Source organism: Salvia splendens, chromosome 18 (genome assembly GCF_004379255.2).
Source record: "Salvia splendens isolate huo1 chromosome 18, SspV2, whole genome shotgun sequence".
Classification (NCBI taxonomy): Eukaryota; Viridiplantae; Streptophyta; class Magnoliopsida; order Lamiales; family Lamiaceae; genus Salvia; species Salvia splendens.
The window spans coordinates 6,544,823-6,666,718 of record NC_056049.1 but is presented as its reverse complement, the minus strand read 5'-3'; the positions used below and the strand labels follow the sequence as shown (position 1 = coordinate 6,666,718).

At 36.7% G+C, this 121,896-nt stretch overlaps 7 protein-coding genes, 2 long non-coding RNA genes and 2 pseudogenes across 15 annotated transcripts in view; 4 read left to right on the top strand and 7 right to left on the bottom strand.

Moving 5' to 3' along the window:
* The first annotated feature begins 8,905 nt into the window (after positions 1-8,905).
* On the top strand, positions 8,906-9,837 carry LOC121777028. The gene is made up of 3 exons (XR_006045351.1): positions 8,906-9,220; positions 9,300-9,356; positions 9,711-9,837. It is a non-coding gene; the product is annotated as an uncharacterized LOC121777028 (long non-coding RNA).
* Positions 9,838-19,851: 10,014 nt separating this feature from the next.
* LOC121777793 lies at positions 19,852-22,691 on the bottom strand. 2 transcript variants are annotated; one of them, XR_006045559.1, is made up of 3 exons: positions 22,536-22,682; positions 20,645-21,425; positions 19,852-20,053 (listed from the first exon to the last, which is right to left on the bottom strand). It is a non-coding gene; the product is annotated as an uncharacterized LOC121777793 (long non-coding RNA). The 2 variants fall into 2 exon arrangements; XR_006045558.1 differs by having other exon boundaries at positions 19,852-21,425; positions 22,536-22,691.
* A 9,091-nt stretch (positions 22,692-31,782) lies between these two features.
* LOC121776354 lies at positions 31,783-37,557 on the bottom strand (annotated as a pseudogene).
* Positions 37,558-42,828: 5,271 nt separating this feature from the next.
* LOC121776648 (protein DETOXIFICATION 12-like) lies at positions 42,829-45,393 on the bottom strand. Its single transcript, XM_042173836.1, has 7 exons — positions 45,142-45,393; positions 44,198-44,742; positions 44,019-44,105; positions 43,889-43,945; positions 43,565-43,803; positions 43,274-43,479; positions 42,829-43,174 (listed from the first exon to the last, which is right to left on the bottom strand). The coding sequence occupies exons 1-7, from the start codon at positions 45,391-45,393 to the stop codon at positions 43,076-43,078; spliced, it is 1,485 nt and encodes a 494-aa protein (XP_042029770.1). The 3' UTR covers positions 42,829-43,075.
* Positions 45,394-53,229: 7,836 nt separating this feature from the next.
* LOC121776647 (transcription repressor OFP7-like) lies at positions 53,230-53,688 on the bottom strand. The gene has a single exon (XM_042173835.1). It carries the CDS (start codon positions 53,686-53,688, stop codon positions 53,230-53,232), a length of 459 nt encoding a protein of 152 aa, XP_042029769.1.
* A 961-nt stretch (positions 53,689-54,649) lies between these two features.
* LOC121775779 (ribosome quality control complex subunit 2-like) lies at positions 54,650-57,487 on the top strand. The gene is made up of 7 exons (XM_042172823.1): positions 54,650-54,885; positions 55,241-55,504; positions 55,759-55,809; positions 56,371-56,612; positions 56,850-56,972; positions 57,049-57,111; positions 57,207-57,487. Exons 2-7 carry the CDS (start codon positions 55,252-55,254, stop codon positions 57,273-57,275), a joined length of 801 nt encoding a protein of 266 aa, XP_042028757.1. The 5' UTR covers positions 54,650-54,885; positions 55,241-55,251; the 3' UTR covers positions 57,276-57,487.
* Positions 57,488-57,728: 241 nt separating this feature from the next.
* Positions 57,729-60,016, bottom strand: LOC121775780 (probable histone chaperone ASF1A). The gene is made up of 3 exons (XM_042172824.1): positions 59,679-60,016; positions 58,461-58,576; positions 57,729-58,366 (listed from the first exon to the last, which is right to left on the bottom strand). The coding sequence occupies exons 1-3, from the start codon at positions 59,785-59,787 to the stop codon at positions 58,004-58,006; spliced, it is 588 nt and encodes a 195-aa protein (XP_042028758.1). The 5' UTR covers positions 59,788-60,016; the 3' UTR covers positions 57,729-58,003.
* Positions 60,017-60,665: 649 nt separating this feature from the next.
* LOC121776646 lies at positions 60,666-70,034 on the bottom strand (annotated as a pseudogene).
* A 7,631-nt stretch (positions 70,035-77,665) lies between these two features.
* LOC121776645 lies at positions 77,666-78,190 on the top strand. Its single transcript, XM_042173834.1, has 2 exons — positions 77,666-77,731; positions 77,840-78,190. Exons 1-2 carry the CDS (start codon positions 77,666-77,668, stop codon positions 78,188-78,190), a joined length of 417 nt encoding a protein of 138 aa, XP_042029768.1.
* A 12,384-nt stretch (positions 78,191-90,574) lies between these two features.
* LOC121775814 (EEF1A lysine methyltransferase 2-like) lies at positions 90,575-95,507 on the top strand. Its single transcript, XM_042172881.1, has 7 exons — positions 90,575-90,906; positions 91,168-91,293; positions 92,006-92,206; positions 93,315-93,411; positions 94,347-94,450; positions 94,724-94,775; positions 94,961-95,507. The coding sequence occupies exons 1-7, from the start codon at positions 90,689-90,691 to the stop codon at positions 95,180-95,182; spliced, it is 1,020 nt and encodes a 339-aa protein (XP_042028815.1). The 5' UTR covers positions 90,575-90,688; the 3' UTR covers positions 95,183-95,507.
* A 25,872-nt stretch (positions 95,508-121,379) lies between these two features.
* The window catches only part of LOC121775786, a 2,943-nt gene continuing 2,426 nt past the window's right edge, over positions 121,380-121,896 (bottom strand). For all 6 annotated transcript variants that reach the window (XM_042172837.1, XM_042172834.1, XM_042172833.1 and 3 more), the window contains one exon: positions 121,380-121,585. In XM_042172837.1, the coding sequence (XP_042028771.1) occupies positions 121,547-121,585 (39 nt within the window). In that variant the 3' untranslated portion in view covers positions 121,380-121,546. The remainder of the gene's footprint in view (positions 121,586-121,896) is intronic.

Here is a 121,896-nt window from a genome sequence, read left to right as displayed (position 1 = left end):
TGATACTCTGAGTTGATAAAATGATACTTTTGACTGACTGATAAAATGATAAAATGATAAGTTTATTGCATAGAATGATAGTTTTGCCGGATAGAATGATACTCTGAGTTGATAAAATGATACTTTTGACTGACTGATAAAATGATAAAATGAGCGAAATTCAGAAATTAAATGAGCGAAATTTGGATACGTAAATTTATCATGAGCGAAATGACATATTTACCCCCGCGCTTTTTTTTATGAAGTAAATCAAAGTTTGAATCTAGACCACGTGATTTTAAAAATGTGTGGTCCAGATTTAGTTATAGGGTTATTACGGAAATTGGGGTTATCATTATAATGCACCCATATATATATATATATATATATATATGGGAGCATTATTCTCCTATTCATCCCTATGTTCCTTTCTTCTTCTTATTATTAGTCATTAGATCCATTCTATCAACGTCTCAGATTAAATTTTCAATTATGTCGCCGCGTTGCATTATAGGTCTTGTATTAATGCATTACGAGGGTAATTTAGTCAGATCACAATTTAGATGAACCGCTAATAATTGGCAATTCCGATTTTGGTGGGATTTGAAACATACCGTCTTTTCATTCACCCTCATTCAATACTCTATTAAGTCTCTCCACTCTCTCCATTTTCTCCACTAGCATAAACCCTAGCTCCATCCGCCCTGCTGTGCATTCGTAAGTAATTGCAAAAATTGACGAACGAAGACCAGCTTTCTCCACCCATCGACAACAGCGAACCAAAGCAGGCTACACGGGTTCACATATAATCAACCATTCAACTAGGTATTTTTTAAACGAGATTTCTGGAAATCGTTGACCTGATTTTGTAGTTACTAAAAATCAAAAATTGGAACTTCAATTATGCCGTGGTTTTTGTAAATCAGAAATACGGAGTTGTTTGGTCATGGTTTTCTCCGTGGACGACGGGTAATCATTGTTTTGAGATTAAAATCATGGATTCGTGTATGTTATAGGTTTTTTTTTCTGACCGCTCGAAAATGTCTAAGCGAGGACGTCCGCGCTCACAACCATCGCAATATGCAGGTATATTTATGTCTCTAAACTTGCAATACGGTATCATAGATTTTGTTTCTATGCATATCTGTTTATTGGGAATCGGCCCTTGTATAAATAATAGTTTTTATGATATTGAATGCATTATTTGTTTGAAAATGTATGTAATGTACCATGATCTTTAGTTGTTGTGATGCAAATTTGGTTTGTTAAATATTTGTATGTGCATTATTTTGCATATGTAATGCATTAGTTTAACATTTGTGGACATAACCTGATGTATATGATGCTGTTCATGGGTATGGCGTGTATTGTTTACATAAATCAGTGAAGCTTATATATGCATTAATCTGTAAACAGCTAGCAGTATTATGCATTATTTGGCTATTTGAATGCATTATATATCCTGTTTTATGCATCATGTGACTGTTGTTGTACATGGGTCAAAGAGTGAATGGAATATTTGTATGTCCATTACTTGACCGGATCTGTACATTATTTAGTTATTTTAGTGCATTATTTATCATGGTTTATGCTTTATGTGACTGTTGTTGGACATGGGGCAATGGGTGATTGCAATATTCATGGTGCGTTTGTTGATTTATTCTGAACATGATTTGATTATTAAAATGCATTATATATCCGTATTTAGGCATTATTTTGATGCTTCTGTACACGAGTATATAAGTGAATGCAGTATAACTGTCCACTTTATTTTATTCAGTTTGTACATTATGTAACTAATTGTATGCTATTATTGTGTATGTTGCACAGCATCAAAGCAGCTAAGATTGGACATCGACGAGGCGTTCAATGATAAACTACCAGTAGGAATTGCCCAGAAATTCCGGGAGCGAGTATCAGAGTCCGGGACTTGTACAGCTCAGGAAGAGACGGAGGATAGGAAACCAACGGGTAGGAACGTCGACCATCTGTATTGTCAACGAACCCCTTCCGAGTTTCTGAATTGTATAAAGAGTTTAACTTAACGGCAGAAGGAAGCCGTCCCGAAACTTGTACATGAGTCTAACAGTAAATGCAATATTTGTATATTATTTAGCTATTTCTATGCATTACTTATCATGTTTTATGCATCATTAGATTGCTGGTGTACATGAGTCTAAGAATGCATGCAACATTTGTATGTTCATTACTTGAGTGATTCCGTACATTATGTGGCTATTTGAATGCAGTATTTATCTTGTTTTATGCATCACGTGGTTGCTATTGTACGTACTAGACCCTAGCCCCTAGCCTTGTTAAACCCTTAGGGTAAACAAGAAACGTGCGCCAAACATCGAAAGACGGCACAACTTAAATTAAACGGGTCAGGATAAATATTTATTCCATATTACAAATAATGCATTACAGAAACTAAACTACACATTATACTATACTAAAATGTACATTATGTATGTCTGTTGTAAAAAATACCTACGCGCTATGCATGTGCAACCCGAGATGAATTATTGTAGCTCGTGTATTTGGACAACGGTTTTTAGACTTAAAACATACTACACCGTAGCCCCTGAGCTTGTTAAACCCTTAGGGGAAACAGGAAACGTGCGCCAAACATCGAAACACAGCACACCTTAAATGAATCGGGGCAGGATAAATGTTTATTACATATCACAAATAATGCATTATAGAAACTAAAACTACGCATTACACTACATAATATGTACATTATGTATATCTGTTTTAAAAATTGCCTACGCATTATGCATGTGCAACCCCAGACGAATTACTGCAGCTCGTGTATTTGAACATCCTTTTTTATACTTAGAACATACTACACCCTAGCCCCCTAGGCTTGTTAAACCCTTAGGGAAATAAGAAACGTGCGTAAAACATCAAAACACGGCACAACCTAAATTAAACGGGTAAGAATAAATGTTCATTGCATACCACAAATAATGCATTACAGGAACTAAACTACTCATTATACTACACAATATGTACATTATGTATATCTGTTTTAAAAAATGCCTACGCGCTATGCATGTGCAACCCCAGATGAATTACTGCAGCTCGTGCATTTGGACAACGTTTTTTAGACTTAGAACATACTACACCCTAGCCCTTAGGCTTGTTAAACCCTTAGGGAAAACAAGAATCGTTCACCCAACATCGAAACACGATACACCTTAAATTAAACGGGTCAGGAAAAATGTTCATTACATATCACAAACAATGCATTACAGAAGCTAAAACTACGCATTATATTGTGTCGTATTTCTGTAATGCATTATTTTTTATATGTAATGAACATTTATCCTGCCCCGTTTAATTTAAGTTGTGTCGTGTTTCGATGTTTGGCGTACGCTTCTTGTTTTCCCTAAGGGTTTAACAAGCACAGGGGCTAGGGTGTAGTATGTTCTAAGTCTAAAAAACGTTGACCAAATACACGAGCTGCAGTAATTCATCTCGAGTTGCACATGCGTAGCGCTTAGATATTTGGACAACATTTTTTAGACTTAGAACATACTACACCCTAGCCCTTAGGCTTGTTAAACCCTTAAGGAAAACAAGAATCATTCACCAAACATCGAAACACGACACACCTTAAATTAAACGGGTCAGGATAAATGTTCATTACATATTACAATAAATGCATTAAAGAAACTAAAACTACGCATTATACTACACAATACGTACATTATGTATATTTGTTTGAAAAATACATACGCGCTATGCATGTGCAACCCCAGACGAATTACTGCAGCTCGTGTATTTGGTCAATATTTTTTAGACTTAGAACATACTACACCCTATCCCCTGGGCTTGTTAAACCCTTAGGGAAAACAAGAAGCGTGCGCCAAACATCGAAACACGACACAACTTAAAGTAAACGGGGCAGGATAAATGTTCATTACATATCACAAATAATGCATTACAAAAACTAAGACTACGCATTATACTACCAGGAATTGAACGTGAATTCCATTCAAAATAACCCCTGATATTGGAAGAGAAAATCATATTGTATTTCACATTTTTTTGCATTATATGTGCAATTATATGCATTAACTATTTACACTTGGTGCATTATTCGCTGCTTGCTACAATTCATTATTACCGTTTAAGTACTAAACACTATCCCACACACTTATTAAACCCTAACACATAAACTGATTAAACCCGTAGAAGACACAAGAATGGTGTGCCAAAATTGAAAAAAAGGTGTACATCTTCAACATATGCATTGCAGTTCACATATTGATCATTATATATCCACTAATATCCATTACTCATTACTATTGGGTGCATTATTCGTATGTTGTAATCATCTACAGTAGCCAAGACTATAACTACACCCTTACAAATTGATTCATACTCACGGTCCTCCATACGGGGTACGTTTAACATTCTACGTTACAACTCTACCGCCCAGAATTGCAACCCTACGCCATTAACAGAATCGTATTGAACAACTACTAAGCATTGGTCGCAATGTTTAAACCAAATCGATACATACACAAGAATGGTTTTATAAGAGTTATCGGATTAGCTCAACAACGACCGAATAATCGGACATAACGTAATTATTAGTAACAGAATCGACACATACACAAACGAAGGCGTATCTGAATTACATTCTTCCATAATTACAAAAGACCAATCTCTACGACACCTTCAACATACAAAATTAACGACGACGACAACGCGTGAATGGATATCCGATACTTGAAAACAGTGATTAGCGAACACTTCAATTGCAGCGACGGAAGAGTGGATGAACTCACGTCTGGACTGTATTGCATAGAAGAATAACTGTGCAGATCTTCATGAACGTGAATTAAGGAATCACCATAACTAACTAAAATAATGAGTTCCAATTTAGCCCTTTTCACAATTTTTAATCATTAAATTAAATGGTTACACGGCTAAATATAGTCCATAGGATTGTAAAAATAAACGGTTAAGATTAAGAAGGAAAAAGGAGGAAATATGGAAAAGGAAATGAATACATCTATATATATATATATATATGGATGTGTTAAAGTCCTTTTCATGCATTACATTTAAGTTGCTTCTCGATCTGGAGCGTCCGATCTGGAGGATTCACGATCCGGATTAAAATCCTAGTTAAACATTCCGTACTTCATTATTTAGTTGTTTTCGTTCATTATGAGGGTGAATTAGTAATTTGATGTTATAACAAAAACGCAATCGTTGTGCGTGAGATTTTAGCGGGATTCACCCACTACTTTCCATCTACTCAACTCCTCATTCATTAGCAGACGACTCAAATTCCGCTTCTCTCTCCCGCTCCTTTATCCCGAAGCATCTTCACAATTTCCAACCGCTAGCAAAACCCTAGCCGCCACCACGCAAGGGCTCGCCGTTCGTTCTGAAATTCAACGAGTGTTCCGTTGCTGTTCTGAACAAGTTATCACCGCGGTTGCTTCTGGAGGTAGGGTTTTTCGATAGTTATTGGACTGATTTAATCTATGAGTTGGTACAAGTGTGTCTCCGTGTACGTACAACGAGAAAACGCCACCCATACCACGATTCCACCGATTACCCCCATCGACGCGTATTTGTTAACACAATCTTATGATTTTTTTTAGTTTGGCTAGCTGCGCATTTGTTAAAATGACAAAGAGAGGACGACAAACAAATTCCCAACAATCCCAGCCGGAGGGTGAGCTTCTGAGTTTAATTGCATTTTGATTACATGGACTGTTGCTCTTATTCTGTGAGTCAAAAATTTGTATTTTATTCACCCATGGTTTAATTGAGTTTGTGAATTATTTACATTACACATTAATGAACATAATCATTTACTTAATGAGCATAAAACTTCTGTCTCCGCTATTTCAACAATGACCAACGGCAATTCATGCATATATGAAAATAATTCATTAACATATGAACGTAATGCAGAGATTATATGAGGTAATGAATAAACAAATATTCCATTTGACTGTTGAATACATTATATTCACTGGTACAACCTTCAACCAACTGTCGTTGGTCATTGGTTAAGTAGTGAATGCAATAGTTTTATGCTCATTAATTCAATGAGTCTGCTCATTAATTGCCTATTTTTATGCATTATATATCATGTATCATGCATCTAGTGTCTGCGGTTGTACATGAGTTACAGAGTGCATGGAATCTTTTTATGTTCATAACTAGCCTGAATCTGTACATTATGTTGTTATTTCTATGCATTATTTATCCTGTTTTATGCATCATTTGACTGCTGTTGTACATGAGTCTAAGAGTGAATGAGATATTTTTATATGTTCATTACTTGAGTGATTCTGTTCATTATTTGGCTATTTGAATGCATTATTTATCCTGTTTTATGTATCATGTGACTGCTGTTGTATATGGGTCAAAGAGTGAATGAAATATTTGTATGTTCATTACTTGACCGGATCTGTATATTATTTAGTTATTTTAGTGCATTATTTATCATGATTTATGCTTTATGTGAGTGTTGTTGGACATGAGACAATGGGTGATTGTGATATTCATGGTGCATTTGTTGATTTATTCTGAACATGATTTGATTATTAAAATGCATTATGTATCAGTTTTTAGGCATTATTTTGATGCTTTTGTACAATAGTGTATAAGTGAATGCAGTATAATTGTCCACATTATTTTATTCAGTTTGTACATTATGTAACTAATTGTATGTTATTATTTTGTATGTTGTACAACATCAAAGCAGCTAAGATTGGACATCCCGAGGCGGTCGATGATATACTGCCAGTAGGAATTGCCCAGAAATTCTGGGAGCGAGTATCAGAGGCCGGGACTAGTACAGCTCCGGAAGAGACGGAGGATAGGAAACCAAGGGGTAGGAACGTCGACCATCTGTAATTTCGACGAACCCCTACTGAGTTTCTGAATTGTATAAAGAGTTTAACTCCACGGCAGAAGGAAGCCGTCACGGAACTTGTACATGAGTCTAACATTGAATGCAACATTTGTACATTATTTAGCTATTTCTATGCATTATTTATCATGTTTTATGCATCATTAGATTGCTATTGTACATGAGTCTAAGAATGAATGCAATATTTGTATGTTCATTACTTGACTGATTCTGTACATTATTTGGCTATTTGAATGCATTATTTATCTTGTTTTATGCATCACGTGGTTGCTGTTGTACGTACTAGACCCTAGCCCCTAGGCTTGTTAAACCCTTAGGGAAAACAAGGAATGTGCACCAGACATCGAAACACGGCACACCTTAAATGAAACGGGGCTGGATAAATGTTCATTACATATCACAAATAATGCATTACAGAAACTAAAACCACGCATTACACTACATAATATGTACATTATGTATATCTGTTTTAAAAAATGCCTACGCGCTATGCATGTGCAACCCCGAGGAATTACTGCAGCCCGTGTATTTGGACAACGTTTTTAGACTTAGAACATACTACACCCTAGCCCCTAGGCTTGTTAAACCCTTAGGGAAAACAAGAAACGTGGGAAAAACATCGAATTACGGCACAACCTAAACTAGTGGCTAGGATAAATGTTCATTACATACCACAAACAATGTTCATTATAGAACCTAAACTAAACAGGTAAGGATAAATGTTCATTACATACCACAAACAATGCGTTACAGAAACTAAACTACGCATTATACTACACAATATGTACATTATGTATATCTGTTTTAAAATATACCCACGCGTTATGCATGTGCAACCCCAGACGAATTACTTCATCTCGTGTATTTGGACAACATTTTTTAGACTTGGAACATACTACACCCTAGCCCATAAGCTTGTCAAACCCTTAGGGCAAACAAGAAACGTTCGCCAAACAACGACACACGGCACAACTTAAATTATAATATTGTCAAGGAGTTGATCGAATATTTGTTTGTTCATTACTTGGTATAAGCTGTTCATTATTAGGCGATGTGATTACATTAATTGCCTATGTGCATGCATTATGTTCATTTCTGTTTTTAATTGTCAACAGCCAAATGGAATATTTGTTTATTCATTACCTCATATAATCTCTGCATTACGTTCATATGTTAATGAATTATTTTTATATATGCATGAATTGCCGTTGGTCATTGTTGAAATAGCGGAGACAGAAGTTTTATGCTCATTAAGTAAATGATTATGTTCATTAATGTGTATATTTGTATTCATTATATGTCATGTATCATGCATCATGTCAAATTTTTTTTATATTGTCAAGGAGTTGATCGAATATTTGTTTGTTCATTACTCGGTATAAGCTCTTCATTATTAGTTGATGTGCTTACATTATTTGCCTATGTGCCTGCATTATGTTCATTTCTGGGGTTTTGATCCATGCAAAAGCATTCTTAATACAAAAATGCAGAACCAAACATACAAAAGTCATTTTTAGGTCATTGTAAGCTTATTTTTACGTCATTATAGTAAGGATGACATGAAATGATCTTAACATGACCTCAAATCCAAATTTTATAATATGACCTAAAACTGCTTTACAATGACCCTCCGTGTTTTTGTTTAATTATTGACCATTGGATTGTCAAATCTCATGGTCAGGATTTGGTCTGGATTTTGTATTGAGATCAGGTTTTGTATTGATCATTTTCATATATATATATATATATATATATATAGGGTCTTAATCTATCAAAAGAAGCCCTTAAGTATAGAAATACAGACCAATTATGGACCGTAAGATATGGAAATGAATGGCCACGATGTGGATTTGTCAACAATTTCTGTGGGTCATAATAGGATTGATCTATGTCATGAAAGGGCAATTTAGGTATAGAAAATATAAACAACCGCCCTTCCGTTAATTAAGACCAGATTAATTGGGATCATTACTCCACACGTTTTCTAAGTTGATTCTTCGGTTCCCTCGCCATTCAATGCATCTCTCTCACCAAAATCTCAACCCCATCCCAACAAACCCTAGAATCTACACGACAAAACACCCAAATCTCAACCCCATCACCAAAATCTCTACCCAATCGCCCAAACCATACAAATCTGTAAACATTAGTCGTCTCCTCCACTATCTCAACCTCGTCTGCACCAAAAATCGAGTTTTCCATAAAAACTGATTCCTCTACCACAAAACCTTGGCAGAATTCAAAACTTGACGAAGAAGGATAACAAAAAAGCTACTACAACCATGGTCAACACTAGAGCCTCTGGATCCGCACCTCGTGACGGAAAAGGTTAGTACGATGTTGTAACCCATGACTTAAAGTTGACAAAATCAGGCCGATTTGTAATTTAAATCTGTTGTTCACGTAGTGTATGAGAGAACATCCGCGAAGACAAAGCTACAAAAGATCCCAAAGGCTCCGAGAGGTAATACAATTGAATCATGCAAAAACAATTATTAAAAAAATAGATATGCTTTTGGGTCATACTAAACAATTATATATGTCATATCAGAATATGAGTGTATTAGGTCATATATGTAACAGTTTTGTGTCATGTTTACAAACTGTTATTGTTTCTATAGGTTGCATTCAATTTGGAATCACCTAAAATAAATGTATGGTCATTGATTAGCATTGGAATAGTTTTATGGGTTATGTAGTAGCAATATATGAATTAGGCCATGTTTGTATCACTTCTATGTCATAAGTGAAATATATGAATTAGGTCATGTTTGTATCACTTTTATGTCATAAGTGACTGCAATGTTTATTTTCTCAGATGGAAGTCAACATGGGTGAGAGAAGGCCATTGGAATTGTGGACTATCGACTAGATATAAGGGTGCGCTTAAGTATTTAAGAGCTAAAAAGTATTGTGTTGAAGTTGGCCGAAAATAATCACAGCTCCCTTTTCCAATAAAACATCGACATCCAAACATTATGCAACGGACAACAAGAAAATGATGATCGACGTTGAAAAGATGATAGCAAGCTACAGAGCTTCTGTAGTGGCCATGTCATAAATTTTGGATTTAAAGTATGTTTTATTGATATAATTATGTGTGTGTTTAACATATGGGTTTTCAAATATTTTATTTCATCAATGGGTGATACTTTAAAATGGCTTTGGATTTTATTGTTTCTGCAAATTAGACTTTAATATGAATTATTTTTCTGACTCTATGACCAAGGTAAAAATATAATGGTCGTTTGATCTCTTCTGAAAAGTAAAAACAAAGTATAAGATGACTCTATGTCATACTTCGTACATGTTAGAGTCATTTTGAGCAAAAAAGATAAAAATAAAATCATTAATTTGTTGTGGGAATTTTGTACAATAACCAAGCTAACTTGTGAGAAAAATTGATTATGTAAATTAGCAGTTCATGTCATAATATATGCATGTACGAGTCATAATAAGCATAATTAGGCAAAAAAACTAATAGTATATGAGAATTCATACATTGGGTCATAATAAATGAATATTTGGGTCATAGCATCATATGCTTAATTTGTGTCATAATAAATGAATATTAGGGTCATAGCATCGTATACTACACCACAATAACTACATCAAGAGAGAATTTTTGCATATCTTCAAATGATAAGACTTAGCAGAACTACAGTAAATGGAATAGGGTATGAAAATTCGACGAAAGATTAAAGGAGAAGAAATTATGGGCTGATAACCTACGCTAAAGAGCAGTTAGTGGAGAGAAGTTAGTGGAGAGATGAAGGAGCACAATCATAGGAAATACTATAACTAACGACAATATGCAATTTACTTAATTAACCTTTTTAGATTATAAGTAATTAAAATAATAATATCTTCCTAATAAATCTAGCCGTTAATTAATGTAATCTAAAGATTAGATTGTCTAATCCAATGGACAAAAACCCGTCTGCAATTCTTGGTTTAAGACCATTTTTGTTTTGATCAAATACCTATATATATATAGTGTATGCATAGATAAGAAATAGTATAAAATTAAGTGCATAAGTTAGATTCTTCCGGGCATGGGCTGGTCCTGGGCTCGGGCCGGGCATTGAGTGGGCCTCGACCTGGGCTGGGCCTGAGTTTGTAAAAAGGCCCAATTGGATCCCAATTAATCTATTGAGCTCAGCCCAAGCCCGCACCGTTTCATTGGTGGCCCGGCCCATTTGACATCTCTAGCCACATAGTTGGCCAATCTGTGAATATGTGGCAAACCTAGCTAACGGGTTCCGAGTGCGGTCTAAACAGGTAAACTTCTTGAAGATTGCTCATTTGACTCATGTGCAGTTCACATGTGAAGTGCTTGTGTGGCACTATTCAACTGCCTGATGGACTATAAAAGGAAGATTTAGTCACAAGAAGAAGTTTTATCTTAGTTTGGAACATAAAATCTTTCAATATCCGTTCTTGATTTCTTCTACATTAGTGACTGAATCCGATCACCAACTTCATCTTTTTGACCTTCATCTTTCATTTCCGATATTCAATATCTTTCTAAACCCTTCAATTTTTCATTTGATATTCTTCATTCAATTAATTCTTTAAGAGAATTAATTCTTTAATTAGAGCATGCAAAATTTAATAGACTTTGTTGTAAATTAATTTATTTTATCCATCATTATCCTTGTACCTCAGTAAAGGCTTATACCTACACTAAAAGCATTTTCCGATTTTACACTTGATATTTGATATGTTAATTTTGGAATTGACATTAATCTCCAAAATTAGTAATGACACAAATCTTTACACTATTTTTTTACGATGGAAATGCAATCGATTTTTTGATATATCTATAGAAATTATTACTCCCACCTTTCCAATGTAGTTGAGTTGTATTTCTTTTAAGTTTGTCCCAAGGTAGTTGAGTCATTTTCTTTTTTGGTAAAAACTTTATTCACTCTCTTACTTTACAGTCTGGTGATCTATCTCTCTTACTCATTCTCTTTCTTACTTTACTTTTTCTACTTTAACTTTTAACAAATCAATTTCTTAAATCATGTGCCCAAAAAAAATGTCTCAACTACCTTGGGACGGATGGAGTGCTATGTAATAACGTGGAAATGCAATCGATATTTGATATATCTATCTAAATATATTACTATGTAATACTCATATAATAATGTATGCTCCCTCCGTTCGACAAGATTATGAACTCTTTTATTTTTTTCCGTACTACAAAAATATGTATTTTCTAATTTAGAAACCATTTTCTCTCTATTGACGTGAGACACATTCTTATCTAATAATACTTCAATTATTTTTTTTCTTTTTATCTCTCTCTTAATTTACCAATTTTACATTAAAACCCGTGTCCAACCAAAAATGCATACTCTTGTGAGATGGAGGGAGTACTATTTAATATGTCTGGTTATGAAAGAATTCAGTACAATTTTGCAATTACTTGCGTTAAAATTTTTATAAAATAACAACAGCTTAGATCATAAAAGAAAGCGTTCCTAAACTAATGATAAATTAACAACAGTTTAGATCACCAACAATAAAGACGTTTTTATGAACTATTCGTGGTATATTTAGACATATAAATTAGTGTCCTTAGTTGCATTAAAAATGTTCTTAACGATTTTTTTGTTGTAGTGATATACTCCATCCGTTCCATAAAAATATGGGCAATGTGTATGACACAAGAATTAAGACAAAATTGGTAAAGTAAGAGAGATGAGGAGAATGATAATTAAAGTAGTGTTAGTGGATAGTGAGACCTATATTATTACATTGATATAACTTTCTAAAAATGGAATTCACATATTTTTGTGGGACGGGCGATAATGAGAACTGCACATATTTTTATGGGACGGGAGGAGTATAATTAAACTTCATTACTTTTCAAAATTTTCATATGCTTCATTCCATTTAATATTAGACACTTTATTATTTGACATGTCTTACTTTAATATAGTTATCATAACAAAATTATATACATTTAAATCGCTTTCTCTAAGTATTTATTTGAATTTCATTTCTCTTCAAATTGCCTTCTCTTTTATTTAGATTGTGGCTTTCCTAAAGGGGCATGTACAAGAATTGTGGAGCCTCTTCTGGCAAGTAGCGTAGGTTTGTTCCTCCCTTGCTTTTTTTGCCCATTCTACTAAAGCATCTTTATCTCATACATATCATATAGATTCTGTATTGCCCATAATGTTATCTAGAATCTCTTTTCAAGGGAGATATGATTGATGTGATGATTCTTGTAATTGGCCTCAAATTAGACATACCACAAACCCTGAAGAATCCAAAGCTAAATGAAATCATTAAATTCTAACTACTTGATTATCCAGAACCATGCTTTCTATTTTTGATTAATTGTATGATTGCACCTGCAACATATATGTATGTCTATAGGGATGGATGGTGATAGGAAATAGAAATAGAAAATAGAAATAGAAATAGAAATAGAAATACTAGTATTAAATTGGCAAGTTGGCAAAGTGATGATGCTAAGAAATAGATGGTTCAAGAGTCACAAGATAGAAGGTATGGGGTGAAGACAGGTGGAGGATATGATGAGAGATGGTGATTGTGAATTTGAAGGGGAAAGAGACAAGGCATTTGTGATGGGGGAAGACTCTTCAAGTTTCCAGGTCCACTTGCATTTTGCTTTGCCCTCCCTTTCCCTACATCCATTCTTATTTCTTTTCAAAGTTATAGATATTTAATGAATGAATCCAATCCAATCCCTTAGGTTTACAGCCATTACAGCCGTAGTTATAATTTAGTTATATATTAATAATTCAGTTATTATTATTTGGAAAATGTGTTACTATAATTATGATAATTATAGAATATAATTTGATAGAATTTTAATTTTAGCAACCAAATTTACTACAATTATTTTTTGTGTTTTTTATGAAGTGATTTTGCATTTTAAAAATTGTTTGAAGTTGAAACACTGAATAGTTTAAATAATTGGAAAGGTATGACTGGAGAGATGACTATTTTGCCGCAAAGAAAAGGGATATACTACCTCCGTCCCGCATTAACTGTCACATTTACTTTTCTGCACTCGTTTTGTAAAAATGATAATAAATAGTTAAAGTTAAGAAATAATAAAATAAGAGAAAGAATAAGGTACTATTTCTCGACTTTAACTATTTATTATCATTTTTACAAAACGGGTGCAGAAAAATAAATGTGATAGTTAATGCGGGACGGGTGTAGTAATAATATAGCGGAGAAGAGATATAGCTAGAGGGATCTACATTGTGGATGCCCATATAGCTCTGCCAAAATCGGTCATGGCCCTTCCCAAATCTACAAAAGTTGAATTCATGCTGTGTGTTTTAAATAAATAATGCTACTATTATATAATATTTTTATTTTATCTACTTAAATTAAAGTAAACTGACATATAGTATATTTTCTTTGATGCAACAATTAAACATTATAGTAGTGTTGTACTTATATTTTAAATAAATAATAATTCAAATGTCAAGGTCTATTAATTACGATATTTTAGTGTATGTTGAAGTCGGGTTTTGAAGCTCCGTACTTATTTATTGCATTTCCAAATCGAAAATCTTGAATATGTCACTAGGTCGTGCCATCTAATGTTTGATTCACCAAACAGTTTGGCAATTGTGGGTCACCTGGTCCGTGTAGCTTGACCGTGTTTTCGTTCCTTGCCATTTGGGTCCTCTGTAATTCTACCCATGGACGATTTTGACTCCAGTTTTTAGGACAAAACTGTTTTGCAGCAACACAATTGATAAGCAACATGCTGCTGCAATCACTGTCCATTTCTCTATTTCCATCTTTTGTTTTATCTTTTCCAAGTTTGAGTGTAAATAATCATGTGTCGTTAGTTAATTAGGTTTTTATTCGAGTTAGGGTCTGATAATCATGTATCTGTAGATAATCATGTTTTCCAGTGTTGATGATATTAATTTAATTATAATTTAGAGACAGCTTGGTTTTTGTAGACCTCTTTGGATAAGGGGGACAAAATATCTTTGCCCTAGCCAGTAGTAGTTCTTTAATTTTTTATGGGGCAACACCCATTTTTCTATCTTAAAATAATTTCATTGTAGACAAATTGCGGCCATATATATACACACTTAAATTGTTTGTTTCAATAATTCTCCATTTGGTAGGGTATAGAAGCATGATTCAATTTGTAAATTACATTAAAAAATGTAGCTACCATATCATGTGATTCATTCAACTCGATTAGCCCAAACCTAAAACCCCACAGCCGATGCATTCAAATAGTATTAATGCTGCTATCAAACATGATATCCTACACGTGTACGGCACCAATGTCCAGAGAGAGATGGAGCATATTGATGAGCAATATCTAAAATTGGAGTTATGCATAATTAATGAGAGAGTGGTGGGAATATGTGAATTGTGGTCAATCAAATCCTTACAGCTGCAAAGAAAATTGATTCTTCACAACTAAGGTTCTTATTCTCAAGTCTACCACTCACAAATTGAAATTCAAACTTAGCATACATTCAAATTTGTTACAATATTCGTCAATTCCACTAACCTCAATCCCCCCTTTTCGGCTCTTCATCAGCATATTCGTCTTGTAATCATGTTTAACGAATATAGTAATGCTAATAAAAGGAAAGACTAGATCTGATTGACTCATACACTCACTATAAAAGAGGGACTGGAGAAGCCCTTAGATCATAGTAGCCTACTCTCACTTAATTAAAAGTACTCATCTTTCCTTCTCTTTAATTATCTCTCTCCCCATGAGATTGTTTAATTTGTGCAGGTAGGCAGAAGATGCAGGTTTTTCAATGGTATTGTATGTGTAAAAGAGGTGAAGAAAGTAGGGTATTGGTGATGTGTTGACAGAAGATAGAGAGCACAGATGATGAAAATACAAAAACAGTTTGTATATCAATCTTTGTGCTCTCTATTCTTCTGTCATCACCTTCTTCTCCTTCACCTTCTTCTCATTTCCCATTACAAATCCCACACACACACACACACACACATCTTAGTAATTGAAGTAAGGGGTTGGGGGTTTAGTTGTTGTTGACAGAAGATAGAGAGCTCAGATGATGAAGTTGCAAAAATTATATTGCATCTCACTCCTTTGTGCTCTCTATACTTCTGTCATCACCCTGACAAACCAAATCCTCTATCAATTAATTACTACTTGCCTTTAATTGCTTAGAGAGATAAAAAAGTTGTCTTGATGACTTTTGGATTTTGGTGTGTTAATATATGTAGTTTGTGTGTATTTGTTTAAATTAAATTGATAGAACTTGGCTCCTCCCCCTTAATTTAACATTCGTGGAAGAAACATAGATCTTCAATTCCAATACCTTATTTTTGTTTATTTTGCTACCTACTTTGAATCTGCTGCAGATGATGAGATGATGATTTCAACCTTGCTAAATCTCAATGATGTGTGAATTGTCCCTTTTCTCTTGACTGATTTAGGTCAATGATAGTTTTATTCCAAGACTTTTCCTTTTCCTGTCTTTGGTTTGGCTTCTTTTAAAGTGGATTTAGGCAGTAAATTAGCAGAGATTCTATAAATGCAACTAGTTTTCGGAAAATTGTTCACTTTCTTATTGCTTCTGTCTTGGTATATCAACATTGAAATCTATGAATTTCATGACTATTTGAAAGGTCAAAGATTTGGTATCTCATGGATTATTTTTGCTTGATGTTTGGGTAAAATGTGATTCACAAAATATTCCCCCCTTACAAATTTTTAACTCATTTCTTGGTGGGATAAGTACACCATCTATTTATTATATATCTTACAAAATTATGATAGTTTCATGTGTTGCCAGTTTTATCTTTTCAAGTGATATTTTCTGATGCATATGATTATGGTTAGAATTTTTATTATTTTATGCTATATTATAAATAAGTGCTTGGTTATTTCAAAGTTCCCATAAGATAGGTTTTACATTTTATATATGGTAATTGAGCATTTTTATAAAAATTTAAACTCTGTTATTCTTCATGAATCAACGAATATTAGTAGTATTACTTTTTTTTGTTTTATTTATATATTTTGGGATTCTCATAACTCATTTGTTTATGCTTTTTTGCTTCCTTGTTGATTTTTCTGTTTGCATTTACAAAAATGGACACCTTGCATTTACAAAAGTGGACACCTTGCAATTTTATGGAGTATATAGTCTACGATCTTATTTTTAAAATGTAGTAATTGTGTTTTCTAATTAGTTGGTTTTATGTATATATAATTATCCTTATCCATATAGTGCTTCTTCTTAGTTCTGTTAAATTGCACTCTTAGTTCTAGTGCTTGATCTTCTTCGTTCTGCGATGTGAGATTAATGTAATATCTCTCTGGATGTTTTGATACAAATATAGAAACTCTCTATAATGACATATGGAAGATAATTGAAATTGTTCTTCTTGAAAAAACACTTTAACACAATACTAGAAAATAGTAGTAGTGAAGCAATGTTAGAAAAATTCAAAAATAGTAGTATGAATAAGGAGTTCGAAATGACTTACACTGGCTTGATGGCGCATTTTCAAGGAATTGAGGTAGTGCAAAACGAAGTTGGGATATTTATTTCCCAAAGTTGGGATATTGATACTCTCTATCATTTTATTCAGAAATATATGAGCAAAAATGACATGTGGTGTTTTTATGCTGCGAGTCACAATATTAAGTTGCAGATATTTTTTCAAATGCACAAGAAGTTGCGGAAAGAGACATGGTGAAATTGTTAGCTAGCTAGAGAATGTTACCAATATTTTCTTAGTTATGATGACATCAAATATTACCACAAATTCCATAGCTTACTGATGCATTGTGATTGTAACCTCTTTTCTATTTATAAAGAAACTAATATTCATCAACAAAAATATTTATTTAATGTTTAGAAATATAAAGGATGAAATATAGAAGACAAGTGAAATCAAACTTTTGAAAATAAAAATTTACGAAATACAAAATGTGAAGTACAAAACGTGCATCGGCACTATGGCGCTTTTGTTACCTTCTTACTATTGATAAGCTTCAGCTATTTTCTCACTCTATTCTAAGTTTTTGATATGTCTAAAATGAACACCAACAAAGATAATTTATAGATAAATAAAGTTTGATTAAGAGAAGACAATTTCTCCACGTGTCTTTGTCTTGATCAATCTTGAAACATGTTGCCACCGTTTTCTTAGACTTCAAACATTGTCCATAAATAAATTCCACCTCATGAAAATATAGTGTTTGTAGCCTCTTTTGATCTATCCATAGCATAACTAACTTTTAAGATAATGTAGCTGCTTCACCTCTAATAAAAACTTTTCTTAATCTTGAAGAATGAGTTCAATAAAATCAACAATAACTAGCAATAAAGATATTCATTAGATAAGAAACGAACTGATTTCATCAATAAAACTGGAGTTCTCCTACAAAGTAATACTCCCTTGAACCTCTCTATTTAATTTATTCAAAAAATATGAGAAAATTATATTTTTATATATTAAGTTTAATTATAAGTAAAATGAATTAATAACTTATTAGACTTATTAAAAATAATAAAAACGAAATTAGATAATTAATAGAGCAAATAGAGTAAAATAGGATAATTATTAGAGACATGAAGCAGTATGCTGCATCCAGTGCACATTTATTTATATATATTTACCAAAAAATAGTACAGTATAAATTTTATTAGAATAAAATTTACATCAACGCGGGACTTTATTATGCAATCAGCTGTAATTGGCTGTAAAGATGATGAACAAACACGTATCAAAAGGAAACACTATTGTGGGTGATTTGGCTCAATGGCAGGCAGAGTGGTCATGTCTCAAACACCTCATATTTGAGTTTATCGTAGTAACGCCTATAAATTTATAATTCATCGGCAAATAAAAATTCAAATAGTATTGTCTCCATCTCAATCCTACACTACACACTTCATTTAATTAACCTTGGCATAATTAAATCTACTCGAAAATAAGTATGGCCTATAGGAGAAACTCACCACCTCCTCCACCGCCATTAATCTCACCCCACAATCACTTTGTGCCGCCGCCTCCAACTCCGCTCCCTTTATGGCCTGGCCCACCACCTCCACCACCTCCACCACCGTTTTATCACGCTTCACCGCCGCCGCCACCGCCCCCGCCCCCACCCACTCCAATAATCAGTCTATGGGGTGTACCGCCGCCGTACAGCATCATTCCTACTCCACCGCAGCATCAACCGAATCTTCCCGGAGCGCCACCAGTTTATTATGATCATGCACAACCACCGCCGCCTTACTACTGATTGATGATGCACCAACTCGAATTTTCTTGTGTCTTTCACTACTTGGATTTGTTGAAAGTTTGATTTGGAATTCAATCTTTGATTACAATATGCACGCCAGAGGAAGATATATACATGAAAGATTTATCCTAGACATAAAATCAAGAATTATACTAATTCTCTAATTTATGTGATCTTGGTCAATCTTTCCTTCTTCACTTGATTTTTTTCTAACACTCCCCCTCAAGTTAAATAATGGATTCACCCATTCTTAACTTTCCCAATACCTCAGGGAAGCTTCTAGCATGGATTGCCTTCGTGAGAATATCTGTCAATTGGTCTTAAGATCTCATAAAATGAAGTTTTACTGTCTTGTTTTCTATGTTGTCTTTGATGAAATGTTGATCCACCTCGATATGCTTTGTACGGTCATGTTGAACTGGATTTTCAGATATACTGATTGCCGCCTTATTATCACATAACAACTTACACGACTTCTGTGAGTTTAGGTTCAGTTTTGTCATCAACTTTTTCAACCAGAGAATCTCAGTCAATCCACTCTTGATTCCTCGGAATTTTGCTTCAGCACTTGACAATGCTACTACCTTCTGTTTCTTGCTTCGCCATGTGACAAGATTTCTGTGACACCCCTTACCTGGTAGGTAAACCCACCGAATAAGTGATGTCACGTTTCAGTATCGAAAACTTGTGCTGAAATTTTCCTTTTTCTTTTTAGCTTAAAAGCACAATTAAAATCTATTACATTTAAAAACTTAACATTTATCCAACGGAAGTTTAAAGATTAAACTATTACACAACATGCCACGACTACTAAACCAAGTTGACCACCAGTGACTTGCAAAAGATGCAAAGCTGCGCAACACCACTGTCATAACATCAACTCTAACCTGCAGGGGGAAAAGAGGGGGAGTGAGCTCGAAAGCCCAGTAGCAATATCCAAACTACAAATCCAACCCTCTCAGCTAAGACAATAGTAACTATAATAACTACATTATTTCCTTTTTAATCTTTTACTTATTTTCATTTTAATTTCACCGATTTTCAAAATTACTTACAATCTCATAATCTTCACAACAAAGCATACTTGTTCAGATAACCACACATATTCATCATATATTATTATTTCGTATCATATTTTTCTCCCTTTACCATTTATTTTCATATACTATTTGTTTTTCCATGTTAATTACCCCGAGCGGGGACCATTCAACATAATATACCATTTCCTCCGCGTGAGGACCGATCAACAATCATATCATATATCATATTTTACAAATCACATATCACAGATCCTTATTCACAAGTCATCAGATATTATTTTATATATCACAGATCACAGATTCTTATTCAGAAGTCATCAGATATTATTTTATATATCACAGATCACAGATTCTTATTCACAAATCCTCAGATATTATTTTATTTTATCTTATCATATAGCCCCAATATCTGCTTGGTTTCAGGCAGGGTACACGGACCAGATCAGAAACAGAATCAGAAGCAGACGCAGATTTTGTCCTCGAGAGGACTCCGCAAGGCCACCCATAGCGTGCATATCAGAAAATCAGACCACCCATGAGGGTGCAGACAGATAATCAGACCACCCATTAGGGTGCAGATCAGACAGATCAGATAGGGGCCCATCAGATAACAGACGATCCTCGCTTCGGTTATCCAGAAGATGAGTGATCACAGATAATGCAGCGCTGCTGTCCTATGGCATGCCAATTGTACCCAAGACATATGACCAAGCAAACGAGACGTGTTATTTCATATTCTTCTTTCAAATCTCTTTTTCACATTTATTCCATTTCCAAATATCACTTCAGATAATCATTCTTATAGAATTCACAGACATTCTTTTTCATATACATTCAGATATCTTTTCATAATCTATTCAGACATATTTCACATTATTCAGATCTTCATAATTTATTACATTTCACTGGATATCGTATCCATTGTCTTTTATTCATATTCGTACCATTATTTCTGCAGATCATTCATATTAAAATTAATAAGTATCATAACAATCCACATATTAAATTATAAGCATATTTAAGCACATTATTTAATTAACATCGCACAAATAATCACGTTATAGCACACATCATCTCAACTAAAGGAATCGAAAACCATAGAGAGGATACGCTACCTCGCAGGCTTATGAACATAAGCCTATTTCAACTTCGACCCTTCGCTATCTTCTAGGTCCATTCATTTTTGCATGATTCGTGTTACAAGCTTCTATGCCTTATACTATAAATATCGTAAATATTAGTAACATATACTTATTTTCATCAACTTCAACTCATTAAGTCTTCCAAATAAAATCACTAAGTATTCTGTTACTATTCACGGAATACTATTCATAGAAAGTATATAATCATACAATTAATGTATTAAAATTGCTAACCTCAATTAGAAAGTTCCCAAATTTTACATTAACACTCAAATTCATTCTAAATCACAATTCCATGATCAAACATCTTAAATAAATTCATTTGCTATATCAACTTAATATCCCCTTATTCCTTAACTTTCTAATATAACAGCTGCACTGGACCTAATATTTTTAAATACCCAAAGAAGTCCAGTTTATAATCCAACAAGATTCACTCAGAGATTCCTAATACTTTAAGAGATATTCTCATTTTCCCACAGACTACCAAAATCGGACAATTTCTGGCAGCATTTTCTAAACAATTTTTATAAATGGCATTTGTACTTTTTAATTCATCATAAACTTCCAAGAACACTTGGACACCATATAGTTAATGTAAACATTATTTATTCTATTTTATCCTTAGCTCAAGTACCCAGAATAATTCGAATAAAACATACGAAATATGGAAGTTTACCAGAATTTCGACAGTTTATGGTCATATGGTTCAAACAATTTATACACATAGTAAACGAACTCCTAAATTCTCGATAAACATCAGGGATCCTACAGACTCATCATAGTTATTATAGAAATTGTTACACCAAAGTTTCCACTATTATACTCACGCCAAACAATTCGGAACAGGTCACTGAAAAACAGGGGATTAAACCTTGTTGATCCAATTCTATTTCAATTCATGTTTAATCATAAATTTCATCTAACTTGAGCATCTAACTACTAAAACCACAAACCCTAAGGTGTATTTTCAATCTCCACATTAAGTTCATACCAAGAAAATTTAACTTTGAAATTATCCATCAAAACGTGGCATACGACGTTTATACGCTACGTATTCGATAATTAATCGAACATAAAACCGTTTATGCACCAACACCTATGGAGCTCGAAATTTTCAGATTTCCAACCTTAATATATATATTGAATTTCACGCTATAAAAATAGTACGGATAGAAAGAGCTTACTCGATTTATTAAGGTTTATGCGATCAGACGATCAGTACGACGAAAATCGGGAACATGATTAGAAATTGAACCTCACGGTTCCTTTCTCTCCAATGGACCGTGAGTTTCTCCCAAGAATGAGGTTAGGGATGATGTTTTAAGTATAAAAAAAATAGTATCCCCTCATTACTTTAATATATATGGTTTTGAAATTGCACAAGTGGCATAATTCCAATTAAACACATTTCTTTTCTTTTATCTAGAATCTTCTATTAATTTTAAGGCATATATTGAAGTCAAAACATGTCCAAAATGCTGGAAATTTCGTGCCCTATGATTTAAACAAGATATTTTATTTTATTTCATGTGAAAAGACGATCTTGCCCTTCTACCATATTCTATTTATTATTCCCGATTCAACTCCGATTTTCTTCTCATTCTCACCCTCATTATACTTCTAATACTTACTTCTAATGCTACTTTAGTCCTTAATCTTTGTTACTAATTATTTTAATTTATTTGGCTCTTTTTTCGTTATCAAATCAACCACCGATAATTCGAAATCGACAATTTTAACACAAACCTTATCTTATTTATAATCTAACTCATATATTATTTCTAATAAATAATTCTCATCACCTTTTTTCCTTATAAAAATTATCAACTATAATTTATCAACTATCATTATTTCCAATATCGATTTATTCGTCGAAAGCCCTGAGTTGTCGATTTCTTAACCTGAACCATGAATTCGTCTAGAGTCATTTTTGGGATGTTACAGTTTCCCCTTACAAAAGTGAAATAACCAGCCGTAGATTTCCTGTCATTCGGGTTTCCTGCTCAGTCAGCATCGGTAAACCCATGAATCTCCAAATGTCCATGATTCTCGAACAAAATTACATGGCATGCCGTTCTGTAACATCCCAAATTTTTACAACTTTTATTTTAATATGTCGATTGGAAATTTCATTTATGGAATTAAATTGTTGCTACGGGATTGAGTTTGATTATGTGGAATAAATTGTCATGGATGTTTTGGAATGAAGTGCTTTATATTTTTTTATGTGGGGGATCAATTTAAATAAAATCATGCATTTAGTTCTAGCCAAGTAAAGTGGCTATTGTCGGCCGCTCCCATTTATTGAAAATTTTATTCTTTCTTGGATTTGATTAATTGTTTTGGGATATTCATCCAAATTAAATCCAAATCAAATTATCCCTAAATATTACTACATGAAATTCGAACTCTAGCCTACCATCCTTGGGAGTTTTGAAAATCCCCTATTTAAAATAGAGGATGAATTATTTTCTTTGATTTAATTGGTGCCTTGTTGACTCCCTCCTTTTGAATTAAATTCAATTAAATCATGTCACATTTTATTTCTTCACCCAAATGAAATAAAGAGTTGAAATAATTCCTTGGCTATTTAAATTGTTTTCGGCCCCTTCTCTATTTTTTTGAGGATAATTTATTTGTTTCCTTTTTTTTGTGGAATCCCTTTTTATTCAATTAAATACCATACCAATACCTATGTCTAATTAATTGGGGATGTGAATATTTCCTTTTATTCCTCACCTATACCACACGCCCCTATGCCTTATTTTTCCTTGTGAGAATTTATTTATTTGTTACCTATTTTACGGGAGCCCTTTTCCTGTAAAGAAATTATCAAATTTAAATCCTATTCTATTTAATTTAGGATTTAAATAATTTCCTTGTGCATTTCCTCTTAAAATTTTGGCCCTTACCTCATTTTTTCTACTTAGAGATTTAATTTATTTTGTTCCCTTGTTTATGGAATATTCAATGTTTTATTTCCTAAATTGTGGATCTATTTCTCTCCAAGTAAATACCAAATAATTCCTTGTAAATTCTCAGCCATAATTTTTGAAAATTATGCCTCTTTTAATTGTGGGAATTTTAATTATTGACCTCTATTTTATTCCCCCACAATTAATTAAATTTTAGAATTAACCTAGAGCTATAAAATCACCTAAACTAAACACAAGCCTCATTTTCTCCCCCAACCCTAGCCGCCCACTCTCTCTCCCTCTCTCTCTCACGCCTCTCCTCTCCCTCACTCTCATCCTCTCCAAAGACTTCTTCCACTATTGTTTCTTGCACCAATTGGAGTGGATTTTCAAGAGTTCCCGACGAATCGTGCCAACGCTTGTTTCTACCTTTCGTTTTTCTTGATTCAAGAAGGTATAACTAAGATTTTCTTCTCATCTCCTTCATTGAAACCTTATTCTTGATCCCTCCCTGCATATAGTGAGTGTAGGAATCATAGATCGCGAATTTAATCGGTGGGAATTTGTGTTTGCATGAGAACTTTGATGAATATGCGATTATGAATGAGTTTATGTGAAGTTTGATTTGAATCTTTGGTGAACGATGTGAGTTTATGTGCAAACATGATTATGATAAACTTTTAAGCATGATTGTGTGTTATAAGCATGAAAAAAAAATTGATGTTTGGATGATTGAGGAAGAAACCCTATTTTCGAAATTCGTAAGCCTGAAATCTGTGATGTCGGACAGTGGATTCCGACGTGCTTTTGACTAACCAAACGATCGAATTTTGACACGAAATTTTAACTGAGTAATATTAAAGGTGTTTTCTGTGTTTTGTGTGAATTTCAGCCCTTGTTGATGAAATATGAATTTGTAATGAATTTTTGAAGTCGATTGCGCAATTCTGCCAGAAACTTGTCTTCTCGCCCAGAAAGTTTCGTTTTCTATTTGACCGAACAAATGGCCTCTTTTTGATGTAAATTTTGAACTAGATGAAATTTGATGTGTCTTCTGAGTTGTGTGAAAATTTCAGCCTCATTGGACATCGGATGAATATTTGGTGAATTTTTCAAATGGACTGCGCAGTGCTGCCAAAATTTTATGTTCCGACCAGAGAGTTGCATTAATGTTTTGACTGACCAAATGACATGATTTGAGTGAGAATTTTTAACTGGATGAACTTGAAGGTGTCTACTGTGTACCAAATTTTAGCTTCATATGAGGTCGGATGGATTTTTGGGTGATTTTACAAACCAACCGTGCAGTTCTATCAGATTTGTTGTTATGTGGAAATATTACTTGTTGCCAAGTTTTAATGATTTATATGATGCATGTATGATTTGGGAAGGTATCCTATGACGTGATTATGTGCGACACGTTGAGAAATATTATGACATGTTTTTCTTATGTTGATGAATGTTGGGATGGGTAAATTTAAGAGAATGATAAGAGGAACGATAGGACATGCATGATAATGTGAATTGATGGAAGGCTGATTTGTATTGTGGTTTGGCAAGGGTGATTGTGGATACGTGAGCTCGAGGAACAAGAGTTTCCATAAGTTGGTTTTTGTGTTGTTTAAACGATCGAGGTGGGCTTTCTTTTCAAACCTTTTTATTTTCCGAAAATACGATGTGGTGTTATAAGGTGGTTTAACTTGTTATGTCATGCCATGTTATTTTGTTTGTGAGATTGTTGCCTGATGCCTAGTTCGTCTGAGCTTGCTCCGTTAGGCTATATGGTTGTGTTGTGAAACGAATTCGGGTCTGAGTAGGGCCGTAAACCCTATCAGGCTGTGTACACTGGTGGGATCGTGAGCCGTCCTTGCTAGTCGGCCGGTCTCGTGGGCGAATAGTGTGGCCACACTTTCGTCGCACTGTGATATGATGATTGTGATTGATGGATTGATGTGAAAAGTGAGGAGATAAATTGTCTGGCCAGACTTGAAATATTTTTGTGTTCTCGTGATATTTCTTACTACATATAAAACTTGAGATCACTGGTATGGATGACATAACTATATTAAAATGTTTTCGGCATGAGCCCATTGAGCACAACAAGTACTCAGCCCTGCATATTCTTTTTCTTTATGTGCAAGTTGAGCGGGATGTTGCGGAGGATGTTGAGTTGGCCTAAGAACTTAGGATGCGTTGTGTCTTCATACATAGGCATTTTCCTCGACTCTCTTTAAACCTTATTTCCGCTGCTATATTTTGAACTATGTCTCAAGACTTTAATCTTTTTTCCGTACTGTGTTGAGCATGTATGGTTGTGTTAGGTTTTTAACCGAGTATTTGCAATGTTACTTTAAAATGGTGTTTACGTGATTTAAACTAAATGGTTCTTTAGAAGTTAATTGGGTTTTTAATATTTATTTTCTCCGCTGCTTCTTTCTAAAAAAATATATTTATCATAAGTCGTTTCTAATTAATAGTAAATTATAACCTTAGACTTTTTAAACTAAAATATTTTTCTTCCTTTAAGCTAATTGAGTTTTCGTAAACTGTTATCCTTGTAAGTTGTCGTTTTTGTCATCCCTTGGGCGGTCGTGACACGTTCCCTTCAGGTATCGAACAATCCTGAGCGTTGCTTCCCAGTGAGCTACTTGAGGTGCATGCATGAACTGGCTTACTACTCCAACTGCATAAGCTATGTCGGGTCTTCTGTGGGACAAGTATATGAGTTTCCCAACTAGACGTTGATATCTTGTGCGGTGAGTAGCTTTAAGCTCCTTCTACTATCTGCAGACCGTCGTTCTGGACCATAGGGGTGTCGGCTGGCTTACAGTCCAACAGTCCTGTTTCGTTCAGTAAATCAAGAACATACTTCCTCTGATTGATGAAGATTCACTTTTTCGATCTCAATACTTCTATATCCAAAAAGTACTTCAGCAGTCCCAAGTCCTTCATCTCAAATTCTGCAAACAGATTCTTCCTTAACTGCCCTATCTCTTCTTCATCATCGCCAGTAAAGATCATATCATCGACGTAAACCTCCCAAACCAGGCTCTAGGTGAACAGAGTTGCTTTGCATGTACCCATACTTCTTCATCGCCTCTGTAAACCTCCCAAACCAGGCTCTAGGTGATTGTTTCAGCACGTACAGTGTCCGTCTCAATTTGCAGATTTTCCCTCCTTCGAATTCCCCAGCAAATCCTGGAGGTGCTTCCATATAGATTGGTTTTTTAATTCCCCATGCAGAAAAGCATTCGTCACATCGAACTGATGAACTGGCCACTCCTTGGCCGCTGCTATCGAGAGAAGCACTCGAATAGTACTCATCTTCGCTACAGGGGAAAAAGTCTCAGCATAATCAACCCCATGCGTCTGAGTGTACCCCTTTGCTACTAGCCTCGCCTTGTATCTTTCAATTGACCCATCTGGTCTTCGTTTGATAGTGAAGACCCATCTGCATCCCACAATTATAACTCCATCAGGTTTCAGACATACTTCCCACGTATTGTTCTTCATTAAGGCCGGCATCTCCACTAGCATTGCCTCTCTCCAGTGGGCAATTTTCATGGCCTCCTCAGCCGTGTATGGGATCTCTTCTTCTTCATAGAGGGCTGCTTCGAACGCCCTTGCCATCTCGGTCAGATTTGCTTTAGCCAAGTTCGCCATAGAGTATCTACTTTTCTTGCCAATCTTCTCAGGACTGTATCTCTTTGCCAAGATTCCACGAGTACTCCTAGAAGGGAGTATGTATCGGCCAGTATCACCATCAATTGATGCGTTCTCATTCTCATCTACACCCGAATTGTCAGTCGAAACAACTGTATTATCTGAGCTAGTTTTAGGAATTACCTCAGATATCACTGGAGGAGGACTGGATTGGGGCGTAGGCGGTTGAGGAGGCTCTATAGCAGACGTGACTGGCTCGGCGAGATGCTTGGGTATGGCACATGCAAACTAAGGGGTCGAATTATGTCACACTCCCCCTGACTAACATTCCCCCCTGACTAACATTCCCCCCCTGACCCCGAGGTTGGGTGTAATAAAAAAATTCACTTTCTAGAAAATTACAATTCATGGTTGTTATAACTTTTATAGACCCCGAGTGATAACACCGATAACCTTTCTGATTTACCCCATACCCCAAGAAAACACACTTTAAAGCACATGCGGAAAATTTACCTCTTTCGTTTTCGGTACATGTACATAAACTGAATAGCCAAAGATTTTGAGCGGAAGAGTGGGAGGTGCAGGAATATCAGTCAAGGATAAGAGAATCTGAACAGGGGTTTTCATACCTAATAAAAGTAGGCAGCCTATTAATTAGGTAAACAGCAGTAGCAACGGCTTCGGGCCAGAGAAACTTAGGAACATTTGAGTCAAAGAAAATGGATCTTGTGACTTCTAAGATTATCCTATTTTTCCGTTCCGCTGCCCCATTTTGTTCAGGAGTGTGAGGGCAAGTAGTTTGATGGACTAACTCATTTCCCTAAAAAAACTCTGTCATATCTTTGTTAACAAATTCTCTACCATTATCAGATCTAAGGATTTTGACATTAGTTTGGAACTGTGTCTGAATCATCGTAAAAAACTAAGTAAATTTTTCAAAAACTTCAGATTTATGTTTTAGAAAATATAACTATGTTAATCTTGTGCAATCATCCACAAAAATAAGAAAATACTTAAAGCCATGATCACCCAAAATAGGAGTTGGACTCCAAACATCAGCATGCACCAAAGAAAAGATAGTTTTGACACGAGTATCATTTGATCTAAAAGACTGTCTGTGGCTTTTTGCCAAAACACAAGACTCACAAGTAATATCTTTAACATGAGAAAACTTCAGAAAAAATAATTTTAGATAACCCATGGATGGATGCCCCAGTCTGCGGTGCCACATCCAAGCTTCCCGATTTGCAGATCCGTGAGCAAGCATCGCGGTGCCACCTTGTTGAGCAATCTCATCCACATAATAGAGGCGTTGACGCTCAGTGCCACGCCCAATAATCCTCTTCGGCTTGATATCCTGTAATACACAGAACTTTGGATGCATCAGTAATGTACAGTTTAAGTCTTTCGTCACATGGCTAATATACATGAGTTTATGGGATAGTTTGGGCACATAGAGACAATTTATGAGTTTCAAAGTCGGGGAAATTTCAATGCTTCCGCTCCCACTCACAACAGTCAATTCCCCATCAGTAGTTTGTATATGACTTTTGGTTGCCCCATCAAATTCAGAAAAATCATTTTTATCATAGGACATCGTATCAGTTGCCCCACAATAAAAAATCCACCCACTCTCCTTAAGGTCATTTTTACTATGGGCAGCTGATGAGTCGTCGCTGATCGCAGTCTGTTGCCGGCATCATTTTGAGCCGTGTAGCCTCTCTTTTCACCATGTCGTATGTGGTCTCGGCTGAGGGCAGCGGGACTTCCTTCAGAATGTCCCTCCGAATTCCGTCATACCTTGAGTTCAGTCCGGTCAGGAATTTGAACAATCGTCGGGTTCCCATGTAAGTTCGGAGTTGGCTTATTCCTTTATCGCAGCAATCCACCGACTGGTATTGGCACTGATCGATCTCGACCCAGATGCCATGAAGGTGTCGCCAGTACGTCTCGAGCCTCTGCTCTCCTTGTACAATTCGACCTGACTTCTCTTCTGGATCGTACAGTAGGTACGGATCTGTGGTGCTTTCGAAGGTTGTTTGTAGGCTCTCCCACAGGGCCTTTGCGGTTTGATGGTGTGCAAAATTGATGACGATTTCAGTTTCGACGTTGTCGATTATCCACGAGAATACGATCATGTCGGCTTCCTCCCAATCTGAGTAGCCTCGCATTCCAGGTTCCGGTGGCGGCGGGGTACCAGTGATATATCGGTTTGCCCGCCTCCCTACAATCGCTACCCTCATCAGCCGTTTCCATAAGGGGTAATTCGTCCCGTTGAGTTTAACGGCTAGAGTAACGTTCTTACTCATCTTCAATGTTTGGTTTTTCTTCCTCGTTGTCTGACATCTTTCTATGTAGGTTGAAACACTCGCCTTCTTGACCGGGAAAGGTATTTAGGCTATGATGATATTTTTCTGAGCCTTTGCTCTAGTACCATGTTGAAAGTTTGATTTGGTATTCATTCAACTTGTGTCTTTGATTACAATATGCACGCCTCCTTTAATAGGCTTGCTTGAGGAAGATATATACATGGAAGATTTACCTTAGACATAGAATCAAGAATTATACTAATTCCCTAATTTATGTGATCTTGGTCAATCTTTCCTTCTTCACTTGATTTCTTTCCAACATTATCATGTGAATATTAGTGTTTTCATCTTCATTTCCAGTTATATATATATATATATATATATATATATATATATATATATATATATATATATATATATTTCGCTTTTGAAGGATGTAATTAAATCTAATAATATCATTTTATATTCATTCACTATTAGAGCATCCACAACGGTGGACGGACGACGTCCGTCCGTCCGTGCCGCTGGCAAGGACGAGCTCCGCCGCCGCTGCGCTCTTGCCGCTGGCACGGACGTGCTCTTAGCTAAGAGCACGTCCGTGCCAGCGGCAAGAGCACGAGGCGTCGACGTGGCATGCTCTGATTGGCCCGTTGATTTATCATTTTTTTATTATTTTTTTTTTAAATCGAAAAAATCTGAAAAATTCAAAATTAATAAAAAAAATATTTTCCCACTTCCTAGTAAAATATATCCATTTTTTCCACACTTTTAATTTATTTTTTTCATTATTTTTACCCCAAAATTCATACTTTCATCTATAAATAGTTTCATTTCAAACACAAAAAATGACACTATACCAAACAACTCCCTCAATCTCAAATTTTAGGATTTTAATTATGTAATTTTTAATTTTGAGGAGTCTAATTATGTAATTTTTAATTTTTAGTATTTTAATTATGTAATTTTTAACTTTTAGGATTTAAATTATGCCGTTTTTATTTTATTTGTCATTTGTAATATTATTTAGGTTTTTTAATGAATTTTAATATTATGAAAATGTTTTTGTTTAATTGAATTTTAAATTGAATTGTGCTCGTCCTTGCGGAAGAGCACAATTGTGGGTGTTGTGCTCTTGCCAGAGAGCGGGCAGAAAAAGTGGGTCCGGGCCCACAACCGTGCTCGCTGGCAAGAGCACGGTTGTGGATGCTCTTATTAATGTGACATGAAATTCCATCTTATAAATAGTAAAGAGATTAATATAAAAGTTTCGATATGTCCCGGGCTGCTATTGCTGCTGATGATGATGCAAGTTGGTAAATGGACTTTTATATCTTACATCAATGTCGATTTTCATCAACAATACATGAACAATTGAAGAATAACATAAAAATATTTAAAAAAAGAATATAAATACAGAAATTAAAAATCGATCTTTCAGTAAAACTAATGGAAACTGATAGCCAATCTAGACACCCTTTTTATAGAAACTCGATGCCTAAAAATTTCTTTCCATATATCTTAAAGTATTTAGTTTGGAGGTATAAGAATGTCCAAGATTTTCATGCCAAAACCTTTTCATGATCTGGAGCTATCGTGCCCTCGAAAATTCGTTGTCGAGCCATTGATGCCTGCAATGTTGCTCAATATCAAGTGCAGATATATTGTAACAGACAAAAAACAGATTGTAAAAGGAGAAAATATAATGTACTAAACCTGTTTCCTCCAGTTGGTTGAACATGTCACCAAGCATAACAACGTTGATTGCACTATCGATCCCATGTTCAGCCCGAGCCATAGACCCTTTCCCCGCCAATGAAACACGAAACCCAGAGTAACCGCTGCAGGTAGTCCGACCAGATAATACGCTCCAAGATTCACGTAAGCACCCAGATGCTGCCATCCACAACCTCTTGCCACTCCTAGTAAATGCAACACATAATCTAGTGTTATTGGTCATCTCAAATATGTGTATGTGTGTAATTTTGGCTATGTTTATCGTACTCGTTGAGTTTCGCCATATGAAAGAGAAGAAAATGCCAAGAACAGGGGAGTTGAGGCCAAACCTGAAAGCACTGCTTGGATACAGTCCATTGCAAGCAAGAGGCAAATGAATGGAACGAGCTCTCTGAGATAATCGACAACTTCTTTCTCGTTACTGAATGCGTATCCCACAATATTACTCAGGCTGAGGAGAAATGTGCAAGCAACTATCGCCTCAGCTATTGAAAGAAAGCCTGCAGCATAAACTGAAGCTCGTGCCCTCGTTTGAAACTCTCGTGCTAAAAAATGTTAGGCATGAGTGTACAGTCAGATAGTGCAGCAAACCAGTGAAAATTGCACACAGTTAGATTCGAAGCGCTAACCTTGCAGCTGCACCAACGGAATACGGAATGAAGTAGTGCAACGAAGCAATCATGAGGCTGTGCAAAGATCAAAGGAGATAGTATATATCATATATTTAGACGAATCAACTTTCACTCGTTTATTTTAGAAGGTTGAATGGATAACAGTACCATAACGAAAGAACCGAAGTCTCAAGTTGCGGATTAGGCAAAAGACCAGAGAGCAATACCAAAATTTCACAAGACCACCATTCAAGGCTGTATTGATTGCCATGTTCAACATGTTAGATGCTATCAGATAAAGATAATCTAGACAAAAAACCAATGTTTTTATTACCAGACCATGACAGCGGAAGGGACAGCAAAGCGCGAAAACTCCCTCATACCCGACAAGACGCTTTTATCAAATGGTGCACGGGTTCTCTTGCAAGTCGAAGAGTAGTTGACATACGAAAGAAGTAAAATCACATTGAACCAATAACATAAGCCGATCGCTAATGCTGCCCCTGCTGTGCCTAGGCCTTGAACACTAAAGCCCAGCAAACAGGTACATGGAAAAACAGCGCTGCAATGGAGCTCCAAACCATGGGAACGATCAGACTTTGCGTTTGCAGGTATCGGATCAGTGCTTGGAGAATAGCATAACCGAATAACGCAGGGATAAGCCATATAGCGTAATGGCCGGCTTCATGAGAAATCGAAGGATCTTGACAGATATATATCTGCAATTTTTCCATAAAGATCCACAAAAGAGAGAGTGGTAAACAGACTAGAAGAAGACATACAATTGAAGCATTGGTGTAAAGTCCTAGCTTCTCTTACTGCTCTGCTCCAAAGGCCTGCCCGCATAAGGTTTCAAGTGCACTGGCCATCCCAAACTGTTTACAAACACGAAATCAATTCGACACCAAATAGCTTAAAACTTAATTCAAGTTACAATAGCTCAAACTTTGGTATCCACTATGTTGAAACAAACACTTGAATAGCTTAAAAACTTGATGATAAACTGGTAACTCGATCTTCTAATTCAAGCGATCAATCTATTTGAGATGATCAAGTAGAAATGTAACATCCCAAACTTTTGTGACTCTTTTAATACGTTATTGGAATTTATGAAACTTTTGTTTCTATGTGATTAAGTGAGTTGCGTGAAATAAACTGTCGTGGTTAATGTGAATGATGAGCTTGAGTTTTTATTTTTTTCCAATGAGGGGAAATAATAAATAGGATCATGCATTTATTCTTTCTCAAGTCAATTCATTGAAAAATTCGACCCTCCCTAATTATTGAAATAGTACTTCTTTTTTGTGGATTTAATTAATTATTTTGGGGCATTATTCCAAATTAAATCCAAACCAATGGACCTTAAATTACACTACATGAAATTCGAACTCCATCCTTTTATCCTTGGGAGTTTCGAAAATCTCCAATAGGAGATTGGATTATTTTTCATTTGATTTAATTGGTGCTTTATTGACTCTCTTCTTTTGAATATAATCCAATTAAATCATGTTATATTTTATTTCTTCACCCCAAAATAAATAGAGAGTTGGGATTTTTGCCTTGGCTATTTGAGCCTAATTTTTCGGCCCCCTCCAATAAATTTTGGAGAATATTTTATTTGTTTCCTATTTTGTGGAATCCTTTTTTTTATTCAAATAAATTCTTATGTCTAATTAATTGGGGTGTGAATATTTTCCTTCTATTCTCCTCCATATCACACGCCCCTATACTTATATTTTTCCTTGTGGGAATTTAAATAATTGTTACCTATTTTATGGGAGCCTTTTCCATAAAGAAATTACCAAATTTAAATCACATTCTATTTAATTGGGGATTTAAATAATATCCTTGTGCAATGACCCAAGAATTTTCGGCCCCCACCCCTATTATTTCCTACTTGGAGATTTAATTTATTTGTTCCCTTATATTCATTATATTTAATTCCTAAGTTATGAATATATTCTCCAAGAAGATACCAAATAAATTCCCTATTGTGCACCTGGAATTTTCGAAATTCCCTCACCTCCCACAAGCCTATTTTATTCTTTTAATTGTGGGATTTTTAATTGTTAGCCTATATTTTAATTCCCCATAATTTATTTATTTAATTTACCCATGGATTAAACCTAGCAAATAAATAGCAATTAAACAAACCCTAGCCCCCACTCTCCCTAAATTTTTGCCCCCTCTCTTCTCCCTCTCTCACACGCTTCATTCTTCTCCCACTCTCCCATCTCCAAAAATCTTCCATCCAACTCGTGTTCTTGCAATCCGTTGAAGTTATTTTCGAGAGTCTCCGACGAATCGCTTCATCCATCGTTTCTACCGATTCGTTTTGTGTCAAAGAAGGTATATTGCTCACTTCTTATCATCCTATCCGTTTTGACCATGTTCTTGAGTCCTACATGCATGTAGAGGGTGTAGGTTCGATAGATCGCAAGTTTTAACGGGAGGGAAAGTGTGCTTCGTAAGAACTTGTTGTTTTTGGCGTTGTTGTTTGAAATCATGTGAGTTGGATCGATTTATTGGGTGAATAATATGAGTTTGTATGCAAATATGTGTTTGAGGAATGTGTAAGCATGATTATGTGTTTTCGAGCATGAAAAATCGGTGGTTGTGTTGTGGAAGTTTAAAAAACCTTATTTTCGAACTTGAACCAGAAATCTGTGATGCACGACCAGTGACTTATGATCTGTATTTGACCCATCAAACGAACGAATTTTGCTATCAAATTTTTACTGAGTAAACTTCAAGGTGTTTTCTGTGTCTCGTGTGAATTTCAGCCTGTTTTATCGAAAAATGAATTTTTAATAAATTTTTGAAGTTGACTGCACAAATCTGCCAGAAACGTGAGTTCTCGCCATGAATGTTTCGTTTTCTGTTTGACTGACCAAATGACCTCCGATTGATGTTATTCTTGAACTATATGAAATTTTGAAGTGTCTTCTGAGTCGTGTTAAATTTTCAGCCTTTTTGGGCATCGTATGAATTTATGGTGAATTTTTCAAAGGAACTGCGCAATACTGTCGGAAATTGTATGTTACGACCAGAGAGTTTAATATGTGATATGACTGACTAAATGACGTGATTTCGGTGTGAAAATCTTCATGAACGAACTTGAATGTGTCTTCTGTATTGTGACCAAAATTTAGCTTCTTTTGAGGTCGGGTGAATTTATAGTAATTTTTACAAAACGGTCGCGCAGTTCTACCAGTTTTCTGCCTTGTTAAAATAACTCTTATTTTCAAGTTTAAAAGTATTGTATGATGCATGTATGTCCAAGGAACGTGTCTAAATGGTGTAAGCACTTGTGATAAGTTGTAATGCGATACGTGTGTCTTTACACCTTTTTGACGTATGTTGGGTTGGGGGATTGAGAAAGACGATGAGAGAGAGACGATAGGACATGCATAGTAATATGTTGAAGTGTGAGGCTGACTTATGTTGTCGTTGACAAGGGTGTTGTGTATTCGTGAACTCGAGGATCGAGAGTTGCTAAGTTGGGTTGTGAATTGCTAAGCGAACGAGGTGGGCTTTCTTTTCAAACCTCTTTACTTTTCCGAAAAATATTATGTGGAGATATAAGGGTGGTTTAACTGTTATGCCATGCCATGTTGTTTTTGTTATGAGATTGTGTGCCTGATGCCTAGTTCGTATGAGTTTACTCCGTTAGGCTATATGGCTGTGTTGTGAAACGAATTCGGGTCCGAGTATGGCTGTAAACCCTATCGGGCTGTGTACACTGGTGGGATCGCGAGCCGTCCTTGCAAGTCGGCCGGTCTCGTGGGCGAATAGTGTGGCCACACTATCGTCGCACTGTGATGTGATTGATGGATTGATGTGAAAAGTGGGGAGATAAATTGTCTGGACAGACTTGAATATTTTTGTGTTTCTCGTGATATTTTCTTACTACATAAAACTCGAGATCACTGGTATGGATGACATAACTATTATTAAAATGTTTTCGGCATGAGCCCATTGAGTACAACAAGTACTCAGCCCTGCATATTATTTTCTTATGTGCAGGTTGAGCGGGATGTTGCGGTGGATGTTGAGCCGGCTTAAGTACTTAGGATGCGTTGTGTCGTCATACATAGGCGTCGTCCTTGACTCTCCTTGAACCGTATTTTCCGCTGCTATAACTTGAACTATGACTCAAGACTTAATCTTTCCTTTATGTTTTGTGTGTGAACATGTATGGTGGTGATGAGTTTTAAACTAGTGTTTACGTTGTCTTTTTATAATTTTATTCTTCTAGATTTAAGTTAAGTATTTGTTCAACTTTAGTTAGTTGATGTATTTCTTAAGTCTAATTTTTCCCGTTGTCCTTTTTAAAAGTATTTACCTTATGTCTTTTCAAAAAAAAATTTTTAAACTAAGTTGTTTTCTTCCTTTAAGTTAATCAAGATGTTCTTTTTAAATTGTTATCCATGCATGTCGGTCACGATCGCCGCGTTGTGGTACCCTTGTATGGGCGGTCGTGACAAAAGCAACAGAGAATTATTTGTTTGATGATTTTGAATTGGAGCCAAATTAACAATTAATGCAAAAAAATATGAGGTCTAAATCAAACATTCCCAAATTGAAGATACTATATCCAATGATGAGTAGGCATGTTAAATGTATAAAAAGGTGAAATTAAATGAGGAATTGAAGAGAAAAAATGTCTGACCAGGGGGCTGAGGCCGGTGACGTTGGCGAGGGAGGTGGCGACGGCGACGCCGGAGAGGGCGAGCTCGCCGAGGTGGCCGACCATCATCATGGAGACGACGCGAGGCAGGACCTGAGAGATGGTGACCACCACCATTGGAGCGGCGATGTAGCTCACCTTCTTCAGCTCGTCCACGAAAACCTCCCGCGCAGGCGAAGCGCCTTCGCCGCCGTGTAGCAGCGGCGCCTCCTCCTCCTCTTCCATCGCAGTGTGAAGAGTGATAAGTAGAAGTCGTGAATGCGGCGTTGGTCTGTCAATATGGACAAAACTACAGCCGTCCAAAATCATCAAGCCGCAGCCATGCTATTTATAAATTTTAAATGCCAATTCTAATTTATGTTATACAGATTACAAATCTCAGTTATTTTGTGTGTTTAGTAAATAAAATAATAGAGATAATAGTATTCTCTACATCCTATTCAAAGTAAGCATATTTTTTTAGGGATTATATTTATTTAAATCATGAAATTTTATTAAATTTTGGTCTGTCTCATTAATCTTTTAATTGAAATATTAAATTATAAAATTTCAACTTTTTCTATTGTTTCATTTATGTAATCAATATCTAAGACATAATCTTTTTAATTGAAATATTAAATTATAAAATTTCAATATTTTCTATTGTTTCATTTATGTAATCAATATCTTTTGGTGGTGTTGAAAAATGACAATATTCAATAAACTATGAAAATAAGGAAATACTTATTTTAATAAAATATGTCATTTTGGACAATATTAATAGACAGCATTTTATACATGAGATTATTGAAAAAAAATTGAAACTTTGTAATTTAATATTTCAATATAAAAAATCATGCGATATTTCATTTAAATTTGTAAGATATTCCATTCAAAGTGAAAATATTTTTAAAAAAAATAAAATATTACTACTATCCTTATTTTTTATTATTTTCTATTTAACATATAAAATAATAGTAGTAATATATTACCCCTACCCTACTGTATTTTAAAGTTTAAATAATGGCATTTATATCTGAAGTGAGTATCTGTAATGAAATGAAGGAATGTGGAATACACGTGTCCTCACTACTCCACGCATGCATGTTTGGTAAAAGTGAGCACTACACATAAACAAATATGGAAAATGCAATGCGATATGCTATTCTAATTTTGATGACTTGATTAGTTTGCTATGCTGTTCGTTGCACCGAAGCCAACTACACTTCCTAAATTCCATCATACAATAGCATCTATTTTATCTATTTTTGTAGTATAATATACTACTGCTTACATTTAATTCTACGATTTTGTGTCAAACGTCACTTTTTGATGTGCCATACTCCCATGCTAATGAACAATGTATTTAACAAGAGAGATAAATGTTATAATTGTTCTTAAATATATGGTGTTTTTATTATTTTAGTCCTTGACATTATGTTTTGAATTATTGTATCCTACACATTTGAACTCTGGTTGGAATCGGTCCATTTTGGATGACTCCGCCTAAAAGTAACAATCAACGGTTATTTAACTGACTTTGACTGATATTAAGCATTTTAATTAGATTTTTGAATTATTTCAAAAACAAAAAATTTTATTCTAAAAAAAATTACATAAAAAATCAAACCCTCAATAAACAACAAGAGCACAACACTCTCATCTTCTTCAAAATCAAATATTTTTAACAATAGTTGAAACCAAGAAATGCATCAGCGCCGAGGAGCTCCCCCTCCTCAAACTCGCCGTCAGTGACGCTCCCGACACATTCGTCGCCTACCACCCCGGCCAAATCTTTTTAAATTACATTTGTACGGTTATATGTCCTATAATTTCTCAAAATAATTTTCGAAGAGAAATTAGTCAGAAAAATCATAAAATTTTGCAAAAATCTGGTATTTCCTATAACCTTTAAAAGTGATTTTAAAAATTACCAATTTTTCGAATCGTGTATTTCGATTCGGCATAAATTTTGTCTACCTGGAATTCCAAAACTAATTTTAGAACATACATATATCATCATCAGTTTCATCTCTCCCACAAGATGACGTTGGCGAGGGAGGTGGCAACGGCGACGCCGGAGAGGGCGAGCTCGCCGAGGTGGCCGACCATCATCATCGAGACGACGCGAGGCAGAATCTGAGAGACGGTGACACCACCATTGGCGCGGCGATGTAGCTCACCTTCTTCAGCTCGTCCACGAAAACCTCCCGCGCAGCGCCTTCGCCCGTGTAGCAGCGGCGCCTCCTCCTCCAGCGCAGCAGCTACAGCTTTTGTTTCAAGAAACGGTGATGATAAGCAGTACTCCCCCGTCCCACAATAGGTGATACTACGACTTACTACATTTTATCTATTTTATCAATTTTTGTATAATGTACTAGTACGACTTACATTTAATTCTACGATTTTGTGTCAAATGTCACTTTTTTATGTGCCAAACTCCAATGCTAATGAAGAATATGTATATGTATTTAACATAATAGTGTACTGCAAAAAAATAGATTTGCACAGCTTATATGTCCTATAATTTCTCAAACCTATATTTTGAATGGAAATTGGTTACAAAAATCATGAAATTTTGCAAAAATCTGGTATTTCCCATAACTTTTAAAAGTGGTTTTAAAATTATCAACTTTTCGAATAGTGCGTATTTCCTGCACTAAAGTTTGACATCAATTTTGCTTACCTGGAATGCCGAACTAATTTTAGAACATATATATCATCATTAGTTTCATCTTTCCCACAAGATGGAGCACCAACTATTACACGTAGTTTTTGGCTTTCCACGTAGGTAAAATTTATATCGTAGATTTTAGTGTGGGAAATATGCACAATTAAAAACTTAGTTCTAGTATTTAAGACTAATTTTAAAAATTGATGGGGGAAATATCCAATTTTTATAAAAATTCATGATTTTTCAGATCAATTTCCTTTTTTTAAACTATGTTTTTGTTAAGATACTGAGATTTCTACAATGCGTAAAATTGCTTTATTATATTGTTTTAGAATTTCGTTAGGACCATTAGAATAAATCATAAATCTATATATAATTGATTTTATAAATTAAGATATTACCATATGTATTGAAAATAAAGTTGAATCCAGCGGAAAATCAATAAACTCAAACCACGTCACATAATTTTTCTCTTAAATGTTTAAACCGCTCATACGTATTGCCATGGTCAATTGTGTTTTTTCATGGAACGGTACATATTTTGCATTTAACCCCTCGATTAACTTTATCAAAATTTTATTAATTTTTTAGAGATTTGAAGATCAATTATCTGAAATTACAGAGTTCAAATGTTAATTTTATAATTAAGACAATAAAATAGACTAGTACATAGTTTTAAACTAGCTTATAAAAATTTGTAGCTCAATTATATTACTCCTCTCTCTTTTTAAATTACAAAAATCACCGAGAAATTAAAGGTTGTTCAAGAGTAATCTATGTATGTTCAAATATAGTAATAATCTGATTGTCAATTTGATGACTAAGCCATCTGAATACATGACTCGCCATCAACAAAACTTCCTTTGTATATATTCACATGCATCGCACTCCCACTATAGATATTTATGAATATTATGATACATATATATGACTCTACTAGTCTACTTTAGTAAATGATGTCCATAAGAAAGTGATCACACGTGCCATTGTACGTGGTTGTATGAAGGAAAATGCTAATGGAGTTACTATCATGATATCATATGTTAGGGACATATGTACTATCTAGGTAGGGTTTAACCGATTCTACTATTGATCCAGGAGTATTGCCAGAAAAGCATCTGATCGCCTACATCCCAGCTCTTCTTATTCTATTGTAGGTGTTGGAGATCGTTGATGCACACTCGAACTCCACATTAGTATGATATTGTCCGCTTTTAGCTAAGTCCTCACGGTTTTACTCTTGAGGTACTTCCCAAAAGGCCTCATACTAATGGAGTTGGGATAGCCATTATATATGCTTGCAACTCTTGTTCATTCTCCAATGTGGAATATTGTTTGCCCTCACAATCCTCCCTTCAAACCAAGACCACCAAACTAAGAGTACATGTCCACCCCATGTTACAGGTCACCAGGTCACCATATGTCTTGATCGAGCTCACATAGAGACATTGAAGAACTTGCAAGTGCGATCCACCGAACCCTGAGCCACACAGGCCAAGCCCTAAACCAAGGCTCTGATACCACTGTTAGAAATCGGTGGTGCACACCCGAACTCCACATTAATATGATATTGTCCGCTTTGGGCAAAGCCCTCTGGTTTTGCTCTTGGAGTACTCCCCAAAAGGCCTCATACTAATGGAGTTGGATAGCCTTTATATATGCTTACAACTCTTGTTCATTCTCCAATATGAGATATTGTTTGCCTTCAATAGGATTTGCAAAACCTCGTCATGGTGTATAATTGAACATTTATTTCTTAGAAATTGCAATTTCATGATTCAGATTAGGTGAAAAAGAAAAAAAAAATGGTTCTTTGGCCCAAGCGACATCAAACGAATTCAGTCGCCAATGCTTCGGATGTTTTCAAAATGAAAAGCACTCAGCTCACGTTAGTATATGATTGAACCGACGTACTACTAAAGTTTGATTTGAGAAGATCAAATCCCAAATCTTACTTAACAACTAAATCTTGGGCTTTTTCTAAAGGTATTTAAAATAATCGATCTCGAAGACGGTGAAAAAGTAAAATACTTATGTATAACAACGTTGATTAATGGAACTCCACTTGCATTCTCTGTTTAAGGCTGATATTAGAATTTATAAGTTAAATTTGTGTATCACAATTCGCACATAGTCAAGATTAATAAGGTGGTGTTCGGTTTCCAAAATAAAATAATATTAAGATATAATCTATGATTGAATTGTGAGATTATTTTAGTCATAGAGGTAGTTATGACTAATTATCTCATGATTATCGATCTAAGATTGGTTTTGAGATTGAATCTGATGAATCAAACACACTACAAATTTAATCTCGGATACAATTTTGCAAACCGAACGCCTCATAAAGTAGGAGATGATGATTATCATGTTAATCACGAAATTGACCATATTTTTCAACTTTACTTTTAGAAGGTTGAAAGCAAGTTTCCTATATTTCAAATTTTACAATTAAAACTAACGACAAAAAAAATCGTGATTAAAACTTTCATAGTCAACTCCTAATGGAATTGAGGATAGTTTTGTTAGAAAGAAGACAAGATTTGGGGCAGGTCATTATTTGTAAACATATAAAAGCTTGTTAAGATTTTAAAAATATAAAGGATTCGCATAAAAATGAGAAATAAAAATAAATCAACTTAAATATATATAGCGAGTCACCTATTCTATCACCAATTAATTTTCTGGGATGAAACTTCACTAGTTGATCTTCGCTTCACGGCTTCACTCCAGATTGTTTTATTTTCTCAATCACATTTATTTTTTTTTGTCGTCTCTTGTGTTCATCGTCGTGTTAAAAAAAGCATATACTCTCATCCACCAATGTTTCCTATAGATTTTGAATCTTTTATATAAATTTGGTATGAGATATTTGGCCCAACAATAGGTTTAATGCAAGGAATGGAGTAAAAAAAATTATTCCACCTGAGCTATGCTGAATGTTACGTAAGTTGAAATCAATAATAAAAATAAAAGTAATAAAGAATTAAAAAAAAGTAATAGCCCCACGTCCACGTCACGGCTTCATGTTGTGCTCCATGACGATTCAGTATCATCCAAATTTTTCCTTCACTGATTTCTCTAACGAAGTGGTGTGACTACTATACATATGCAAACATTTAATTTGCTTCCAAAAACAATGCTTTATGTCACAATCTCTCCACCAATTTTTCTTTTTCATGCTTCAATATGCCATCATTTTCAACTGGAAATTCCTCCGAGAAGATCCTCTGCCGTGCTTCAATTGCCTGTACAATGAAGAAATCAAAGCATTAACTATGCATGATCAAAACACAAAATATGGACACACAGAGTTTCATGTCGATTGATATATACAAATACAACACCTTCTTTTCCCAATTGGTAGACGCTGTTAGAAGAGAGAGCGCGATAGATTGAACCGTTGCTCCTGCCACGAGTCCGCTCCAAAGGCCAACTCCTTTCAGGTGTACTAAAAAGCCAAATAACAGAGCCACTGGGATACACACCAGATAATATGCTCCCGCATTCACATACGCCCCTATATGCTGCAACCCGATGCCTCTGACTACACCTGCACAAATATTAAGCGCTGTGTTGGGTATCAACGATTAATCTGTTTCATCGGAGAATTTCAAGTGTGTCGACATAAAGTGTACCCGATAGAACAGCCTGTATGCCATCCATGACAATAGACATGCCAAGGAAAGGCGCCATTTTCTTGACATAAGAGATTACTTGTTTATCCGCACTAAATGCGTATCCTAACACGCGGCCTGATGACCCTATGGCGAATCCAGCTGCTAGGAACTCTGTGATCGACAGAGCCAACACTGCATGTAGAGTGGCTCTGGCTGCGTCCGGATTTCCTGCCCCCATCTCGTTCGAGATCAGCGTACTGGACTCCACAAGGAAAACAGTTAAATATTCACAAAAACATAAGACATTGTGCAGTTAATAGTAATGCAAAATCGAGAGTAGACCTTGCAGCAGAGCCGAAAGAATAGGGGACGTGATAGTGCAAATACGAAATCGTGAAGCTGCAAGCAAAGGAAAGTAGACACTTAGAAATGTATATACATATAAAGAGTGAGTTATTCAATCAAAGAATACCATATAGAAAGAACTGATGTCTCCAATTGTGGATTTGGCAACACTCCTGACAGCAACAGTATTAGCTCAAAAGACCACCATTCCAAACTGTGTATAAACACGATATCATTCAAAGCTACGAAATTTAAGACAAATCCAAATTTGGAAAACATTAAAACAGAAAGTGAACTCAAACTCACCATACCATGGCAGCAGATGGTATAGCAAGGTGAAAGAAGTCCTTCATGGTGACAAGCACATCCCATGACAACGGAGCTCGTGTTTCTTGGCAAGCAGGGGAATACATGACATAAAGCACGAGGAGAAGAACGTTGAACCAAGAGGATATGGCTATTGAGATAGCTGCTCCAGAGTTTCCGAGATGGAATCTGAATATGAAAGCCCAACAGAGAGGTAGCTGGAAGCAGAGAGATGCTAATGAGCTCCAAACCATGGGGAAAATCAAGCTCTGGATCTGCAGGTAACGAACAATGCACTGGAGAAACGCATAGGGGAAGAGCGTTGGGATGAGCTGGATGGCAAACTTGCCTGCTGCAGCTGATATTGAAGGATCTTGGCCCATCACAAGCAGCAGGTTCTCGGTCAAGATGAATACGAGAGAGAGAACTATGCACACCATAAACAGCCATAACATTGCACCATAAGTTAGCGTTCCCACTCTTTTGTATTGCTTAGCACCGTATGCCTGCCCACATAGAGTTTCCAGAGCACTAGCCATCCCAAACTGTATACCAAAATACACTTTCAAATATCAATCAGGCAATACATTCTATTTATGGAACTATGTTATGTACAGAGACTTAGCAAGTGTGATACGAAAAATACGATCGATAGATTGAATTGACCTCATGATTGAGTAGGATTAGATGATGATGTGATCATACTAATATTTTACATCTTTGCCTAATACTGGTTTTGAATGAAGAATTATTTAGTATTGAATGAGCTAAACTGTCAACATCTTAGAAATAACAAAGTTATTAATGGGAATCAAATTAGGTTGAATGGTCGTCGACACGATTGATAAGAGCGAGGTCAATTTCGCACAAATTTCCTAATCGTATTCGGCGATTGAGCGAAAACGTGGACGCAATCTGAAATAAAAATGAAAATGACAACTTACAACGACACTGAATCCGGTGACGTTGCAGAGAGAGGTGGCGATGGAGGCGCTGGAGAGGGAGAGCTGGTCGACGTGGCCGAGCATGAACATAGGCGAAACCCGCAGCAGAAACTGCGATACCGTGACGACGATCATCGGCAGCGCGATCCAATTGACACGGTTCACCTCCGCCGTGAATGCGATTTTCCTCGCCGCCGCGGCGTTGCGCTTCGCCACTAGTGTCTCCACCTCCATTTTCTGGCGACTCCTCATTACGTAACACCCCAAACATGTACTAATATATTCACAATAACTACTTATTTCTTCTGTTAATATATGTTGAGAAAATACTATCAGGTTTCGGCGTTATCTTGAAATGATTAGGATGCTACATTTTTAGTGGTTTTATTAGGATATTTTTTTAAATAATTTGATATAAAGGCGTTTTTTTGTAGCTTATTTATATAGATTTTTTTAATTTGACTAGTTTATGCTTATTTATATCGGTTCTCTCCCCTACATGAATTTAATATCTTGATTAGTTAACAAATTGAAGTGAATCCAATCAGAATACGTGTATATTGATAATGATTCAAATGTTATATATACATACATTATGCTATTTTACAGATTGTGGAAGTTACATTATATTTTATGCTATACGATATTATATAGTACATGTACAAGTTACATTACGATTCAATAATTTTAAGATAAAATTTCCTACATTAATGAAAACACGGAGTAGTAAATTAATACGCACTCTCTTCGTTTCTTAAAAATAAGACTTTGGAAACGGCACGAGTTATTATGTAAAATTGGAAAAATAGAGAGGAATAGAAAAAATAGGTAGAGGAAGAGAAAAAATATTAGAATTAAAGTTAGTGGATTGTGGTGTCTATTTACTAAAATTGAGATTTACTATATTTTTAGGAAACAGACTAAAAGAAAAAGAATTTATATTTTTAGGAAACTGATTGAAATACTCATATAGTAGTATATATTATCTCTCATATGTTTACTATAGTTGCATATTAAAATAGTTATATATTGGAGACACCACTTTCTGAATTTCGTATATAAATTTTTAACAAAACATTTTCAACATGCCTAGGTATAATTTCCCTATCCGAGTATTCATTGTGACGTATAGTGATATAGTACTAATTATTATGAGAAATTACAATTTTAAACGTATTAAATATTTTAATCCTGTTTTAATACGAAATCTCTCATTAAGTTTGTGAAACTTCATCAATAATTTCGAAACAGTGGATACTGTATTAAATAAGAATTTTGGACGAAACAGGTTGTAAAATCAATTTTTAATTAAGTTTGAGGCAGGCAATAGGTATCCAAATACATGAATAATTTTTATTTAAATTATAACTCTTTACTAATATAACAAATCAAATGTAATATGATAACGTAACGGCAACACGGCTTTGCTTTTAAAGCAACGTCATTATATTTGAAGTGTTGATTAAAATATGCTAATCAAAGGCAGATTTATATGGGGAGATCGGGGCATATGCCCTCATCAACATATTTTAGTTAAACTATTTTTATTTTTCAATTTTTAAAATTTCTCAATTTTCTTTATGTATTACTCCTCAAACTCCTAAAATTTCTTTATCTATATATTTTTGCCTCTTCTAGATTGAATTCTTGAATCCGTTCCTGAGGTTAATGTATCCAAAACTATGTCATTTTATTGTTTATTTTATCATATTAGTTTTGTCTTTAATTAACCATTAAATTATGCAAAATTAAAAAAATTACATGATTTTGTATTTCGATTTCAAAACTTATAAAATTAATTAAAAGTCAACAAAAATTATAATTTAAATGTCAATCATCCCTAAATTCTAATGCATATATAACACCCCAAAATTTTACTCGATGATTAGCGATTTCTTTACGATAAAATTACATTGAGATATGTCCCTAGTACTGAATAAAACAGGACAAATTTAAAGACCTCCAAGCCTCTTGGCTTAGATTTTTTTTTTTACAAATGAAGGCCTATTTATAGCAACAAAAAAGTCCTTATTTTACTTAGTAACAAAATTAAGTCATAGCCCCTTTAATAATCTCTCTCTACAGCTCTCGATCAAAACCAAGAGAACACCAAACACCAAACATCGTTGTTGCTTCCATGTAGTAGCATAAGCACACACCATCAACTCTGGTAATCTTATGTGCTTTAAATTTTCGTGAGCATATGATGCATTCATTGCTTAAACAGAATCACTTGTCATCTTGTGAGTATAGCATGTCATTACTTGTATAAGAATCATTTATTATTTTGTATGCTTTTATTTTCCGTGAGCACATATGATGCTTGTGAGCAGTGACGAAACCACGTTAGGGTTAGGGTGTCATGTGTTAAAACTCTTAAATCTTGTCTCACATCGACTTGTTGATGATCCTAACTCATCTATATAAGTATGGACAACCCTCCCCCTTACAAAGCCTTTTAAGGGGTGAGTGGTTCATTTCTAATATGGTATCCAAGCGTGCCCAAGTCGATGATGGATTTTATCTCTTCTCTTGCCTACCCACGTGATGGAAGTCCGATATGTCATTCCGCCCACACATGAGGGGGCGTGTTAATACTCTTCAATCTTGTCCCACATCGACTTGGTGATGATCCTAAGTCGTCTATAAGTATCATGGTTCCCAACAATTTCTATACATCAACTATTTATATTTTATAAGTATTTAGCTAGTTCATGTTGTTTGGTGCCGTAGTAGGTTTTACTTGTTCATAAATCATAAGTGACCTAACGTCCAGTGTTCAATTCCCCTTACCCAGCGGCAAAAATCCCATTATATGCAAATCTCTTCTACAATATTAGGGTTTTTAGATCTAGTTTTGATAAAAGGAAGAGATTTTCTTCATTCACTCTTATGATTTACATTCTAATTCACACCCCTTTAAATAGGTTCAACAATAGCTAAACATGGTAAGGATCCTTTCCAATTAATTTCCTAATCACATGGTAATTCTCCTTAAATACATGATTCTAATTGATTTCTTTCCAACACTCCCCCTCAAGTTAAGTAATGGGATCACTCATTCTTAACTTGCTCAATACTTCGCGGAAGCTTCTTGAATCCACAGCCTTAGTCAGAATATCGGCCAGTTGGTCTTCAGATCTCACAAACGGGAGCTCTACTATCTTGGCTTCTATGTTGTCTTTAATGAAGTGTCTATCCACCTCGACATGCTTTGTCCGATCGTGCTGGACAGGGTTTTCAGATATACTGATTGCCGCTTTGTTATCACAGAACAACTTACACGACTTTTGTGACTTTAGGCTTAGCTCTGTCATTAGCTTCTTCAGCCATAAAATCTCAGTCAGACCACTCTTGATTCCTCGAAACTCAGCTTCTGCACTAGACAGGGCAACCACCTTTTGCTTCTTGCTCCGCCACGTAACAAGATTCCCTCCAACAAAGGTGAAGTACCCTGCGGTCGACTTTCTGTCATTTGGGTTTCCTGCCCAGTCTGCATCTGTGAAACCATGGATCTCCAAGTGTCCATGATTTTCGAACATCACTCCATGTCCTGGCGTCCCCTTTAGGTATCTTACAATCCTAAGAGCCGCCTCCCAGTGAGCTGCTTGGGGTGCGAGCATGAACTGACTGACCACTCCAACAGCATATGCAATATCGGGTCTGGTGTGAGACAAGTAGATTAATTTCCCAACTAGACGCTGGTACCTTGTGCGATGAGTAGACTCCGCTCCTTCAATTATCTGCAAACCGTGATTCTGTGCCATAGGAGTATCAGCTGGTTTGCAGTCTAGCATCCCAGTTTCTGCCAGCAGATCAAGTACATATTTTCGCTGGCTGATAAAGATTCCCTTCTTCGACCTTAGTACTTCAATTCCCAGAAAGTATTTAAGTAATCCAAGGTCCTTCATTTGGAATTCTGCAAAGAGATTCTTCTTCAACTGCTTGATCTCATCCTCATCATCACCTGTGAGGATCATATTATCTACATAAATGATCAGACACGTAATTTTTTCTTCTCTCCTTTTTAGGAACAGAGTATGGTCGGAGTTGCTTTGCTTGTATCCATACTTCTTCATTACCTCCGTGAACCTCCCAAACCATGCCCTAGGGGATTGTTTCAGCCCATACAGTGTCTTCTTAAGTTTGCAAACCTTTCCTCCTTCAAACTGGCCAGAGAAACCAGGTGGTGCCTCCATGTAGATTGGTTTGGACAGCTCCCCATGTAAAAAGGCATTTGTCACATCAAATTGGTGTAGTGGTCATTCCCTGTTCGCCGCTATGGAGAATAGTACTCGAATAGTACTCATCCTTGCCACCGGGGAGAAAGTCTCAGCATAGTCGACTCCATATGTCTGAGTATATCCCTTAGCTACCAATCTTGCCTTATACCTTTCGATCGATCCATCTGGTCTTCTCTTAATAGTAAAGACCCATCTGCATCCTACAATCTTGACCCCATCTGGTTTCAAACATACTTCCCAAGTCTTGTTTTTGATCATGGCCTCATCTCCACCAACATTGTCTCCCTCCAGTGGGCAACTTTCATAGCTTCTTCTGCCGTTCTAGGGAGCTCTTCTTCCTCATAAAGAGCAGCTTCAAATGCCCTGCCCATTTCACTCAAGTTTGCTTTAGCCAGATTTGCCATAGGGTACCGACTCCTTGAGTTGGTTCTTTCTGGACTGTATCGTTTAGGAGGCACCCCACGGGTGCTTCTAGGAGGTAAGATATACCGCCCAGTATCACCATCAATTGCTGCATTTTCTCCTTCCTCTGCATCAGGTTGGTTAGAACCAATAACTGTATTTTCTGAGCTAGTTTCGGGAATTACCTCAGATATCACTGGAGGAGGATCTGGTTCAGGCAATGGCGACTGAGGAGGCTCCACAGTGGACGTGATCTGCTCGGCGATGACACTAGCTTGCTCTGTTGGCTCCACCTCAGAGTTGCCTAATTGTGGCACATCCCAATGAAGGGGTCGAACACTCTCCCCCTGGCTTGGAACACTCTCCCCCTGACCCCGAATTTGGGAGTGATAGAAATACTCACTTTCTAAGAAGTTACAGTTCATGGTTGTAATAATCTTCCTAGAAGTTGGATCATAACACCTATATCCTTTTTGATTCAATCCATAACCCATAAAAACACATTTAATGGCACATGCAGAGAATTTACTTCTTTCATGCTTGGGAACATGGACATAAACAGAACAACCAAAGATTTTGAGAGGAATAGACAGGGGTTCAGGAATATTTGTTGAGGCTGAAAGAATTTGCAGAGGAGTCTTCATACCTAAAATCTTTGTAGGTAGACGATTAATTAAATAAACTGCAGTGGCTACAGCTTCAGGCCAAAGACATTTTGGAACATTTGAGTCAAAAAACAAAGCTCGAGTCATTTCCAAAATCAGTCTATTTTTCAGTTCTGCTACTCCATTTTGTTCAGGAGTATAGGGACAAGTCGTTTGATGAACCAGTCCCCTGCTCCTAAAAAAAGATGTCATTTCCTTATTAACAAATTCCCTACCATTATCAGACCTAAGAATTTTAATAGAGGTTTGAAATTGAGTCTGTATCATAGTAAAAAAAATGGTAAATTTTTTGAAAACCTCATTTTTATTTTTCAAAAAATATACCCATGTTAATCTAGTGCAATCATCCACAAAAATTAAAAAATATTTTAAACCATGATCACCAGTAATGGGCGCTGGGCCCCACACATCAGCATGAACTAAGGAGAAAATACCATTAACCCGAGTATCACTAGATTTAAAGGATTGTCTATGGCTTTTGGCCAAAACACATGACTCACAAGTAATATTCTTAAACTTAGAAAACTTAGGAAATAAAATTTTGAAATAACCCGAAGATGGATGCCCCATTCTACGGTGCCACAACCAAGCTTCTCTTTCAGCAGATCCGTGAGCAAGCATCGCGGTGCCACCTTGTTGAGTAATCTCGTCCACATAGTAGAGGCCTTGACGATCAGTGTCACGCCCAATTATCCTCCTCGTCCTGATATCCTGTAATACACAAAAATTTGGGTGCATCAATAGAGTACAGTTTAGCTCTTTAGTAACATGACTAATGGACATGAGTTTATGAGACAGTTTGGGCACATAAAGGCAGTTGGAGAGTTTTAAGGTGGGAGAAATTTCAATGGTTCCACTCCCACTAACAGCAGTCAATTCCCCATCAGCAGTTTGTATCGAACTCTTTGTAGCATCAGTAAATGCAGAAAAATCATTTTTATCATAAGACATTGTATCTGTGGCTCCACAATCAAATATCCATCCATTCTCCTTAGGATCATTTTTACTTTGGGCCATACATGCTATAGGGATTTTTTCCAACGGTGCAAAACTATTTGGGCTTAAAAAGGAATTTTTAGGCAATATAGGGGTAGTTTTTCGGATTTTTTGAGTCTGAGGACCTTTTTGCACATGATTTATACTACAGGGACTGGGCTTATAATTTTTTCTAGAAGGGGATCCCTTTTTAAACATTTCCAAACTTGAGGGGGCATGCAATAAAATTGATTTGTTAATTTGGGGATTAGGGTTGTCACTCCCTAATCCGCCGTTACCTCCGACAGAACTCCCCCTCCGTTCGGCAAACGCGGCCTCTCCGATTCGTTGGTCCGGTTCGCCTCGCCTGCCGCCACCACCGCCCTGCTGTTGGGTGGTCTCGCCTGTTCTCCCTCGGGCGTTGGCAGCTCCTCGGTTGCCCGCCGTTTCTTGGAACAATCCACCTCCTTCTTCGACTACGATTGCGAGTCGTGCTCTCGCCTTTTGGCTTTCATCCCACCATTCTGGGAACCCGACGAGGAGAAAACAATTTTCCTTGGTGTGTCTCGGTCGTTGACAGTGGGTGCACCACATTCTGGATTTGTCAGGTTTGAACCCTCGGCGGTTTAATGGTAGCGCGGCGGCGCGCGGTGGTTGGGTTTGGTGCTGTGGTGTTTGATTTCGGGCTGCGAATCCCAACCCTATTCCGCCCGATGATGAGCCATCGTTGGTTGCACCTGTTGGGAGATCTGAATTTGTTGCTGGCGCATTGATCTTGAGCCGGGTAGCTTCTCGTTTCACCCATCCGTATGCGGCCTCGGCTGAGGGCAGTGGGCATTCTTTTAGAATGTCCCGTCGAATCCCATCATACCGTTCGTTCAGTCTCGTTAGGAACTTGAACAAACGCTTCGTCCCTCCATACTTTCTGAACTGGCCGACGCCCTTATCACAACAATCGATTGGGCATTTTTGGCATCGATCAATCTCGATCCAGAGCCCATGTAGATGGCGCCAGTACGTCTCAAGCCCCTGTTCTCCCTGGATCATTTTTCCCGCTTTTTCCTCTAGGTCGTAGAGCAGGTACGGATCCGAGACGCTCTCGAAGGTGACAGATAGGCTCTCCCAAAGAGCCTGTGCAGTGTGGTGGTGAGCAAAATCCACGACAATATCCATATCGATATTGTCGAGGATCCATGAAAAAACAATCATGTCGGATTCCTCCCATTCGGTGTAGCCTTTTTCCCCTGGTTCCGGTGGTGTTGGCACACCCGTGATATGCCGGTTTGCCCGTCTGCCGACAATCGCGATTCTCATTAGTTTCTTCCAAAGTGGGTAGTTTGTTTCTTTGAGTCTGACTGCTAGAGTAACGTTTTTACTCATCTTTAACCTCGAGTCGTCGAGGTTTGGTTTTTCTTCGTCGTCTGACATTCTGTGATGTAGGTTGAAGTCGTTTGGCCGAGATTTTGGTATTTTAGGCTATGATGAATTTTTTCTGAGCCTTTGCTCTGATACCATGATAAAAGGAAGAGATTTTCTTCATTCACTCTTATGATTTACATTCTAATTTACACCCCTTTAAATAGGTTCAACAATAACTAAACATGGTAAGGATCCTTTCCAATTAATTTCCTAATCACATGGTAATTCTCCTTAAATACATGATTCTAATTGATTTCTTTCCAACAAGTTTTTTATGAATGAAATGCACAAATGTATAAATTATTTCCGCCTTCATCACGAGCCTATTTTACTTCAGCTAATTCATAAAATATTTGGAGGATTTAACTTCATTTCATAATATATTATTTCATTTCACAATATGAGATCTCAGATCTCATATCCATCATCGACCTCTTGAAATCCTCCAGCGGATTTTCCGACTTCTTCACGATCGTGAAGTTCTCCTTCACCTTCCCCTCAACCGTGCACGATATTAACTTCTTGAACACCGACAGCCTCGCCGGCGTCGTCTCCCCTTCCACAGCCGGCGCCCGCTTCGTGGATGATGATCTCGATCTCCTGCTCCGTCGGTGAGGGTTTCTAGGGTTTGAATTGGGGAAGGGCTGCATTTCTCGGATCGGATGGTGCGAGGAGGAGGAGGAGACTAGGGTTTCGGTTTCCTCGTCGGCGGCGCCTTCGCTGCTGAACCAGCCGCTGTCGGCGGAGGAGGTGCTGAGGCAGATCCTGGTGGGGAGGTTCCTTTTCTTCTTGGCGAGGCGGCGGGTCTTCTCCCGTGAGGAAGGAGAGGGTGGGGATCCCATTTGTCTTCCTTTACAAAATAATTTTAATTTTGAAATAATTAAAAATTATCACTTAACAGCTTAATTGTGGTCAAAATTACCACAAACCCACTCTTTTCTCTCACAAACAAAGTAGAGCTTCCCCCTTGTAGGTTTGTCATGGCTTTTGACGATTCGGAGTGAAGCAAGTTTCTTGCAATTGCAAAACTCATACTGGAATCGAAGGTCACGTCGGCCACCACTCTCGCCGAACCCCGGGCGCAGAACCTCTGTTGCAGGATGACCTCATTACGAAGTTGAGCCACTAAGGTTCTTCGTTTTTCAGCGAGGAAGAAGATGAAAGTGGGCGTTGTTTTGAAACCCTAGTGAATGAATCTTATATTCATTTCATATATTTAGAATAAATCATTTATGGTTTTATTTACAAAAAAATTTGATTATTAAATAATTAAAATTATCATGCTTTAATTGGTCAAAATCGGGTTTAAAACGTTAACCGTTTAAAAATTGACGGAATTGTTAGTTTATGACCAATTGTGATCCGAGTTGAAATGTTCAGGATGTAAAAATTCAAAAGATAATGTTTATGACCAAAATCGTAAAATGAGCATATGTTCAGGACTAATTTTTACATTTACTCTTTATGAGAATACATGACAAATTAATACTACTAGGAGTGTTCGGTTTGCAAGATTGTATCCAGAGATTAAATTTGTAGTGTGTTTGGTTTATGAGATTCAACCTCATAACTCAATCATAGATGGATAATCATGGGATAATTAGTCATAGCTAACCCCCTATAACTAAAATAATTTCACAACTCAATTATAGATTATATTTTTGTATTGTTTTATCTTGGAAACCGAACGCCACCCTAATATATTAATCTTATAAAAAAAATAAAGATTTAATTATGTGTATTTACAAAAGTCAAAATGATATCAAAGGGTATAGCACGATTTATTCATGTCATAACGATTAATAGGTGTCAATATTTGCGGGTGCCGCTGAAACCAAAACCCTCCTCCCTTTCCTCCCACCGCAACATCACAAGCAAGCAGCCATTTCCGCCGCCATTCACTGTTCTCTCTCTCTTTCTCCTCTTTGTATGTATCTGTGTGTGCGTTGTAATTTTGCATTTTATCGGAAATGTCAGTTATTCGGAGGAAACCAAACTTTTATTTTTCTGCAAATTTTGCAAACTTGGATTGACAACTAGTGAGTTCTATGCAATCTATGTGGAGGCGTGTATTTATATGATTTGGCATCTTATTTTCGGCTCCTTTTCCTATTTGATTGCTTGCCACATGAAAAAATCAACAGGAAGGCGTAATCAATTGAAATTATTTGAAATTTGCTGTTAAAGCTGAATTGGAAGTAGTACTTGGTAATAGTGAGCATAAGAGTAATATTTTGATAAACAGTTGTGAATCGACATTGTCAGTATGATGATTGTAGATAGAATGCTGTTTAACTGAGCAGAAGATATTGCTGCAGTACTTGCTCTTTTGTTGCTCGGATTCCTTGTACATTTAATTTGATGCTCACCGCTCATTTTTTTTCATGTCTGCAGAGGATATAATTATGATAAAAAGGCGATTCTATAGGTATGAACACGGTGATAAGGATGCCGCATCAGAATCTTCCTCGTCTTCGTCAGGCTCTGAAGTGGAGGCAGAAGCTACTGATGACACTGATATTGAAGAAGAAGAGGAAGAAGAAGAAGAAGAAGAAGAAGAAGAAGAAGAAGAAGAAGACGAAGTAGAAGTAGAAGAAGAAGCAAAAGAAAATGTTGCTTCAGATGTGAGAGAGGGTGGAGAAGCTTCTTCTTCTTCTGGTGGGTGAACTTATGCTGTGTTGTTATCTTTTCGAAGCATTTAAAGTCTGTATGATTTGGTTATGTTACCCTTACTGATCAAGTATCTGGTAGTTAAATGAGTACTACTTTAACAAACATTGCTTAATCTTTTATAAATTTAATTTAATCACTTTTTACTCTTCTCCTTACTACCAGTATATATGGTGTTCTAGGCTTAAGTTGGAGCCCGTGTTTCTGCAAATATGTTTTGATGCATTTGCTTTGATCTTCAGGTTATGAAAGCGAGGACAGCTCAGTCAACGAAGTTAATCTTGATTCATCAGGTTTGAATTTTATAGACCAGAGTTTGTAAAGAACTTTATTTAACAAAAGCACATTTAGGTTCAACCAGTGTGTAGATCCAATCTTGTTTTTGGCATGAATAGTTTATTGGTATGTGATGCTTATAAACTTATCCTTCTCATGTATTTTGACAGTTTATCCTTTGTTTTGTTCTTTTCTATTTGACTTATTTAATGCCGAAATTATCAGCAATTATCATGGTGTTAATGCTACAGAGTTATTGTGGCCCATCACCCATGTGCTTGATGCTTATGTTATGCTCATTGCTCATTAGTGGTTATGCTGTAGTGACACTAGTTGTATCTCATTGTGCAATAAAAATTCAACTGAAAAGTGGCTAACCTGTTACTCAACATTTTCTTTTCTGAAAGTTGCTTTCTCTAAATTCTCAAATATGTTATGTGGATATCACAGTCCCTTGTGGGAGTTCATTTGTAATGATTTTTTAGGATGCATGCTGGTTACATTAGAAATTTTGAATCAAGAGGGCTGATTTCTGGAACTCGTTCGCCCTGTTTTTACAACTGAATTGGTCTTTGCAGGTTTACTTACTAGTGATGAAGACACCGCAGCTCAAGTTGGCAACCAAAACATTATAGGAAGTCTTTCTGGTGGAGAAGGAAACAGTTTACCTACCATAGCTCTGGATAGTCCCAAGAAGGATAAAACCGACTTTGAGACAGCAGATTGTATTTTAAAACATAAGTCAGTTTTTAAATGCAGGCTTTGTCCTAGGATAGTCTGCTTATCAGAGGAGACTTTAAAGGCTCATCTCATCTCCAAGGCAAGAATGTTTATTGCGACTTTCTTAATATCAGCTGAGCCTATAATGTTTATCTTAGATTTTTTCTAGCAAATAGCTCTGTCTACACATGTCTTTGCATCCTAGCCCTTTAACTTGTTCCTCAATCATGTTCTACTTTCATCCCCCGATCTGGCATTGTGTTGTGTACTGCTCTACTTTAATGAGCTCTATACATGCTCTTAGTGTTGACAGACCATACCTTTTTGTTGTTTCCAGAAGCACATCCGCTCTGAGAAACTACTTCGAGAAGGGAGACTCAAGCTCATGTTAAATGAGAGAGGAGAAATTGAGGGCGAGGTGTATTCTGAGAATGATGCACCAACTACAGCTTCTCGACAGGTACTGTTCTTCATGGATGTGTTTTATTTTACCATCTTTGCCTAATTTAACACGCTAAACATAACGATCCTAACAGAAACCAGAGAAGCCAAATAAAAAGGGCAAAGGACATTTGAAACAGAAGAAGAGACCTAGACAGGTGAAGAAAAGCACACACCCTAATACTATTGCAATGGAATGATTTTTAGATTCTCTGGAAGTAGTACTAACTATGATTCGATTTTCTGAGCACAGGACGCTGAATCTAGAAAAGCAAAACGATCAACAGAGAAGCGGGAGAAGAGGCGTAAGAATGAGGACTGAAGACAGCTAATTTTTCTATAAATGACTGCGGTTTCCTATATAGACACAAGTTCAATCTCTACAAGAATATCCAATAAACAAGTTTTTAACCTCTTTGTTGTGTTTTTATATTTCCCAATTTTGTTTGGATTCAGGATAATGGATAAGTTGCTTGTAACTGATCATTTTTTATTTTCATTAGCTTTACAATTAAGGGTGAATGCAGGGCTCAATTTATAGTCTCCTTTAATCATCGTTAACATTGGGCTTCTTTCAACATAGCTTAACAGCATGATGTCAACGAATGTAGAAACATTTTTCTGATATTACATTTAAAAGGTTATGAGAATAATCACAATAACAAAACTGTAACTTAAGCAACAGGCAGAAGCCAGCCAAAAATGGGCTTCTTAGCTTCTAGAAAAAGAAAAAAAAATCAAAGAGTAAAATTTAAGAAAAAGAGGCTCCTAGCTGTAAGTTGAACTGGCTAACACCTTAGAATTTAAAAGGTTTTAAAACAACAAACATATTTCAGTTAGAAGCATAAGAATCAGATGTGCAAGGTATTGAGCACAGCAGCTGGCATTAACTGATGCAAGAACCAAAAATGACAGAAAATAGTAGCCAGAACTTAGTTGAGACCTAAATTAAACTAACAATGTCAAATGCGGATAGCCAGATATCAGGATAGCACAGCACAGCACAACATGATGACTAAAGAAGCCACGGAACTGGAGAAGTTAGTAGCATCATGTTTTAGGCTCATCTTTATCAGAAATATTATTTGTTGAGGGGAGCGTCTCTTCTTCATGCTTATCTGCTTCAGCAACGTGATCAGGGGAAGGTGCTTGTTCTCCGTTCTCACTGTTTTCCGGGTTGAAATTAATGGGAAATTTGGTCACTCTTGGCTTGTCAGATAATATGTTTCTCTGAATCCTGTCAATCATGATCTTCTGGGGAGGCTCCTCGCGGAGCTGCTCATCACCATAGTCATTATTGACATAATAGCCCACACGAAGAAATTCTTGACCCACATAAGAGCATGTCAATAAGAGCACTGTGACACCTATAATGTCTTCCTCGCGTATTCTGGAAGGATCTGGAGGGTCTGCCTGATATTAATAACCAAAAGAGAACATAAGATCTTGAGAAGCATGCAAAGTAGTTTAAGTTTTAAATACGTAAGTACTTTATTATAGCTTTTACCTGCAAAACAAAACGATAGTTGCCTACATTGACTGGGCCAACAAGAACACTTTCCAAAAGTTGGTCATAAGTTTCATCTTCAGCAGATCCTACGTAAATGAGTTTCCACTCCAGATCTGGAGAGCACTTAGTTAATACAAATAGGCAGCATAGTTTTCTTTTCGACTATACATTATCATGAAAATTTGTATACCTATGTCAAGTCAATAATCCAAAGATCTTCTTGAAAACTGAAAAAACCTAACCACCAGTCTTTAGAAAAAGAGAAAATTATTGTATTAGGACAAGGTTTACAATACATTTCCAACAAGCAATCAGATCCTTATTAGCTACTTCTCCCAGGGGAATATGAAAGAATGGTGGCTTCAATGTCATTACCCTCTTGCTTTTTCCTTCTCTACATCCTTTATCTACTTTGAGGGGTTCTAAAGGCAGTAGCAGCTTCATCCCAGAATATGGGTGGAAATGCCATCCTCATAGTCATGCCACACTTGCTTACTAACCATGAGTTGTTAAGTCTAATTGCAGAATTAACCTCTTATAGAATGGACATGCAAGCAAATGAATATACTAAAACATCATTTTCATGGTCTGCAGCCATTGAGGTGAACTTATTTGCCTAGCACATTGCAGAATGATAATGGGTTACCAAATAAATTATAATCTTTATTTTTGAATTATTGAATCAGTGGAATTTGGAATGATCTCAATCCTGTCTATATGAGTGAGTGAATATTCATCAATCCTGTCTCAAACAATTTATACGAGATCAAGGAGAGGTCCTAAATAGCCAAACAGAGTCTAAAAACATGTAGTCCATGAATGGTTAGCATGATGTAGATTTTTCCACATCTTCTAACAGGTTTCTACCTAAGCTCCACAATTTCTTTCTGCCAATCTAGTAGCTGAGGACATCAATATTTGTCGAAATCCTCTTAAAAGCTTATCAGTCATAAACCCTAATTCACCATTAAAAACACCCAAATCAACTATTTTCCTTCATCACTTAACCGATACATCTCTTAGCTAAACCGTATAAATTTCACTATCAGAATCAACTAATACTGCGAATCAATTAACACAAAATTCGCCAAAAAAAGGAAATAATTCCAACACGCATAACCTAGAATCAAGTAGCCCTAAATGTGGTAATAGAGCAAATTGACATGTAATTCAACTGAGCACTAAAATTACAAAGGAAAATGGTAAAAAAATTACCGTCTTTGAGAGAAGTAACGCATTCGTAGGAGATTTCGAACTGGAAAGGGGACAAAAAGGAAGCCGGATTGTCTAGCACAGCGACGTTGGTGATGTTCACCGCACTCATCGGAGGGGCAAGGACGTTGAGAATTGGGCAGAGTTGGAGTTGCTAAATAACGCCACCGATCAAGCCGCGGGCAGAGCAAACTTCATGGAAGGGAGGGGCAGCAGAATTGGCTGTGAGAAAGGAGAAGACAAGCGCAGCGAGAATTGGATGTCACAACTCTCACATCACAAGCGGAAGAGCGAGCTTAGCTTACCCCCAAAATCCAATACAAAATATACAAAATAATTTAATTATGAGCTTCTGTTTTTACTATTTATATAACTGACTGCCTACTGTCTTCGCAACCGGCTATAGCCGGTTTTGAAAATTGGCGGGAGTTTATTTCATTTCGGTCTTATCTTTGTTTCTTGACCAAAAATGATAAGACAATTCAAAACTATAGTTGAATAACTAATTCGGTCTTACTTGTTTTATACTAGTACTATTATATAGGCGTGTATTCGGTTTTTAGCCAAATCGAATAGAAAAACTAAAATTTTATAAAATTAATACCGAATTATCCCTAATAATTGAAATCCCAACAATAGAAACCAATCCGAAAAAAATGTTGCATAAATATATCTTAAAAATTCTAAAAACTGAAATTTTAACTACAAAAACCAAACTCAAAAATTTGAAACTACACAGTATATCCAAAAAATGAAAATCTGGAAATTAATTTTCTCTGACCAACACAATTATATCTTATCAATCAATTAACATATCAAAACAACTATAATCATTATAAAGTCTAAATATTATTAGATTTATTAATATAAATTAACACAAATAGAATTTGTTTTAATAAGAAATTTGGTTTTCCGATTTTTATAAATCCAAACCAATTCATTTTGGTTCAGATCGAATATTCAGTTTTCGGTTATTTTGCTCCCCCTCAATGTTATAGTACACTCGTGTTTAATTGCCAAAAAAATCGATAGTGTGTTTACCATAGACCACAGCTGGAGTAAGGCTATGTCTCAAAATACCTGTACAAGTTTTTACAGAACAAGAACCCTACCCTCCTCCTAATGATAATATGTAAAAGTAGCCGACTGCATCTCCCTCATTTTTTTATGCCTACATCCATTTTTCTGGTTTGCAAACTGAACATGTCAGCTATATCACAAGCTGTGCTGCAATCTTCAGGCTTTCTGTCCGTGACGGATCGAATAAATCTAGGAAATCTAACTGAAATACCACGCGATGGATGGACTAAACCAAGGGCCGCATGATGAACCGGTGAAACCGTGAAGTCTGCGCCCTTTATCTGCCACACGAGTTCCGCAGAAAACCACATGTCGGGTGCTTCTGCTGTTCCATAGTATGATGGCTTTTTCGAAAGAATTCTGTCTCCAATGAAGAAGTCTTTCATCTGCAGAATTTAGTTCCAACTAGTTATCTGTTGACATCATTCTTAACTAACAAGTACTACTACACTGAAAGTTTCATCTTTGCTTAATGTTAAAAACTTTTAGGAAAGGCTAAGCAGAATCCAATTTCATCGAGTTTAGCTTTTGAGGATGGTTTAGCTTTTCGACTTGCCTCTTTGTAAAACGCATCTGAAAATGCTGACATGACCCGGCAGACACTCTGGAATTCTTCAGTATCGGGATTGTAGCACGCCATTAAAAACGGACTGAACCTGGAATATCATAAATGCAGTTTTACATGCGTGAAACAAAGATTCTTCTCATTCTTTCCAGACTCGAGGAAGATGTGTAAAATTGAAACTAGCATCATCACTACACCCAGCACATGATTAATTACTGCTATAGATTGATGCTTAGTATTGAATTCACAGAGAGAAAAATATTAAAGAAAGTTAGTATAGAGAGAATTATTTACCATCCAGCTTTTCTTCCATTTCCATACCAAGCACCTATAGGTACCAAGTCCAAGGAATCAACTTAGCCCTTCAACATAATCTCTTTTAACCTGCGAGAGGAAAGGATGATTTGCTCAAAAAATAAAGAATTACAGACCTTCGTAATAAACTGTTCTAATAAAAAGTTTCAAACGCATATAACACCTTCAACCAGGCATCGGAACGCTTTGATGGAGCATACCCAGAATCAACATCGAGAGATTTAACCATGATCCCTTCACATGAGGAGTGAATGGCATCCGATAGAAAACTGCTCATCCTATTTGATGTAGCTTCATTATTTGAATCAGCATCTTGGGGTTCAATCTAAAAGAGGTTGGTTATTTTGTAGGAAGAGTGTAAAATCATTAACTCATTCATCAAAAAAAAAAGAGAAACTTACAGTCATTTCTTTAGCATATTCGAAATAACCTGGTCTCTCTTCACCAAATAAATCCTTCAAATCTGGTTCCCCAAAGAGAATGCGAAATTAGGCCACATACTATGTCACCCAGTACAACAGTAAGAAATGATCAATAAAAGAAATTCCATACATTTTCGTCTTACACGTAGGGGCCGATCCAATAACCTGCATTTAAATTTTGTATGGCTTGAGCGAGAAGTTATAAATGGATGCTTTCATAATAACAAAACATAATTTTCTACAAAAACAAGAAAATGAAATCAGGAGCAAGTTGTGCACAAACCCAACCATTAGGTATGGGCATCTGTATGAGAGTTGAATGCATCTTTAAACTAGTTATCATCTTCATATGTATTCTTCTTTTAATTTTATTTTTCCTTATTTTCTTTGCATACATGTAGTTTTGGGGTGGGGGTGCAGATTGTTAAAGGGCGGTAGGCAACTCTTACTGTTCTCCACTTGCAAACATAATGTCAAAGACAAAAACGCATATGTCAACCTGCGAAAACAGAAGAGGTCAGATACAATAGTCTCCCCTCCAACAATAACAAGCTCAGCAAGTATCGAGCTGGAACATGTAAGAAAGAGTTTGCCAGAAATGAAACCTGCTTATCTTAGGATATACTAGAATTTTAGTTTAAGTTCTGATGTATATACATACTTTTTGTAGCTGCTACACAAGGAGCCACAGTATACTAGATTTTGAATAATTCATGAGTTGATCTATTGTTCCTTGAATCTGATTACTTTTCTCAACGGAGGACTTAATGAGTATTCCAAGTAAACATATGACCCTTTAATGGTCCTTATACTCATCTTCATATGAATAATGCCTTTTGAACTTTGAAGTGAGCAATACTAATAAATTTATTTGAAACTAAATGGCATGCCCATATTTTCATCGAAAAGGTAAATTTAGTAGCTTTCATCTTATAAATTTTTTAGGTAACAAGTAGTCAGAAAAATGGTTATTTTTTAAATCCATTAAAGGTAAGCAAATTGAGAGAAAAGAAAAAGAAAGACAATAACTAAAGGAAAGTTGCATAGTTAATAGAAAAGATTTTCAGGTTTCCATTTTTCAAATACATCCTCCAAAGTCTTCAATCCAAACACACAAGGCAGGGAATGCATGTGTTTAAAGTAAAAGTAAAGTTTCCATATATATATGACCTCTCCTGGATTGTAAGCAGAGATTCATATCATAATATAAAATGTTTAACAAACTTATAAATTAACTTTTTTTTACTTGAGCATATCAAGTCAAAATCATTTCCATGATCAGTTTTAAATTTTAAATAGTGACACTGTATAACCTTGATTTTATCTACGTCAACCATGGAATCCTTACTCCCTCTCTCCCTGGTTGATAGCTCTTGAAATGACATTAGCCTCCGATCATTATTTCGATCAATTGCAACCACCTGAACTCAAAATAAATTATGTGTTACTAACTTATGGTTCCTGTAAATCTGAAACCAAGCAATGAACATATGAATTTGTAGATTGCTAATAATTTAGGTGCATCTGCATCAGAATGCAAACAAATAACAGAAAAAATTAAAGAGAAGGAAGAGTGAAGATTGACCTCAGCATCCAAAATAAATGCTCCAGCAGCAATGCACACAAGAGTCAACAACTATCTGAACTAAATCTGGGAATCTTGATGTGGTTTCATCACCATTCCTCGAGAAGACACGTATAGAACCGTCCGCAGATCTATGAATTTGAGCTCGCTGGCCATCATATCTAGAAAACACAACGGAAATGAAATGTTCAGCATTGCTAATTTGAACTCCATTACAGATAGCCATGCTACCAAGAACTATTCAGAGTGAAAATGGGCTCTCTTGTGCAAATACCATATAATTTAGGAAAAAATCGAGAATCCCAAACTTGGAACATTTCAACAATCTCTTGATGCTTAGGTCTTAACTAGACCAAGATACTTGAACAATGACTAAGCCGATAAGCATCGCATTTAACAAATTCACATTGCCCCAAAACTAAAGCCAGAAACCATAATTCGGTAAAGAAAAAAGCTCATTTCTGATGGAATAACAAGACTCAGAAGTTCTGAAGAATGACTAGATAGCAAGAGCTCATAGTGTAGTGCATTTGAAAATTATCAGTTCAACGCAATCAATTGATTTTCAACGTCAGTTCAGTTGAGACTTGAGAACTACGCCGGAGAGAATTGGAACTGAGTACTAGTTGCATAAATTACAAGAGCTAACTAGATTTCCTGGCCGCATTTAAATTGCAATAATTTAACCAAAATTCAAGAAAGCAAATAGTTATAGCAAGTATCCATAGAACTGACTTATATTCACATGTGAATGCTCTGTTTTGGAAGATTTTCAGCACCTCCAGCACTCCATTAGTGATTCTGAGATTATATACCATGAAAATAAGGAGGCATACATAAAATAATCAGTTTTACATCAAACACAAAGTAAGTGGGCACAATACTTAGCAAGCATTGGCTTGATTGGTATGCCAGGCACCATTGATACGGTTGATGATGAAAACTGGATCCCTTTTTCCATCAGAGATGGGATAAGTAAGTCCTGTAAAAACAACAAGAAGAATCAACAAGTTCATAATATCTCAATCACGAACAACTCCCTACAAGTACCTATCAAGACGTACTAGTATCTACATGTGTTTGTGTTCGATCAACAAGATATAATTGTTGAAAGGAACAACCTTGCCACAAGGTACTCCACGAAATAATTAGGGCAATCATAAGATAAATAATACCTTACATCCCTTATAACGGAGTTACATTTTTTGTTGGAATGAATTCAGAGGCAATACCAAGTTTCAGAGAAGATAATATAGTAGAACATATGCACTACTATATCACCAGAATATGTATACTCAAGCAAAAGTGTCAAGATTAGCTGACTTAGAGAAAGAACAAAATCCAGATAAGGAGATATTAATCACATGAAAAATAATACTAAGGAAAAGAGAGGCAAATCTCTTCTCCGTGAAAATCTTTCAGCCATCCATGCACCACCTCACATATTCTCCACTAAAAAGTATGCAGGCATCTTATCTGATCTAATAAAGTTCTTTTAAAGACAATAAATGGACAGTCAAGATTTCATTTGTTTCACAGATACCAATCATATTCAATGCAGAAACAGAGTGTACTGATAATAAAAACAACCAACATGAATTAGGCAGGATGACAAAATCATAACTTACCAAGTTTGGAATTATGTTGTATGCTTCAACTACAGCACTTGAGAGACGCTATCAAAAAACAAGGAAAAGCAGACAAATGAGCAAAACTGCAGCATTCTATTCATTGAACAGTTGATTAATTAACATAGCAGGATATTAAGAAGTATAACAGAATACAGAACTTGATATCAAATGTAAGACAGCACACATATAAACTCAAACTAAACAAACCTGAATGTCTTCCTTCAGGTTTTCAGCTGCTCCTTTATAATGCATTACAATGGCCTGGGCTAAAGCAGGAAGAATAGTTCGCATCATAGCTCCAATTCTTAAGTTCCTAACCTACATCAATTAAAATGTGAAGTCACACGCACCCATGGTGTAATGCTAAACCATGACTAACAGAGGTAAAATAAGTTACAAGAGGGTATGAAGACAAGTTTTCAGATTATTGTTCAATTTCGTTCTCAGCTTTAGTTGAGAGACAGCAGAGTCTCTCACCATCTTTTTCAGCCAGGCGATTTCAGATCTCAGGGAAGATACAATGCTTTCATATCTTCTTTTTATTTTGTAAATGTTCATGTTTCCCTGTAACTGCTGCATGATCTTTTTATATAGCCTTATATTATGGTTTTAAAATAATCCAATTACTAGCATAATCACTTTGTGGTTTGAAAATAATCCAATTACTAGCATAATCACTTTTACCGTACCAGATTCTGACGAGAAATTTCATCTCCTTCTCTCTACATGAGCACATGAGATTCACAATGAGGCTTTTCATCCGGCTTGTACTGCCACTACCTGTTTGTACACTGACGAATTCAATGTAAAGGTGAAAGATGCTTACAGAATACAGTGGAAAGGATAAAATCATAGCTCATACGATCACCTGAACATGGAACACATTACTAACATACAAAATAATTCGACAAAAAAACTCTCTAGTATCATAACACAAAATTTTCAGTTCATTGAAAAAGTTGTTGCCCAAACCAATTTAGAGCCCAACAAAAGAGCACATAAAAAATTTAGCACTTCTCAACTGTGCCGACTGCCGTACTTGTTATCAAGTAGTACTTGCATTCAGGATGTATAAAACCTATTTTTTCCTGAACAGCAGGCAAAGGTACCAAAGTAAGCATGCACTTGAAAGAAAATGAAGAGAATGATAACTAATCTGAAAGCTATAACTTCAGAAGATCAATAATACATTGACATGTTTCCCCTTGGTTGATCAATTAAAAATAGTTTCAAGAGACAAAAACCACTAACATAATAGAAATATATTGGTATTTACTAGTAGAAGATACTACATTATAAAAAGGGGAACACATAAAACTTAGCATGACATTAGTAAATGCAATATTTTTCATCAAAACGTTGAAAAAAGAACATCAGTTGGTACTATATTTCATGGCCTTACCACTCCACATAAGACACAGCTCAGATTCATGGAAATACATTTTGGGCCTTGTTCTCATGCAATTGTTTGAGGCCATGGACCAAAAGATAAATGAGTTGTCTTTCTACATACAAAATCCATAACTAGGATATCCATACCTTATCTTCCGTAAGACAGAATACACTTGCCGGATTGTAAGCGCTGCTGGAGGAGAGAGTAGTGATTGTGTTTGCCGGCAAAGCTGAGCAACATCACCTGATAGAATATAAGTTACTCAGCAACAAAACAACCCACCAGTGCCACAGATAATTGTACAACATAAGGAGAAAGAATTCAAACTATATTTTGTGTACCAAGATCACCAAGGCTATCATAAAGATTCTTTATTTTTGATTTGTTCGTCCCACAAGCCTCTTCAAGGGCCGAAACAACAATGCCACCACCAATATTCAGTTCCTACAACATCACATACAGAATAAAGGATTCCAGAACAAAAATTTGATATGTGTAATGTAAATAAACTATACATGTATAGCTAGATAGGTGAATAAAACAAACATGATAGGAAGAATTTTATCGGGTGGAATTACATTTCCAGCTCTTGTATTTATATTGAACTGTTCCAGTACAAAATTTATACAAAAATCTAGAAAGAATGTAAGGGAAAACAAGATTGAATATAATATTACCGTATTTTCATGCTCAGGAGCAATCCTATTTGTGCACAAATACACAGCAGGAAGAACATCCTCTGGTGAAAGGGCCAATAAACTACATAATGAAGTATAATGGATGATAAAAATAATAAGGCCCAGCTCGATCAGTTGGAAAGGGAAAAATTAAATACTAGCATCAAATGCATATAACCGACTCATTTTTTATATCAAATAGCAAATAACAAGAAAACCGACCTCCTAAACATGTTACACATCATTTATATAGCTTTATTCCTGCCCTTTTCTTCTTTAACCAAATCAAAAGTGCGGGCTATATGAATGTATGGAGCAGGTTGTCCTTTCCTCCAGCATGCTGGGAAAGATTCTAACCCTTTAATAGCAAGCTACTGAAGCAATAATCTCCAAAAATGAGACATAGAGTAATAATTTACACAGTCAGATGACCATAAACTAACTAACCATGTTCAATAGGGGAATATCGCTCAAGTGGCAGAGATACACAATCTACAGAAAGATTGTCCTTTATATCAGACTTGATTTCAACGGAGGAGTATTCCTCTGTTCAGCATGACCTTCCATGGAGGAGATTCTACTTGTACACTCAGACTCTTTGGATTTATCATTACCCAGCAAATTTTCTTTACTGTCATTGGCAGTGCTAGCATGGTTATTGTAATATGTATCCAGAGCCATATTGATGTCTCCTTTGGTCTTCTCAAGAAGTGATGCTGCATAGCTTCTTAATGATTCATCACCGTCATTCACAAGCTGAATAAACTGATCCACCTCATCTTTGTACAACTCAGTAACCTCAGCGGGAAACTTTTTTTTATCATTGCAACCATCATTAAATACAACGTCAGCTTTGCTCTCTTTAGAGACAACAGGCAATTTGTTTTTAAAGAATTTGGTTATAGTAGACTGTTTTGAATCATTACTATTCCGGGTTGAACCAACTTTTGCTTTCTTTGTTCCCTTGTTATCAAGGTTTCTCTTCCTTTTACCTGGAGAATTAGTGCTTTTCTTTATACTCTTAGGACTAGATAATTTAAAACTCTGACTCAGAGGAACAGTCTCCGAGTGATCGGTCTTGGCAATAGGTTTAATGGGCGAAGCTGGTTTAGTTTCTGGACCTTCATCAAAAGCACAAGAGACCAATACACCAGGACGGACCTGTTCATGAAACTCCGTTTCATGTTCATAAAAATTAGAAACTGCTTCAACAACATTTCCACCTGAACTTTCAAGTAAGTCCAATATCTGAGATAGAGTGACCCAACTGGGCAGGCAGTCCCGCATATCCTGTGCAGATTTCTCCAAACAATCTTTTCTGATATCTTCTGAATCACTTTGCTCATGTTCCTGTTGAGGACACGGAGATCTCCTGTCATTCTCCTGTTCTATGTCAGTACAAGAATGTGATGCAGAGGAAGGGGCATCCTTTTTTTCTTCTATTATTACATCCACTGCCTTCGTCCCACCACGAACAAAACTCATCAAAAATTCCTGTTTGATGGCCATTTCATCAACCAAATCAGCAAAATGCTTTTGCATTGCATTGGCATGCTTGCTGTCAATTTTTTCAACATCAGCACCAACTGTGGGGATAACACGCTTTGGCTTCAAAAACTTCACATACTCTCTAAGCTCATCATAGTTAGAATGCTCGCTATATGGAACTAGATGAATCTCGAATGAGTCCTTAGTTCTCACTGAGAATTTATTTCGCTTGAGTTCATACGTCCACCCAGTCGGAACAAAGCCTACAACCTTCGAATAACCTCTCTCACTCATAATCTCACCGATCTTCGTGAAGTTAGGTCGAAAATACGGCCATGTCTCGCCCAACACATTCCAACCAACGACATGAACGTCACTCTCGGACTCATCCAGCGTGAAAACTCCCGTCTCTCCCAATCCCAACGAGCGTAAAATTTCCATCTTCCTCTCATTCACATGAATCTTCCTCTTACACCTCCGAGAAATCTCCAACAAAATCCTCTCCTTCCCAATAACATACGTAGCAACCAAAAACAGCACATTCTTTGCATTCCCAAATCCAAGCCTCTCAATTACCCCAACAATATAATCAATCGACTCCTCCTGGCTCGGAAATACAAATTTCGGATTACAATAGGTCGTATCGAGAAACACAGCATCAGCACCAACAAATTCAGAAATCGCATTTTCGTTCTTCATTTCCTTAGAATACCTAAAATCACCAGTGTGCACATACCTAAAATCACCGCCGCCAGAGGTGGTCGGCACCTTGAATAGAAACTGAACTGCGCCGGGGCAGTGGTTGGCGTCGACGAGGTAGACTTCGGAGCCATCGATTAGTACTCTTTGGGCGAGAGGAAGGGGGGAAATCAATTGGCGGGGAATGTGGAGGATTTGGTGGAGGAGCGTGGCGGTGGTGGAGGAGCAATAGATGATGCCAGTGGTCCATTGGGGCGATAGGCCGGTGTAGTGATCGGAGTGGAAGTGGGAGAGGAAGTAAGAGAGGGAGAAATTGGGGTGGACGTGTTTGAAGCCGTCGACGATGAAGCGGGAATGGGGAATGAGTTTGGAGTAAGGGAGGGAAGCGGGGGGAGAGGTGAGGGGGCAAGTAGGGGGTGGCGGGGGCGGCAGAGAGAGGGAGGAGAGGGCGGCGCGGTGGAGGGCGGCGGTGGTTAAGTTGAGCGGTTCTGGCGGTTTGGACATTGCACACTTTTGAGCGGTTCTCTATTTTGCCTCGAATCTACTATATAATTGAATCAGTTTCTAATTTCCCTTATTCGAGAATAATTAAATATAATTTTATAAAATTAAATTTGAAAATTTATAAGCTGAGAAAAAAACAAAACCCAAATGACCATAAATTGAATAGCCCGCAACCAAAAGTTGAGCGAAGCCCTATAGTGGCCCGAAATGGTTATCGTTGTTTTGTCTATTTTCAATACCTTTTAAAAAAATGTAGCTATATATACTTTGTTTGAATGTACGTAAAATTATTTTTAATTCACCATTTCAAAGTTATAGTAGTGGTACTTTTTAAATTCTTATAAATTAAAAAATTATACTAATTTAGGGAATATGATAATTTTTGGAAAAAAATGTATTATGAGTTAAATATTTTAAGTTAAAATACCAATTATTTGTATGTGTATGAATTTATTATAGATATAAAATTATTAATTGAAATATATACATTAGGTAAATATATTATAAAAAAATTTAATTTGATTGACATGACGGGTTAGTCTGAAACCTGATAGTTCAAAAGAATTGAAAATTCATAACTTGAATAGTCGGACAATCTGGGAGGATTGACCCGAACCCGAATAGTCCATTAACTTTGCTATAATATCATATGAGACTTGTCGACCTTTATTCTTTAAAAATATCGACATATATCTCTAGATTTTGATGTAATATCTATGGAAGAACAATTACATAAAGGAGATAGAAATCAAAAGGTTGTTACCGGTTCCTGCCTGACTTTAATGACCGGTATGATGGAATCCAACATGAAATCTTCAAAGACAAGTTGAGTCCCTTAGTCGGATGACTTAACCCTTGTACACATCGTATCCTTATATTGACCGGCTAATGTATAAATCTTATAAAATATTTATGATATAAGTAGTGTACTAATTCTTATTTGTTATAAATAAAGATATGAATATTGTCATATTGATAAGAAACGGTGCAGGCGTGTTTTCGTTGCCAACGAGACCCAAACTTATAGGCTAAAACTAATTTTCAATCAATTATGTAATGATGTACAGAATGGTACATTACATTGATTTCTGAAAATTGTCGTTAATAACGAGCGTTACTCACAAATGATTGATTATAAATTTTAAATTTAATTATATTAGAACTTAGAAGAATATTTAAAGGAATGTAAGTTGTCGACGCGGAAAGAGCACATGATGGCTTTCAGCTTTCTTCAAGAGCCATTTGAATTTATATTTAAAACACCACTCCATCAACAATTTTCTTATCCCAAAAATATCAAACTAATGATAAGTAAATCTTAAGACTAGATAACGTTTATACACTCGTCGTCGTGAATGTATTTGCATTGTTCTACACTTCTATGCTTTTGCAAAGATTCAAAATTCAAAATTCAAAATAATTTTACTTTAACCATTTGCACAAAATTCAAAATTTACACAATTTTTTAGTTTTTGTCGCACAAAACTTTTGCAGTAACACCAAATATGGTGTTGTTTCACAAGTAAAACCAAAAATAAGTTTGAGTTTGGTGTATGATTAGAGAAGATTTCTACACCAAAACTCATTTTTTGTGTATGGTTGGAGATGATCTTAGTTACTCAAAATATCGAAAATTTATATTATTAAATGAGAAAGCTTGGAAATAGGAAAAAGAAAAGAAAGCACACAATAACCGGACCGTTGGCCGTGCCCCATAATCAGGACTGTATTGGTAAAGGTAATAAAATTTTAAAAAAATGTTATTCTAAGAAAAAAGATACCCTAAGCCCTTATTACAAATGTTTACTTTTAACATCTAGTACCGTTTAAAACTTTGTAATTTGAACGTTGTAGAAAGTTACTATATGGAACTTTGGAATTTTATTTCATGTTACACATTAGACACCGATTACAGGTAACCGTTTACATAACCTATAAACACTAATTAATTAATTAACTATAATTAGTGGTATATGATGTATTGGTGAGGTCAATTTTATGCATATGAAAATACTACAAAGTTGCAAAATTTAAGATCACTCATAGTCGGTTGACAAGTTATATGGAGTAACTTATTTATTTATGAAATCATGAGGCAATATTAATATCAATAAACTCCATTATATTATATTATATTATAATGTTTTTGGAGGCGATGATATAATTAGGTATTAGGAGTGACCGAGTGAGAGGACCATTACTGTAACATCCCAAAAAAAAAAAATTGTGACATTTATTTAATATATGTCTTTTGGAAATTTCATTTATGAGTTTTAAATTTATTTGCTACGTGATTGAGTTTGATTACGTGGAATAAATCGTCATGGGGGAATTGGAATAAAGTGCTATTTATATTTAATGTGGGGAAGATCGACTCTTTAGTGTTGTTTTTCGTATCTAATCTCTTTTACCTCGCGTTGTGATCTAGTGTTATGTTTAAAGTAAGTATCATGTAGTTCTTTTAGCATTGAAGAACTAATAGCTAGTTTGTGAGGTTCTTTTTACACATAAAAGTCCAAAAGCGTTTTTACAACGAGTTCGATACTAGAATAGAATACGAACACGATTTCGGACATCACAAGAGTCGTGCCGGGACGGACTCGCGCCGGACAGCCGTGCCAAGTGCCGGGCAGCCCGGGACAGCCGTCTTCCGTCCTCCGGGTCTTGCTCGATCACCACTTTTTGCACTCCCTATACCTACACGAAAGAATAGATCACGTATCAAATACACTTTCGACATCAAATCAAGACGAAAAGTGGATAAGAACCGCATCACATCAAGCACGTTTTCCTAACAACGGCCGCATTAATTAGTTGTCGTATCGAAACGAAAAGACGTGAATTTTTGTCTTTTGTGAAAAATAATTTTCATTTCCATTTTTTTACTATCTCTTTTGTCTATATATATATAACTTCCATCCTCTCCCTCTCTTCATCCTCTCCAAAAAATTTCTTCCATCCTTGTTCTTGCATCCATTGGAGTTGGATTTTCAAGAGTTCCCGACGAATTGCATCAATCCTTGCTTCTACCATTTGATTTTTGATTCGAGAAGGTATAACTAAAATCTTTTCCTCGTCTTCACCATTGAAAACCTTGTTCTTGATTCCTTCATGCATATAGTGAGTGTAGGAATCTTAGATAGCATAAGTAATCGGTAGGAATTTGTGTTTGTATGAGAACAATTGTGAATATGCGATTTTGAATGAATATGTGTGAAGTTTGAATGAATCATTGGTGAATGATGTGTGAATATATATATATGAGAACATGATTGTGAGAACCTTTTAAAGCATGATTGTGTGTTGGAAGCATGAAAAAATTGTGTTTGGATGAATGAGGAAGAAACCCAGATCTCGAAATTGTGAATTCTCAAAACTGTGGTGTTCGGACAGTGGATTCCGACATGTATTTGACTGATCAAACGATCTTATTTTGGTGCGAATTTGTGACTGAGTAAACTTCAAGGGGTTTTCTGTGTTGTGAGTGTATTTCAGCCCCTTTCGATGAAAGATGAATTTTTAATAAATTTTTGAAGTCGACTGCGCAATTCTGTCGGCCAGAAAGTTTTGTATTCTGTTTGACCAACCAAATGACATCCGTTTGATGTGATTCTTGAACTAGATGAAAATTTGAAGTGTCTTCTGAGTCTTGTAAAAATTTCAGCCTTATTAGACATCGGATGAATGTTTGGCGAATTTTTTAAATGAACTGCGCAGTGCTGCCAGAATTTTTATGTTCCGATCATAGAGTTGCATAAATGTTTTGACTGACCAAATGATAAGATTTCGGTGTGAAATTTTAACTGGGTGAACTTGAATGTGTCTACTGTGTTGTGACAAAAGTTTAGCATCATATGAGGACGGATGGATTTTTGGTGATTTTTACAAACTAACCGCGCAGTTCTGCCATATTCGTTGTTATGTGGAAATATCACTTGTTGCCAAGTTGAGTGAATTATACGATGCATGTATGTTTTAGGAATGTATCCTATGACGTGATGCATGTGTGATTTGAGAAAAGTATTATGACATGTCTTTCTTGTGTTGGTGAAAGTTGGGATGGGTAAGAGAACGATAAAAAAAGGGAACAATAGGACATGCATGATAATATAAGTTTACGAAAGGCTGATTTGTGTTGTCGTTGGCAAGGTTGATTGAGTATACGTGAGTTCGAGGAACGAGGGTTGCCTTAAATGGATATTGAATGGTTTAAGCAAAGGTGGGCTTTCTTTTACTAAACTCTTTTACGCTTTCAAAAGTATGATTATAGAGAAATAAGGGTGGTTTAAAGTGTTATGTCATGCCATGATGTTTTGTTTATGAGATTGTTGCCTGATGCCTAGTTCGTCCGAGCTTGCTCCGTTAGGCTATATGGCTGTAATGAATGAATGAAACGAATTCGGGTCTGAGTAGGGCCGCAAACCCTATCAGGCTGTGTACACAAGTGGGATCGTGAGCTGTCCTTGCTAGTCTGCCGGTCTCGTGTGCGAATAGTGTGGCCACACTTTCGTCGCACTATGGAAAGAGAATGTGATTGAATGATTGATGAGAAAGTGGGGAGATTGATTGTCTGGCCAGACTTTGAAATGTTTTTGTGTTCTCGTGATATTTCTTAACTACACATAAAACTCGAGATCACTGGTATGGATGACATAACTGTTTTTATTAAAATGTTTTCGGCATGAGCCCATTGAGTACAACAAGTACTCAGCCCTGCATGTGTTTTCCCTATGTGCAGGTTGAGCGGGATGTTGCTGTGGATGTTGAGTCGGCATAGGGAATATGGATGCGTTGTGTCTTCATACATAGGCGTCATCCTTGACTCTCTTTGAAACCTTATTTCCGCTGCTATATATTTTTTTGAACTAAAATACTATTCCTTTTAGCTAATTGGGTCTTTCTTATGAACTGTTATCCTTAAATGCTATTCTTAAATGTTTGTCCCTTGGTCACGATCGCCTCGTTTGTAACACCCCTAGTATGGGCGGTCGTGACAATTACTTTTTAATAATTTTGGGGGTGGGGTGGAAAGGATAATCATTTTTAAATTTTCAATTGATAATTGATAATCCTTGATAAGTTAAAGTTTTAACTTAATTAATATACCTTATTTTTGTTACATGCACGTTAGTCCTCTCAATCAAACTTTATTATAATTATAAATTCACGAAAATGTTCCACGTACCCTAAGTTGAATAAGTTCCAACAAATCATTATTTCCGATCACTCTTTTAAGTTTATGTAAGAGCAAACTTTTAACATGGGACAAAACAAATGCAATGAATTTGGCATGTCTTATTTTGCAACCCACTATTCTTTACTCATAAAATTCGTGTACACACCAAATGTGACTTCTATTATGAGATAGGGAAATACTACATTTCACGTGAACGGAAACCTGAATGATTAAAATCCACTACTGATCAATAAATAGATTTCCAAATGAGAGAATATAAATTTACATAATTTTAAATCGGACATATGATCGCTTATTCGCTTTTATACAATTTCATGGCTGAATCTCCCCTCCTTTTTAGTAAATATATTATTGGTTTTATTCAAAGACTACCACTATCATGATTCATTGAAGATTTGCATCAAATTATCAGATAAAGAATCATGCCTTATTTTTGGGTGAAATGTTTTTTTTCCTTTTCTTCTTTAGATTTGTCATAATAATACAAACACATTTCGTAACCGTTTCTATAAATTATAGAAATGGATAACATATCATAACTTGTAAATTAAGAGTTAATTTAAATTGAAGTCATAATAATAGTCCATATACTTCCTTCATCTATCAATACACCTTTTGTTATTTTGCGGCAGAGTTTTAAGAGTATAAAAAAAATAAAGTGAAACAAGTATCAATTTATATTTTAAATATATGAATAAAATAAGTTATTGAATTTTGAGATCTATTTATTAAATATTGTAAAGGTGAAATGAGAAATTATCAATTTTATGTTTTAAAATAATTATATATGAATGAAATAAATTATTGGAGTGTTAGATCAATTTATTAAATATTGTTAAGGTGAAATGAGAAATTTAATGGTACATTAGAAGTCCAAAATGGCGAAGTAAAAATTATAATGGCGGTCAAAGAGAATATAATCGCGTATAATATAATATACTACTATAGTAAGTATATATATACTATGATTTTATAGTATTTTGACTCTTTTTTTTTTGCTTTGTTTATATTTTTTCTTAAATTATTTCCATTTTTCCGATGAATTTTTGAAAAGATATATGATGGGGAATAAATAATCAATAATAGTGAGATTATATATTTAAATATTTTTCACTAAAGGAAAGATTAAGCATTTTTTCTTTTTGAAATTGGAATTGATAATTATTATTAATTCATCCCTGAATTACCGTGGTCCGTGAATGGTTACTCATGTAAAGTAAAAACCTTACAATGAACTAATCCAATGATTTTCGAATATCATATAAATTGACATAATTATCCATATGATGAATATGTAATCTAAATTTATCACTACCCTTTCCAAATTCTATTTATAATGGAAAAAAATACTACTACTTAATACTCATGTTAATCAAACGTCTAAACCCTCACCAAAGATATCTGAATTAGTTTTGTAACGTATCATAGTATTTGGTACCAAACGTCTAAACCCTCACCAAATACTAATACTTAATATTATTATGTTAATCACTTAATTGTTGTTAATTTGTTAAAGACACACTTAGCTATAATGGAACTCTGGCGGAGACGGGGACCCACGCGCATGTAAGTACCAGAAGCCTAAATTATTGTCTAAGCAAAAACAATAGTATATAAAAATTAATTAAATTGAGTTATAACCAACTGGAATGTGCGCTTTACCAACAAATTTCCGCTTCTGCAACTCGTATGCTAATTAAATTCAATCTCCTAACTTTCTTTTATTTATTCATTTTAAGCATTAGCTTCTGCTGTGCTACAACATTAATATGTCACGCATTTTACCTAAATTTATATAATAACGGATCAAGAATATATCGAATTGTCATTTTTAAAAAAATGATGACTGGAACAGTTAAATCACTCCAATTTATCTCAATCTAAATATAAAAAGATTTCAAGGCCAATTCAAGACACGCATATTAATTATAATGTGTGCACATTTATAGTAACTCTCTACTGTTTTTTAACAGTAAGTTTTTAAATTCAAATTGATTCAAACAACATAGTTACTTGAACATGGACAAAGAATACTAAGTTTTTAAATTTTATGCTTTATCTGTCATCACATAAAAAATTGAATTACTACAACTGACCAAAGCACCAATAAAACAAATCACAAAATATTATAGTACTAATAAAATTTTGAAATCCAAACTAAACCAAGCTAATTTATCCCCAACCCCACTCCCTGCACATTCCAAAATTCACCAAATTATTCTGATCACATTTCCATTAATTTGTTGAATTTTGACACTTCAATACAACTGTCAAATGAATATTTTATTTAGATAATTTGAAATTGACTTTTTCCCGAACCCTATATATACACCTCTTATTTTTCAACATCATCAAATCCTCACACGCTTTTCTCACTCCAACAACACAGCAAACTACAGCTTTGAAGCAAAATACCCATTTTATCCCTACAGAAATGGGAAATTACGTCTCATGCACTCTTTCGGGGCCCATCGGGAAAGGTTCGAGCAGGGCTACAAAGGTCATTTTCCCCTCCGGCGAGCTGCGGCCGCTCCACGAGCCGACGAAGGCGGCGGAGCTCATGCTGGAGGTGCCGAATTCCTTCGTCGTGAACACTAAATCTCTCTAGATCGGGAGGAGATTCAACGCGCTGAATGCGGATGAGGATCTGGAGATGGGGAATGTGTACGTGTTTTTTCTGATGAGTAAGGTTAACGCGGCGGCGGACATGGCGGCTCTGTTCCTGGCGGCGAACTCCTCCGCCAAGCGAATGTCAAGGGGGAGCGTCAGGATCCTGCCGTGCGGCGGCGGCGATGTGCAGATTGTGAAGAGCGTCGCTGAGAAATCGGCTGAGCCGAAGCTCAATTTCGACGATGTTGATGATTTCTCGGTGGCGGAGTTCAAGCAGAGGGTGTCTTTCTGCAGATCGAAGAAGCCGTTGCTGGAGACCATTGCTGAAGAACCTGCTTTTGTTAGATGAGGGATTTTTTATCAAGGAAAATGAGAAAATATTATATAGATATATCTTTTTTTTTTGTGCTCTTTCAAGTTTAAGCAAAGAGAAACTTATTACTAGGTCTAGTAATATTAATTTTTTTAGTTAAGCTGGGAATGGGATTATCTAAAGTTAGGAAAGGGATTGAAGAATTGTAAACGTATTAAAATGTACTAATTGGTTGCGACGCAATAAGAAGATTGTTTGATTATAAGCGTTTTCCAAATACTACATGTTGCGATGACAAATTATGCAAGTTGAGTGATTATTGAGTCATCTGATGATGGAGTACGTACTAAACAAGCCCAACAGCAGTAAAGCCCAAGAAAGAGTATCAGTTCGGCATGGCTAAAGAGTATCAGTCCGGCATGACTCAAGAGTTCAGTTCGGCACAACCACAGAGTTCGGCCCCAGCCTACAGCTCGGTAAAAGCCAACCAATCAAACTCTGCTCTGGTCGGCATCAAGCTCTACTCTCAGATCGGCAAAAGCTGCTCGGCAATAATTCAGCAGTCCGGTCTCAGTATTCGACCGAACTAGGAAATAGTGGACTCATGCAAGATTTCCACCTCCGCTACACCGATTATCTATTTAGTGGTGTCAAGCAGTCATTAACTCATGCAGGATAGTGGACCCATGCAAGGTCGCCACGACCTCCACGACATCCACTACCTAATAAATGCTGCATGCCACGATCTAGGTTCAATGTATAAATAGAACCTAGGTCAGATAGATACTTCTGCTGGAAAAACTTCTGTTAAGCTCTCTAAAGAGAAAATAGCAAATAGCAAGTCTGTATTGTTAGCTGTAGAAAACAGATCAAGCAATACAACTCTGCCCACTTTTCTTCCCGTGGATGTAGATTTACCTCAGTAAATCGAACCACGTAAATCTCTGTGTTGATCTTCATTTATTTTTACAAGCATTCATCACCATCAAAAATTCGCCGATTCATCACTGGCGCCGTCTGTGGGAAACAGAGAACCAAATTTGTGATAAAGCGAATTTTTGATCCTTTTTCCACCCCAAAAAAAAAAAATGCATACCAGATCACATAACACCCATAATACCGTTCGTGATAACCGTGAGGAAGCTAGTCCAGCTCGCAGGTCTGAAAAACGGCCTCGGGAGACATCTACCTCCGGTTCTCACGAAGGAGGAACAAGCCACTCCAGGAGTCATCGCGCTGAGTCTTCCCAGCAGCCCGATTTAAACGAAGCTGTCAAGCTGTTCTTGGCCGAGAAGCAGGAGGAGTTCTTAACCTTCCTGCAGAAGAGCCAACAGCCGGAGAAGACAACGACGGATTCTCCCTCCTCATCCAGACATGAAAGTCACTACCGCAGTAGTGACGTGTCTTCCAGGAGAAAGAATCCTCAACCCCGACATGTTCCTGTTCCTCCTCGGTACCGGAACCACAGGAGAACTCCATCTCCTCCGTACCGAAGAGATGTCGGGTTCGCCATGTACGGAGCATTAAAGACTCCGTTCTCGGACGACATCACCCGAACTCCTTTGCCGCGGAACTACCGGACACCGTCAATGACTTATGACGGGCTAGAGGATCCTCATGATTTCTTGGGACGCTATCAATATAATATGGCGAACCAGGGTCTCAATGAGGTCCACATGTGCAAGCTGTTTCCCGAGCTGCTCGTCGGGAACGCCAGAAGATGGTTCGACAGCCTTCCTCAAGGCAGCATTAGATCCTACCGAGATCTAATGGATGCTTTCCACAGGAGGTTCTTTCAGAAAGCAGAAGCCCGGATCACTTCGGCTCAGCTGCTTTCCATTCGTCAAGGTCGCGACGAAAAAATCAGCGACTTCATGACAAGATTCCACAAGGAATGCCTGCAAGTAGACGATCTCAACGATCTGCTTGTCATCTCGGCATTCCAAAATGGAATCCTGCCCGGAGCTCTCTACAGGAAGCTCGTTGAGTGCGGTCCGCAGACAGCTCAGGAAATGTGGGACATTGCGGACCAGTACTCCCGGGCCGATGAGGCAGACCGTCTCAAACGGTCGTTAGACAGCTCATCGTCCCGAGAAGACAGAAGGAAGCCCGATCATAGCGATCGCGGGCATCCTCGCCGGACTTCATTTGAAAGAATTCAAAGGGCTCCGGTGCAAGACAGATTGGGACCCCGTCTCAATCCCGAGAAGCCGCCCGCTCAGTTCGTACCACTGAACAAGTCAAGAGCGGAAATTTTCGAACTACATTCCGATATGTTCGAAAGACCAAAGCGGATGACGAAATCAGCCGCGCGGCGACCTCAGGATCAATATTGCTCCTTCCATCACACCCACGGTCACGATACCGAGGAGTGCCGAGATTTGGCTGCAGGTATTGATGTTCTTGTGAAAACAGGAACGTTAAAAAAATACCAAAGCAAGCAGCCGAAAAAGAACAAAAAGCAGAGAGGTGCGAACTGCAATCCTCAGGATCCGAAAAGGCATGAGGATCCCGAAGACGACGACGAGCCGCAATATGATGGAGTAATCCTGACTATTGATGCTCTCCCTGCCGGGAAGACCAAGTCGTCCCTAAAAGCAGAACGCAGAGGTTCCAATCAAGAGGAGCCAACACATAAAAGGCTGAAGAAAGACGAAATGATTACATTTTCAGACGCCGATCCCGTCCCAGCCATCTCTCCTCACCAAGACGCTATTGTCATTCAAGCCGGAGTGGCAAACAAACTGATCCACAGAGTATTTGTGGATACAGGAGCGTCAGTCAGCATTCTTTTTAAAGAATGTTTCGATAAAATGGAAGTGGATCCAGCTCGGCTCAATCCGGCTCCACTTCCTCTGAAAAGTTTCGCCCAGGAGGACACCCGCCCAGAAGGTATTATCAGCCTTCCGATCACGGTGGGAAAAGCGCCTACAAGCTCCAATACGATGATCGAGTTCTTTGTGGTGAAAGCTCGGTCCCCGTACAACATCATCCTGGGGAGAGACTGGCTCAACACAGTTCGGGCCGTTTGCTCTACTTATCACCTCACCATCAAGATCCCCACTAAAGGTGGGATAGCGGTCATCCGAGGTGATCAAAAGAGAGCAAAAGAATGTCTGCAGATTGCGCTTAAAAGTGCCGAGCAATCAGTTCGGCACCATCAAGCATAGCAATCACAGCAACCGGAGTCAGAGGCAAGCGAGATGACCGAAGTCACTTCAGAGCCGAACTCAATGACCGTTCAGTTATACGAAAATGATCCATCCAGAACGGTCAAGGTCGGCTTCGCAGGAACGCCTCTACTCCGGGAAAAGACCATTCAGCTCCTCAAGGAGTACAAAGATGTCTTTGCATGGTCTCCGTTGGACATGACCGGAGTGCCCCCCGAGGTAATCACTCATCGGTTAAATATTGATCCTTCAATCCGGCCAGTAAAACAGAAGCAAAGACTCTTTGCGGCAGAAAGAAGCCAAGTCATCCATGACGAAGTCCGCCAATTACTAAAAGCGGATGTACTATTCGAGGTGAAATATCCTTCTTGGGTGGCCAATCCTGTGATGATCAAGAAAAAAGGAGGAGGATGGCGGATGTGCATAGATTTTACCGATCTAAACAAGCACTGTCCAAAAGATTGCTATCCCCTTCCGAATATAGATAAAAAAGTAGAAGCTTTGATCGGCTTCGAAATTTTCTGTTTTCTTGATTTATACAAAGGATATCACCAAGTGTTGATGGATGAGAGTGACGCTCCGAAAACAGCTTTCATTACCGATTTCGGCATTTTCGCTTATAAAAAGATGCCATTCGGTTTAAAGAATGCCGGAGCCACTTATCAAAGGATGGTAGACAAGCTTTTTCGGCACCTGATTGGAAAGGAGGTCGAAGTGTATGTTGACGATATAGTCGTCAAAAGCAAAAGCACTTCGGAGTACGAGCACAACCTCAAGTCCACTCTCAACGTGCTCAAGAAAGCCAACCTCAAACTTAATCCCCAAAAGTGTACCTTTTTGGTAGATTCGGGAAAGTTTCTGGGTTGTTGGGTTTCGAAGGACGGACTCAAGGCAAACCCCTCAAAAGTTCAAGTCGTTCAGAACATGGCAATGCCGAAGTCCATACATGACGTGCAAAGGCTAACCGGATGTCTAGCCGCACTGAATCGATTCCTTTCCCAAGCAGCCGAAAAGCAACTGCCGTTCTTCAAGGTGTTGAAAAAGGCACCAAAGTTCGAGTGGGGAGCCGAGCAGAAAAAGGCCTTTGACGAGCTCAAAAGTTATCTAGCCGAGCTTCCTATTCTCTCTGTTCCAACCGAAGCCGAAGTAATATTCTTATACTTAGCGGCATCAGATCAAACCATCAGCGCGGTGCTTGTACGAGAAGAAGGCCTAAAGCAGTTTCCCATCTACTTTACAAGCCGAGCATTAAGAGGTCCAGAAACAAGGTATCAACCTCTGGAAAAAATTGCTCTGGCGTTAGTAAATGCAGCAAGGAGACTGCGGCCATACTTCTATGCTCACAAGGTATGTGTCTTAACCGATCTGCCTCTTCGGCAAGTTTTGACCAAGCCAGAAGCATCAGGCAGAATCGCCAAATGGGCCATAGAGCTGGGAGAACACTCAATCGAGTACCTACCTCGGAAAGCCATCAAGGGACAAGCCTTGGCAGATTTTCTTACAGAGGCCAAGTTCGATCAAGCAATCCCTGTTATTGCCGAACAAAAAAATTCTGCCCATGCCGAACTAGCACAGCCCTTGGAATCTGAAGTAGAGCCGCCAGACTGCTGGAGCGGATTCGTAGATGGAGCTTCAAACAAGAGGGGAAGTGGAGCTGGTATTTTACTCGTCGCTCCCGATGGACACGAGGTAACCTACTCACTTCGGTTCCTATTCCCCACTACTAATAATGAAGCCGAGTACGAAGCCCTCCTTGCCGGACTCCAGTTAGCGCAAAGTCTGCTCGTCAAATCTCTCAAAGTCCATTGTGATTCACAAGTCATAGTAAATCACATGTTGGGTACAAATGAAGCTCGTGACGAGAGAATGAAGAAGTATTTGGACAAAGCGCAAAGCATCAGCCGAAGTTTCTCCTATTTTCGGATAATCCGCGTTCCCAGAGCGGAAAATAGCCGAGCAGATACCTTAAGTAAGTTGGCCTCAGATCCGAGCTCAAAGGCGGAAGAATTAATGCATCGAAGCATTGATGAAGCCGAGGTACATTCAATATCCAGCTCGCCGAACTGGATGACGCCGATCTTGCAGTATCTGGATCAGGGACAATTGCCCGAGGATAAGAGAGAAGCTCGGAAAATCACGTACCGAGCACTTCGGTATGAACTTCATGAAGGAGTCCTCTTTAGAAAGTCTTACCTCCAGCCGTTATTGCGGTGCGTAGGACCAGAAGAGACGGACTACATCCTCAGAGAAGTTCATGAAGGATCGTGCGGCAGCCACATCGGAGCTAGAGCTTTAGCTAAAAAAGTTCTAAGATGGGGATATTATTGGCCAACCTTGGTACAAGAAGCAGTGCAGCTCGTCAAGACATGCCCGAAGTGCCAAATCCATGCAAATATCCCAAGGATGCCGCAGACCGATCTATCCACTATGCAAAGCCCTTGGCCTTTCATGCAATGGGGCATAGACATAGTGGGACCACTTCCTCAAGCTCCTCGGCAAATGAAATTCCTAATCGTTGCCGTGGACTACTTTACGAAGTGGGTGGAAGCTGAACCATTAGCTACGATAACGAGCTCAAAGGCATTGGATTTCGTCTGGAAGAACATAGTGTGCCGATTTGGCATACCCCACATCCTCATCTCGGATAACGGGACTCAGTTCACCGACAAGACGTTCAAGAATTGGTGCCAAGAGCTGAATATTCAACAGCGGTTCACTTCGGTCTCTCATCCACAAGCAAACGGACAAACGGAGGTAACAAATCGTATCCTGGTGAAAGGGTTAAAAGCTCGGTTAGAACAAGCCAAAGGACAATGGGTAGAAAATCTCCCTCAAGTCCTATGGTCCTACCGAACTACACCCACAACCTCCAACGGTGAAACTCCGTACAGTCTGGTATACGGCACTGAAGCCGTGATTCCGGTGGAGATCGGCGTACCCAGTCCCCGAACTCTAAATTTCTCCTCAGAAATGAATGACGACGGACTGAGAGCCGAGCTAGATCTTGCCGAAGAAAGAAGAGAATTGGCATGCATAAAAGCAGCCAAGTACAAGGAACAAGTAGCCCGGTATTACAACCAAAGGGTGAAGAAGCTGCAATTTCAAGTGGGAGATCTCGTCCTGAGAAACAACGAAGTAAGCCGAGCAGAAAAGCTGGGCAAGCTCGAACCCACATGGGAAGGTCCGTATCGGGTGTCAGAAGTCCTCGGCAAAGGGTCTTACAAATTGGCTCACATGTCAGGAGAACAGGTACCCCGAACATGGCACATTTCCAACCTCAAAAAGTTCCATTTGTAAGAGACAGTCCGGTCAGTCAGTCTTGAGTCCTGTTTGCTCAATGTGCTTTATTTGGTTTGCTTAGTCTTTATTTGTCTCTGTGCGTTTTGTCTGTGTGTTTTGTCTGTCTCTGTGCGTGTCGTCTCTTACAAATGTTACTGAGGTAGCTTGTTCTTCGAAGGCTGATCCCCTTCTTAGAACATATACAAGCACACGATTGTGAGTCAAAGCTTCTACAGAAGATACAAGACCACAATTCAGCTTAAACAAGCAGTTCGTCTGAAACGAGCTGCAACAAGCCAACGATTGTGAGTCAAAGCTTCTACAGAAGATACAAGACCACAATTCAGCTTAAACAAGCAGTTCGTCTGAAACGAGCTGCAACAAGCCAACGATTGCGAGTCAAAGCTTCTACAGAAGATACAAGACCACAATTCAGCTTAAACAAGCAGTTCGTCTGAAACGAGCTGCAACAAGCCAACGATTGTGACTCAAAGCTTCTACAGAAGATACAAGACCACAATTCAGCTTAAGAATCAAGCACTTCGTCTGAAACGAACTGCAACAAAAGTCTGATTCTCGCGATAAAACTTGCCTGAATTACGACTAGGGAAAGTCCGATCCACGCGATAAAACTCGCCGAATTAGGACAAGGGAAAGTCCGATCCCCAAATTAGGACAACGGAAAGTTCGATCCGAGCGATAAAACTCGCCAAATTAGGACACAAACCAAGTCCGGTCAAAGAAGAGTTCACTTCATCAGACCGAAGACAAACATCAACTTACCCCGTACCTTTATCCAGAATGCCGAAGTGATTCACTTCATTCTTCGGGGGGGGGGTAGTGATGGAGTACGTACTAAACAAGCCCAACAGCAGTAAAGCCCAAGAAAGAGTATCAGTTCGGCATGGCTAAAGAGTATCAGTCCGGCATGACTCAAGAGTTCAGTTCGGCACAACCACAGAGTTCGGCCCCAGCCTACAGCTCGGTAAAAGCCAACCAATCAAACTCTGCTCTGGTCGGCATCAAGCTCTACTCTCAGATCGGCAAAAGCTGCTCGGCAATAATTCAGCAGTCCGGTCTCAGTATTCGACCGAACTAGGAAATAGTGGACTCATGCAAGATTTCCACCTCCGCTACACCGATTATCTATTTAGTGGTGTCAAGCAGTCATTAACTCATGCAGGATAGTGGACCCATGCAAGGTCGCCACGACCTCCACGACATCCACTACCTAATAAATGCTGCATGCCACGATCTAGGTTCAATGTATAAATAGAACCTAGGTCAGATAGATACTTCTGCTGGAAAAACTTCTGTTAAGCTCTCTAAAGAGAAAATAGCAAATAGCAAGTCTGTATTGTTAGCTGTAGAAAACAGATCAAGCAATACAACTCTGCCCACTTTTCTTCCCGTGGATGTAGATTTACCTCAGTAAATCGAACCACGTAAATCTCTGTGTTGATCTTCATTTATTTTTACAAGCATTCATCACCATCAAAAATTCGCCGATTCATCATCTGACAATATGGAGTACTAGTATATTAAAAAAAATTTATTAATCCGAACACAAATTCGACTTGCTAACTATATATCCAAACTCGATCTGTACACGAAACCAATTCGTTAACAACACAATGTAATATGATATTAGCACGATATGATAATAACCTGATAACGACCTGACCTAATTTACATGATTAAAATAAGATATTACATGGTAACACATGATTTGCATGATTAAAACCTGTTATTATTTAATAAAAACATGATTTACACTATTAAAACTTGACTTATATATTAAAAATCTGATTTACACGAACGCAAATAATAACTAAAATATTTATTATTTTATAAATAAAAATAGTTACATTAATAATATTATCATGGGTTAACCCAATAAAGACATCGAGCTAAAAAAACTTGACTCAAATCCATTAATTTTGTGCATGTTCATGTCAAATTTTTGTGTCGTGTCAAAGTTTCTCTGGCCTCGTCGTAGACCATTTAACTGAACATAATTGATCTATACTGTACCAAAAAAAATAATAATTTGAAATAAAAAACTAATCGAAAATGTATGTTATTTTGAGTTGTAAATTAATATTTAAATTATTCAGACCATATTTTTTCAAAAAAACAAATATTCAAACCACAACAAACATGGACCGGAGTCATTAATAAATACTAGTAGTAGTGATTTTCTTTTCATGATCTGAATTAGGCAAGATTGATAAAATCCCAATGCGACTACGGAATTAAGCACCAAATCTCACAAGTCTAACTTTGATGATTTACCTAGCTAATTTAGAATATATGGTTCGATGTTTTCATTAAATTATTTATCCATTGCACCACAAATATCATCTTAAATGTATTTTCTATATAGGTGTAAGATAATTAGGTACAAAAAGTAGCTGGCATTTGTTAATCATGATTTGGTGATCTTGGAAGGATGCGTAGCTATTCGCCATTTCTCAATCGACCCTTTAAAAAGGAATCAATGTTTAGGTGGCGAGTGTTTTCCGCTAAGCGTAGTATAAACTAGTAGGTAAACATATGTCAAATTATGAGTTGTAAATAATTATGCTTCTACTTAGGGACAATCTCTTGACCTATTAATCATAAGTTTATACTTGGGGACAATTTCTTGCAAATAGTGAATGGTATAATCAATCTTAACTAATCAAAATGATGTTTATTGTGTTAAGTGGTGAAATAACAAAGTATGCATGGTAGAACGTATCAAAAAAAAAAATCAACTATGATGGAACGAGTATAAGTTCAAGCATACATAAATTTATGAAATCAATTTGGTTTGATTTTAGCAAAATAAAAGATAACCAAATACTTATTAGTCTAAAAAATATGGACCTTCCTTATTCCGGGCCAATGTTTTTGGGTTTGAAAATAAATAAACCAACCATCCTTATTGGTCTCAAGCCTGAGATTTTTGTTCTCGTACATATGCATTTACGGAAAAGTTGATGTGATTTTGGGGAGGAATTTTGTAAATTTAATATTTTAATTACGTGAAAATATAATTTTATAAAAGTTACATGATTTTATGGCTCGAACCTGGGTGGGCACACCCTTTTTTGTTTTTTTTTTTGGGGTGGGGGGGGGGGGGGGGGGGGGGGGGGGGGGGGTTGAACCTCACTAAATTTGTTTAAACTGAAATATAAACATTTACGGAAATGGACATAATATGAATAATATTAAAGCTTGTTTTCGTACAAAATGACATGTATTATGAAACAAGAAGTAAAACTAAAATTAAATTATGTTTTGAACCAAAGATGCTTGAGACGAGATTGAAAACAAGGTCAGCGTGATTTGAAACATATGTCGTTTGATGGAGAGAGTGGAAACTTGGTATGCTTGAAAAGTCTTCATCTTGTTCGAGCTGGTCGATCTTTGAACTCGTCGACAATGGGGGATCCAAAAATTTTATATTGGGAGTGCAATAAATAATTAAATCAGCTTGAAGATTTAAAATTCAATCATCGATTTTTTTCTTTTGTTATCTCAATTATTTTCTATATAATTAATATGAGCATAATTAGGATATCCAACTATACATAGTTTATTGTGTAAAATGATTATATCTAATCATACATAACAATAGAAACAATTAACAAGATAAAATAGAAATCCAAGACAAAATAAAGAAATATGCTTGGGAGAATACGAAGCTAGGTCGGAGTGTACGATATGTTAGTGACTCCGATTGAAATTCTAAGAAGGAAAGAATAAGAACAAATTTTGTAAGAGATTGAAGTGGTGCTAGCTTTTTGTGGATGCAAGAATGGATTCAAAAATGTTGATATTCATTCTCCTAGTTCTCCTTTGATATTCAAAAATGTATCTCCTTTATCCCGTGAGTCATGTCTTTCTTTGTTGCATTCCTCGCATCGAGATGCTATTGCCCCAATCCCTCTACTGGAGCCTTGTCTCTCCCAATTTGATGCTCCTTCCGGTTGAATCTTGCCTCAGATATTTTGTCTATTTAGTCTTGTTATTGAATTATTTAGCGTGCAGATTAAACAATCATTACATCCAATTTGGTTTAACAACATCAGCACTGGAGCGGAATTTCCAAAAACACCGGTTGCATTTTCTCCGTATTTGGTGCGAATACGGAGAAAATGCAACCACTTTATTTTAAAAAAACCATACTTCATTAAAAAAAAACATAATTACTAAAAAAGTACATTATTATAAAAATAAAAACCGGCTTCTCACTCCTCGGATTCCTCGTCGCCAGTCCTCTCGCCGTCGGCGCCGCCGCCCCCTCGCCATCATCGTCCGACATCCTGTCGAACCCCAAATCGCGGAGCATACTATCGAGGAGGGGCTTAAGCTTCCGCTTGTAATGGGGTTGGTCGCTTGGCGCCATTCAACCATCGCACGTAACAAGGTTTCATGTGCGGCGATGCGGGCGAATGAGGGGTTCTCGGGATCGTTTTGGAGGGGTGCTGTCGATTGAGCCTCGGCGGATCCGCTGGTGCTTCCCCTCGACATCCGCGCCGCAGACTTTTGCCCAACCGGGCGACGGCGGCGGGCCGACGATGTGGGTGTGGGGAACTTTGCCTCGGCGGGGGGGGGGGGGAGTTCCGCTGAACCAGCACTGCTATTGTACTCTCAGGAGGCGCTGATCTTCGTCCGCTTCGGCCAGCCAGATTCAACACCCGCAGTGAACTTGGGCGAATACTGCACCACAAGAAACACCGGCCAATACTTGAATTCCCCGAAGCCCTTCTCAGCGTCGGGGAACTGCTGATGAGCCAGCAGCTTCACATCCTCGGCAGACATGCCGCTGGTTGCCGAGCGGAGGTTGTTTGTGTAAATGCCGGCAAATCGGCTGAGCTGCCTCTTCAACCGTTCCCACTGTTTCCGGCATTGCTCCGCGTTGTGCCCTTCCCCCCTTGCGGTTTGAACTGGAGGTAGCTTGGGCTAATGCGCCACCACATCCGGTCGATGTCCTGGTTCGCCCCGACGTATGGATCCTCCACTACACTGATCCACGCCTTCGCCAGCGCGATGCACTCGTCCATGCTCCAGACGGTCCTCTTGTTCGCGCTGGATCCCTCCCCCACCTCGCCTCCGTACACCGGGACGCCCCGTCCCCTGCCCCTCATTCGCCCGGTCCTCCCTGTCCTCCCCGTCGCCGGTGGTGCGCTGGCGGGAGTGTCCCGGACCGGAGAAAGCCCCAACTCCTCAAACGAGAACGTGTCGACGCCAGCGAACTGAGTCTCGAGAGGAGAGCTCGCCGGGTTGTCCGTCGATAGTAAATCCATAAAGGGCCGATAGACGTTGTCCACCAGCGATTGGGGGACCCCTTGCCTACTCCCCCCGCAGCGACAGGCGACCCATGCATCTGGGGCATCATCCCCGGTATCTGGGGCATCATCCCATACCACTGCGGGTACATGTTGTAGTACCCGGGCATCATTCCCGGTGGCATTTGAGACTGGGGCATCATCCCCGGCATTTGAGGCATCGCAGCGGACATCGGCTTACTCCCACCAATGGGAAAATGGGGCGTCGGTGACTCGCTCGAGGCGGGGGAATCGCTGTCGTGGTGCTCCATTGTTGATTCGAAAGAAAGGTATTTTCAGAGAGAGAGAGAAACTTGTTAATACAAGTGGTGCAAATGAAATTAAGTTCAACGGGATGTATATATATGAACCGAAAAAAAAATATTTAATGAAAAAAGCGAAATTCAGCGGGCGTCAACGCAATGGCGGACGTCCGCACGGAATTCCCCGCAGAATTTCGCGGAACTGCGAATTCCTTCGCGGAATTCCGTATCCGTGCCTGGACGCGCAATGACGGACGTCCGCCACGGAATTCCCGCACGCTGGTGGGGATTCCGCGTGGACGTCCGCCATTGCTGAGGCTCTAATAAAAAAAACGATGTCTAAACTGGAAATTCCAAATGTACCCCTACCATGGTCACACGCTGAAATCATCCGAGCAGCTTCCCATTACTCCCCTCATCTTCTCTTTCCTGATATCCCCAAAATCCTCTCACTAGGGTTTCTCACTCAATCCCTCTATCACATATCTCCGTGATTTGGTCTACATGGCGGGAATCAGATTGCCGCCGGAGGATTCCGACATATCGCAAGCTGCTCGGCAGGTTGCCGCCATCGATCTGATCTCCGATGATGACCGTTCCATCGCCGCCGACTCTTGGTCCATAAAGAGCGATTATGGAAGCACTCTCGATGACGAGCAGCGTCAGGCTGACGCCGCTGAAGCGCTCTCCTCGGCTGCTTACCGTGCCGCATCCGACTACAGGTCATTTCTCCCTTAGTTCCGATTCGTAACACTTTAGCCTTTCAGTGATCTGTACGTATTTGCTTGGTATGCTAATAATTGAACTCCGCGTTGCCATATCATGATTTTCTGAAGTTGCTAGTCAGTTAGTTTGGGAATTCTTAGTGTAGAATGCTAACTAATGATGGGAATTACAAAATAGGTTCTCAATTTTATTCGTCAGGGGATGACTTATTTTTTTTGGTTTCGAACTCAGAAAACTCTAATGTTTGTGTTGAGCAGTTCTGACAAAGAGGAGCCAGATGCGGAGGCAGTTTCATCAATGCTGGGATTCCAGAGTTACTGGGATGCAGCATATGCAGATGAATTGGCAAATTTCCGAGAACATGGTCATGCTGGAGAAGTTTGGTGAGTCTACATCTGGTTTCTGGGTAGTTGGTGTATTCCAATTTCATTCTTAGAAACTATTGGTGTTCTGTCCCAACTTTATGATGGAGAAAGATTATGTTTGCTCTCAGACTTTCAGTTATTCTCCCTACTCCCTTACTAGCCTTCATGCTTAACTTCAGATAATTTCTTGGATTTCCTTATTGACGTTGGTAGGTATTGTTTTTTGGATTTCCGATTAGGATGAGATTACCATGTTCACGTATTGCTACAAGTCTTGGATGATTTTAGGACAGTGTTTGATAAGTGCAGGTGGTCTAGACTCATGAAGAGGATAGTTTTCCTCAGTGTACTAACAATGTGACATATTTCATCTTTTGGTTATTCTTCCTCTGTATTAAGTAACACTATAGGCAGGTTTATATCAGATCTTATAAATAAAATTTGGAGTATCTAAACCGCTCAGTGTAAATTTTCTTCTACTTCGCTTATCCTGTTATTTTGTTCGAAATATGTATCTGAAGTCAGTACAATTGAAATAAGTAAAACCATGGTATTTAACTAACTAACCGATCTTCTTTACGTACGCTGCGACAACAACTTTGCATGAAGGAAAAATGACCACAATGCATAATATGACTGCTCTTGTCATCTGTTCTTGTTCTGTCTGCTGTGGAAGTGATTATATCAAACCTTATCAGCTATTAGTACGTTATATACTTTTAATTTGTAGGTTTGGACCTGATGTGATGGAAAATATGGCTACATGGACCAAAAATGTATGCCTTGAAATTTCTCAGCGTAACTTTCCAAATCATGTAGACAGTACAAACTGTTTGCCTGCTGGGCAGCCTGAAAAAGACTTGTCTGGATGGAGCATTCTGGATGTTGGTACTGGTAATGGCTTGCTTCTTCAGGAGCTCAGTAAGCAGGGGTACAGTAAACTCTAAATGTTCTGCTTGTTTTTTCATTTCTCTCTTTTTTTCCTCCTATTCCTAAAAGTTTGTTAGAGAATCCAGACACCAAGATGCGGTTAACACCTTTAGGTGCTGGGTCCCTGCCTTACATTTTTATGGCTGTTACAGTATACACCTATCTAGTATACTCTACATTGAATGAAGTTATTTCAGAAAGCATTGCTATCTTAGTTAGTTGCAATAATTTGTGCTGAAGTTGTGTCCTTGCCGTATTGTAGGGTAGGGAGATTAATTTTTTTTTGTAGTCAGTGGTATCCGTTCCCTGCAATGAGATTTACATAGGCTGATAGGCTTCCCTACAGTTATTTTCGTGAAGCATATAGCTTCGCAGCTAAAGATGCTGTTTGTCTTGCCTCAGAAGCTATAGGATGAGCTACAAAAAGAGTCCAGCTTCCAATAGTGCAAGTTTTGTGTTAAGGAAGACTGACAGGAGATAGAGAGATAGAGAATGTCTTGTTAGTGTTTTGTGATGGATTGGAGATGTTGATGCATTGTTAATTAGTTGGGATATCATATAACTGCTGGATAACTGATAAACATAGATTTATGGGGCTTTTGCTAACCTATATCAATTTGCATGCTGGTGTATATTGAATGGATATTTTACTTCATATGCCTTTAAGGAAGTAGTTTGATTTATTCCAGGGACATCCCTTTAAGAAAACAAGTTGATTGACGCTGGTCCTTGTAGGTTCATGTTACACCAATCAAGACTTCACTTCAGATCCACTTTTTAAAGCAGCAGTCTCCAGCATATTAGTTCTAATAATATAAGCTGTATAAAATTAGCAAAAAGTATCAGTTACATGCTTATGATATTATATAGTGTGAAATTTCTGCAAGAAAGTGCCAAAAGTGTGCTAAGCATTGCCTCTGCTAGAATCAAATTCTTGAAATAAAGTATGCTTGCAATTTGCAATTGAGAATGTCATGTGGCTTAATGTGGAGTTTAATGCAAAAGTGGGGTCTTGGTTGCTATATATTTGAGATGATTAATGTGGATTGTCTCTGGCTGATTTTGATAAAGTTTGATTCTGACTTGTCACTACTTCTTTCACCTCACAGGTTCTCAGATCTCACTGGAACTGATTACAGTGAAGCAGCTGTTGACCTAGCTCGAAACCTTGCACAGCGTGATGGATTCCCTAATATTAAATTCCTGGTAAGAACCCAAATATTTATCATCGGGTTCTTGTTCTCTTGCAACCTAAACCTTATCATCGGGTTCTCGTTCTCTTGCAACCTAAACCTTTGATATTGATACGGATGCTACTGGATACTCATTTTTACTACAATTATTTATTAGTCTAAATTAGTTGAGTATTCTTTGGGAGAGCTAGTAACACTGACTGAATCTTAATGCTGATCTAATACTAAAATTTGTGTTTCTTCTATCATAGTTTATCTGTAAATGAACTGTTAATTATTGATACTGTTTGTACTAGTTGAGGCTGTTTTATCTAAGGACATAATGCAAATATTTGGAAGAACAACATTGTTTGACTACAAGACATTTGAGTTGTACCATGTAGCTATCCTTGCTTGTCTATAGTTAGTACTTACTCTTTACGTCTTCAGACATCTTATATAAGACAATCATTTGTGTTATGCTTACATTCTCTAACATTTGCTCTAAATTTCTTTTTCATGCAATGTTGCATCAGTTTTCATAATCATTTTCTATCATTCGGAACCGTGATTAATTGACTACCACTTTCTCTATAAATGAAAGTAATTGGTTTTTAAGTACACTTCTCTAGCCAATATACAAATAATCTACTGTATTTTGGCATTATATATTTGCTACCCATGTATAGTGGTTTGAGACTAGCCTAATTATAAATTGAACGTTCTAGGCAAAATTTTAGACCAGATATATCATTGTGAAATACCTAAGCCTTTTGGGATCAAATAATCAATAACTTTGCTTAATAAGGTGTGCCAAACTTTCTTCAGTTCTTATCACCTAGGGATCAAATATTTTCCTTCAGTAAAGTGCTGACTTAAGGCTTCTGCACATTGCATATACTTTATCAACCTTTTATTTTCTATGTTATATATGAACAGGCTGATCTTTTTCTTCAAACTATTTTTCAGGTTGATGATATTCTTGACACGAAACTAGATCGGAAATTTCAGCTAGTCACAGATAAAGGAACACTGGATGCAATTGGATTGCATCCTGATGGCCCTATCAAAAGGTAAATAGTATCGCCAACAGTGTGGGCTTCTATATTAATGTCCTATGATGGTGCATGCTGTTTCATTGTTCCTCTCTTCCACTCCCCCAAGTGGTCATGCTTCTTTCTAGTCATGCTGGGGTTTCCTCAAATGCAGGCCATTTTGTGTGTAGATTAATAAACTAGAGCTTAAATATTGCACAAATGGTCCCAACCTATAGAAATATCCTGTTCAAGAATTTGAACCACTCAAAAGTTGGACCTTTTGATCATATTTGTAAATAATGATTTCAGGATAATGTATTGGGACTCTATATCAGGACTTGTGGCTTCTGGTGGGTTGGTGGTGAGTATCTATACTAACTTTTCATATTAGATTCCTTTCATTATGGTTCATCTTGTATCTGTATCTTTATTTACTCACATGTTATCTCAACATAGTGTGCACTTATAGACTGTATCTGTTACCTCTAGTCGTAGCCTTGTAGGTTTATAATGAAATTCCATCTCATTTGGTTTGTACTTGTTAAGGTTATTACATCGTGCAATAACACGAAAGATGAACTGATACAAGAGGTTGAGGCTTACAATCAAAGGAGAAATGACGGGTCACGCGAGGCTGGTGGTAACCAAGATGCGGCGGGCAGAGATGCCGTATTTGAATATGTTGACCACATACGCACGTATCCAACATTCATGTTTGGAGGATCAGTTGGGTCGCGTGTCGCAACAGTAGCATTTCTAAGAAAGTGATGTAACGCGATCTTTAGGATTTATAAACTGGGCTTGGTGTTTGATTTGGCGAATTTGCAAAAGACTTTGATGTGTTGAAATTGATTTATTTGTTGGGAGCGTCTGAAACTAGGCATAGAAGGCAGATGAAAAGATTGTAGTATATCAATACTTATCCAGGATCCAACAGCTTCATGTTATCTCGTTGGGTGGCTTTTTTGACTTAATAGGGCTATTTTGGTCAATTAAGTATCTATTATTAAAAATTTAAACTGTTATAGATGAGTTTTTGTATTGCTACATCACCTCAAATTAAAATTACTTACTTGTGTTTGAGATCTATTCATTCCGATCCCTTTTCTTTAGCTAATCGAGAAAGATCGGAAGTAGTGTTGTGGGAATTCATCTTTATTTTGAGAATGAGATTTAAGAAAATGATATTTATTGAGTTAAATAAATAGAGAATAGAATAAATAGATAAAGTAAGAAAATGTAAATATATTTTCTATTTAAAAATAAAATAAATCATTTGCAGTGAAACAACCTAAGGGCATTAGCAATGGGGCGCCCTAAGGCGCGCCCTAAGGCGCGCCCTATGGCGCGCCACGTCAGCAGTTTTATCCTCCTACCTCCTCACCTGCAGTGGGGCGCCCTAAGACGCGCCCTAAGGCGCGCCCTATGGCGCGCCACATCATCATTTTTTTAATATTTATTACAAAACTCATACGAATTTAACAAAATTAATACATTAAAATACGAATTTCAAAAACTTCATTTCATTGAATAAAAATTAATACATTACAATGCGAATTAAAAAAACGCGAACTCAACAACGGCGGTTGCGAACCCACACTTCTTCGATCATGTCGTTCATGAGCTGCGCATGATCCTGTTGGTTGCGCATTGAGGCCTGTCTAGATAGAACCTCGTTGAAGCCTAACGGTAACCCTCTATCGGGTGGCTCGGTCGACGCGCCGGCCAAACTAGATGCACGATCATCTTCATTCCAATCGGTGATGCTTCCGCCTTCATTCTCGACTATCATGTTGTGCATGATTATGCACGCATATATGACATCGGCGATGACATCCTTGAACCAGAAACGAGCCGGCCCTTTCACAATTGCCCACCGTGATTGGAGCACGCCGAATGTCCGCTCGACATCCTTCCTCGCCGACTCCTGCTTTTGCGCAAATAAAACCCTCTTCTCACCAATTGGGCAGCTAACCGTCTTCACAAAAACAGGACTGCATTTAATGCTATATCTATGCTATTACTGGACTCATCAGAGGAACTAGAACTATTGGTGTCGTCGCCGGGATTCATATTGGTTGGATTTGTGAGAGAGAATATGTAGAGGTATGCACAAATGAATGACAAACGCTCTTTAAATAGAAAACCAAACCGCGTGCCATCGTCCGCGACCTATCGTCCGTGTACGCCACAATGGGGAGGACGATGGCGCGGACGATGCCTATCGTCCGCGGCCATCGTCCGTGTACGCCACAATGGGGAGGACGATGGCGCGGACGATAGGCATCGGGCGCGCCATCCTCCGCGCCCTTAGTATCGGCCGCGACGATCGTCCGCGACCTATCGTCCGTATCCGCAATGGGCGCGGACGATCGATGGCGCGGACGATGCGCGCCATCGGGCGTGCCATCGTCCGCCCATTGCGGATGGCCTAAAAAGAAAATCAATAACTTGTAATATAAGGAAGGAAGGACATACTTACGATGATTTAGATCATTGATAATTAGATTTTTAATAGGAATATTCATCTAAAAGACTAAAACGACATAATTAGCGTGATGTGTGCAATAACGATGTTAAAAAACAAATAAAATATCATAGTACTACTCGTATTGATTTGTTGTAACGACAATTATTCCTAGGTAGGTGGCTTAAGAGTCCGGCTGCACTGGATTTATTTATTCATTTAATAATCTAATCTAAATATATTTTATTACATTGATTGTTAAAAATTTCAATTGGATGTTAATAAATCTTAAATTGTACATTACTATTAAATTATAATTAAGCTTTTATTGTTATTGGTTGGTCCGTCTGCTCGGTAAGTATAGTGATCATTCCTAGTTATGCCTCGGGTGTATAATCCTAATATTGACCTCTAGCCCCTTTCATCGAACTTTCTAACAAAAACTCTATATAATCATATGGTACCAAATTATTCAAATGTCAATCAAGAAACAATAAAAATGCATTAAAACAACAGACACATACAAATAAAGAAAATAAAATCTTAAAGAATTGATCACATAGAGTTCTCTATTTTCAAGATCAAATTACACATGAAGAAAGGGAAAACTAAAAATGAAAAAAATGATTGGTTTATTCTATAAGAAGATAAGTCATTGGTTGAAATGAAGCAAAATGGAGAAGAGGCAGAGGCATAAGGTGCAACAAGATATTGTGAGGCCAAAAGGGGCACCAACTACTCCCAAAAGCTCAACAAATTCCTGATAAAAATGAGTATAATTATCTGTTTTAGTTTTGAAGCTATCATAAGCTGCATAGTTCCATCCTTGCTCAGCTACACAGCATCTCTCCTTGCTCCTCACTTCCTCCATCCTCACCTTCAGTAGGTGTAAATTTGCATCCACAATATTGCCAGATCTCCCTGATAGTAAATTCAAAAATATTATTATTGATATATGTACGTACAATTAAGGTATGCAAAATTGTAAATTTTGTGGAAGACTAATTAAGGTTTACCTTCATGATCTTTGTGGATTTGAGCTTTGAGTTGAAGGGGCTGAACAAATCTGGTTTTGTTACATTTAAGAAGAGGAGTGTTGCATAGTTTAGGAGAAATTAAGGAAGACATCTTCTCCGTCTACAGTTGGATATGTGTTTAGGAAATACCGAAATAGTCATGTATATTTTGAGGGTTTGACTTGGTTTTTATATAAGAATAACGACACCTAATACTTTACCTTTCTTCTCTATTTATTTAACATTTGGTCGTGGCATAATTTATTATAAGTATATAATTGAAGTTGATAGACTTGGTTTCTGAATGTTGGATGTATAATTAGATCCTCCATACATCCTATCTCAAATTTCGGGTAAAGCTACATTGTGTTGTTTGCTTTAATGACAAAATAGAAATATATATAATGCAATAATACGTCTTTTGATAGAGGTATAATAAATTGCAATGAGCTGGACGGCTGCACGAGCAAAACCAACGTGGTAAGAGCATCCGCAGCGGCGGACGTCGGATCAGCGTGCCGGACGTCCGCCATTAGGCGAGCGCGAGGCGGACACGGATGTCGCTTGTGGACACCGGAGTTCCGCGGATTTCCGACGACGTCCGCCATTGCGGGTTCCTGACGGACGTCCCGATTTTTAATTTTTTTTATAATTATTGTGGATGTCCGTCGGGATGTCCGCCATTGTGCAGTGGGATGTCCTTATGACGTGGCAGTACAGTGGGATGTCCTTATGACGTGGCAGGAGGTGTTTTTGAAAAGTTCGTCGGGATGTCCGTCGGGACATCTGTCCCACCGTGGATCCTTTAAATGCATGCATTTTCAATATTATAGTAGTACTACTTCTAATTTATAACATGACTTGAAAATGATATCTATTTGGAACTTTGTTGATGGATTTATTGGATAATAATGGAATTAATTATTAAGTACATTTTGCGGTCTAAATCTTATGTAGGGATAAGTACTCTATGGCGTGAAAATATAAAATTAAATTTAATTTGTGACATAAAATATTAATGTTATATATAAGGAAATGTAACGTGGACTAATGGAAGGCATGAATAACAAAGTAATAACATTAGAGAGTATGCGTTATTTTCCGGTGCCGGATGAAATTCGCTTAAATGGAAGGCAACATTAACATCAAGTCGATTTAATTAGTGTTAAATGTACATAATTGTAGGTACATAATCGAACTTTTTTTAACATTTAACCTTGAAAATCGATTCATAAACATTAGCCGATTTAAAATAAATTTCACACTAATAATTTTACAATACTTTAAAAAAATAGAATTTTAACTTAAATATTTGTATATTTAAGAAAAAATATATTTTTTACTAAATATTATATAATTAATTCAAATCAAGCTCGGAATCGTGTTACAATTTGCCATAAAATTTCTATATCAGTTCTTTCTTGTTGCTACATTATAATACAACAAATAACAAAACTAATTTTTAGTTAAATTCAATTAAATTTAAAAATTTAAGGGTATTATGTACATGTATAATTTATGTACATTTATCTTTTCTCCTTGTGTGAATTGTGTAGTTTCAATCTTGTATTATGATCTTATATGTATGTTTGTATCTAAAAAATGAAAAAGTGAGTATTATTATTATTATTATTTGAACCGTCTTAAAAAGCCATTTTCTTGTCTTTAAAATATTTGTCAAGAAAAGACGAGGTTGTCAAGTACTATTCGACATATTGGTCTTTAATTTTTATCTTATTGATCTCATATTTCTGATTGTGGGTCCATTATATATTATGGAGTATTTCCTGATTTATCCTTTTGAGATCCCATAATGTCCATTATATATATATATAGGGGAGCCTTAATCTCCTATTGATCCCTTAGATTTAAGTTTCTTCTTAATTTGGAGCGTTAGATTAGATGAATGAAGGGACCGGATGGACTCCTTTTTTTTATCCCGTGTTGCATTATAGGGAGGATTCTGTGCATTATAAGGGTAAACTAGTAAAAAAACAAAATTGAAAACCGCCAGAAAGGGAAGGAGCAAAATTTAAGCGGGGTATTGATACACCATTCCATCTACTCACTCTCTCTCACTCCAAACGTCAAACTTTCTCTCCACGCTTCTGCAATCCGTCTCCCCATCTTCCACCACTCTTCAAACCCTAGCCGCCACCACCGTTGTCGTTGTTTTCACTGTCCAACTCTAACTCCGGTAGCGCGCGAGTATACTGTTCACCGCGTCGACAAGGTAGGGCTGAAAAAAGTCTTCTTGTTGATTAATTGCACCTGGTAGACGACGATAGACCCCGACTAGTAGGCGATTTCATTATTTTAAATACGAAAATCAATGATTTTAACATCGACTCGGTCGCGATTTTTCGTAAGAAAAAATGGGTTGTCGTTTAGGTTAGGGTTTTGTCTTATTCCGAAAACTCTAATATTAACTGGTTTAAAAGTGTGGATTCGGCGATTTGATTTGTTGTTCTTATGACAGATTTAAAATGACAAAAAGAAGTCTTCCGTCGAGATCTCAACCAACACATGCTGCAGGTAACCAATCAATTTAATTGAGTGTATAATTACTTCAGTAGTTGAACATCAATTAGGATTCCATTGTGCATTCATCGACAAATCTAGTAAATGGCTGGATGGGTAATTGTAAAACTGGTTTGTGCATTATTTGATTACTTTGATACATGATTAAATCTCGGTGTACACCTTATCTATTGTGTGGTTTTACCTTTTTAAGTGCTTGTATACATGGGAGATTAACTCAGTGAAGTATTAATATGCGCATTAGTTGATTGAAAATGTACATTATATATGTTCTGGGATGCATTATTTGACAAGCATTTGCCATTATTTGTCTGCTTACTGACTGGTGTGGGTAAATTGGTGAATGGAATATACATATGTGCATTATTTGATTGAGGTTGTGCATTATGTATCAACTAGTTTTCATTACTTGCAATGTATTAGGCATTATGGGAATTATTGTGTACATCGGTGAAATACTGCTTACCACACCTCAAAAGTTTGCTTGCACATTATTTGTTTGAAACTGTACATTATTTATTTGGTACTGTACATTAGTTGTCACTTATTAAGCATTTTTGGACTTCTTGCTGAGTGTTGTGGGTGCAATGGTTAATGCAAAATAACTATGTGCATTATTCGATTAACTCGGTACATTTTGTTTGTAGTAGTACACATTATTTACCTGGTATTATGCATTATAAGACTTCATGTGTACAAAGTTGAAAGGGTAGTAAGCAGAGTTCAAAAATATGCGTTAGTATTATTCATTTGTGCATTACTTTAATGAATCTGCTTACCACAACTCAAAAGTTTGCTTGTACATTATTTGTTTGAAACTGTACATTATTTATTTGGTACTGTACATTAGTTGTCATTTATTATGCATTTTTGTAACCAGTAGTATGCATTATATAGCACATATTATGCATTATTCTGTTTGTAATAATAAAGTTCTGATGTTGTATGTTGACGATTCCACAGCAGATAAGCAGCTGCGACTGGACATAGATGAAAATCCTAACTTGTTCACACAACTCCAGGGGTGGCATCAACCAGTCTCAAGCCACGAGGTATTAGAGTGAGAGACCGGCCAAGTTCAACTTCGAACAGTGGGTCGACCATTATGGGCTGCAGTAAGTGCGCGTTTAGGCTGAGGTGCGTGAGGTTAGGGATGTTGATGGGACAATTATTAGCTGGAGTGAGTATTAAAACTGTCGGTTTTTTAAAAAAAAACTCATGTTGGAAAGTGGACACAGCCAACTGGTGGCTTGGTATCTTGTGAACAGCTTGTTATTTGCGTTTTGCAAACAAAAACATTTCTTGGGTATTACTGTCTGATTACAATGTATCGGCACATTTAATTGTTCTATTTTTAAGAATAATGAAACGTTACTCCATAGTAATGTAAAATAGGTATAAAATAATGTAGATAGAGTTAAATTTATTTTAATAACAATGTCCAATAGACTGTCGGTAATGGACATAAATAAACGAACCATGATAGTAGTGTGCGTAGCAGTAGTATATTAATAATGTACATTCCATTAAGTTTGTGTGCTTATTAATGTAAAACTTAAAGGCCAACAATGAACATAATCAATGTCGTAATGCAACGTATAATGCACATTATGTGGCTAATAATGAACGGGCATGTAAAACTTCATTATATGTAATGCACGAAAACAGATTAATAATACAAACATATTATGTACACTGCGGTAAGTGCGTTTTAATATTTACGTGAAACTTCAAGGACAACAACTTACATAATCAATAACGTAATGCAAAGTATAATGTACATAATGTGGCTAATAATGAACTGCAATGGAACAACTATATAGAGTAAATGAAGTGTTATAATCCAATAATGAACAAAAACAGAGTACTAATGCAATAATAAAATGTATTAAATGTTGACACTGGGAATACTAATAATACTAGGACATCCAATTGAATCACAAGACTAATCCGACAAAAAAAACAATGATGTTGTGTGTATCAAAACTAAATCAAGCTGGTCTCTTTCCCTTCCGCATCTCTTTCTCCATCGCCACTGTAGAAAAACAAAAATAAAAATGGCTCAGCAAACATATACATTACATGTCATGTTTCGACCATTACTGAACCTAAAACAACCATTATGTTGTATAATATGTACATTATGTAAATCAGTCAAAACTAGTCCCTAGCCGCGATTATATCTAAGCACTCGTTTAATAACTGAAACTCGTGGACTTTGGTAATGATTTTATTAATTAGTACATACTACACCTTAGCCCCTAGGATGGCTAAACCCTTAGGGAAAACAAGAAACGTGCGCCGAACATGCAAACACGACAAAACTTAAATTAAACTGGTTAGAAAAAATGTACATTATAGATCACAAATGATGAATTACTGAACCTAAACCAACCATTATATTACATAATATGTACATTATGTGTATCAGTTACAAAATACTACCTAGCCGCTATGCTTTTGCAACCCTAGATGAATGACTGCAGCTCGTGTACTTTGACGACGTCTTTAAGACTTAGAACATACTACACCCTAGCCTCAGGGATTGCTAAACCCTTTGGTAAGACAAGAAACGTGCGCCGATATATCAAACACGACCAAACTTAAATTCAACTGGTCAGTGAAAAGATGCATTACAGATCACAAATCATGTATTATATAACCTACAAACAACAATTATATCATAGAATATGTACATTACGTGTATCATTTAAGAACTACTACCTAGCCGATATGCTTTCTAAACCCTCGTTGAATGACTGATACCCGTCTACTTAGACGCCGGTTTTAAAACTTATTACATACTACACCCTAGCCTCAGGGATTGCTAAACCCTTTGGTAAAACAAGAAAAATGCGACGAACAATCACACACGCCCACACTTAATTAAACTGGTTAGTGAAAATATACATTATAGATCACAAAGCACGCATTACATTAACTAAAACAACCATTACATACTAGAATATGCACATTACGTTTATCAATTAAGAACTACTACCTTGCCGCTATGTTCCCTAAACCCTAGATGAATGACTGAAACTCGTGGACTGCGGTGACGTTTTTAATTTGTACATAGTAAACCCGAGCCGCAAGATTGCTAACCCATTGGGGGAAACAAGAACGGTGTGTCGAACAGTGAAACTAGACGAATAATATATTACTCGTGACTTTGGGTAACAAAACAAAACATCACATACGATCGACTAATCCACTAAATCTGAATTTCTGATAACAAGTAGGAGTACAAATTGTTGCAGGGAAAAAATATGTACCTTCTTCCATTGTTCAGTAAAACAAAAGCAACGACCGAGCCCTCCGACAAATCGATGATATTAGCGACAAATAAACACACGGTTTTCTTCAATAAACAAAAACAGAAGTGATCTTCAGAGCTTAATGAGATCGATGGAGTATAGACGCATAACTTTTTAGGAGAGAAGAGAGATACTGAACGTGATATCATTGAGAATAACCGCTGAGATTTTGGAAGAGAAAATCATGGAAGTTACCATAACAAACACATTTCATATACCAAATTTAGCCTTTTTTATTTTTAAATGATTTAATTTAAATTCATGTGGCATTATTTTGGGCCATTAGATCTTCAAATTGAATGGACAAGATTAAAAATAACAATAGAACAAAAGATAGAAAAAGGATATGAATACATCCATAGGGAGATGATCAAAATAAAAATGCATTTAAATCCAGAAATGCAGCCCAAATCTTGCCCTAGGATTAGATGATCTAATGGTCAATAATTAACCAAAAACACGAAAGGTCATAATTAAGCAATTTTAGGTCATATTATAATATTTGGGTTTAATGTCATGCTAAGATCATTTTAGGTCATGCTTTGTTAACAATGACCTAAAAATTAACTAACTATGACCTAAAAGTGCCCTACATATGATATTGTTCTGTGTTTCTGTATTTAAATCTAGTTTTGCATAGATCAAAACCCTACATCTATATATATATATATATATTGAAAATTAATTTAATATAGAGACATGATGTATTTATATCTCATAAGCTAGGGATTGAAATTATTTAGAGAATTTCATTATTTTAATTGGATTGTTAGTAATTACTATTATCTATGTTCCTTGTTAATAGAGACATTTCTTTTCGGCACAGAGTTTAATAATAATGTGTTAAATGGATGGTCAAAAAAGTAAGAGAGAAGAAAGTAAGAGAGATGAAGAGATAATAAAGTAAAAAAAGAATTATTTTTTGCTAAATATAGAAATGACTCAATTAACTTGGAACTTCCCAAAATAAAAAAAATATTAACATAGAACGGATGAGTATTAATTAGGACATAGTTAATTAAGCGTTTAGTATTCAGGAAGTAACCATTTTCCACCTCAATTAAAAAGTAACCATTTTTACTGCAAATTAAAGAGGCTCCGACAGCGTTTCTATTATATACTCCCTTTATCCTGTAAAAATAAAATAGCACATCAAAATGACAAAAATAAGGAGTAATATATTATTTTAATAATGATATATAGTATAAAATAAAAATAAACACACCGTGGCGCACACAATGAAATTGATATGAGAACTAGAAAATTCAATCATTGGAATTAATTATTGAATAAATTGTATACTGAATCAGATAATATTTCCTATTAAGATTCGACCATAAATGTTGACCGCCTGCTTCTAATTAAGATTGAATTTTGGGGTTATATGCATAGTTCTTCTTTTCTCATTCCATCATTAACAAAATACGACAAAGTTCCCTTTTCGTCAAATTAAATTACGTCGTCAGATTAATTATGGACAATTTAGGCTCGGCAGCAGAAGTGGTTGTTTTAATAATGATATGATTATAAATTTTATATTCTCAAATTAATATTTAAATTTATCACCTATGTACGTACCTTGTCGTATCAACACAATCACTATTATATCAAGTCTTGTTTTGACAAATACAACGTATAAACACGAGTACCAAGTAACCACAAATTTAAAATACTTGGTTGTGTCTAAAATCTATCCTTTCCGATTTTTTTTTTTATCTCCCTTAACTTATAAGATGAAAAGTAGTGTTGTGGGCAAGGTATTTTTGTTTAAAATGGAATATTTAATAATAAGAGCAAGAAAAGTTGGGGCTGTGTAACCGTACGTGACTAAGAGCAAGGGTGGACATAAAAAAAACTAGTATTTGATAAGTTTTTCTCTTTTCGAAAACTTATTCGATAATATAATATTTTAGATGACTTAGAGCATTGTAATTTAATAGAGACTTTTACATAATAATTTATATAGAAATTTCATAAATTCAATGACTATAGAAAAGTTGAGAAATTGCTAAAAACCTACTCCATTTGTATCCACTTATAACTAAAGAGGCTATTAATTTCGAAATAAAGTTTGATGAATGTTTATTGATTGGTTGTCATCGAATTCTCACTAAACCCTCCTATGCAAATAATACTGTATTTAGTTATATGGACTATAGAATATAGGATTATATTAAGATGACAATCCTTCTTAAAGTGACAACGTACCATCAATCCCGTACTGCCACATGACACGTTATCCAGCAATATTCATTTAGTATGCTTTTACAGATTGCATGATAGTAATAGGTGGATTGCAGTGTAGATTGTTGAGTATTGCAGTATATATATAGACCAATTGCTTTTTTATACCGTTATTTTGCATTATAGACAACAATGCAATACTCAACACTCTACATTGTAATCCACGTAATACTATCATGCAATCTGTAGAAATCCATCTAAAACGCTTACTATGATATTGCTGGATACACCCCTAATATTGCTGGATAGCGTGCCACGTGGCAACAAGAGGTTGGTGGTACATTGTCACTCTAACTATGGTGGCACCCTAATACTCCCCATAGTATATAGGATTACAGATATAGCTAGCTATATCTACATAATTAGCGTGCATGCATGTTATGCAATAAAGATATTAAAAACAAATAAATTAAAGATGAATCATTTGTGATACTGATCAATCCTTTACCACATCTTGTATCATAATACTACTCATATAGTCATATTGACAACAATTACTACTAGGTAGGTGGTTTGGGAGAGTCCGGCCGCACTGGCTTAATTTATTTATTCATTTAATTATCTAATCCAAATATTCTTTTACCTTATTTTTTTTAAAAGTCATTGGATGTTAATGAATCTTAAATTAGTATTTAAGAAATTATAATTGAGCTTTAAAAGCTTTTATTAAATATAATTGCAGCTGTCTACTCCATAAGTACTAGTGATTCCTAGTTATGCATCGGGTTATTGACCTCTAACTCTTGATCATCAGACTTTCTAACAAAAACACTACATATAATCTCTGGTCGGAAGCTGTTATAGACCAAATAGGGAACTCATCCTGAAAGATTAGCCTTAAGAAGAGAGAGAGCCCGTTTGATCATATCAATAATCCCCACACTAGTTGCTCTCACAGCTAATGGGGGATATCGAGAGAAACACCCATAGACACATACAAATAACGTAAATAAAATCTTAATAGGCATAGAGGTTCTGCAATTTCAAATGATCAAAGGGAATTAAAACTAGAAATAAAAAAAATGATTGGTTTATTCTACAAGAAGATAAATCATTGGTTGAAATGAAGCAAAAGGGAAAAGAGGCAGAGGCATAAGGTGCAACCAAATATTGTGAAGCCAAAAGTAGCACCAACCACTCCCAAAAGCTCAACAAATTCTTGATAAAAATGACTATAATTATCTGTTTTAGTTTTGAAGCTATCATAAGCTGCATAGTTCCATCCTTGCTCAGCTACACAGCATCTCTCCTTGCTCCTCACTTCCTCCATCCTCACCTTCAGTAGGTGTAAATTTGCATCCACAATATTGCCAGATCTCCCTGATAGTAAATTCAAAAATATGTTTATTGATATAGTATGTACAATTAAGGTATGCAAAATTGTAAATTTTGTGGAAGACTAATTAAGGTTTACCTTCATGATCTTTGTGAATTTGAGCTTTGATTTGAAGGGGCTGAATAAATCTGGTTTTGTTACATTTAAGAAGAGGAGTGTTGCATAGTTTAGGAGAAAATAAGGAAGACATCTTCTCTCTCTACACTTAGAATCATGTGTGTAGGGTGAAAGCTTAGGAAATAGTCATGTATATTTTGAGTGTTTGACTTGGTATTTCTATAAGGTATACTTTAATTACCATTCTTTTATAGTACTATAGTATTTATACAACATATGGTCGTGCCATAATTTTTTACTTTTGAAAGAGGACAACTTTCTTGGTTCAATCAATCTGAATGTCGTCACGAAACTTATCTATATAGACGTATATACAATTAAAGTTTATGGACTCAAATTCGATTTTTTGATGTATAATTAAATTCTCCATGTCTTATCTCAATTTTCGGTTAAAGCTACATTGTTTTGTTTGTTTTAACGACAAAAAATGAAATATACTCTATATATAAAGGAATAATAGATCTTTTGATAGAAGTGTATAACAAATTGCAAACTGGGATGAGGTGGTAAATGCATGCATTTTTAATATTATAATTTAATAATTTATAATTGATTTGAAAATGATATCTATTTGGAACTTTATGGCTTAAAATTGGAAGGCAACATTCACGCCAAATCAATGTAATTTGGTTAATTAAATACGGCTTATCCACGTGGTATAGTGTGTGAATTGCTGTTCATGTTTTTTAATTTAGTCAAATTTATTTGGTGCTAATAGTCAATTCATGTGTTCTGACTTACATGTATCTTGTAGTATCTAAAAAAACAAAAAAGTCAATATAATTGTTATTATAATGTGAACCGTCTTAATACGGACCCAATAGAATATACATACACTCGACAAATCATGAATCACAGCTTTTTTAAATAATAATTTTTCTTTTGAAAATAGCCATTACATTTTCTTTAAAATATTTGTCAAGAAAAGACGAGTTTGCTACTTAATTTCTATTCGGCAACTTTATTGTTTTAAAAATAAATATTACTCATATTGAAGTTATGTAACGAGTGACGACGTTGTCTCAATAAACACGAAGTCTCCAAATGTACATTTATCTAATTAAACTATTAATGTTGAATAAATTGGTGGACCTTCATTTGGGCTGGTTTTTTCCTTGGCCCAGACAATGCTGTGTTGGGCTTGGCCCAAAACTAATTCTCACTCTCCAGATGCAGCCACGTGTTCTCTCACCCGGATCAAGGCTTTCAGCCGTTGGATTGTGGTGTGTGCTTGTTATGTGAGAGGTGAGTCCATTCACTTCTATTCATTCTTTGATATTCACTCTCTCTCTTTCTCGAAGCTCTCCGAAACTCTCTCTGTCTCTCTCTCTCTTCTGCTCTCTTCTCCGACGGTTCTCCGACGGTTTCTGTGAGTTCTCTCTCGGTTGAAAGGGCTGTAGACCTTGCTACAGTAGCAGTAAGGGCAACTACTTCGGTTGCCGGTGTTGGTTGAGAACTAGGGTTTCTGTCTTTGAGGGTTTCGGTGTGAGGTGTTCTCAGACGGTGTAGATCTGGGGTGTAGGAGTCTGTTTGAGCTGGAATCTGGAGGGTGAGGTTAATCACCGGTTGATTCTGCTGTGCTCCTTTTGGATCTGTGTTCTTGAGAATAGACTTGTGCTATCGGCGAGTGTCTGAGCAAAAGCAGTTTTTCTTCTGTGTTTTCTTTCATTGCATCTTGTGTTCATACGTGTAACTGCTTCAGATCTGAAAGGATCTGATCTTTGTAGTACTAATTCGTTTGTCAAGTGTGCAGGGTTGAAGAAGCTGGAGTTTGGAGTAAACTGTAATCTTGTGTAATAGATAGGTCTTTTATGTATTCAAGATTATTTGTTACTTTGATTGTAATATCAGTCGCATGGTTGGAGTTTGACTGAGCTCCCTAATGAAGATCAAAGAGGTCTTGGTAAATAGTGAATCCAATCTAAGTCTGATCCCTACAGTGGTATCAGAGCCACGGGGGGACTAGATTGGCACACCAAGTCGCGTAAGGAGGTGGGCAAGTGGAATCCTCCTTCGAGTGGGGATTCACTCTGGTAAATTGGCTTTGACCCGCTTGTTTTACTGTTTTCTGTTGTAGTGCCACTTTAGGCTTGGGTTATTGCTGCTGGTAGATAGTTCTTGGCAAGAACTTAGGGCTTTTATGCTTTCTTGTGTTTTGTTGTTGCTTCTGCTGTTGCTCTGTGCTGCTTTGTGCATCTGACCTCACCTCACTTGGCCACCAAGCACTGCTACTGCCAAAGTGACCCCCTGCGCCCTCCAAGAGTGAGTGATTGCGAGCTGGGATAGCCTTTGCCAGTGTGCTCGTGACAGTCAGGGAATTGAGGTTGTTTGTCTGTGAGAAAGTGTGTTCTGTGTGTTTCTTGCTCCATGTCTGTGTGCTCTAAGGTCTGTAAGGCTCTCTGTGTTTGTCTTGCTGCCTGTGCTTGTGTTAAGATTCTTACAAAAATGACTCAGCCTGTGGGTTTGGTCCCTTTCAATGGAAAAAATGATTTTATGATCTGGAAACAGAAATTGAAATGTGTTTTGATTCAACAAAAAGTGTTTAAGGTTGTGGATGGTTCTTTACCTGATGATACTGCTCAAGATAAAGTTGATGAGATGAATGAGTTGGCTAGAGCCACTATTGTGTTAAATCTGTCTGATTCTGTGATTAGGAAAGTTGATCATATTGAATCTGCCTCTGAAATGTGGAAAAAACTTGATTCTCTGTATACAGAGACTTCTATGTCCTCTAGAATGTATCTGCTTGAAAAACTGTTCAAATTTAAGCTTGATTTAACTAAAGACATTGAGGACAACATTGATAGATTTCAGAAGCTTGTGCAAGATATTAAGAGATCTGGTGATAAAACTATAGATGAATACACAAGTATAGCTCTAATGAATGCCATACCTGATTCCTATAGTGATGTTAAATCTGCCATTAAATATGGCAGAGACACTGCCCCTCTGGACCTAATTAATAGCTCCCTAAAGTCTAAAGAACTTGAACTAAGGGAAAGGGCAGCTGATAAGAGTGTTTTTAATAGGGCCCTTAATGTGAGAGGTAGATCTCAAACAAGAGGGGGTAAGGACTCTTATAATGCTTCAGGAACCAGCTCTAATTTCAAGAAAAAGAATAGATCTAGGTCTAATAGCATGGATCCTAAATCTTTCAGGAAGTGCTATAATTGTGGGGAGGTTGGGCACTATAAAAAGGAATGCACTAAGCCCAAGAAGAAGAAAAACCCCAATAATGACACTCAGCTGGAAAATCTTGTCAATGTGGCTAAATATGAAGCTGGAAATGAATGTGTGTTCATGGTGCATGATTTGCTGCTTACTAATGTTTCCCCTACATGTCCTTTCAATTCAAATGATTGGCTCTGTGATTCAGGATGTACATATCATGTCAGCCCTTTTAAAGAAGTTTTCTCTGAACTAAAGCCTGTTACTAACACCTATGTGTCTATGGCTGATGATAAAAAGTGTGAAATACATGGTATAGGCACTGTCTGCTTAAAATTTGATAATGGCTTTGTGCTCAGTTTGAAAAATGTCAGATATGTACCTGATTTATGCTATAATTTGATGTCCTGCACTGCTTTAGAGGCTGCTGGTATTGGGGGAAAGTGGGGGGATGGATGCATGAAAATTTGCAAAGGATCCATGTGTCTCTTCAAGGCTAGGAAGAAATGTGGCTTGTATGTTTGTAGTGCTGTGGCTTGGGGGAATGTGGCTTGTATGTTTGTAGTGCTGTGCCTCTGTCATGTGCAAATGCTTATGCTAATGTTGTTAAAAGTGATAAAACTATGTTGTGGCATGAGAGATTAGGACACATGAGTGAAAAAGGCTTAAATATACTGAAAAAACATGTTATGCTGACTGATTCTGATGTGCAAGGCAGCCTGCCTTTTTGTGATACCTGTGTGCTGGGTAAACAGCACAGGGTTTCTTTTCCCTCTCCTGTGCCTGTCAATATGAGCAAATGTGTTCTTGAGTACTCGCATATGGATGTGTGGGGCCTTGCCTCAGTATCTTCTCACTCTGGTGCTGTTTATTTTCTATCTATAATTGATGATTACTCTAGGAAGGTTTGGTGCTTTCTCATGAAACACAAATATGAAGTCTTTGAGAGATTTAAAACCTGGAAATTATTGATAGAAGCTCAGACAAGTAAGAAGATAAAAGCTATCAGAACTGATAATGGCCTTGAATTCTGTAACAAACATATTGATGACTTATGTGCTGCTAATGGTATTAAGAGACATAAGACTGTCCCTTACACACCTCAACAAAATGGGGTGGCTGAGAGGATGAATAGGACTTTACTTGAAAAAGTGAGGTGTATGCTTGCAAAATCTGGTTTGTCAAAAAGATTCTGGGGTGAAGCTCTATTAACTGCTGCTTATCTGATCAATCTGTCTCCTTCTGTGCCTTTAAATGGTCAGTGTCCTGAGCATGTGTTCACTGAAAAAAATCTGACTCTTTCTCACCTAAGGGTTTTTGGCTGTACTGCTTTTGTGCATACTAAGTCTGATAAGCTTGAGCCTAGGTCTAGGAAAGGTGTTTTTCTTGGATATCCTGAGGGTGTTAAGGGTTACAGAGTTTGGCTGAGAGATGAACCAGGGTTTAAGGTCATTATAAGCAGGGATGTTGTCTTTAATGAGACTGAATTCCCTTGCCTGAGACTGACCTCTGACTCATCTCTACCACCTGAGGACAGTGAATCTCTTATGGAGGAAGAGTGCTCAATCCCACTCACTGATGTGGAGAATCAAGATGATACTCCAAGTGAGGTGGAGCAGCCTTTCTGGCAGACTTATCCAGCTCTTACATCTGATGACACACCCAATGAAGGAGATTTGATTGTTGATGTCCCCCATAATGTGAATGACACTGATGTGCATGCTAGTCCTATTAGGCAAACTTCTCATGTTCAGAATACTACACATAGTCCCTCTAGTGTGCAAGATACTACTGCTGTAACTGACTTGAGTGATTATGTGCTTGCTAGGGATAGGACTAGGAGACAAAATGTGCCAAAACCTAACAGATTTGTTGGTTTAATTGCTCTTATTAACCATGCTTTTAATGTACATGAATCTGATGGGGATGAACCCCAGTCTTATAAGCAGGCCACCAAGTCTAAGTTTTGGAATCAGTGGCATAAAGCCATGTTAGAAGAGATGCATTCTCTCAAAGTAAACTCTACCTGGATTTTGGTCCTTTTGCCCCCTGGTGCCTCTGTGGTTGATTGCAGATGGTTATACAAGTTAAAAACTGAGGTGGAGGGCCTTAGATACAAGGCTAGACTAGTTGCAAAAGGGTTTACTCAATAAGAGGGGGTAGACTACACTGAAATTTTTGCTCCTGTGGTTAAATTTACTACTGTCAGATTAATGCTTGCCTTATGTGCTCACTTTAATTGGGAATTGAAGCAAATGGATGTCAAAACTGCTTTCTTGCATGGTGATTTAGATAAGCCTATCTACATGAAGCAGCCTGAAGGTTTTGTTGATCCTAAGTTTCTCAATCATGTTTGCTTGCTAAAAAAGGCCTTGTATGGGCTGAAACAGTCACCAAGGCAGTGGAACATCAAGTTTAATAGTTGCATGCACAACTTAGGTTTTGTAAGAAGTACTTTTGATGCATGCTTGTATGTTAAGAACCTTGAAACTCCTGTGCCTGTTTTCTTACTATTATATGTTGATGACATGCTCATTATGGGTCCCTGTTTGAAGACCATCAAGTCTGTACAGTCTGCTCTAAGTGAAAATTTTGATATGAAGGATCTTGGTGATGCTCAAAAAATCTTAGGGATAAATATTTTCAGAGATAGAAAGAGTTTTACCCTTGTGTTGCATCAAAAACCTTATGTGAACAAAGTACTTAGAAAATTTAACATGATTGATGCAAAATCTACTTCAGTTCCCTTGGCTGCCCATTTTGTGTTGAGTAAAGATCAATGCCCTCACACTAAGTCTGATATAGATGCTATGAAGAAGGTCCCTTATGCAAATGCTATTGGTTCTGTGATGTATTTGATGGTAAGCACTAGGCCTGATATTGCCTATGCAGTTTCATGCCTTAGTAGATATATGTCAAATCCTGGATCTGTGCATTGGGAGGCCTTGAAATGGCTCCTTAGATATCTTAAGCATACTGCTAAGTATGGGTTGTGTTACTCTAAATGTGATGAAGGTGTTAACTTAACTGGCTTTGTGGACTCTAACTATGCTAATGACAGGGATAAGAGGAAGTCAACTACCTCCTATGTGTTTACTGTCTGCAGGTCTTGTGTTAGTTGGAAGTCCCAATTACAGCATATAGTGGCCTTATCCACTACTGAGTCAGAATATATTGCTATTACAGAGGCAATGAAAGAGGCAATCTGGTTGAAGGGAGTACTCTCTGAACTCAAGTTTGTGAAGTTATCTCCTACTGTGTTTTCTGATTCTCAGTCTGCAATTCAGTTATGCAAGAACCCTGTTTTCCATGACAGAACAAAACACATTGATGTTAGGTTTCATTACATTAGGGACATTGTAGAAAAAGGTGAAGTGTTTCTTCAAAAGGTGCACACTGACAAAAATCCTGCTGATATGGGCACCAAAAGCTTACCTGTTGAAAAACTTATTTTCTGCATAAGGTTTTTGCATTTTGATTTAGGTTAGTTTGCATGTCCCGGGGAAAAAGTCCTCAGTCATCTTACTTGCCTTGGTACAGCTGGTATATGACTTGAGGCAGGAAGTCCTCCTAGACTAATGGGTCTATCCCTCTGGTGTCTGGAGGCAGTGTGGTGGTTCTCCTGAGTGCCAGTGAACTATTTTTGTTCTTTAAGGCTAAGGGGGAACTACCTTGCAGGCTGTGATGATTGTTTCACTTTAGCTTATAGCACAAGTTGGTTTCTCAGAATGAAGTCCAAGGTGGAGTATGTTGAATAAATTGGTGGACCTTCATTTGGGCTGGTTTTTTCCTTGGCCCAGACAATGCTGTGTTGGGCTTGGCCCAAAACTAATTCTCACTCTCCAGATGCAGCCACGTGTTCTCTCACCCGGATCAAGGCTTTCAGCCGTTGGATTGTGGTGTGTGCTTGTTATGTGAGAGGTGAGTCCATTCACTTCTATTCATTCTTTGATATTCACTCTCTCTCTTTCTCGAAGCTCTCCGAAACTCTCTCTGTCTCTCTCTCTTCTGCTCTCTTCTACGACGGTTCTCCGGCGGTTTCTGTGAGTTCTCTCTCGGTTGAAAGGGTTGTAGACCTTGCTACAGTAGCAGTAAGGGCAACTACTTCGGTTGCCGGTGTTGGTTGAGAACTAGGGTTCCTGTCTTTGAGGGTTTCGGTGTGAGGTGTTCTCAGACGGTGTAGATCTGGGGTGTAGGAGTCTGTTTGAGCTGGAATCTGGAGGGTGAGGTTAATCACCGGTTGATTCTGCTGTGCTCCTTTTGGATCTGTGTTCTTGAGAATAGACTTGTGCTATCGGCGAGTGTCTGAGCAAAAGCAGTTTTTCTTCTGTGTTTTCTTTCATTGCATCTTGTGTTCATACGTGTAACTGCTTCAGATCTGAAAGGATATGATCTTTGTAGTACTAATTCGTTTGTCAAGTGTGCAGGGTTGAAGAAGCTGGAGTTTGGAGTGAACTGTAATCTTGTGTAATAGATAGGTCTTTTCTGTATTCAAGATTATTTGTTACTTTGATTGTAATATCAGTCGCATGGTTGGAGTTTGACTGAGCTCCCTAATGAAGATCAAAGAGGTCTTGGTAAATAGTGAATCCAATCTAAGTCTGATCCCTACAATTAAGATATAAAATTACAAGAATCCAGTATGTGTCATCTCGACTTTTACAACACTTGTGTACTAAAATAGAATCTAAACTTATTATTTATATTCTAATCTTCTCTTTTAATAATTAGTTAGTCAATCTTATACAATACAAAACAAATATATTTGTGGGGAAAATCCCTTTGCAAAAGGTGTGTTGTCGGACTTGATGGATTAATTCCGCCGTATTACTATATACAATATGCAATAAAATTTTAACCATTATATAAACATTATAAAAGTGTGTGTAGAAAGAGTCCAAACATATGTTAAAGGAATGGGAAAACCTATGTTGTTAAGTGCCATGAAAGAGTCCATTGATATATACTATTTATCCAATTGATTATAAGAGGATAGGACGAAATAATGTTAGACCTAATTCTTAATGGCAAAACAAGTCCTTGTACTTTGATTGTTTATTTCAATAGGTTCTTATACAATTTTTTCGTTTTAGTAAGTCCTTGTACTTTTATATTCGATATATTCAAATCCTTATTTGACGGAACCATTAACTTTTTCCGTTATAAAATAACACATCATATATTAATTATTTGAATACATTCCACCTAATATCCTAGTTGAAAAATACGAACATAACATAAATATAAAAAAAAGATAAAAACAAAAAAAAACTAAAGAATTCCAAATCGTTAAACAATAATCAAACAATAAATTTCTTTTAACGATTTGGAATTATTTTTTTTATCTTTTTTTATATTTATGTTATGTTCATATTTTCCAACTAGGATATTAGGTGGAATATATATTTAAATAATTAACATATGATGTATTAATTTTTGACGGAAAAGTTAACGGTTCCGTCAAATAAGGATTGAAATATATCGAATATAAAAGTACAAGAACTTACTAAAACGAAAAAATTGTATAAGGACCTATTGAAATAAACAATCAAAGAACAAGGACCTAAGGATGAGTTTTGCCAATTATTCTTAATTTAGACATAGCTAAAAATATTATCGACAATGCAGCACTATTTTTGGAAAATTAATACACAGAAAAGTATATTGTCGATTGTCGACTAGAATGAGAAGATGAAAAGTATATTGTCGAGTGTCGACTAGAATGAGAAGATTCTGATTAATGCGAGGAAACAATTTTCAACAAATAATTTCATTTAAGCTAGTCTTTCTAATTTTTGTTTATACATAATTTGAAGGCTTTCTGTAACTACATTTGGAAATTTTGACTTAGCTATATATATATATATATATAGGTTAGTGATCAAGATATAACTAATCTTAAGTGTATAACTAGAGAACAAATCTCAGCCATACATCTTAATGGAACAAATATTATTTATTTTAATAATATAGAATATGCAAAGGGTATTTATGAAAATTACATTATGAAATTTAAATCTGAGATCAATTACGCGGTTTCCTTTCTTTCTCTGTCTAGTTGAGCTATTGGTTTCCTTACGCAGTAGAATTTGAATTATTTTTTTGTTCGTTTTGTGTAATTAAGCATTGAGCTATTGAATTGATTGTGTTTTGAGCTGAGAATTTACTGATTCAGCTCAATATGTGGTTTTAAGCAGTTGACGAGTGTTTGCGTTTGAATTGATTTTGATGGCGTTGTGTGCGAGAGTATGCTCGAGGTCGACTTTCGATTTTGCTGATGTGCCATTTTTGAGAAGTGGTAATTTGTCGAAAACAGCTACTGATTGAGATCGGCTGATCGACGGCGCGGCAAATACTGATTCCGGCTAGATCTCTCTCGTTTTCCAACAGCCCGGAGATGTACTCCGCGGCGTCCGATGCCTGAGAATCGAAGTTCGATGAGTATTCCGGTGAGAAATATCCTCCACCGGAGGAGATAATACTACCGGAGGCCTCGCCGCAGAGGAGGTCTGAGAAGCAGTCTGATCACGACTACAGTGACATGGCGAAATCAAGCGCCGAAGACGACTCGTCATTCTCTTCGAATCATATTTTGTAGAAATTGAGCTTTGTAACGCCGGATTGGACGGTTTATCCGCCGGAAAACGTGAGTGAGAAAGAGGATATGTGAGTGAAGAAGAGAGAGTGAGAGAGGGACAGACTGTAGGTTTTGGTCGGAGACTTGAGATTCACTAAACATGTGATGCTTTCAATATATGAATAGCTAAAATTAACAATCACTCTTTTTCTGATTTTACTTCACTCTTATTTACAAAACACATCACTCTTATTCTGATTTTACTTCACTCTTGTTTACAAAACACATCACTCTTATTCTAATATTACTTTACTCTTGTTTACAAAACACATCACTCTTTTACTTCACTCTTGTTTACAAAGCAAATCACTCTTATTCTGATTTTACTTCACTCTTATTTACAAAACACATTACTCTTATTCTGATTTTACTTCACTCTTGTTTTGCAAAACACATCACTCTTATTCTGATTTTACTTCACTCTTGTTTACAAAACACATCACTCTTATTCTGATTTTACTTCACTCTTGTTTACAAAACACATCACTCTTTTACTTCACTCGTGTTTACAAAACACATCACTCTTATTCTGATTTTACTTCACTCTTGTTTTGCAAAACACATCACTCTTATTCTGATTTTAGTTCACTCTTGTTTACAAAACACATCACTCTTATTCTGATTTCACTTCACTCTTGTTTACAAAACACATCACTCTTATTCTGATTTCACTTCACTCTTGTTTACAAAACACATCACTCTTATTCTGATTTCACTTCACTCTTGTTTACAAAACACATCACTCTTATTCTGATTTTACTTCACTCTTGTTTACAAAACACATCACTCTTTTACTTCACTCTTGTTTACAAAGCAAATCACTCTTATTCTGATTTTACTTCACTCTTATTTACAAAACACATTACTCTTATTCTGATTTTACTTTACTCTTGTTTTGCAAAACACATCACTCTTATTCTGATATTACTTTACTCTTGTTTACAAAACACATCACTCTTTTACTTCACTCTTGTTTACAAAGCAAATCACTCTTATTCTGATTTTACTTCACTCTTATTTACAAAACACATTACTCTTATTCTGATTTTACTTCACTCTTGTTTTGCAAAACACATCACTCTTATTCTGATTTTACTTCACTCTTGTTTACAAAACACATCACTCTTATTCTGATTTTACTTCACTCTTGTTTACAAAACACATCACTCTTTTACTTCACTCGTGTTTACAAAACACATCACTCTTATTCTGATTTTACTTCACTCTTGTTTTGCAAAACACATCACTCTTATTCTGATTTTAGTTCACTCTTGTTTACAAAACACATCACTCTTATTCTGATTTCACTTCACTCTTGTTTACAAAACACATCACTCTTATTCTGATTTCACTTCACTCTTGTTTACAAAACACATCACTCTTATTCTGATTTCACTTCACTCTTGTTTACAAAACACATCACTCTTATTCTGATTTTACTTCACTCTTGTTTACAAAACACATCACTCTTTTACTTCACTCTTGTTTACAAAGCAAATCACTCTTATTCTGATTTTACTTCACTCTTATGTACAAAACACATTACTCTTATTCTGATTTTACTTCACTCTTGTTTTGCAAAACACATCACTCTTATTATGATTTTACTTCACTCTTGTTTACAAAACACATCACTCTTTTACTTCACTCTTGTTTACAAAGCAACTTGCTCTTATTCTGATTTTACTTCACTCTTATTTACAAACCACATTACTCTTATTCTGATTTTACTTCACTCTTGTTTTGTAAAACACATCACTCTTATTCTGATTTTACTTCACTCTTGTTTACAAAACACATCACTCTTATTCTGATTTTACTTCACTCTTGTTTACAAAACACATCACTCTTTTACTTCACTCGTATTTACAAAACACATCACTCTTATTCTGATTTTACTTCACTCTTGTTTTGCAAAACACATCACTCTTATTCTGATTTTAGTTCACTCTTGTTTACAAAACACATCACTCTTATTCTTATTTCACTTCACTCTTGTTTACAAATCACATCACTCTTATTTTGATTTCACTTCACTCTTGTTTACAAAACACATCACTCTTATTCTGATTTTACTTCACTCTTGTTTACAAAACACATCACTCTTATTCTGATTTTACTTCACTCTTGTTTACAAAACACATCACTCTTGTTATGATATTACTTCACTCTTATTTACAAAACACATCACTCTTAGCATGATTTTACTTCACTCTTGTTTACAAAACACATCACTCTTAACATGATTTTACTTTACTCTTGTTTACAAAACACATCACTCTTATTATGATTTTACTTCACTCTTGTTTACAAAACACATCACTCTTGTTATGATTTTACTTCACTCTTGTTTACAAAACACATCACTATTAGCATGATTTTACTTCACTTTTGTTTACAAAACACATCACTCTTAGCATGATTTTTACTTCACTCTTGTTTACAAACACATCACTCTTAGCTGGATTTTACTTCACTCTTGTTTACAAAACACATCACTCTTGTTATGATTTTACTACACTCTTGTTTACAAGACACATCACTGTTATTATGATTTTACTTCACTCTTGTTTACAAAACACATCACTGTTATTATGATTTTACTTCACTCTTGTTTACAAAACACATCACTCTTGTTATGTTTTTACTTCACTCTTGTTTACAAAACACATCACTCTATTACTCTGTTATTACTCTACACAGCCATGTTATGAAATGCTTGTTCTGTTTTTGAAATGTAAGGATCAAACCTGTAAGGTTTACTAATTACCGATATCTCTTTTGCCTACCAAGAGATGTGGTAGGCAAAAGGTTTTTGATCAAACCTGTAAGGATCAAACCTGTAAGGTTTTTGAAATGCTTGTTCTGTTTTTGAAATGTAAGGATCAAACCTGTAAGGTTTGATTAGTAAGGTTTACTAATCAAACCTGTAAGGTTTACTAATTACCGATATCTCTACAACAGTGAAGTAAAATTATGTTAATAGTGATGTGTTCCAGGATAGAGTGAAGTTTCCATATGTCAAAGATTGTGCTGGAAATCATTCGATCGTGCACACAAACAACAATGCCAACAAATTCGGAAATGATGGATATCATACAATTCAAACGCACACAAATTCTTACTTGTATTTCCAATCACAACATACAATTTCCAGCTGCGTAGATCAAACAATACAAAAATAGTTCATACTCACAATTTACAATAATCATCCAATGAAATTATAGCCATCTATCATAAACTAGAATCGCCATTAACGAGGTGCGATCAAAATGTTCGATTCTACGAACAGTGAAAATGATCAATTTCATAGTAATCTTAATTTGAATAGCATAAATCGCATGAATCCACCATAGTTCTTTCTTATTGAGATCGGATCTTGCAGATGCGATCAAATAATTGACGAAATATGGATGAATCGCAATTGCTAACTGCCGTTATTACATGGCGACTGCGCCGGGGAGGCATTCGCCCGCTGCACAGGTTAAAGGTTTGAGTGCGGTGTTGGTAGGGTGGAGGCGGATGATGAGTTCGGCGGCGGAGCCTACATCGTCGCCGCCTTCATCGGTGTAGAACAGCGAGTCGCCGTAGGAGAAGGCCGAGAAAGGTGGCGTTGTGGTTTCGAGCTATTGGGGAATTTCGAGACCTAAGATTACGAGGGAGATTTGGAAGGAAATTTGAAAATCTGGAAGGAAATGAAAGAGCGTGTGTGATTTTGAATTTCATAATGTAATTTCCAAAAATAACTTTGGCCTATTTTATATTACTAAAATAAATAATGTTTGTTCCATTTATTTGTGTGGCTGAAATTTGTTCTCTAGTTATACACTTAAAAATAGTTATACCTTTCACTACTATATATATATATATATATATATATATTCGATACTCTATACGTGATTTTTTTTGTAAGTAAAGATTGAATTTTTAGTTCGTCTAAAAATAGATTCCTCCTTCATCTAAAGCTCCATTGCAACATACTCATTTTTATTTAAGTGTTCATTTGATGAAGTTTTGTGCACAAATTTGGTGTGGGACTGGAATTTTATTATTGTATTTACAATTACTTATAGAGATTTAAGATAAACGGAAATGGAAAATTATGGTGATGGGATGTAAGCATAAATTAATACTCCATGGCACAAATTTTTTATTCAGAGACTATATAAGATAGGATTATAGATAGATGATAAAAATAGAGAGGATTAATTAGGGTTGAATATCTATTTACAAGTCCAACATGAAAAGAGAGCAAACTATTAACTACTCTACGATGAAAGGCTCCACCATCACGGGATTTGGAGGAATTGAGCTTGTGCTTGTGGAGACTGTTGTAAAAAATAATGCCCTTTCTTAGATGTAGAAATACAAAAAATGGAATATCAAATTAATTTCAAATCAATTAAGAAATAATTTCGTAAAATTGGAAGGGCATTTTTTTATTTTTTTAAAGAAACATCAAGTCGCCAATTTTAGGGGCATAACGGATTTGATGAATTAAAAAGACAGAAAAATTAAAAATTGCAGAAAATGTAACTAATTAGTAGAAAATTGAAGAAAAAGTATCCAGATATTTTGAAATAAATTTGAACTATTTAATATAAATGTCATTAGATAAAAAATGTGCTTTTTTTTAATA

Coding starts and splice junctions, on each gene's coding strand:
- LOC121776648 (XM_042173836.1), bottom strand. CDS start 45,393: ATGAGGAGTCGCCAGAAAATGGAGGTGGAGACACTAGTGGCGAAGCGC. Junction 44,106..44,197: donor CCATCTGCTGCCATGGTATG/GTGAGTTTGAGT, acceptor GTTTATACACAG/TTTGGAATGGTGGTCTTTTG. Junction 43,175..43,273: donor CTACCAATTGGGAAAAGAAG/GTGTTGTATTTG, acceptor TTCATTGTACAG/GCAATTGAAGCACGGCAGAG.
- LOC121776647 (XM_042173835.1), bottom strand. CDS start 53,688: ATGGGATCCCCACCCTCTCCTTCCTCACGGGAGAAGACCCGCCGCCTC.
- LOC121775779 (XM_042172823.1), top strand. CDS start 55,252: ATGATAAAAAGGCGATTCTATAGGTATGAACACGGTGATAAGGATGCC. Junction 56,973..57,048: donor CAACTACAGCTTCTCGACAG/GTACTGTTCTTC, acceptor CGATCCTAACAG/AAACCAGAGAAGCCAAATAA. Junction 57,112..57,206: donor AGAAGAAGAGACCTAGACAG/GTGAAGAAAAGC, acceptor TTCTGAGCACAG/GACGCTGAATCTAGAAAAGC.
- LOC121775780 (XM_042172824.1), bottom strand. CDS start 59,787: ATGAGTGCGGTGAACATCACCAACGTCGCTGTGCTAGACAATCCGGCT. Junction 58,577..59,678: donor CGTTACTTCTCTCAAAGACG/GTAATTTTTTTA, acceptor AGTGCTCTCCAG/ATCTGGAGTGGAAACTCATT. Junction 58,367..58,460: donor ACTATCGTTTTGTTTTGCAG/GTAAAAGCTATA, acceptor TATTAATATCAG/GCAGACCCTCCAGATCCTTC.
- LOC121776645 (XM_042173834.1), top strand. CDS start 77,666: ATGGGAAATTACGTCTCATGCACTCTTTCGGGGCCCATCGGGAAAGGT. Junction 77,732..77,839: donor GTTCGAGCAGGGCTACAAAG/GTCATTTTCCCC, acceptor AAATCTCTCTAG/ATCGGGAGGAGATTCAACGC.
- LOC121775814 (XM_042172881.1), top strand. CDS start 90,689: ATGGCGGGAATCAGATTGCCGCCGGAGGATTCCGACATATCGCAAGCT. Junction 92,207..93,314: donor CAGGAGCTCAGTAAGCAGGG/GTACAGTAAACT, acceptor TTCACCTCACAG/GTTCTCAGATCTCACTGGAA. Junction 93,412..94,346: donor TCCCTAATATTAAATTCCTG/GTAAGAACCCAA, acceptor ACTATTTTTCAG/GTTGATGATATTCTTGACAC.